We start from the raw sequence: 103217 nt of genomic DNA, 5'->3' as shown, positions 1-103217 counted from the left end.
AGCTGAGTCCATTTCCTGAATGGGGCAGGAGGCCAGGGAAGCTCCCTTCCAAACCACAGAGGATGTGGGTCCTGCCATCTGCAGGGGTTACCTTTGAGGATGTGGCTCTGGCTGTGTGGTCGTCCAGGCAGTCTGTGGGCCGGGCTCTCCTCCCAGATAACCAGAGCTGAAATTTTTCAGTTCTGAGTGGGCCAGGACTGACTGAGCAGCTTCCTTCCGGACTGCAGCTCTCTTGGGGACCTGAGTGGAGCACACAGGCCACTTGCTCCAAGATGCAAAAGGCTGAGAAATCATAATGTGGGCCAGTTCATTCCAGTGCATTGTGTTACTTCTTGATTTCTCTAGTTTCACTAGGTTTTTGCAACCAAAGGGGATTTTCTCACCTGGTGACAAACCCCATGGTAAGATTATTGGTGTTATACAGTAAAAGGCAGTTGCAGCAATTTGTCTTTTTTTGGTTGTTGTTGTTACGGAGACACTTTACTACTGAGCTACATCCCCAGCCCTCCTTTTTTGAGTCAGGGTCTTGCTAAGTTGCTGAGGGTCTCACTAAATTGCCAACTTGCTAACTAGTGACCCTCATGCTTCGGCCTCAGCAGTCTCGCTCAGAAACACCATTCTCTAACCTGGCTGGTTTCATCAGAAATACACCAACTTCAGCCCCAGAGGGTGCGGTTTAATCGTGTGTCATCTTCACGGTGTACCGGACACCCTTCACGCAGTAGGCGTTTAAGGAAAATGGCAAATTGAGTTTTGGGGAGCATGTGCTCTGTTGCAGACAAGACGCTTTTATATTTGTTCTTTAGACTTCAGCCACTCATGAGAGGTGAATGCTGTTAATTCCCATTCTACAGGTAGCAAGAGAGAGGCACAGACATTCAAGGACTTAGCCTCAGACCAGGTGAGAGAGGGCTGGCTCGGAGGAATCCCAGGCACCCCGCACTGTGCTTTGGTAAATGGAGGCGCACTGCCCAGAGAGCACACGGGCCAAAATGCTCTTCTCCGCTCAGGTCTCCAGCTGCAGTAAAAGTCTCTGTGACCCCTGAAATGGAACATTTGCCTCCAATCTAATGAAAGATTAAATAAGCAGCAAAGTGTCTGTTGATAACATTCCAATTTAGCTCAAATTCAAATGGAGTGAGAGAGACCTACGGGCCAGCATGACATCGGATGAGGCCGACCTGCAGTGGAGGCTCCCAAGCCACAGTCGGCGGGCGCGTCAGCAGCGGGTGTCAGGTCTGCCATGAAGGCACTCGTGAGAAAACTCCTTTAGAGATTAGGAGTAAAGTCAAGTTGTCCATGAATCCAAGGAATGTGCCCTTCCTGGCTGACGGAAATCCATGAGGTCTGCACTGGGAGATCCACGTAGATGGCTGGTGGGTTTGTCCCAGGGAACTTACTTGTCCTCACTCTGGGACGTTAAGTTTGAGCACCTGCTTGTGAACGGTGTGGTCGTAGAGACGAGAATTCTGAGGTGCTGTAGGTAAGGACCAAGGCCTTGCTCTCTAAGTCTTTTTTTCTTGGGGTGCTTGGAATGGAACCCCAGGGCCTTGTGCTTGCTAAGCACGGGTCCACCCGAGCACCCCGCCTCCTCTAAATTTCAACGTGCCTTTCTCATTTATGACCTTGGTTCTAGTTGGCAGGAAACAACCCCGTGCATCTTCACCCGGAGCACCACTTTCCTCAATGCCTGCGATTAGTGATTTTAGAGCCAGAAATTAGGATTAGGCAGCTTTAGGATTCATTCTCCGTGAGTCAGACGCTTTCTTAGCCACCCAGCTCGTGAGCTCATGATGTGAGAAGCCTTTGTTTCTGGCAGGACCTGGGCTTCCTGCTGGAGCTTAAATCAAAGTAGCCTTGGGTTATTCATGTTTTTTTTTTTTTTTTAATATTGGGAATCAAACCCAGAGATGTTTTACCACTAAGCTGCATTCCCAGCCTCCCCTTTTCTTCTTCTTCTTCTTCTTTTTTTTTTTTTTTTTTTTTTTTTTTTTTTGAGGTTGTTGGATCTTTATTTTATTGATTTATTTCTATGTTGTGCTGAGACTGGAACCCAGTGCCTCACACCTTAGGCAAGTGCTCTACCATCAAGCCGCAACCCCAGCCCCTTCCCAGCCCTTTTTAGTTTTTATTTTGAGACAGGTCCTCACTAAGTTACTGAAGCTGGCCTCAAACTTGTGATCCTCCTGCCTCAGCCTTCCTTAAGCTTTGGGTTACTTGGAAGAGTGAAAACAGAACTCGGGAGGAAACACATTAGTAAGCACACAGAGCTTTTTCTTTTCTCCTGGCGCTGAGTGAGAATAGGTAGCTGATGGTCAACCAAGGCAGGGGGCCTCAGTTAAGTTTTTGTTTTTCAGATGCAAAGATCATTCCATGGGGTTAACCTGAAGAGACATTCCAGCCAACTCCTTTGTCCTGGGGCAGGGAGAAAACAGAAGTGCCAGAGGTCCTGTGGAAATTTCCGTCAAGTTCAAACTCCAGGGCTTAAGGGACAGTCAATTGGAGGGTGCCGGACTAAGCCAACGACCTTGACACTTCTAATACCTGTTAGCATGGATTTTGATCAGTGTTCCCACCCGGAAGCTGTGCAAGTCCCAGGGTCAGCCCCTTTAGGTGGGAACCAGCAATCGGTTCCCCCCTTGCTTTGCAATTCTTTTCTTCTATACTTAAGTAAAATCCAATAAACCTGTTCATTCTTGCCTTCTGTTATTGTTTGTGGATTTTATTCTTCAAATTTGCTAGCAAGAATCCAGGAAGAAATAGGTGAAGCAGAAAATGGAGTTCCATTTCAAACCCTGGTTTGGGTACTAGGGATTGAACCCAAGGCCTCCTCCGCGTCAGCTGGGCAAGCGCTCTACCACTAAGCTACGCCCCAGCCCTAGTTCTGTGAGCTTAATCGGCTTTTCTGACCCTAGAATCTGCAACACTTCATTCTGTAAAATAAAGTGTTTTAATGAGTTGAGCAGATGTTAGTTTTATAGATAGAAAAGGACCATAGAAATTGGAAACAAAAAAATAAAAAGCAGATTGGTTATTTCAAAGTTACTTTCCTTGTAAGGAGGGGCTAGGGCCAAGGAGACAGAACAGGCAAATAACTGACTGGTACCGTCAGGTTACCTTTTCGTTGTTGCTTTCACAAGGATCAGGCACAGGGGACTTCACTCTCCTGCCAACTGGGACTGACCTGTGGAATATTTGGCTCCCTTTCTAATCCCATTTCCCAGCTGCTTCTGCTAGCTGATGTGGGACTCTGGGGTGAGCGACTCCATTTTGATTTCTAGACTGGTCTTTTGGGACTGACTCCAGAACAGTGGTCTCCTGTTGTTTTTAAGGCAGGGGATGAGTTAAGCAGTAGCTAAGGTAGTAAATGCATTTTACACAAACACATTTATTAGCGCCAGAGTTCCTTACATGTTGCAGAGTAAAAATAGAAAGCGTGGGCCCAGCATGGTGGCTCGCACCTGCAAGCCCAGTGACTCCTGGGGAGGCTGCAGCAGGAGGATCCAAGCGTGAGGCCAGCCTGGGAAACTTACGGAGGACAGGGATACAGCTCAGTGGTAGAGTGCCCTGGGCTCAAGCCTCAGTACTGGGAAAAAAGAACTACCACGTGGTCGAAAGCTTGTCCTAGTGCCAAGTCAATTATGAGGATATGGTTTTGAGAAAAAGGAAAAAGTCTTATTGCTTTGCTAACAAAGGAGAAACACAGGAGACTCCAGTCCCAGAGGCTGTGATTCTGGGGGAACGGGGTGTGTTCCTGAGGTTGGGGAGGAGAGGCGATGCTCAGGGAAGATGAGGGAGAAGAAATACATGTCAGGGTTTTTTGTTTTTTTTTTTTTTGTACCAGGGATTGAACCCAGGGCTCTTACCCAATGAGCCACATCCCCAGCCCTTAGACAGGGTCTCACTGAGTTGCTTGGGCCTTGATAAGTTGCTGAGGCTGGACTTGAAATCGAGATCTTCCTGCCTCAGTCTCCCAAGTCACTGGGATCACAGGCGTTCGCCACCATGCCTGCAAAACCTGGCTTTAGAGAAGCGGGGCTATGTTCAAGCATAAAATGGACCACTTTTTTTTTAGTATTTGAGAAGCTGGGGATGGCACCTAGGGTCTTACATGCTAGGCAGGCACCCTCCCACTGAGCTACGTCCCAGTCCTGTTGAGACAGGGTCTCACCAAGTTGCTGAGGCTGGCTTTGAGCTTGTGATCCTGCTTTAGCCTCCTGAGTTGCTGGGATTACAGGTGTGCACCACTGTGCCTGGCCCCCGTGCTCTATGTTGGAAGGGAGAGTTTCATGTCTGCCACAAATTTGTTATAACATGAACACCTGGAAGAAAACATTCAACTGTCAAAGGGCACGGGACTGGAGTTTTGGAAGGGCTTCTTTTTCCTTTTATTTTGCATTGCTTTCCAGTGCCTGCTTTTGACCTGTGGGTAAGTGCCAGAGCCTTAGCAGCTGTGTGGGGAACTGATGTTTGCAGTGGGCACAGCCGTGAACTAACCAAGTCACGGCTCACGTGGGTCACAGCTCTGCCCTGGAGGAATCTTAAACCTTGTTTCCAGTGCCAGAGACAGACAAGGATTTGGTTCTCAAGACATAATACTGAAAGCCGTAGCAGGTGGGATGCTGTGCACATTAACTGCACTCAAACTGGCCTGATGGGCGAGGCGGGCCACGGGACTCCCCTTGCACTCTCACAGATGGGAAAACAGAGTACCAAGGAGGTGAAGCAACTCATCCAAGGTGCGTGGCAGAGCTGCAACGGCTGCACCTGGTTTCCACCACCCCAGGATGGGCGTGCACCAAGCTCCATCCGCCGCGGGGCTCAGGTCTGGAGCCCAGGGTCTTCTCTTTAAGGACAAGGGCCAAGGCACTTTTAGCCTCGGTGGTCCCTAAATGAGCAGGCTCTTCGTTAATAAAGTAGAATAATATTTATTTCTTAGAACTTTTATTAAACATGCTGTATTCATGGAAAATCAAGACCTTTGAAGGAATTCAAATTAGATGCAAGCCCGGTTCGGCTCTGAGCTGCTCAGAAGCCAAGCTCAGCAGGAGGGCTAGGCCACGGCCCTCTTCTCCTTATACGTGGCCATCATCTTCTTGATTTCGGCAATAGCTTTGCCGGGATTCAGACCCTGAAAAAGGAGCAGGGGAAGGACAATCAGTACTCAAAGTCAGTGAGGGTGATGGGAGGACCCTGGAGACCTGGCCAACTCAGTGTCCATGAAGGCCAGCCCCCGAGTCCCAACAGCCCAAGCTCTGGGTTAAGCTCTTCTGTGTCCCCTGCTCCTGTCATGCTAAAGTCCTCCTGGGAGGCTCACTCCAGCTCACTGCCGCAGACACACCCAGGGCACGCCACGTTCACCAACAGCTCAAAGACACCGGGGCAGTGTCCCTCCTTAGACCACAGGCCAGTGTCAATATTAGCCAGACAACTCTTCAGGTCATTTCCATTGTTAGTAAATCGGCAGCAGCAGTCGCGAGCACATGACGTATGTGGAACAAATGACCATTAACCCTGCACACACACCACTGAGTCCACTGGCCAACACTGTACCAGTGTCCACTTTATGCCTGGAACACAGCCCTGGCTGCCCGGCCGCTGCGACTTGTTAGCATGGACGTGCTTCTTTCTCCTCCTCTCCCTGCGCCTCCCTGACCTCACCCTCCCTAATCTCAGGGAACAGGGTCACCTTTCTCCCCCTCCTGGGCAGTTATCTATCTTGAGCCCACCAGGAACCAGGTACCCAGCCTCTGGGGAGGCACCTGATCTCAGAAATGCCCGTCTCCCAGGTTGACAGGTGGACTGCAGCGCAACAGAGAGCACGTGGAACGCAGCCTCGAGTCGCCCCCAACAGCCCCGTTCCTGCTGGTGGGCAGAACCGCTGCCTCTGGGGCAGGAGGCCCCGGGCTCCTCCTCTGCTAGCAAAGCAATAAACCTTCTTTTTCCTTTTTTGCAAAGCCATGTCCTTGTTACTGGATTGGCGTTGGGGACAAGGACCAAGCTTTTGGCAACACTACCACGGTCCGGCCTGAAGTGCGGCCCTGAAGCTGTTACCCTGAGTCCTATAGGAGGCACGACCCCGCCTTCCCATGTTATTTATTTATTTTCTTGGTACTAGGGATTAAACCCAGGGGCGTTTTACCATTGAGTTACACTCCCAGCCTTTTTAAATTTTCTGAGATGGGCCTTGCTAAATTGCTGAGGCTAGCCTCAAACTTGTGACCCTCTTGCCTCAGCCTCCTGAGTTGCTGGGGTGGCAGGCTGTGCCACTGGGCCTGGGGGCCCTCTCATTTTAGGTTAACTCTAAGCTTGAAATTAAAATGTCATGAAAAGAAAAAAAGAAAAGGAGAGAGAGAAAAGGAACTCTTAAGAGAAAAGGAAGACACTCACATAACCTCCAGTATCTCAGCTGAGTGTGACAAGAAAGGAGGTGAAGGACACACCTGCTCTGCGCTTGCCCAGAGGTCATGGCTCACAGGGCAGAGCCTGGGCTGCTGGGAACACAGTGGTTTCCAGGCAAGAAACAAGGAAATCGCCAGCTGGCCTCACGTGTTCAGGGCAGGCTGTGAGGTCTCTCAGAGCGAGCTGGCCGCCCTGGAGCGTCCCCTGCTGCCTATGGCCTCGCTGTGACCGGCAGTGAAACCGCTCCCCCCGGGGCAGCCGTGCCAGAACCACACGACTCTGCCCTCCCAGCTGACAGGGCCAGGGCTGGCGCCTGACCACAGGGCAGCTCATCCGTAGCTGGCCACCCTGTCCGATGTGGGTGGCACAGAAGGCAAGTCAGGCCATGAGATGCCCTTTCAGAAACACTGAGGACAGGCAGTGGCTGAGGCTGAGGTGTGTGAGGCGGAGTCCAGGAGCCCAGGCGGGGAAGCCGAGGCAGCAGCCAGAGTGTGCAGGAGCGGTGAGGCCAGCGCTAAGAGCAGAGGGAGGCCGGCGGGGGGGGGGGGGGGGGGGTACCACTTCCACCCTGGCTCCCGTAGGCCAGGCTGTTTCTGCGTGTGGACCCCTGCAGCACTCTCGGGCTCCCCAGGGCCTGGTGTCCTACCCCGTAAAGCTACTCCTAAAGTGCCCGAGGAGCCCGTGGGAGCAAACCTGCCCCCAAGCTCCCGCGGAGATGACAGGCACACTCTGGAGCCCCTCCACCCAGTGACCAGGTGTGCTCTCCGCCCGCTGCCTGCACATGAGCGAGGCCGCCTACCTTGGGACAGGTCCTTGTGCAGTTCATGATGGTGTGGCAGCGGTACAGGGAGAAGGGGTCCTGCAACCTGGCCAGGCGCTCCTCCGTGAAGTCATCTCTGGAGTCGATCATCCAGCGGTAGGCCTGGGGCGCAGAGAGCAGGAGCCCGCTCGGCCCAGATGCTTCGACTGCGCTCTCTAGTTCCCGCCATCCTTCTAGAAAGGCTCCGGAGTCCCTCACCCTTGGGCTGGTGAGTGGTTCCCTGACCTCCCATCACACTGCAGCTGGTTGATTATATGCTGTTGGGCGTCGTCTCCTCATTTTTTCATGTTGCTCAACAGCTTCCCACCCAGGTTATAATTACTGAGGGTGGGGACTGGGGCACACACTCTTTTAATCTGTCTTCACAGCCACCAACTGTGCTATGTCACTGGATAAACCTGTGATTTAACAGGCCTTTCTAGAGAGATCTGTCCCACTTATTGATTCTTTCAATTCACATATCCACTCCTGCAGCCTGAGATCAGCGAGCGCCTGGAGTGCGAGGACCCGCCCTCGCAAGCCCTGGAGGCTCCGCAGCAGAGCTGCTCATCTCTTTTTTGGGAAGAGGTTTGTCCTCCCGCCCCCACTTCCCTGGTTTGAACCCAGGGGTGGCCTAGCACTGAGCTATCTCCCCAGCTCCACTGATCCATCATCTAACCTGACCTATCTTATCTACCTATGAATGATACCGGGGATTTAACCCAGGGGTGCTTTACCAATGAGCTATATCCAGCCCCTTGCTATTTTGAGACAGGGTCTCACTAAATTGCTTAGAGTCTTGCTAATTTGCAGAGGCTGTCTTCAGCCTCTGGAGCTGCTGGGATTACAGGCATGCGCCACCACACCGGGCAAATGAAGTTACCTTTGGAGTTAAGAGTCTGTGAGCCCGGCACAGTGATGCCCACCTGTAATCCCAGTGACTCGGGAGGCTAAGGCAGGAGGACTGCAAATTCAAGGCCAGAGGTGTCTCAACATGCTCATAAAACGGGCAGTGGGTGTGGCTCCAATACTAAAAGCCAGGAGGGGAAGAAATCTGTGAAAAGCACTGACTGGGGCTGCGGAGATGGCTCAGTCGGTAGAGTGCTTGCCTTGTAAGCATAAGGCCCTGGGTTCGATCCCCAGCACCCAAAAAAAAAAAAAAAAAAAAAAAAAAGCACCAAATTTTTGGGAACAAAGACAGCTACTTTCTTTGGAAGGCTGTGTGTATGCTAACAGGCAGTGATGACAAACGACCCCGCCTTCTCTCTAAGCAGCCCGACCTGGACATGGTTTCTGCCCACACAGCTGGGCAGCTGCTCCTCAACTGCTTCTCCACCACGCGCACGTCACTAGCCCTGTGAGTAGGAGGGCAGAGTGTGGGCACAGCAGCTGCCCAGGGAACCTGGTTCAGCCTGCAAGGCTGGGCACCAGGAGGTGTGGCCCCAGATCGCCTGGTGGCCCTCAACACTGCAACAGAGGCATGTTGGTGTGAGGCTCAGCGAAGTCAATCACCCGTGTGCTGACTGCCCACGGACACCATCTCTCCCTCGGAATGGTGGCCTCGCAACACTCCACTGTCCTCTTGGTGCCCGGAAGTCCAGCCCCCATCTCTCCTGAGGCGGGGAGGAGCAGCTCACCTGCATGAGGACTGCGGGCCCCAGGTACTTGTCTCCGTTCCACCAGTAGCTGGGGCAGCTGGTGCTGCAGCAGGCACAGAGGATGCACTCGTACAGCCCGTCCTGCGACGGAAGAAAGGGCGGTCAGGGCCTGGGGAGTGGGCGCTGTGTGCAGCCATCAAGTGTGCCGTGGGGTCAGTGCACAAGGTGCCCACGCCTGTATCAATGTTCTGGCAAAACCTGAGGAGTGTCTGCAGAGATTTATCTGTAACAAAAGGCCTGTAACTGAACAAAAACACCGGTCTGCCAAGCCCAGGGGTCTCAGGCCTGAGCCTACTGCACTGAGCCCTTGATACGCATCGATCCTGCACTTACCTAAGAAAGAAATCAGAAAGGCCCCAGTACACTCACCACCCATATGAGGTTAAGAGGGCAGAGGTCAAAGAGTGCCCTGGCTTCTGCCCTTGGCCCGGCAGAGACCACAGGGGTCTGCAGAAGCACCAACACCACCCTCAGTTCCAGCCAACCCTGACCCGGCACCCTGTGCTTTCCTGGGGGCCCGGCTGAGAGCACAGCATGCCCAGGTGGGGACTGCAGACTCCCCTTCACAGGTGAGACCCAGGCTCAGGGAGGCAGGCAGGGCCCGTGACCAGGCACTCACAGGGCCAGGGCACAACAGGGCTATCTCTGGCATCCCCTCTCTCCACCTGCCACAGACTCAAGCTGCCTGAGCAATTCTAAGAAGCCACTTGCTGATTTTGGAAACAAAAATAGATCGAAAGCAGCAAAACCAGAGGGACGCACTGACACCTGAAGAGAGAGCTGACAGGAGAGGAGACCAACGTCCTGCCTGAACCACTCTACGCCTGCCCAGACGGTGCCCAGTGCAGGCTGGTCCCTGGCTCTGGGAGGCACGAGGTCAGGGAGGCCAGGCTAGAGCCGAGCTGCAGTCAGACTTCAACCCACTCACACCAAACTCCACAAACGGAACGTGGGGCGGACTGTGAAGGGTACGATGTTCACCTCGCCTGAGTGTGAAGCATCCTAACACACTGGTTTCTTCTGAAAAAGACAAATGTCTGGCCACATGGCAACAACCTACCCCTCTAGGTAGGGCATGGGCCATTTGGCCCTGAGAGCAGGGTTTCCAACACTTGGGCCAGATGCTGTTAAAGTTCCTTTCCAGAATATGCTAAATGGTCTGCATCTTCTCCTGTTGCTCCCCCAAGCCACAATGGCAGCAAATATCTCTGCAATGAACCCCGAATCAAGACAATTAGTAGGAACCAATGACCAGTTTCTCACGATCTTCTATGGACTGCAGATACTGCTGCTTGCCTTCCTGGGACTCATCCTTCTTCTTCAAATAGGGCTCGATGGATTTGTACTGTGCATAGAAGTTGCTCAAATCCTGAGGTTAGGAGGGGGAGGAAGGAGAAAAGGGTCAGATGACACCATTGCTTCTTATTTTCCCACTTGCCCCACTTCCTGAACATGAACATGTGCGAAGGTCACAAAAGAAGAAATGGTCACTGTCATGGTCTGGCTATCAAGTGTCCCTCCCTTAAAGAGTCACGCTCAAGGCTTGGTCCCTGGCACAGTGATGTTCAGCTGTGGGCTTCTGGGAAGTGACTGGAGCGTGAGAGAGCTGATGGCTCTGCTTCCTGGCCGTGCTAAGTCAAGCGGCTCTGCTCTACCGTGCACTTTTAATGAGGTTCCGCCCACATCAGGTCAAAACTATCCAGCAGGCCAGTCCCAGACTGAAGAGTGAGCCAAAATAAATCTTTCCACCTTTAAATTGTTTTTCTCAGGTATTTGGTCACAGTGACAAAAAGCGAACTAATAGTGTCGCAATGTAAGCACAGTTAGAAAATCTATCCCTCGCCCTTCTGGAAACTGGCCAAGGTCCTTTCTTCCCTGTCTGTCCTTGAGAACAGTCAGCAAAAGACCAGAGATCAAATGGAGGGAGGGGACAGTAAGAGTAAAATTCAAACAACTGTTGCTTTCCCAGCTGGTATTTTCCGCAAATTCTTTGTAGTTATGGCCAAATTCTTCATTTCTGGGATCTATGCCCTGTTATTTCCAAACAATCCTCACCAAATGAGCTGCTGGAGGATTTTCTAGGTATTCATCTTATCTTCTGCCATCGAAATTCTTTAATTAAACTCAAACAGGCCACACTGTGTCAGACCTGGGGGGTTTCCCAATGCTTTTTTTTTTTTTTTTTTTTTTTTTTTGCGGTGCTGGGGATTGAACCCAGGACCTTATGCTTGTGAGGCAAGTGCTCTACCAACTGAGCTATATCCCCAGCCCTTCCCCAGTGCTCTTAGGGACATGTGGCCCTCCTGCCATAACAGAGGACAACAGCCCTCCCCACTAGCTGTACCTGGACTGACTGGAAAGCAGCTACGAAAACTGAAAAACAGCTGCTCTGAACAATCAATCCTACCACTCACATGTGCCCCCCCCCCCGCAAAACACAGGAGAGACGCAGAAACTCACGGGAACGAGGTCCTTGATCACATACATGTGCGGGAGAGGGTAGATCTTTGAGACTTTGTTGAGGTTGGTGTCGATCCTCCGGGTGCAAGCCAGAGTGTTGCCTCCGTTGATGTTCATTGCACAAGAGCCACAGATACCTGAGGGAAAGACCCAGAGGTGTCCTGACCCAGGCCCAGACCCAGGCCCAGGCCAGTTCCTTGCTTCCATGCTGTTGGGAGCAGCACTGACCTGGCAGGCCCGCTGCCTGTTCTCTTTCCTCTCCTTCCTGCCTACAAGGTGGACTTCATGGCCGAAGTTCCAAAAACCATTTTGTGGCAACCTTGAGGTTAGAAGCCACACGCTAAGGATGGTTCTGCAGAAGGTCAGAAGGGGCCCCGGGCACTCCTGGCCCTACGAAGTCCCATGTCAACTTCAGCTCCATGCCGGTCATGCCCCCCTTTTTCTGAAGCCCTGGGTCTTGTGCATGCTAGTCAAATGCTCTACCACTGAGCGACAACCCAGTCCGAGGCAGGTGTCCTGAGGGAAAAACTGGCTGCCTTCTTTTCTTTTTTTTAAGGCTCTGCTATCTGAACTTAAATTCTATCAGATGCAGTACCCAAAGCTAATCAACACTGTCTCGGTCACCTCAAAGCTGAGGCCTGACACAGATCACCAAGAGACAGCTCTTATGCTCGTGCACACAAGCAGCGCAGTGGTGGCTCTGAGCTCTGAACCCCACTTACTGACTGAACACTCACTTTTCAAGGAGAAGCAGAACGAACCAATGTGAAGCTGAAGCAAAGCAAAAGCAAAGAAAAATAAGATGCTGAGCCACGCAGGTGGTGCACGCCTACAATCCCAGCTACTCGGGAGGCTGAGTCAGGAGACAAGTTCAAGGCCAGCCTGGGCAACTTAGCGAGACCCTGTCTCAAAATAAAAAATAAAAAGGTCTGGGGATGTAGCTCAGTGATGGAGGGCCCCTGGGTTCAATCCCAGTACCCCCGCCACACACAAATAACATGCTGATCAAGGACCTGGGCATGCGAATTCTCTTAGCCTGTGACACTGATACTGGCTTTTTCTCTTTGGGGAAGAAAGCTACCTCAGGCCCTTGGAGTACATAACGCGAATCAACCCAGCCTTGGCCATCTCAAGGTTGAGGCCTGGACACAGGTTACAAGAGTCAGCTCTCCCTCTCCTGTCCACACAACGAGCAGCACAGTGGCAGCGAGTGCTGGGAACCACGCTGCTTCACACCAGGCTTTCTGAGCCTGCTGTCTGGATCTGGAAGGCACCCCAAGGTTCACGTGCTGAAGATCTGGTCTCCAGTGAAGCAACGTTCAGGGGTGGGGCTTCGGGGAACTGGCAGGAGCACAGGGGCTCTAGACTCAGACTCTGGGCTTCCTGGCCACCACCATGGCCTTCCACTGTGATGTTGTGCCTTACCACAGGCCCAGAAACAGCGGAGCCAGATGGCAACGCTGAAACCACGAGCCAGAGATCCTTCCCTTCAAGGTGATCTTCTCAAAGATTCCATTACAGCAACGAAGAGCTGACTCATGCACCCAGGGAGCACCAGGGTGCAGCCTGGGGTCTGACGGTCTTGGCTGACTCCTGTGTATCCTTAGAGAAGCCCCTCACCTCCTTGGGCCTCAGTCTCCTCATCTACACGTGGAGGGCAAACAGTGATAGTATCTCTTTATGTCGCCTGAAGTGCACAGACAGCAGGCTCACAGCCCGGTGCACGGCCATCAGGGCCAGTCTTCACGACACTCTGTGATTCTGAACCCTTTTAGTTCTCTTTTAAGTCATTTCAAGTTTTACTTAATCATATTCAAAACAAAAACCTTGGTATGCCTATCATGCCGTCACTAGTGATTCTATTTTTCTAAAGTAGGAAATGCTGGTCTTCACAAGGTGACACCAGCGTACAAGCCACCATACCACAGGGGACGCTGTTCCAACAACTGGGGCGTGCCCACCGTGCACACCTAACAGTGGCAGCCAAGAGGACACGCATCACCCTGGGAGACAGGCCCAGGTGTGCACAGGTGTCAGCTGGAAGCCCACCGCTCCCTGAGCAGCGAGCTCAGCAGTGCACGTCCTCCCTCGCCCCTGAGCGAGCAGCTAACAGACCACTGATACAGCAACTGTGAGGCAGGATGTTCCTGAAGGGAAGCGAACTCGGGCACTGGAATGGCACCATGGTCCAAATTTCAATACAGCTACATGAAAAAAGGAGGGTCATGCAGTAAGGTCATCTGCGGAGTGGCACACTGGTCTCCAGGAAGTCTCCACTGCTTCACGCCGTGGACCCAAGTCTCTTGGGACAGCCAGAACACAGATGTTGGGGCCTATCGGGAATTAAATGCTTACCTTCTCTGCATGACCTTCGGAAGGTCAAGGTGGAATCGATTTCATTCTTAATCTTGATTAAAGCATCCAATACCATGGGACCACACCTGACAACAGAAAAAAACTCAGTGGTACTTATGAAGTTCAAAACTCCCTGCCTGGTCATAACATGATCTGAGATACCTGGATATGTTTATCATCCATTTGGCCTTCTCAGATCAGTCAAAATATTTTTCTACAGCCAGGTGTGGTGGTGCACGCCTGTAATCCCACAGGCTCAGGAGGCTGAGGCAGGAAGATTGCAAGTTCAAAGCCAGACTCAGCAATAGCAAGGCACTAATAAGCAACTCAGTGAGACCCTGTCTCTAAATAAAATACAAAATAGGGCTGGGGAGGTGGCTCAGTGGTGGAGTACCCCTGAGTTTAATCCTTGGTACCTCCCCCTCCAAATTTTTATTCTACAATTTTATCTTTCATATTCTTACAAAATTTTTTTTTCTTATGGGGGGGGGGGCAGGAATGAATCCACAGGTGCTCTACCACTGAGCTATATCCCAGGCTCTTTTTGTTTATTGAGACAGGTTCTTGCTAGGTTGCCCAGGTTGGCCTTGAACTTGTGATCCTCCTGCCTCAGCAGTCCAAGGAGCTGGGATAATAGGCAAGTGCCACTGCTCCCAGCCTTCTGCCTTCTTTTAAGGAAATATTTTTAGAAATGAATTTTAATTTACATGTTGGCTTTTTAGTTCTATCTCTTTGCATGTTTGAAAATGGTTACTCTAAGAATTATACTTCCTTTTCAGTCTATTTGTAATATTGTATCACTTCATATAATCTTAAGAATGCTTCTACTTTACAGGTTGAATTTACTTCCTCTTCCCACCCCTTACACTATGGTCACACGCATTATGTCTGTTATATATTATACAGTGTTAGAATTTTTAGTCACTATCAATTTTAATAAAATCGATTTATGTTTATCCATATATTTATTACATTTGGTGCTCTTCATACCGTGAGTTTCTACCGGAATTATTTTCTTCGAATAAATCTCCTCTTATGTTTTAAGGAGGGCAGGTCTTCTGGTTCTAAAATCTTTTTTTTGTTCATTTAAAAATGTCTTCACTCTGTTTTCATCTTGAAGGATCTTTGTGTGGACTGTAAACTTCGGGCTGTTTTCTCTTGGCACCTCGGAGACGCCATGTTGCTGTCTGCCGGCTTCTAGAGCTGGTGATGAGAAGTCAGCAGCTGCCCACCTTATTTCCCTGACTGTCATGTGCTGTTGTCTCTGGTTCTTTCAAGATCTTCTCTTAGTTTTTGGTCTTCAGCAACTTCAACTATCACGTATCTGGTGTAGTTTTCCTTCCTATTTATCCTATTTGGAGTCCACTAAGCTTCTTAATATATACATCGAGTCTTCTGTGAACTTGGGAAGTTCTTGGTCATTGGTTCTTTGGTCACCACGCCATTTTCTGTTCTTCTGGTTAGATGTGTGGGACTTCTTAATACTGCTCTATAGACCACTGAGGTGCTTTATCTTTTTCAAGTCTTTTTTCCATTTAGGATTGAGCAATTTCTGTTTATTTATTTGCAAGTTCAGTAAATCTCCCTACTGAATTTCCAATTTCTGCTAAGGCCAACCAGTGAATTTTCTACTTCAGGTACTGTATTTTTTTACTTCTGGATTTTTCCATGTGGTCATTTCTCTGCTGAGATTTTCCCCTCTTCTTATTAGCATATTTTTGAATCTAATTATTCAATTCTTGTTTGCTAAGTTTAACAACTGGGTTGCTTCATGGCTAGTCTCCACATGCCATAACCAAGTCCCTAGACTGGGTTGCTTAGGCAACAGAAATTTATTACTCGTGGTTTTAAGGGCTGAAGTCTGATATCAGGGTACTGCCCTGGTCAGTTTCTCACAAGGACCTCTTCCTGGCTTGCAGATGGCCCTTCCTCAGTGTGACTAGAGGGACAGGAAATCTTTCTCTCATGTCTCTTCTTAGGGGGGCACCAATCCTAAGGGCCCCATCCTTACAGCCTCGCGCCCTAAGCACCTCTCAAAGGATTCGTCTCCAAACACCATCATGCTGGGGTGCAGGGCTTCAGTATGAAATTTTGGGAGACAGACACTGGGTCCTTAAGTCTCCAACTGTCTTTTTTGCTCCTCTGTGGTTTTCTTCTTTCTAGGATTTCTTCCCTTTCCAGTTGTGGTAAAGTGTCCTCTGGTTGTCAAGCCAGCGAATCTGTCTTCCATTCTAGTTTCAGTCCTCACACTCGCCACGCCGGCTGGGGCTGCTCTCGGGCAAAGCACGCACCTCACCTAACGCCACTCCATGCTTCCCACCGTCAGCTCCCTGGCACGGTCTGCCCACTGCGGGAACCTTTCCAGTGCCTTGGGGAGTTGTTTCTGCTATTTTGTCCAGTACATAATTGTTATTGGAGTGAGTGTGACGAGAGCTACTATACTATAATTGGAAGTGAACCCGATCATTTTTTTTTTTTTCGAGTTGCAGGCACATGCTATAAGTTTTGATTTGCAATGTTTTTATTTTTAAAGTATCTGGCAATATTTTAAATTTTTTCCTTAATCAAATAGTTACTTAAAAGGGTATGTTTTAAATTCTGAGCAGTTAAATTTTTTAAAATATGAATTCTTAATCTTATTGTATTATGGTCAGAAAACATGGTTTACACAATTTCCATTTCTCTGAATTTTGCTAAGGATTTTTAGTTATTACATATTTGACAAATTTTGTCTACTTAAGAAGAGTGCTATCAATTAATTCTACCTCTTAATAAATACATGTACTGACACACTCAAAAACATCCTTTAGCAGGGTGCGGTGGTGCACGCCTGTAATCCTAGCAACTCAGGAAGCCGAGGCAGGAGGATCCCAAGTTTGAGACCAGCCTTGGCAACTAATCGAGGCCTTAAGCAACTCAGACCCTGACTCAACATAAAAAATAAAAAGGGCTGAGGATGTGGCTCAGTGGTAAATCTTTTGCCACACTCAAGACAAACGCACAGTTTTTCACTAGCATGGCTTCTCTGATGAGCAAGAAAGTCAGCGTTCTGTTAGCTTTTCTTTACGCTTGCTGGGGTTCCTCCCCGGGGGGTTTTCTGGTGTCCAATGAGATGTATATACTGTCTGAAGCTCTGTCGACACCGAAGGCATTTAAAACACGTTATCCTCTGGGGTGAATTTCCTTGCAATCAGGAGGGCAGAGCACTGCTAGAAAGTTCTCCCATAGTCAATATGCCTGTGCAAGGTTTCCAACCATATGAATCCTGTGGGTGATTCAAGTCTGAGCTCAGCCCAGAGGTTTTCTAAACTCCAAGGCATCTGTGGTTTCTTGCTGAACTGGCTGTTCGGGCACCTCTGTGGGTACAGCGTTTCTCACGGTTCCTACTACTGCAGGCTCTCCGTTCCCCTCTGAAGTCGGAGCCTGAGCAAAGCCTGAGACTTGTCTAGGGTTATTCATCTTAACGAGCTCGTTGATGTGTAAATACTTTTTTGGTGGGGGAGGGTTACTGGGGATTGAACCCAGAGGTGCTTTATCACTGAACCACATCCCCGAGTCCTTTTAATTTTTTATTTTGAGACGGGGTTTCACTAAGTCACCAAGGCTAGTCTTGAACTTGTGATCCTCCTGCCTTAGCCTCCCAAGTTGCTGGGATTATAGGTGTGCACCACTGTGCCCAACTGGAAATACATTTTTTATGGTATTAGAACTTGACTGGTCAAGACACTCGTGAGGCTTCTGGCGCAGGGAGGGCTGAACTCAAGAGCCTCCTCACGCACATTAGAGCTACTAGATTTTTCACATGGCTGCGCCCTGGAGAAGCTCTTATCAGAGGCACCGTATTTACAACATCGCTCGAGTTCTCACTTTCTGTCAGGTAACAAAGTCCGCACTAGGAGGAAGCCGCTCTCACATAAGGCCCCACTGTGGCTTCTCTTCTCATACCGAAGTATTCAGAGGTCTGAGCAGGGGCTGGCACCCCTCACGCACGCCAGGCATTTACAGGCGTCTCATCTGGGGGGACTCTGGGGCACAGGAAGGTCTGATCTCTGGCCAAAGCCTTTCTCACAGGCACCACACTCAGGGCTTCTCCTAGTACAAACGCTTTTATGTACAAGGAGGGCTGAACGGTGCTGGGGACATTCCCGCTTACTACACTTGCACGGTCCAGACCCTTCATGGTTTCGTACCGTGCGAGTGCTTCAGTGCCTTGGAGGGCAGGACCTAGCCTAAAGCACTTCTCACACTCGCTGCATAGATACAGGTTCTCCCGTTTTTTTTTGAGTGGGGGTACTGGGGATTGAACTCAGGGGCACTCAACCACTGAGCCACATCCCCAGCCCTATTTTGTGTTTTATTTAGAGGTGGGATCTCACTGAGTTGCTTAGGGCCTCGATAAGTTGCTGAGGCTGGCTTTGAACTTGAGATCCTCCTGCTTCAGCCTCCCAAGCTGTTACTACAAGGGTGGCCACCGCACCCGGCTGATACAGGTTCTCTCTGCATGACTTCACTAGTGTACAAGGAGAATAGAGCTCTGACCAACATTCTTGCCACAAGTGTCACACGCACAGAGGTCCTCTCACACCTGCTGCACTTACAAGGCTTCTTGTATTGCGGGTCCTCTGGTGGGAACCAGTGCTAGTGTCCTCCCAGGGTGGGCCTCTCACATGTAAGAGCTGTGTTTTCTCAGAAGTTTCACGTTCAGGCACTGGCACATCTGATTATTTATCTAAGCAGTGTGATGCACATGAATAGAAATATTTTCATTCTTTGTGGGCATCCTTGGAGGTATTTTCCTTCCATCTCTCTTCTGAAGTGTAGGTTTTCGATGGCTCTCTCCTGTGGAATTTTCCACTGGTCTTCGTGCCCCATTGTTGCTTCGTAAGACATCTTGGTGATAAGCGCTCGGAAAGTCCACCTGCTTCATCCTCCAGTCTCAGGCAGCTCACCTCTGCAAATTCCCAGCATCACACACGTGCATTCCTTACTTGGCATTTTTGAACCACAAGAAAGCCCCACGTGTGGCTTCCAGTCTATTCGCAACACTCAGTTCTTCCCTCTCCTGCCTGGTGCTGTCCCTGGGCCTTGGAGGGCACTTCCTTCAAGTTCGCTGCAGCCCCAGACTCCACAGTGGGACCCAGGGGCCACCTTCCCCACTTCCAGAAAGAAGGAGAAGAGCCTGGGAGGCTGTGCAGGGCCGAGGCCACTCCTGCTGCACTGTTCCTCGAGGGCCCCACCTTCGTTTAATACTTTATTTTTTAATTTTTAGAAATGAAAACCTAATTTTACTTTAGACACTTCAATTTTATTGAACTGGTACAATCAGCATACATACCATTTCTATTCAAATAAGGGAAAAAAAAAATTAAAAATCTCCCAAATAAGTACAAGATAAACAGAGAATATTAAACATACAAAAAGAATACCAGCTGGGTGTTGTGGCCCTTACCTGTAACCCTGGTAACTCAGGAGGCTGAGGCTGGAGGATAGCAAAGTCAAAGTGCCAAAAACCAAACCAAACCAAACAAAATACCCAAAGACAAACCCACACCTCTACTGGTACCCAATTATGACATGTTATTACATCATGTGGTTTTTGTTTTTAGCTACACTATTTTAATTCTTTGTGGGATTCCTAGTTACTTTTTAAAAAATTGGTGTTATAATTCTACATAATAGTGGAATTTGCTGGATACATATTTTTTATTTATTTTTTTAGTTGTAGACTGACACAATCTTTATTTTATTTATTTATTTTTATGTGGTGCTGAGGGTCAAACTCAGTGCCTCACATGTGCTAGACAAGCACTCTACCACTGAGCCACAACAATAGCCCCTCATTTTTTTTTTTTTTCTTTTTTGGGACTTTAAAAAAAAATTGTTCTTTTTAGTTATACATGACGGTAGAAAATATTCTGACACATCATATACACATGGAGTATAACTGTCCATTCTTGAGTTGTACATGAGGTGGAGTTATGCTGGTCATGTATTCATATGTGAACAGAGGAAAGTGACGCCCTATTCACTCTACTGTCCTGGTTACATGTTCATAATGCACACAACAGAACCATATAATTCGGTCAGTTGTGTCCTCTAGTACATTTCCTTTTCCTCCCCTCCTTCTTCTGGTCTAGTGGTCTCTTTCTGTTTTCATGAGACCTGCCCCCTTCCTCTTTTTTTCTCTTGTTTCCACATATGAGAGAAACACACAACCCTTGACTTTCTGAGTTTGGCTTATTTTGTTTAACATAATGTTTTCGAGTTTCAACCATTTTCCTGCAAATAACAGAAGAATTTCATTCTTCTTTATGACTGAATAAAACTCCATTGTGTAAAATACCACGTTTTCTTTATCTGTTTATCTACTGATGAACACCTAGACTAGTTCCATAATGTGACTACTGTAAATTTTAATACCTTGATTTTAGTCTGATGAGACCTACACCAGTCTTTTGATCTATAAAACTGCAAGATAACATATGTGTTTAAAGTCACTGAGTTTGGGGTAGTTTTCTCCAATAGCCACAGAAAAACACAAAAGTCCAGATGGTGTTTTCTGGGTACCAGGGATTGAACCCAAGGGCATTCAATCACTGAACCACATCCCAAGCTCTTTTTAATTTTTATTTTAAGACAGAGCCTTGCTAAGTTGTTTAGGGCCTTGCTAAGTTGCAGAGGCTGGCTTTGAACCTGCAATCCTCTTGCCTCAGCCTCCTGAGCTCTGGGAGCACAGGCCTGCATCTCTGTGCCTAAACCAGATCATTTTCAACGTTCTAATCACACGGATCACCATTCCAGATCTTTCTCATGTTTACTGTCACTACAGAGCACACAAGCCCAGATATATGAATTATAACCAGAACATTTAACATTTTAAAATTGGTAATGTGCTAATTTGAATCCTAGGTAAAAAGTCAATTATATCAGTATTTATAGAAAGTTGTCACACTTTTTTTTTTTTGGGTGCTGGGGATTGAACCCGGGGCCTTGTGCATACAAGGTAAGCACTCTACCAACTGAGCTACATCCCCAGCCTGAAAGCTGTCCCACTTTCATTTGGGGCAAGGAAAGGAATTTTGCAAAGGTTCGTTTTCTTGCTATTTATCTTTCTCTCTCAGGCACCCACCCCCCCACCCCATTCTTGGCTTTTGTTTTTTTTTTTTTTTTTTTTTTTTTTGCAGTGCTGGGACTCAAATCTAGGGCCTCATGCATGCTGGCAAGCGCTGTACCACTGAGCCATAATCTGCAGCCTCCTCATTCTTGTTTTAAAAACAGATGACAGATTCTGGAGGCCCCCAAGGTATGAAAAGCAAGTTCCTGAACCAAATCAAGAGCTCTCTTTTGGGCTGAGGATACAGATCAGAGGTAAAGTGTGTACTTCACACATATAAGATCCTGGGTTTAATCCCTAGTCCTGCCCAAAATAAAAACAGTCCCTTTCCTTCACCAGATACCTAGTGTGCACAGAGATACTCACTTATTCAGATCAACTTCATAAGTCTGCATGCGAGGTTTATCTCCGGTCTTGTCTGGGTCCCATCGGTAGATGGCAAATTTCTTGATTCGAGGAGCTGCGGCTGCAGCTGTCTGGGCCCCTCGGCAGGCCTCAATTTTAAAATGTTTACAAAAAGGGGGGGAAAAGCAAGATAATTCTATTTAGCTGGCATAATAAACTTACAATACTGCATCTAAATCCACATATCATACACAGCCTTCCTGAGAAGGGCACTGTCATCCAGTATCTGAGCACCTCTGATGTGCCAGGCACCGTACTAGGGGCTGGTGACAGAGCACTTATTAAAACAGAGAAGACCACTGGGCGCAGTGATGCACAACTGTGATCCCAGCTACTTGGGAGACAGAGGCAGGAGGGTTACAAGTTCCAGGCCAGCTTGGGAAACTCAGCAAGATCCTATATCAAAATAAAACAAATTTTTTTTGGTAACCGAATAGCAAGCATTTTTTTTATACCTTTATGTTTTTATTATTTTTATGTGGTGCTGAGGATCAAACCCAGGGCCTCGCGCATGCTAGGCAAGCGCACTACCACTGAGCCACGACCCCAGTCCTCAAACTAAAGTTTTTAACAAAAGGACTGGGGATGTAACCAAGGCAGAATGCTCCTGGGTTCAATTCCTAGTACTCCTAACTAACAAACAAAAACTAAACATACAAACAAGTGGGGTGAACAATATAAAATGAAAGATTCATGGTAAAGTGTAAAGTGTGATCCTGGTGGGAAGGTACAGGGAGCACTGAATACCACAGGACTCACACCAGGGTAACGGGTCAGAAAAGCTAATCACGTGATGTTCAGGCAGAGATGGGATTAGGAGGAAAGGAGCCCTGGCTAGGGGAGCAGCACCTGAAGGCCCATAGTGGGGAGCCTGGTGCAGGTGTGAGGAGCAGAAGGCAGGTGGCCTGAGGAGGGACAGGGAGTGGCAGATGTGAGGAAGTAAAGAATTTTTTTTTGGTGCCACAGATTGAACCAGGGCACCTAACCACTGAGCCACATCTCCAGCCCTTTTTATTTTGAGACAGGGTCTTGCTAAGTTGCTGAGGCTGACTTTGAACTTGCAATCCTCCTGTCTTAGCGTCCCCAGACACTGGGATCACAGGTGCTGGTGCCACTGTGCCTGGCTGTAAGTCGAGTTTTCCTTTTATCCTAAGAGCAACAAGAAGCCAGCAAGACTTTTTAATCAAGGCAGTGAAACATCAATTTTTTTAAAAAATAAAGATATTACTGGTTGCAAAAGCAGAATTTGTCAAGACTAGATCTGGAGAAGCTAGTGAGAAAGCTACTGTAGTTATCAAGGCAAGATGCTGGTGTTTTAAAACTAGGGCAGAAAGCAAGGTGAACACAAGGTAAGTCAGGGCACTCTCTGATGAGTCTAGCACTCCTCCCCGGAACCGGCGCTCGGCCGTAGGTTTCACACAGTAGGCCAGGCTGCTGGAGCCACCTCAGGGGAGGCTGCTAAGTGGGTGGGCCTCTGACTCCCTGCCCTCCTTCGACTCCAATGGCTTCCCAGTAGAACAGGTTTGCAGAAAAGGTGCCTTCCACCACTGAGGACACAGGAAGAAGGCACCTTCCATGAACCAGGGAGCTGGCCTTCACCAGACAGGAACCTGCAGGGCCTGACCTTAGACTTCCTAGCCTCTGGAACTACGACCAATAAATTCCTGCTGTTCATAAGCCAAAAAAGCCAAAAGCCAAAACCGAAACCAAAACCAAAACAACAAAAGCTCCTCCAAAACCAAAAAACAAAAAGGGTGCTGTTGGGCTGGGGGTGTAGAGCTCAGTGGTAGAGCCTTGCCTAGTGTATACAAGGCCCCGGGTTCCATCCCCAGCACTGCAAAATAAAACAAAATACTTAAATTCATCCTCGTGTTAAAAGTCACTAATTATTATTGTAGACGGTGCACTAGATCATTTATATAAATTATTCTACTGAAACCTTTTTCTTTCTTTTGTGATGGGGCTTCCCTATGTTGCCCAGGCTGACCTGGACCTGTGACCCTCCTACCTGTCTAAGAAGCTGGGTGTGCAGGTGCACCACCACACCTAGTCCAATCCTTTGTTTCCCTTCAGTACTGGGCAACGAACCCAGGGCCTTGTGCATGCTAAATAAGCACTCTACCACTGAGCTACATCCCCAGCCTCTTTTATTTCTGAGTTGACCAGACTGGCCTTGAACTTGAGATCCTCCTGTCTCAATCTCCTGGGCAGCTGGGATTACAAGAGCACATCACCATGCCTGGCTTTGTTTCGTTTGTTTTGAATTTCCACAATCCAACAGTGCCGGGGACTCGAACCTGGTTCTCCAGCTTGAGAGGCAAGCACTCTACGTGATGGGCTATATCGCCAGCACACCATGCCTGGCTTTGAATCCTCATTTCATTTCTCTCTCTCTCTCTTTTGTACTGGGGATTGAGCTCAGAAGTGCTTTACCACTGAGCCACATCCCCACTCCATTTTATCCTGAGTCAGGATCTCACTAAGTTACTCAGGTTACTTGCTAAGTTGCTGAGGCTGGCCTTGAATTTGTGATCCTCCTACCTCAGCCTCCTGAATTGCTGGGATTACAGGTGGGTGCCACCATCCCCGCTTGAATCTTCATTTTAAAGATGAAGCAAATGAAGTGATCAAGTGATGGGACCCGATGATAGAGCTGGTGAGCGAGGAGCGTGACTCTACAGGCCATGTTTCCACACACTGCACTACCCTGTTTACTGAAGATAAAGAAGTCCTCTTCTTGGCACTGTCCTCTCTTTATGTCCTAAACTCCTAGAGGGAATTGAACCACTTACATTTTACATCTCTCATCATACCCATCAGACCTTATCTAGGTCTTTGCATACAGCACTTCAATCCATGGTTAGGAAGACTGAAGAAAAGAGCAAAAGCTGAGCATTAGATAGTCAAAAAATGTGGGTAATGTAAATGTATCTTATTTAAATGCACAGGTTGCTGAAAAATGCAACCTGAATATAGCTGGCAAATGAGAGAACACACCCCTCTCCTACGGAAGGCAGCTCAGCGGCTAAGCTGCCCCCAGTCTACAGCCCTTGAAGCTCTCCCATTTAAGCAGGTAAAACAAGGCAGAGGCCACATTATGTTTTGCTGAGTTTCTGCTATGGGATGGGGAGGGGAGGATCTTGTCAATCCCGAGCAATTATAAACTGAATCCTCAATTTGTCTATAAAAAAAAATGCAGACTATACTTCAGGCCAGCTAATTCTTTCATAAAGTAGAAATTCCAAAGGTTAACTACAAAAAATAAAATGATATTTGCTACTTGCTGGTGAAAAGTGCCTCCAATTAACTAAAGTTAATTTGAGAACATGACTTTTAGCTTTCAGTATGAAAGAAGAAAAAGTATGAAGAAAAGTGAAGATGAAAGCAAGGTTTCACCTTATCACCAAACTAGTTACCTCATTAACAAAAGGAAAGTTGTTTCTAGAAAGGTACCTTTTTCACTAGGAATCCCATTTAACAAGATATGAACATTTGACTAATGCCGCCTTGTGGTATTTAAGAGGAAGTAAAAAGAGGAAAGATAACTGAAAACACTAGCTCCAGCCAACTTTTCTTCGCCTTGTGGTACTGAGGACTGAACCAGGACCTCACGTATGCTAGGCAAGGTCACTTCCCCGGGCTGCATCCCAAACCACCCAGCCAACTCTGACTCACTAATTGCCGCTACCTTTTTGCTTTGTTTAGATTTACTAAGGCATAATTCATTCCTATAAAATTCACCAATTTTGAGTATATAATTTAATGGGTTTTGACAAAGTAATATAACTACCAAATTGCAGGGTGTGGTGATGCACACCTGTAATCCCAGTGACACAGGAGGCTGAGGCAGGAGGATCACAAGTTCAAAGCCAACCTCAGGATCTCTGCAGCTGGGGCAGCGTGACCCTGCATCTGGACATGGCTTTCTCCCAAGGATCCCTATTGGGCCCTGCTGCAAGTTGGCAGCACAGCTGGGTGGCAGTTGGTTACAACCCAGGACCTGGTTAGGGTCCCCAGACTCCTGGGGCCTCCCTGTCTTGCAGCAGGCCTGAGGCAAGGTGTGCGGAAACGAGTATCAGCCAAACAACATCAAAACCAAGCACAAGCACGGCTGGATCCACCGCCTGAGCACTAGGTCACCCTTCGTGGATGCTCAAGGGCCACAGGTCTCTGAGCCACTGAGGAGCGTGACGCTGATGGCAAGACCCCTGTTCAAGGCATTTCCCTTGCCTCAGACCTCACCTTGCACCTTTGTGGGGAGCTGGGGAGCACATAAAACTCAGGTGTAAATGCTCCCCAAATCGTGGGGTTGGCTTAGGGAAAGTAGTTTGGGTGGGACTGGAAGTCGGGGCGCGGTAGTCAGACTTGGCCATGTCTCTTTTTATGCTTTTGAATTACGCAGAATTTAGAACATTTGGTATAGTACACAGAATAGAGTAAGGAACCACCCATCCCCAGTACAAAGCTCGGGCCACCAACGACCCACAACTGTCCTGCCCCTCCTGTGTTACTTTGAAGCAGATCTCAGGCATCAGGTTATTTTTTCTATGTATATTTCAGATGTATCACTCCAGGATGATGGCTCTTTAAAATGTAATTACAAATCTATAACCCCCAAATTACCAGTAACTTCTATGTCATTAAATGTTTAACTAAAAAAAAAAAAAAAAAGCCAGACTCAGCAACTTAGTGAGGCCCTAGATAACTTAGGGACACCCTGTCTCAAAATAAAAAATAAAAAGGGCTGGGAATGGGGCTCAGTGACTAAGCACCCCTGCATTCAATCCCTGGTACCATAAATAAATAAATAAACACACACACACACACACACACACACAAACACACACATTTTTAAAGCACTGGGATGTGGCTCAGTACAGCACTTGCCTAACATGTAGGAGGCCCTGATTTGATCCTCAGTACCACAAAATCCCCTACTAGGGATTGAACCTGGGGCCTCCCACGTCAGGATGTCAGTCAGTAACGTGCTAAGCAGTAGTTGGCTCAGGCATACTTTCACCCGTTTATTTCTTCATTATGTAATTATGAAGTATCTACTATGTTCCAGAGACTATTCTGGTTCTTGGGGATCAAGTACAAAACAGACACACAGTTCAACTTCACAGTTTACACAGCAAATAGAGAAGGGATACACAAATAAAATCTATAGTACATCAGGTAGTGACAAGAGCAACAGAGGCAGAAAACAGGAAGGGGCACGGGGGTCCTGGCTATAATGCTACAACTCTAAATACGGTGGCCAGGAAAGACCTCGCCCAAAAGATGTACCCCAAAAGGTGACAGGTTAGCGAAGACCTGAAGGAAGATGAAGAGGCAAATCAGAGACACCTCTAGGGGATGAGCAAATCAGGCACAATCAGGGGACACTGAGCACAAAGAGCCCAAGGTGGGACAGATTGGAGGAGCACTAGGCCAGTGTAGGGAGAATGGGGTGAGTGATGGGACAGAGACAGACGGGATCGGGCAGTTAACAGGGGTCTGTAGGGATGTCGGCCTGTATCCTGAGTAAGATGAGAAACTATTAGAAGGCTCTGAGCAGAGGAGTGACTATCAGACCTAAATTCTAGAAGGATCATTTTGTCTACTATTTTAAGAATTAACCATAGAGGAGCAAAGATGTAAGAAAGATGAGACAGGAGTTGCAAAACAGCTAGAGATGATGGTGGTCTGGACCAGGTTGGCAGCTGGAGGGTGGTGAGGAGTGATCGGTTTAAGATAGAGCTGACCATTTGTTCACAGAGTGGGGTGAGAAACAGTCTTGGCCTTAAGCAGAAGAATGGAGCTGCCATCAGCTGAGATGTGAGGAGAAAGCAGTCGTGTGGGGTAGGAAGAGGGAGGGAAAGTGTCAGGATTTTGATTCAGGGCAAGTGAAGTTTAAGACGTACTATTAGATATACATGGGGAGATTCAAGAGCATTACCAGGTGGTCATTTGGAACTGGAGATCTGGGGCCAGGTCTGGGCTGGAGACTAAATTTGGGAGTTATTGGTAAACACAGGCAGGTTGTATCTATAAAGCCCAAGAAAGGATCTATACAGAAGAGGCCTAAGGGCTGAGCTCTATGTTCAGAGGTTGGGTGATGAAGAGAAATCACCGAAAGGAGACAGAACAGCCATGCTGGGCGTGGAGGTGCAGCCTGTGACCCTAGCTACTTGGTAGGCTAAGGCAGGAGGACAAGAAGTTTGAGGCCAGCCTCAGCGATTTAGTGAGACCCAGTATCCAAAAGAAGGGGAGAGGGTTTTCTCAGCGGCCCTAGGTTCTATCCCCAATGCCACAAGGAAAGAAAGAACAGACAACATACAAAGAAGAAAACCCAGAGATGGGAGCCAGGTGCAAAATGTCTTGAGGAGGTGGGAAGGACAGTGACAAATGCTTCAGGTAAAGCATGAGACTCAAGAGCTGACTGCTGGATTAGCATGGGGAGAGGCACTGGTGACCCAGACACAGGAATTTCAGTGAGGCCATGCTACTACTGATTTGAGAAAAAAACAGGAGGAGATGAATCTTGGACAGTGAGTCTAAACATCTCTTTTGTGAAATTCTCTGCAGGCCTCTCTTTTCCACAGAGGCTACAGTTTGATGGTAGAAAAAGGGCCTGGAATCCACATAGTTGAGTTTGAATTCTGGTTCCAACAGTTGCTCCAGGCTGGTAGCTGGAGATTCACACACACACACACACACAGAAAAATCACAGCATGCTTTGGTGCTGAGGCTGATGTTCTGACAGAGGACTAACCACATGGAGGAGTGGGGAGAATACCTGGAGGGGGACCTCTTAATAAGTGAGAAAGGACGGGATCCTGGTAGGTGTGAAGGGCTGGCCAGAGGAGTGCTGCTAGTTCTCTGACAAGGACAGGAAGAAAAGGGAGTATGTGGCCAGAGGCAGGGAAGTGGGCCAGAGTGTGAGGCTGTTATCTTTACAGCAATTCATACTACATATCCATGATGGGAGAGGACTCTGAAACCATTTCTACCTTCATCTGCAAGACCAGTGACTATTCAAGGCAGAAAGTATATTTCTAGGGAATCTTGGGTGAGATTAACTTCACAGTTTACAATTTAAGCAAGGTAATCAACAACTGGACTGAAGTGAACTGTGGGGAAGGATCAACTCTGGAGCATACTGAAGGTTGGGTGCTGTTCTTCTAGGAGAGCTTCCTCAGGGAGCAGGCCTGGAGAGGCGGACAGACAGATGGTGATGGAAGCAGAAGAGCAAGGCTGGGAAATGGGGAGGAGGAAGGCAAGGAGGTCTGAATGAAGATCAGCTTGCGTAAAACACACGTGCAGGTTTGTTTCTGAAATGTGAGTGGCATTGGCTCAATCTAAGCTCTACCACCTGCTAGCTGTGTGTTCTTCAGCACATTAGCCTCTCTGATTCTACCTCCTCCCTTGTAAACAGGAGGGTAGTATTAATATCTAGCCCATAAAATAAGTGGAGGGTCAAGCTCCCAGCACAGCCTAGAAAATAATTTCTGCTTTTCAATATTGACATTTTCAGTCTTTATATTATTCTGACTGGCAGCTAAGTATCCTTCGCCTCGCCTGTCCTAGGAGCAATGAGATGCATTGATGGTTCTTGCCCTACAGAAGTTCATAGTCTAGATGAAGAAATAAGGTAACACAAACAATAGTTAATATATTACAGTTAAACACAGGCAGAGCTGTGGTTCAGCAGTACAACTATGTATAAATGAGATTCAGACCTAAACCTATGACCCACAGAAACATATCAAGCTCATTAATGGATTCTCTTGAGGCGACTTTTGTAGGTGTAAATGTGCACTTCCACAAGGGGAGCGACCTATTCTATTTCTGTTGCTTCAGGAGGCAGTGCAAGGGTGACAACTGAACCACAATGCTGACCTATGAAACCAGCCTTTTCTACAGTTCCTGGGTGGAAAAGGAGTCTGAGCTTTAGAACTCACTCTCATTGGCAGGGACCTCAGAACTTAATTGCCTCCTCAGCAACTATAAAAGGAACACAGTAAGCAAGGTCATTGTCAATCATCAATTTAAGGCTCAAAGACATAGGCCTGAGGCTCTCGTAGGCATTCTCTTTTCATAACCCTTCTTTTCAGGAAGAGAAGTGACAAGTGAATGACTTGCCCAAGTTCACACTGCAAGGCAATATGAACTACCTTCCACAGCCACAGCAGGTACTTGAGAGTCTCCCATACATGCAAGAGGGGAAAAGGAACTATTATTTCTTGTACACTATGAGCTATAATGTATGCTAAGGAGTTTTTCAGATATTATGTTAACCAACTGGCCTGGATTTACCAGTTCTCGCCTGTCATATTTCCAGCAAATAAAACAGGCCTCAGTTTTCAAATCTCTAAAGAGGAATTAAGAGCTCTTGTTGCACAACCTTTTTTTTTTTTTTTTGGTAGTACTAGGGATTGGACCCAGGGGTGCTTTGCTAGTGAGCTACATCTCCAGCCCTTTTTATTTTTATTTTGAGACAGGGTCTAAGTTGCCCAGGCTGGCCTGGAACCTGAGATCCTCTAGCCTCAGCCTCCTGGGTTGTTGGGATTACACGTGTGCCACCATACCTCACCTTAAAGACTGTAAAGGTGGTAATGAGGTGCTGAGGAGCCCAGAAGAGGATGCAGACTTGAAAGGGATTTGTGAATCCTTAGTTCCCTATGTGATATGTAGTGGCGATTTCCCTTCCCCTTCCAAACGTCCCCAAGTTCCCATTTAGAATGCAGATCAGAGATGTGCAGTTCCATGACGATACAAGGGGTGTGGGAAAACCTATCCCTGCACACGTAAACGAGAACATCACCAAGCTCTTCACCTACCGTTATCTCAAGCCAACTCTACGAGGTCGGTACTATTATGCGCCCTTTGCAGGAGAATAAATACCTGGGTGACACTGCCTTAAGGCACTCAGTTCATGAAAGGGGAGGGAACCCAGGCTCTGCCTCCCCTGGCAGGCGCGTGCATTCCCTCCACCATTCACCCGGCCTTTCCCTACCAATCCCGGTCTGGTCTCTCTACCGAGTCCTCAACCTTGTACCCTTGTGCTCTGAAGACCAGAAAACTTCTACCCTGAACTCGCTTTCCAGTTCCCATCCCTGACACTCTGCAGGTCTCTACAGAGACTGTAGTTCGGTGGCAGAAAAAGGGCTTGGAGTCCAAATACTTGAATCTGAATTCGGGCTCCAACAGCTGCTCGCTTGCCATGTGACCTTGAGCGATCCAAGTCCCTTCTTTGAACTTTTTTTTCTTCCTCAGCTCTAAAAAGTCGACTCCGCCCTGTCTCCGCCGTCGGGAGGCGCAGGATAGCGGACAGGGATGCGCCCAGCCAAAATCAAAGCCCGCGCAGGTGGGCGAGGTCCTAGCCCGCCCTGCGGCCTGACCCTTGCCGCCTCCACCTCCCCGCCGCCCCCTCGACTCCCGACAGCCTCGGCAGCTTTCCTGCCCCCCACTCCCGCGAGGCCGGTGCTCACCTGCAGGCACGCTCCGCCGAGGGCTGTGGCCGGGAACCGGCGCCTCAAGGAGACCGCGACCACCGCCGCCATCTTGGTTCCTGACGTCAGCCCCACCCCTTAACCCCGAGGTCGCTCTCCGCCGAAGTCCCGTCGAACACCGCGGCGCGGAGCCGGCGTACCGCCCCCGTGGACCCGCTAGCCGCGCGGGAGCCACCGAGTGGGAGGCGGCTTCGGTTCCCGGCGGGAGGAGGGAAGGCGGAGCAAAGCAAAGCGAGCGTGCGTCGTAGCGGCCAGCACGGCGCATGCTCATTTGGCCCCCGGCGCCTAAGGTGACCTTCCCAGAGCACGGGGGAGGAGTCAGAGGGAGGGCGGCCTGAAAGGGGTGGGGCTTAGACCCAGAAGGGGCGGTGCCATCCAATTTGGAATCTGACCTTGATTAAAATCCTTTCTTCCTGAAAATTTGTTAGACTTGCCATTCACTTCTGACCGGATTTTAGCACTGAGGCTAGAGAACCCCTCAGTCCTGGGCAAATGGGTACAGCTAATGAATGACTACAAAGGTGACTGGCAAAGGTGTCATTCATTCATTCATAAATCTGTATGACGCACCTGCTTTGTGGCCTGCGCCAGGCGCTCTGGGATGCGGCAGTGAGTGAGCAAGCCACTTAACTCAATTCCCTCTCTAATGGTGGAGATGGACAAGTGACAGGACAGTTACAGTACACTGCACTCTGCTCTCTAAAGGAGGGGCGAGCTCGGGGGAGGGCACCCTGTCCTTGGTGGCCAGAACCATTTCTGTCTTGCATCAAACGTGATCCATCCTCTCAATCCCCACAACAATCCTGTGATGGAGGTTTTTTGTTTTGTTTTTAAAATTTCCATTTAGCCTCCGGAGCTGCTTCTTCCAGCGTCCTCCCTGCATCTTCTCAGAGCCGGCCTTACTCGGGACTTGATTACCTGGGGCGGGCATGGCCTCAGTGTTCCGGGTCACTTGGTGTCATCAGGTACCCCAGACATCTGTGTGGGTTGGTGCCTTTCCAGGTCCTGGTGTTTCCCAGGAGTGGTGTCTTTCCCTCTCTGTCCACTTTGTTTAGTTAAGAGAGGGCACCCCCTTAAGGGTCTTTGGTTTCCATGCTCACAGATCATTTAAATGCTACTGGAAAAATTAAGATGGCCTGAAGAATTGGTGGCATATGACTAAATTTTTGGAGTCCAGGGCTGAAACCAGGCTATTCTGCCCACGTGGCCTCGTTAAAGGGGGTGTGCCCTGAGCCATGGACCCCTGGGTCTCACCCTGAGTCTTCCCTCAAGGCTTTGTGACCTTGGACAAGTCCCTCCCCATCTCTCCTTACCTGAATCTTTAGGGTGTTGGGCCATGTGATTTAGAATTCTGTGATTTGGATGGTTGCTTTGGGGTAACTGGTGATGAGGTAGAGGTCATCCTGAGCTTTCTGCAGGACAGACCCAGCACTGGAACAGGCTTCTCCAGTTTGCCCCATGGGGCTGCACTGGCCATCCAAATTGACTGAATGCTGGGAAGACAGTCACCTCCCCGTGCTCCTCCGGAGCTGAAGTGGGATAAGTTTGTGGAGATTTGGTTCTCTTGGCATTTTCAGGGCTTTCTCATCTAAAGGCAGAGGCCACTCCTAGATGAACTGCCCTTTCGCTTTGTGCAAGTCACCTTGGAAAAACGTTCTGGGCCAGCAGAAGTGAGACCTTGATTTATGGAGGGACTCTCCGTGCCAATGGGCCCACGAGCCCTGCGGTCACATCATTCCTCAGCTTCATGGGGATTTGGGGAGCTTAAAGTTATGGAGGACTAATAAATTCCTGGGCGGCTGTACCTCCGTCCTGAACTTTGGAATTCCAGAAAGGCCCAGCTGCCGAAGGACTTAGAGGTTTTCATAGTCTGCTCCTGACTTATCTTCTCAAGGTGTCCTTGGGATGCGACCCCAGGTTTTTGGTTTGTTTCCATTCCTCTCAAGAGTGACTTACTGGGCTGGGGATGTAGCTCAGTTGGTAGAGTGCCAAGGCCCTGGGTTCAATCCCCAGCACCAAAAAAAAAAAAAAAAAAAAAAAAGACTTACTATATTATGGCATTTGCAGATAAATGGATGGAGTTGGCGAATACCATGCTAAGCGAAATAAGCCAAACCCAAAAAACCAAAGGCCAAATGTTTTCCCTGATAAGTGGATGATGATACATAATAGTGGGGGTGGGAGATAGGAAAGAATGGAGGAACTTTAGATTACATAGAAATGAGAGGGAGGAGGAGGCCGGGGAAGGAAACATGGTGGAATGAGACAGACATCATTACCCTCTGTACACGTATGATTACACGAATGGTGTGAATCTACATCATGCACAACCATAGAAATGAAAAGTTGTACCCCATTTGTGTACAATGAATCAAAATGCAGTCTGTAAAAAAAAAAAAATTATTAAAAAAAAACAAAGAATGACAACATTTAATGGGGTACTAAAAGCAGATTGAAAGGCAAAAAAAAAAAATGAGTGACTTACTGCATTTCGCTAGATACCTAGATGCTATGTTACACTGAACCTCATTTCTTACAAATATGTTGACATGGGCTGTCTCATCTGGTCCTCATAACTACTGTCTTTGCTTGGAATAAGTATCTCCGTTTTACAGGCTCTTTTTTTTTTTGCACTGGGGATTGAACCCAGGGGCACTTAACCATTGAGCTACAGCTGCAACCCTTTTTAATATTTTATCTAGAGACAGGATCTCACTGAGTTGCTTAGGGCCTCTCTAAATTGCTGAGTCTGGCCTTGAACTTTCGATCCTCCTGCCTCAGCCTCCTGAGCTGCTGGAATTACAGGCATGAGCCATTGTGCCCGGTTTACAGAGTCTTTTACAGGAGGAAAGCTGAGAGATTTGGGGTGAGAATTAAGCTTTAGGAGCTCTTTCTTCCCCCAGGGCTGGAAATCAAGTCCAGAATTATTTCTTTTTTTTTTTTTTTTGGGTGCTGGGGATTGAACCCAGGGCCTTGTACTTGTGAGGCAGGCACTCTACCAACTGAGCTATACCCCCAGCCCCTCAAGTCCAGAATTAAAAATTAAAACCAAAAAGCATGTTGTATCAATTATCTTTTACACAATCAACTCTATTCTAGTGTCTTGTGATTTAGGGCAACCTAAAGGATTTTCCTCCAGCCAGAGGGTTAAGGGGAGTTAGATTTAGGAGGAAAGGTCCGATGATTTTATTGCCTGGGAGATTTATTTTCCTCCTAGACAAACCCCTTCCACTCCAAATCCAGTTACTCCTTGAGGTGAGATTCTGGAGCCTTCTCATCGGTAATTTAAGGTGTCATTTGCCTTTAATCACCAGCCACTGCCCTCTTGCATCCCTCAGGCGGATCCTCTCCTTTTTCCGGCTGTCCCTGGTCATCTCTCTCTGGGTGTCCCGTGGCCCTTCACACTCCGCCTGTCCCGAGTGTGCACACCCCTGAGCAGTTTACGATTCTGTGCTCCTCAGGGCTGCCACCGCCCACTCTCGAGCTCGGAGCCCCGTGTCATCTTGATTCCTATCTCCCTCCACATCTCGCCAACCACCAACTGCCACCGTGTCCTCCGAGGCCTCCAGGCACCCGAGGGCCCCCCCGTAGGGACCTGTGCTGTGGTGACACCCGCTCTGCTCCCTTCCTCGTACCTCACCCCCACGCCCTTGCCCACTCCAGTGTCTGGCCTCAGGGGTGACCTGTGCTCCTCCTTCACATGACCACTTTGTCATCTTTGAAGACTGAGCTCCAGTTTTCTCCTACCTTAGAAAATCGCTCCTTGACCACCCCTAATAAAATAGCTCTGTAGAGGCCACCGATGCAGTTCGTACCTGGTTTAACAATTACCTGCTTATGTGTGTCTTTCTCCCCACGGGGGGCGGTCGGAGGACTTGGCTCAGTCACACTATTTTATTTGCTGAATTTATTGCCATCTGCAAATCTCTTTGGATTTTTTTTTTTTTTTTTTTTTTTTTTTTTGTACAGGGGATTGAACCCAGGGGCACTTTTGTTTGTTTGTTTGTTTTTACTTTGAGGCAGGGTCTCCCTAAGTTGCTTAGGGCCTTGCTAAGTTGCTGAGGCTGGCTTTGAAATTAGGATCCTCCTGCCTCTGCCACTGCATTTGCTGGGATCCCAGGTGTAGGCCACCACTTCCTGCTGATCCTCCCCCCCCCCCCCCCTACTGGGAGTTGAATCCAGGGCCTTGCACATGCTCAGCAGGTGCTCTACCACCAAGTTACACCCCAAACTCTTTATTTTGAGGCAGGGTCTTGCTAAGTTGCTCAGGCTGGTCTTGAACTTTCAATCCTCCTGCCTCAGCCTCCCAAGTATCCCTGGAATTATAGGTGTGTGCCACCATGCCAGCTTGTTCTGAATTTTTTATGAATATATTTATTGTTAGAATCGCCCATGCCAGGGCAAAACTGTTGTCTGTCTTGTTCACTACTGTGCCCTGGAGGCCGACTCAGTGGTTGGCACATAGCAGGTGGCCAATAAAGATTTGATGCATGAACAATTCATTCTTATTTCCAAAATGCCTGTGTTGGGACCCAGCACCCAGTAGACACGCAGTCAATGTTGGGTGATTGAATGAAGGAGTAAAACGGAGAATGAGCTAAGCCTGTTTCTTGTAGGAGGTGAAAGAAGAGACTGGGGCTGGTGGGGGTGAGCAGAGGAGTGAAGACTCAGATAGCTCCCATTCTCAGGGTGAGACATGGGTGAGGCGAGGGAGGCATTCATCAGGCACATCAAATTGAAGAGGTCCCCAAAACTTGGCAATCAAGACAAATAATATTTTAATATGATATTTAAAAAAACAAAGGCAAAAAATTCATGACCACTACAATAGCAACATTTTAAGTAAAGACAGTGTTCTTAGCTGGGCATGGTGGTGCACACCTGTAATTTTGAAACCAGAATTAAGGACAGGTAGTTAGTGTAGAAATAGGAAATCGGGTCAATTCGAGGAAATGAAGCCATGAAGCCATCTGCCTCTGGAAGTTGGAGAATGCCCCTGGGAGAATGGAATGTCAAGGAGCTCCAGAGCCCATTGATTACCAAATTTACCTGCCTTTATCAAGGACTGCAAGCAAGGAGATGCTAATTAATACCCCCTGGGCCCTTACCTGCCTGAATCACCTTGGCCCTCCCCCTGCCCATGGCTTCTCACTTAATGCAAAACCAGGCCTAGTCACGTAGCAGGAAGGAGAGAGAGATAAGGGGGGAGAGAACTGGAGAACAAAAGAGACTTTAACCTATAAAAGATGTAGGGTGCGCTCACTTCTTGGGACTTTAGAACATCAGCCATGGCCCCCTTCTTCCTGCCAGGAGAAGTCTGTATTATTACCTTTAAATAAAACCTGCTTAATATGCTTGCCTTGGCTGCTTCTCTAGTGTTCAATATTCAACATTAGAAGGAGCAGAGCTCGTCACCCGTAAATGGCGGTATCAATTTTAGGTATTCAGGATTCAGGAGGCAGAGGCAGGAGGATCGCAAGTTCAAGGTCAACTCAGCAACTTAGCAAAACACTATCTCAAAATAAAAAGGTCAAAGGGGCTGGGGATGGGCTGGGGTTGTGGCTCAGGGGTAGAATGCTTGCCTAGCATGTGTGAGGCACTGGGTTGGATCCTCAGCACCATACATAAATAAATGAATAAAATAAATGATAGAATAAAATAAAATGATAGATGCCTATCAACATCTAAAAAATATTTAAAAACAACAACAACAACAATAACAACATAAGGCTGGGGATGTAGCTCAGTGGTAAAGTGCCCGGGGGTTCAGTCTCCAGTACTGCACAAAACAAAACAAGACAACGGTATTCTCCAAGAAAAGCAGGAGGGCTGAGTCAGCCGGATTGGGAGTGGCTTTTCTCTGGGGTGCAGACCGCAGACTACTCTTACTGTGACTATTTTCTGAACCGCTTCCCTTATCCTTAGTCTTACCAACTCCTCTTTGTTTCCCTGAAGGTATCAGCATTAAAGTTCTTTCCGGGTACATCAGGGGGGTCGGGTGCATTTTTGGGCACCAGAGCAGAAGAAGGGAGGGAACCTGGCGAACAGGGATGGAGGATAGAGCTGGGGACGGGTGATTGATCACCTCCCTCCCCCAGCCCAGGCCTCCTTCAGGCCTGGTCCTCTAATCTGCAGGGGGTCAGCAGGCCTGGTTCTGCAGGAAGATTCGAAAACACCTGGGCTCTTCCACGTCCATCCCAGCTCTCTGGGACATTTTCCTTCTAGGGTGCAGCGTGACCAGGTGCTGTGAGGGCTCTGGAGAGCAGAGGCAAAAACTGTCTCCCGGAATTGGAGTTGGTGAATCGAATGTCATCTGGCCACCTGGCCCAGATCTCTTGCCCCACCCCAACCCAGCCTGACCTCGTTCTCAGAGAAGCCCTCTCCCTTCTGCTAGGTCCTGGGGCGACATCTTTTACTGCTGTTCCTGATGCTGGTAATGGAGACGACGGGGCTGTGGCCGCAGCTATGATGGCAGCCACGTTTGGAGGGCTTACTGTGTATCAGACCCTACACAGAATCCTATGAGTATCTGTGGTGTCTAATGGTTACAGTAACCCAGGAGGTAGGGATTAGGGCTCTTCATTTATGGTAGCGGCAACTGAACCTCAGAGAGGGTCGACGGATCACCTCAGGTCACACAGCTAGTAGGTCAACATCTTCTCTGGGTTGGGGGCTGGGCTGTGGACATGCACCAACTGGAGGGAACACAGTGTTGCAGGCACTGCAGTCCACCTGCAGGGGGTGCCCCTGCCCCACGGCACGGCCCAGGGATCCCTAGCGGCCCTTCCAACCTGCTCTCAGAAAGGACTTATCTAAACCCTCTTTCTTCATCCCATGCAAACCTCACCATATAATTAGAGTTCTCAAAATATTCTCTTTGAGGGGGATGGAGGCAATCATATGCTACATCTTCTCCGATTTCATGAGCAGTCTCTATGGAACTCCCGGAGCGAAAAGTCACCAGCCACCCCCACTCCAGCTGGGGCTGCATTTCACACAGCTGAAGTCATCTCAGCTGCTGGGACTTAGCAAGTGGCCCAGAGCCTTCTGGGGACTGTTCTACTGCTGAGCCCTGAAGCCACACAGACACACACACACACACACAGACACACACACACACACTCACATTCAGAGATCACTGCCTGCCAACCTTCGTCTCTTGCCCACCTGCTACAGCCCCAGCATACTGTCAAATTAGCAGTTAATTTTGGTCCTGTGGGTCTGTGTGTGTATGCATTTCGTAAACAGTATATCACGCCCTATAAGACTCCCTTTCCAGCTGAATCTGTATTTTGAACTTCTTTATTTTTTTTTTTTTAATCAGAGACAATCATGCAAATGAAATGCAGAAAAGAATTGAGGTGAATATTCACTTGTGGTGGCTGGATGTCAGCTGGCTGGGAAAAACATAGATGCAGAATATTAACGGCTACTCCACCTTTTAGGAGGCAGAGAGGTGGAGTGGTTAAGTGTGCAGGTCTTTGGGGTTCAAACCCTGTTCTATCAGCCATTTACTCTGTGACCTTGAGTAAGTTACTTAATCTCTCTATGCATTAGTTTCCTGTTGTGTAAAACAGGGTAGGGGGATCAGTCTGCTTGTGGGGAGGAGGATTAAATGAATTAGTGCCTGTAAGGAGCTACCCATCTTAAACTGGTGGTGGGAAACCCAGTCGTGGGAAGGAAGGAGGTCAAAGAGAATCCTGCATCATTGGGGGACGGATTATGCTAATCAGGGTGGGAAGACTTCAGCATAAATAAGATGTCAAGGATTTCAGGCAGCTTATAAAATTTGTTCAAAAATACCTATGTAATTAAATTCTCACTATGTAAAACATTCAAGCAACACAGATAAAGTTTAAATCCTCTCCATCACCCTTCCTTCCCAGAGGTGATTGCTATTGTCAGTTTTGTGGGCTCGCTTCCAGAACTTTTCCTTTGCTGCATGTACATACATATGTATATGTCTATAGAAAGCCATGACTTTGCATGCTGTTCTTTACCCCATACAAATGGCTACCTGTCACTTTTCCATCCAGTGCTGTGTGGTGGCGGTCTTTGGATGTCAATGCCCACAGACCTATTTCACGTTATGTGCTACAAAATATTTAAATAGAAGGAGGTGCCATGGTTTGATCATTCCTCAGCAGTTTCTTAAAAGGGTTTTTTTCTGTAAGCTTAATCACAATAAAGAAATAGGTGTCACTGCTTGCTTTCTAAAATGCAGCATGGATCGTGTGACTGCAGCTACCCCAATGCAGCATGGATCATGTGACTGCAGCTACCCCAATGCAGCACGGATCATGTGACTGCAGCTACCCCAATGCAGCACGGATCATGTGACTGCAGTTACCCCAATGCAGCACGGATCATGTGACTGCAGCTACCCCAACCTCCTGGGGACTCCCTGTGCTCAGATCCTAGTGCTCTCAGCGTGACTGCCATCTATTGTCAGAGAAAAGGGAGACTTCCTTTTCCCGCTCTGAAAGTCCCCTGAAATGGATTGACAAAGACAGATTGGTTGAAGAAAAGGCACAAATTTATTATGTGCAAAGAGGCCATCACCCAGTGTAATTACCAAACAGCCCAACAGGATCTGGAAGTTTATGCATCCCTTTTCCATAGGGGAGGGGAGACTGGGGAGTGCAGGTAATTTTTAGGGGGATAGCGAATGAATTTTAGGGGAATTCAATGTGTTTGGAGAACACATACAAATGGCTCAGGACAAAGTCCACCGGCCCCCAGGACGGAGTGGTTTGTGAATGATTCTTTGCGGGACTGAAATAGGGGACGTGGTGTGAGCCAAGTCTGTCCAAGTGTATTGACAGACTTCAGTCTTCCTGTGACGTGAGTGTAGTTGCTGAAAGTCCAGGGAGCGGGCCAGAAGCTGTTGCGTCTTCTTTAGTGGCGGGACTTTAGGCAGATGAGCGGACTTGGCAGAAAACCTCCCATTGCAGGTGGGGAGGGAAGCAAGACAAGCTTAGGGGACCCGGGTGAGCCTGCCACAGAATGGCTGCTTAGCAGATGTTAACAGAAATGGTTTGGTGGGTAGATATATGTTGTCTGCTTTTCATGACCCAGAGATGACATCTTGCTCTGAGTGGAAAACCAGAGTCGGACCTGCTGGGCGAGGTGAGGCTGCTTTGTTCTGGGCTCTCCAAGGGTCTGTAGGAATCCTACCATGTCCAGACATTTTGCTTACAGGTAGCAGCAGGGTTTTCTTACTGGTGAGGTTCTACTGGGACACCCAGCATGCCAAAAAAAAGGGCTGGCTGGTGCTGCGGGCAACATTTGTGAATGGAAGAATGAGCACTTGTTGGTTGTGGGCAGAGCTCAGCCAGTGGGCTCTGGAGCCAAACCCTAATTGAGTCCTGGTTCCATTATTTTGGGCTGTGTGCCCTCCTCCCCCCGAGTCCCATTTTCCCCGTCTATAAAACTGGGCAATAACCCCACAGCTTTGTCTCATGAATTAGAAGAGATAGTGAATGTTAGACACTGGGCTGAACCGTATGAAATCTCTGTTGGACTCTTTTGACCTCTCCAGTGGCTCTCCATCTGGTTCAACCTGGCAGGTGTGCAATCAGTGTTTAGGGAATGGTTGGGGCTGTGTGTAGCTCCGTGGTAGCACCTTGCCCAGGTGCACAAGGCCCTGGGTTTGAGCCCCGGTACTGAAAAGAAAAAACAAAACAAAAACCAGGAAGGCAATGGGTGGACTGAGTTTTCTGTTTCCATCCGCTGGGTGAACAGATATTTAATTCTGTCACTCAACATATTTGCTGGGCCCTGGCCAGGTGCCAGGAATTGCCAGCAGGAGGAAAACAAAACACTCCTTGGAGAGGTGGACGTGTCCCTTCAACACTTGGGTAGCAGGGGAGCCCATGGGGCATGCTGGCCGAAGTCACTGCAGAGCCATCTCGGGGGGTGTGGGTAACCAGGACTGTGATGGGGTGGGCCTGAGCTTGCGGAGGGTGAGAACCGAGGCAGAAGCCAGCTTGACCCAATCTGGCAGTTTATTTCCAGAGGAGACCCTCGTTTCTCAAAGATCAGGGCTGAGCTGCAGGCGGTAGTGTGTGCAGAGAGCCCCAGCTGCTCAGGAGGCTGAGGCAGGACAGTGACGTTCAAGGCCAGCCTGGGTGGCACAGTGAGGACCGCTCTCACAAAAGCAAACGGGGCTGACAGGAGCCCCCTGACCGCAGTGGGAAGATCTGGGGTGAAGCCCAGGTGAGAAAGCAGATTGCTCACCTCAGCCAGGCTGGAGACGTGCACGGAGTGGAGCTTTCTGACTGGCATGGCTGTGTCCTACCTCCCAGTTGGGGAGAAATCCCATCTGCCTCCGTTGGGTGCCTCACTATATTTAGTTACCAGTAACTCTGCCCTCGGCCCTTGCGCTCGATGCCTGCGGGAGCTCTGCTGCGGAGGCAGAACCAGCCTGGCTGCTTTTTGCTGGGGGCACTTCCACAGGTTTTTGGGTATGCCGAGGTGTGGCCCAGATCCCCCCTGAAATGAAGAAGTTGAGAGCAGAGGTCCTTGCCTCCTCGTACCTGGGATGGCAAGACCACCTTAGGCTTTAAGGTGCAGAATCAGGTTGAACCCAGGGGACCAGAGAGGGGAGAGAGGGCAGAAGTGAGGGACTTATGTTGTTTTCCCTTTCTGTGGGGGTTTGCTTATTGACAGTGGCGGGGGCGGGGCCTGCCCAAAGGCACTCCCTTTGCTGGGAGAGAGGCTGACCCTGGTAACATGGTGGTGCCTTCACTTAGGCAAGAGGACTTTCTGGAAGGGGAACTATGTGTGCAAGGGCCAGCAGGGGTTGGTATCTATTTTACCTTCTTCTTTTTAGCATTATAATAATAAAATTGTATCAATCCTTGCAGCCAGACGAGCTGAACTCTGGGGATTGAAGGAAGGTGCCTGTTTCCATCATTGGGGTTCAGTCTGGCAGAGAAGTTTCTAGAACTATGTCTTCCAATACAGTAGCTACTTGTGGTTATTGAGCACTTAAAATGTGGTTAGTTCAAAGAGAGATTGATATAAGTATAGCATGTACTTCAGTTTTCAAGGATTTATTATAAAGAGAATGTAAAAGTCTCATTAAAAATTCAAAATTTTGATTATATGTCAAAATGATAATTTGGATATATTGGGTTTAAGAAAATATATTAACAAAATTAATTTTATTTGATTTGAACTTTTTTTTAATGTGGCTATTAGGGAATTTAAAGTTACATATGTGGCTTGCATTATATTTTATTGGAAAGTGCTCTTCTTTGTCTTAGAGTGATCTTCAGCAATCTTGAGGTAAGGGAGTGGCCAAGATGTGAAAATAGTACCAGGATAAACTTGTTGAACACACCAACATCCCCTGAGGAGGTTTAGAAGTGGGAGGATCAGGAAACTATTAAAGACCATCAGCCTTCTGTGACTTGAACCACCTTAGTTGGGTATAAAAAGGCAGGGGTTGGAGGGGGGCGGGGTGGAGATAGAAGCTGTAAAATGAATACCAGATTACGACGTGATAAGGGAATAAATTCTAGTGTTCTGCAGTACAGTAGGATGGCTATAGTTTACAGAAATTTATCACATATTTTATTTTTTATTAATTTTGGTACTGGGGATTGACCCTAGGGGCACTTTACCACTAAGCTACATCCCCAACCCTTCTTGTTTTTTATTTTGAGATAGGGTCTTGCTAAGTTGCTGAGGCTGGCCTCAAACTTTTGATCCTCCTGCTTCAACCTCTGGAGTGGCTAGGATTAGAGGTGCACGCCACCATACAGGGTCATGCATTTTATAAAGAACTAAAAGAGAGAAGTTTGAAGACTTCTGATACAAAGAAATGATTGATGTTTAAGAAGATGGAAATACTAATTACCTTGATTTGATCATTATCCGTTGTATATACATATCATTCTGTACTGCAAATATGCGCCATTATTATGTATTAATTTAAATAGAAGCAGGGAGGGAAGAATGATCTCGTAGGGCTGAACCCTGGGTTAAACCTGGAAGTACAAGAACCAGTGATTTCCTTTTGGTGTTGGCCCCTTAAAACACATCAGTCCAGAAACCCAAGATGGGCCTGAGGAGTGAGAGGGGCCCAGATGTATCCCAAGGAGCTTAGGAGGCCCAGTAGCCAACTGGTGGCTCCATGTTAGGGTCTCAGGGATTTGTTCACCGAGACCCTGGTAGATCGCGGCTGAGTTGTCTGGATCACCATATGATGGGTCAAATCACAAAACCTGCATTTAATGATTCCTGTGTAAGAACATGGAGTAACCGGAGTAGTGGACGTGGTTTGTGCCCTGCCCACACCAGTTTTGCTTCTGTGAGTCCATCTCCAGCCCCTGTGACTAGTTCCTATCTACAGACATGATCTTCTCTAGATGGTTCCCTGTGGGCTATGGTGGCCACGCCCCTTCAGAGAGCCAGAGGCCCCAGGGCCCAGACTGCCTGGTGCAGATGTGCCGGACTTGCCTCCCAGTGCCATGTCTGCTCCAGCTCTTCAGGGATCAGGCTGAGGCAGCACCTGAAGTCACCCTTCGTTCTGCTTCTCCTTCCCCGTCCTACTCGCCCAATTCCCTTACTGGCTTCTCCTGGGGACACGTTCTTAAATAAACCACTTCTTCCCAAATGCTCATCTCAGGGTCTGCTTCTGAGAAACCCCTCTGGAAATGCACAGTGACCTTACCATGGGTGGGTCTTGACCCTGGGACGCGGCCATGTGACACACAGACACTGAGTGTACATGGGATTCCAGATGCTTGGGACACCCTTGCGGGGAGCCTGGACCTGTGTGCAGAACAGCAGGAGCTTCAGGGCCAGATGGGCCCAGGAAGTCTGTTTCACTCGGGGCCACGTCTAGGAAGCCGCAAAGAACCGCATGCGCAGAGCCTCAGGATTTCCCCTCGGACCGTTTATTTATCGCTCTTAGTCACGCTCTTCTGCAAACACCTTTCCATCTCCATCATGGCCTCTGCTAGAAAGTTGAACTTGTGCCCAGCCCTGGCCGTCTTCATGACACCCCCTTACACAGCATATTTCAAAATCCAGATCGAAACAGGAACTTGGCTGGGTTGTGCAACACAGAAGTGTGTTCTAGGCCGACATTTATAGAAGGCGGAGGTGGGGAAGAGGGCTGAGGCCACGGGGTATGTCCAGTCAAGGGTAGCTACACTGGGTGGGCAAGTGAGCTGGGACAGGACAGTGTCTGAGTGCTGGGGGTTCCAGAAACTTCAGAGGTCACTGACTTAGGACGGGGGGAGCTTTAGGACAATCTACAAAGACACACAGGCTGCACGTGGTGGGTGCTCACTTCCCCTTAATGTAGACTAGATAAAAATAAAAGAAAGCCCACAAACCCACATTAACCAAACGCACACACATGACCAAGTCTCCAGACGCTACCCTCCGATAGGCACTTGTGTTTTCAGTTCTGGTGTTGGAGAGAAGATCCAGCAGGAGCCACAGTCCCCAGAGTGGGGACAAAGCTTCTGAGGCTCTAGGGTCTGTTCTGAGAGGTGGTACTGGCCCAGCTGGATTGGAAAGGGACCTGTTTGAAGATGACCCCCCACCTCAATTTCATGGAGTCAGTGACTTTGAGGAAGATTTGTGCCCTGAGCATTTCCTGAATAAAGTGGCATCTCTAAAGAGCACATCACCAGAAGGGCTAAAGTCTGGCCATTCATTATTTTTTAATTTATTCTTAATTTTTACAATTTTTACTTTGGGCAGTGCTGGGGATGGAACCCAGAGTCTTGCACGTGCTGGGCCGGTGCTCTATGCTGAGTTACATCCCCGGCCCGAGGCTGGGCATCGCAACCTAGGTTCTTTGCCTTAGGGACTGACTGGTTCCATGCCCAGTTTGCTGTTCTCAGAGCCTGGCATTGTGCCTGAGCTCAGTGACCATGCAACTAGTGCTTAGTGAGTGGTTGAATGAAATAATCCCAAGTGAAAATCCTGTTCCCCAAGAACACAGATTTATGAACAACGTGTTCATTGGTTACAAAATAGTTCTTTTTTTTTTTTAACCTTCAAAACGAAATTATAATTTACTTATGCTCCTGGTTCTAAAGGAGCTTTTTTAAAGCTGAAGTTAACTCTTTTCATTGGAGGCAGGGAATTTATTGGGATTTATCTCACTGGGTGAGTCTTTGGCAAACACACGGGTGAATTTTAGCGGGATAATCTGTCCACTTTGAAGGCCAGCGGCTGACCTAGAATGGGCTGTTTGTGTTGGAGGTGAGGCCAGGGTCCTTCTGTGTTGGGTCTGGGGTCTAGGAGGAGGGGTGGATTGTTTCTAATGCCCTAGGGAAGGTCTGAATCTGGCTGGTGGTAAAGAAGCCGGCGTCTAGTTGACAGTAGTAGGAGCAACGGGACCTGAGTTGGTGGGGGGAGGGAGGTTGGAGACTGAAGAGACTCGAGGACCAGGCAGGAGAAGGTGGAGGGAGTTGACTGGGCACCTTTAGACGCCGAACTCAGGCTCAGGGATGCTGGTCTGGGGAGAGGGAGCCCAGTCCCCTGGGGAGCAAGAGGAGCAAGTGGAGAAACCAGCTGTGATAAGATGGGTGTCCAGGGAAGGTTCTGGGCTACATTCCTGGGCCCTCAGGGAGCAAGGAGGGCTCTGGCGTCTGCATTGCAGAGAGAAAGCCAAGAGGGCTGAGAGGTGGTAAGGAATGGACGGGAGGTGGCCACCTGGAGACGCTGAGGGAGGCGAATTTGAAATAAGGGTGCAGTCCCAGGTTGGTCTAGGACCTGGGGTGCCCTTCCATGTGCTCCACCTTGAACTTCAGGGCTTGGCTTCTGGAAGAGCCCGTGAGCCCAGACTCTCCTTCCAATTTGAAACCGAGACTAGAAATTCTTGGGGATGGTTTTTTTTGGGGGGGGTTTGTTTCTCACGCCAGGCCTCCAGAGAGCGTGGTCAAATGCCCAGCTACTTTCAGGTGGGACCAAGGTGAAGCCACTGGGGGTGGCTTCAGTGGACACCGAGGCCCTTCCCAGGGAGGGCAAGGTACAGGTACCCCAAATCTCACCCTGCTCCCCGTAGGTCTCCCAGGGGGACCACCCAGTCAGGTCAGGCAGGGGAAGGGCCTGCGGGGTGCGAGCGGCCTGGAGGACTCCGGGAGGAGGGACGCTCCGGGGCCCCCTCAGGTCAGGGCACCATGTGCCACCACTTGAAGGCGAAGGGCTTCCTGCGGACGTTGGTGCCGCAGTGCACCTCGCCCAGGAACTTGTGGTAGGCGGAGATGTCGTCGATGAAGGTGCAGGTGAGGCCCAGGGGCTCCAGCAGGGCGCGCACGTGCATCTCCAGGCAGCACTCCTCCTCCACCTGGGGCCCGAACGGCTTGGGGATGCCCAGGTCCTTGTCCAGCACGATCATGTTCACCTGCCCAGGGTCAGGCACTCAGTGGGCACCGGCTACATCTGTGCCCTGAGCTAAGCCTCCTTCCCCAATCCGATGAAGAAGGTACCACAACGAACCCCTCTTTACAGATGGGGAAACTGAGGCACAGAGGGGGCCAAGCAACTCATAAATGGCAGGGCTGAAGTGGAAAACCAGACAACCTGCTGTGTATGTATGTGTGTGCAAAAGTGTGCACGTGTGTGTGTTCACATGGGTGTACATGCAACACACACATCAGAACGAACATGGATACTACACACGTGGGCTTATACGTGCATTTGTGTGTGTGTGTGTGTTTTTTTTTTTTTTTTGGTGCTGGGGATCGAACCCAGGGCCTTAGTGCTTACAAGGCAAGCACTCTACCAACTGAGCTATCTCCCCAGCCCGTGTGTGTGTGTTTTGATCAAGTTGCTTTCTACCTCACAGAAACTCCCCTCTATGGTAACAAGACTCCCTCCTGTACCTAGAGGACTTTTTACCTTAGGCAAAGCACTTTCCTATCTGATGAGGCATAGGATGCTCGGTACCCCAGCGAGGCAGCTAGGACAAGCGTATCACCCCCAGGAGGGAACTGAGGACCTCAGAGAGGGCGAGTGCCTTGGGTGAGGTCACACAGCAGCTCACCCTGGACTGATCTGGGCCTCCTGACTGAATAGCTTCTGTCAGGGCTCCTTCTGGATCTGGCTGCCTCCTACTGGGCGTGGGGTGAGGGTAGGGTCTGGGGTCTCACCATATTTGGGAAGAAGGCTCTGGCCTGGCGGTCCTCATCCATCTTGAACAGAGCAGGCAGGTCGATGATGTCCTGCTCCGTCAGTCCCAGCTCCTTCTTGAGGATGTCACGATTCCAGTCCAGGCAGCGCTGGGTGGGGACAGCAGGACATGCAGGCGAGGGACACACACCAGTCACCTTGTCTGCAGCTTCGGGCCAAGGGCCTTGGCACAGCAGAGGGACTTCCTGCACTTAGTTGACACCCCACCACATCTCCCACTGCCCCTCCACCAGCGCTCAGGGACAGTGGTAAGGATGTAGCAACTCAGAGGAAGGTTCCAGAAATAATACCAGCAACTCTCACTTATGAGCACCTACTATGAGCCAGACCCCAGCCTAAGCGCTCCCCACACGGTAACTCTGGGGCCCCCGCAGGCCACCTCGGGAGGTAAGAGTGGACGGGACGCTAGGGGTAACAGTCCCAAGCACTTGCCAGAGACCAGCTACTTCAGCTCCAACCCAGGAGGCAGACACCAGGGAACCAAAGGCAGAGAGTCCTTAGCGAATTGCCCAGGATCCTACTGCCAAAAGCAGTGGCCACAGACTGACCACTGAGACCAAGAAACGGTCACAGAGGGGAAATTAGAATCAAGGCAGCTTTCAAATAGCCAGGGAGGCCTTCCATGGTTTTCCCTGGTATCCACCTCACCCCTGCTCCCCTGAGGCCCTTCTGGTGCTGAAGCGCTCGGGGTCCGAGTCCTGAGTCCTTGGCATCCTCTGCAGAAGCCCTGAGGTGTGAGGGTGGATGTCCAGATCCTCCCTGGGCCCCTGACCGCCCTCACCTGGAAGTACAGGTTCTCCTGCACCAGACTCTCGTTGGACAGGATCTTGTTGATGGTGATCCGCTTGCTGCTCATGCCGCCCAAACCTGTGGGCGACGGGGGGCAGTCAGGCCTCAGACGCCCAGGCGGGGGCTCCGTCTAGCTAACTGCTGGACTGGAATGGAGGACGGGGGCAGGGCCAGGCTGGGGCCAGGCTGGGGCCAGGCGAGCAACGCCAGGGAAGTCAGGCCCCTCTGCCCGGGGAGAGCGGGGCGCACTCCTTTCTCCTGGGTCGGTCTCGTCACCTGAGCCAGGAGAGAAGTGGCAGCCCTGCTCTCGGTCTGGCCAGGGGGTGGGGTGCTCCTAGGGGCGGCGGCACCAGGCTGAGTGTGGCAGATGCAGAAACCACTCTCCCCATGTTCAGGCCCGCCTTATGCTCGCCGCCTGCCCTGGACAGGCCTACCTCTCCTCCTGCTCCACAGGACGGCCCTGTGGCTTTAGCCGACTGACCATGACCGACACTGACTGAGCACCATCTTCTGAAAGTTCTGTGTAGACTGACTCACTCGTCGCTGCTACCGTGGAAGGGGGGAGACTGAGGCACAGGGAGGCCACGTGGCATACCCAAGGTCTTGCTCAGCGAGCGGCTGAGCTACGCCGGGCAGTCTGATTCCAGAGCCTGTCCTCTGCACCTATTGCATTTCACCTTTGCCTGGTTTAGCAAGAGCTGGCTGGTCCCTGGCACTTCCCAGACTTGCAGCTTGACAGCAGCAAAGAGATCGGGGCTGGGCCGGGGTTCAGTGCGGGAAGCCGTCCTTATGTAGCAGAATCAGACTAGGCCGAGCTATGGGACGCAGAGGCCTGGCTTCTAGGAACTGCCGGGAAGCAAGTGGCGCTGCGTGGGAGTGGTTCCTTGTCTCCTGGAATTTTCCCCCTAAGAGGATGGCGCCCCTAAGTCCACCCTATCCTGTCTGTCACAGAAGCAGCTCCTCTGGGTCCTTGTCCCCTTTACCTTATATTATAAATAAAGGAGAGTTAGGCGAGTTGTTGTCCTAAGAGGCCAGAGCTGGTATGGCCAGACCCGTCACGCCCCCTCTCCCTTAAAAAAGCATTGGCTCCCGTGTGTTTATTGAGTAGATAAGTTTTTTGGGGAATAGAAAAACTGCCAACATCCTCCTCTGGCAGTTAACCCTTTTCTCCTCCCCACGGGACATGGCAGAGAGGTCCCCATGGTGCAGCTCAGTGGCAGAGCGCTGTGTGTGGGCCTGGTTCGGTTCGCGGCAACCCGCCAGAAATACAGAGACGGGGCTGTCGGACCCTGTGCCTGAGCTGCTTCCACCCACTGCTCACCCTTATTAGCATAAAAATAGTAGTGGGTTTGTATCTATGGGTAGCTTTGGGGCACATTTAATGTAGAACGGAAGTCTCCAGAAAGTCGAGACTCACACACGCCAATCCAAGAAGAAACTTCCCATTGGCGGGAATCACAAAAGGGCAGCGTCTTAGACTGGTCCTGTCTGTCCTCGAAGGCAGGGCAGGGCCACTGTCTTTGGATGTGGAGGACGGTGGTATAACTGCTGACCAGCCTTGGGGACAGGCCTTTGGGTGTGAGAGATATCAGGGCTGAACGGGGCAAAAAGTAACTTCAGAAACAGTGGATGTGGGCGGTGGTGACGGTCATTCCACATTGTGACCGCTATTGTTATTTCTTGCACATGCTAGGCAAGCACTCTGCCACTGAGCGGCATCCCGGTCTTTTTTCTTTAATTTGAGACAGGGTCTCACCAAATTGTGGAGGCTGGCCTTGAATTTACCATCCTCTTGCCTCAGCTTCCCAAGAAGGTTTGCTTTACTGAGCCCAGCTCTAAATGTATTAATGTCTCTGACTTCTGTACTTAGAAATTGTAAAACGATAAATAGGTTATGTGCATTTTGCCACAATAAAAACAACAACAAAAAAGCAATAGAACCTGCCCTTTCCTCTCTAACCTGGCTGGTCGTCTGCACCTGATCAGCTTTCTGACTTTTTTCATGATTAATTTAAGTGCAAACCTCATCCCTGTCTACGACTGTCCCAGTTACGTGGCTCTCTAAATTCAGCAGACCATTTCTCACCCGCACCCATGGCGACGATGCCTGACCGCGCGTCTGTCTGCCAAAGCCCTTTGTCTTCCTGGACTGACTGCATGGGGTCCGTTTTCCTCTCACTCTTTCTAAAGCACAGCTCTCTGAGTGCACAGTGCGAGCTGGCTTTGGGGCCCTTAACTCTCCGCTGGTCTTGACCATGTAAAGCATACGCAAGGTGCTGAAGGGGCACCTGGGCTCTTGATGACAGTAAGCGGCAGTGGACGGCTCCATGTCCGCCTGGTCACAGCAAGGGAGGCGAGAGGCCAGGGCTGTCCCCACCATGGTGCCTCCTACACCCAGGGTGGGCCAGATGCCCAGGGAAGCGGAGCTGGGCACACAGGGACAGCGCGTGCATGGGTCCATCCCCTGAGGGTCTCTCCGGGGCTCCCTTTTCCCAGTGTTTGGCCAGGCCCCATGGCCACTCACCTTTGAACATGATGGCCTCCCCGTGGCCCTCCTTCTGCTTCTCCCGGAAGAGCTTGTAGCAGGCTGAGGTGCTGGCCATGAGCAACCGGAATTCCTGCAAGACATTGCGTGGCACAGTGTCAGCAGGGAAGGTGGCCAAGGAGCAGGAGGGAGCCCTGGCCCGAGGATCCAGAGCCCATCTGCACATCCCCTGCCACCCGACGCTGGGCTGCCCTGGCTGCTCAGGTGGGTTTTGTCTGTCTCAAGGACTATTTCTCACCCTTCATCCATTTTGACAATATCATCTGGTCAAAGGTCAGAGTCCAAGCTGGCCTTGGACAGAGTGGAAGAACTTCTCCAAGCTGCCACAGGGCCACACCATTTGCACAGGCTGTCCTGGGCATGAAGTGGCGGCCATTCCTTTCACTTCATGAAATGGAAGAACCTTTACCCAGACCACAGACCCACACTGCCTGGCTCTCTAGCATGGTATGGCCGATACAGTAGCCACTAGTGTCCTGATATTAAACACTGGAACTGTGGCTAATCTTCACTTGAGATGTGGTATATGAATAAAATACCAGATTATGAAAACTTAGTATGAACAAAGAATGGAAAATGATGAATTAATAATTTTTGTATTGATTACATGTTGAAATGCCAATATTTTGGGTTTCTTGGGTTAAAATTTACCTGCCACAGCTACAACATACCAACCAGCTTCAGCCTTCTTCCTTCTTCCTCCATGCGGTTTCCTTTAGACCCTGCCCTCTGCCAGCAAGGGCCAGTAGTACTAGGGTCCTCTACTCTCCTTTCCTATTCAGTCTTGGGGACTGGCTCACCTTTGTGCCTGGGATGGGGATGAAGGTCATGAACTCATCCACGTGGCCCACGGTCAGCCAGTCCGAGTAGAGTTCCACGGGCGCCTGCACCTGCTGGGCCTGCAGGAAGTCGCGCACCACCTTGGTCATCCGCCGCCCGCCGGACCTGGGGTAGGGTTGAGAGGAGGCACCCCTCAGAAGGCTGCCCCTTGCCTTCCGCTGCAGAGGGCCTCTGGGACCCCGCTGGACCCAGCGTGGTGTCGTGAGGTGGCAGGCAGGAGCCTGAGCCACAGGGCTGAGACCCTGGTGCAGGCAGATAGGCGTTTGAGCCCAGGGCGAAGGAGGGGTGCATTAGCCTCAGCTGCCACCTGGGTGAGGGCGGAACTGGGCTTCAGCCCTCAAGGGGCCAGTGAGCAGGGGAAGACCAGCTTCTGTGCTCCGGAGTCCGGCCTGGGCTGCTGGAGGGGACTGGGAGGTGGGATGGCTTCCGAATCTGCCCTAGTCCATTGCTTCTGAGGGACACTAACTTCCGCTTTCTCTTTAATTGCTTCAAGAGACACCTCTTCCAGGAAGCCCTTCCTGACTTCTAGACTCCCCGGGGTCTTCAATCTCACCACACCCTTAGACTATGACCCTCGGTCCTTAGGGCAGGTCTGACCTGGCTCCTGCCTGGCCCTCCTGGATGGCTGGTCATCTGCTTCCTCCACCCCAATCTTCCCTGGCTGCCTCCTCCTCAGCTCCACGCCTGCTCCTTCTCGCCTGTGCTGGAACCCCTTAGCATCCCACTCTATTTGATTTTTATAAGAGCCTGGGACAGTGCCTGGCACCCCATTGGCTGTGTATTTAAGGAGCCCCCCTCAAAGCTCCCGGGGGCTTAGGGGTCCTCCTTGGGCCCCATTTCCCTTCCCCTCCTCCTCTCGCTGTTCACCCATTTCCTATTTGCATGTCTGTGACCTTGTCTGTCTCCTTGAGGGCAGGGATAGGGCTTGGCACTTGGCTGGTGCTCAGAAAACAGTTGCTGAATGGACAAGTGACCGCTGAATGGAGGGGCAAGAGGAGGAGGGTGGGCACACGATCACTGCCTGTCCCGCAGGAGCCACAGCATCCCATGTAGCTCAGAGGGACTTGGTGTCCGGATCCTGGCTGGTCCCACACATGCGGGTTCCTGGCAGCCTTTTCGTGACGTGAGAACCCAAGTTCTCTCTCCCTCGCCACTGTCCTGCTCAAGAGCTTGCCTTTCCGTTGCTGGAGGCGGGGCAGGGAGTGGGGCAGCGGGCACTGGCCAAGGAGCCAGTGACTCATGCTTCTGGGGTCAGGGCTGTCTTCTCGTGTCTCTCTGTATGGGCAGCCCCGAGGATTCACGGATGTGTTCCTATTCAACCTCCATCAGTGTCTCTTCACTGGCCTCCTCCACTCCTTCCCCACCTGGGTGACAACCTCGTCACACACCCTCACCTTTGGGGCAGAGAGCCATTGTGTGTGCGGTAGGTCCTAATTCACACTGAGGCGTGGAGGCTAGCTTGTCTTCTTTCCGGGCGTGACTGCACACTAACAGAGCACGGCAGGGGACTCTCCCAGGCACTGACACCACACAGGAGCCACCAGGCCACCCCAAAGCGGGATCAGGCGCCCCCACGGCCACCGCCCCAGCTCCCCCTGGTTCTCTTACAGAGGAAAGCTGCTGCCGATGAGGATCCGTCCGAGGGGGTACGACTTGCCGTTCACAGTCACTGGGGGGCTGACCTCCAGGTTCCCAAAGGAATCCAGACTGGTGACAGGCTCGAAGAGGGGCTCCCAGGTCACGTAGCCGAAATCCGGGCCCTGGGTAGAGGGCGACACCTGCCGTAAGCCTCCCACAGGCGGGCCTCAGCCCCAGCAGCCTCCCTCTGTCGACGGCTCCCTCACCACCCAGGGTCCGGTGCTGTGGCCCGTGGCCTCCAACAGGGCCGCCCAGCGACATCCTATTTCCACCAAAGAGCAGGGGAGGCTGAGCGGGCGAGCATGCTGATGCGCACGCATGGGAGAGGAGGGTGCGCATCTGGGTCTCTGTGCCTCTTCCTAACAGATGCGCGGCGGTGTCCCGGGATTAGGCCTCATGTGCTGTTAGCTTCCTGCTCATCCCTCAATTTCCCGGACCCTCAGTTTCCCCATCTATACAAGGGGTAGAGGAAGGTGGCCTGAGGCAGCGGGGAGACTGAATCATTATTCCCAGGGATTCTCTGTCCCCTTCCCAGTAAGAGAATTTTGCATCCTGGCTAGGGTCAGGGTCACGTGACTTGCTTTAGCTAATAAAATACAAGCAGAAGGGATGCATGTCAACTGTGAGCAGAAGCCGTAAGAGTCTCTGTGTGTGTCTGTCCACCTTCTTCTTCATGTGCTGGCAGAATGGCATTTCTCGGACTAAGGCTGTGACTCTGGATTCTAGAATGAAACAGACTGAGGTTCTAGAATGCTCTAGAATGTGGAGGGCCGAGACTCTAGATGAAGCAGACTCAGGTTCTAGAATGCTCTAGAATGAAGCAGGCTGGAGCTCTAGAGCACCCCAGAATGAAGCACAAAGAGGCTCTAGAACACTCTAGAATGAGGTGGGCCAAGACTCTAGAATGATCTAGAATGAGGCAGACTGAGGCTGTAGGATGAGGAAGGCACGAGGAAGTAGAGCCACAGATGACCCACTAGCCATCAACATGGAGTGTGAGCAAGAAGCAAACCTCTGTTGTCAGTCACTAAGATTTGGGGGTTGCTTGTTACTGCACCTTAACTAGTAAATGCTGACCGATACATGCAGAATTGGCAGGAATGTAACATACACACCATCCCAACCCGTCCCCAACAATCACGCTTGACCACTGGGCCCAGAGTAGCCTCAGAATCCTTCTTAGCATGGAGTGCCAATAAACGGGGGTTGGAGCACAAAATATAACTCCTGATGCCTTGAATTTTAAGGTTCCTTTCATGATTTGGGGGGTAATAATATAGGGATCTTGTTTGGGAGATCTGGCATTGGGGTTGGGACGAAGCTCATCTGACAAAAATCCCTTTAAAAACAAGTTGGAATGGGAGGCTTGTGCTGGCCCGGCTGAGACAGCCTGCCACAGGGGCGGGTGGCTGCAGTTGCCCCAGCTGGCGGCGGTGCTGGCTGGGGTTGCTGGAGGCTGCAGGCGGAGCTTCACAGCACCTGCAAGTGGGTCAGCATGCAGCACAAAGCCAGGCCTGGCTGGCCTCCAGGACAGTGCAGCCCGGGGCCTTGGGAACACTGGAGGAAGCTGGGACCAGGGCAGAGCCGGGGCAGGTCAAGCCTCCCACGCTGTGGCCGCCCTGCTGGTGGTCATCTGACTTTACGCCCTGCAGTGCTGGGGGACATGGGCAGCGTCCAGGGCTACAGGATAAAAACCATAGCAACGGCTAAGAATGGTCACCGTGTTGGGGACGTACTGATTTCTGCATTTCTTTGATCGTCACAACAGTCCTATGAGACCAACACCAATTCTCTCCCCTTTTTACAGAGGAGTAAACTGAGGCTCCTGGAGGTTAAGTTGCTTGTCCGAGGTCCCACTGTGCTAAGGGACCGTTGCACAAGGCCAGGGTCCTTGGGCATTCAAGAGCTGGGCTCACACCCTTGGCTCTGTCCTCTCCTCTCTCGGGGACTCCAGGGGAGGGCGTTCTCAGGGAGCGGGTAGGAGTCCGGCACAGGGTCGCCTCTGAGCTGCCTGACATCTGACAGGGAGACTGACTTCAATTCTTTCTGCCCTCACACCATGGTGGTGGCCGAGGGCAGAAAAGGGGCGTGAAAATGGTCTCGGAGGAGTCAGACTGCGTTAAATAAGACCCACCTGTGCTGAAGACCACAGCCTCGAGGCCCTGCCGCGCTCTGGAGTCAGAGCCATGCTTTTTGACAACTGCGTAACTGTATTTTTCTTCTGTGAAACTTAATACGCTCTAAGTTGGAGGTGGGGCAGCCGCAGAGGCCAGGGCCTCTGAACCGGGTCTCCCCTGTCTCCCACCCTTCCCATTTCCTGCAGGAAGTGGTCCCTGTTTGGAGAACACATCAATGATGGTGGCCACTCTCCCAGCTGACCCCTGCTGCAGATGAGAAGACAGGTCCCAGGCTGCAGACCAGTGAGTCAGGGCGCCCGGCTCTCCTGATGGCTGTTTCCTGAGGGTCCCTAGCAGCAGCCCCCAGGGAGCCGTCCACCTCTCACCAGGAGCTGCTTCACCGGGAAGTCCTTCAGGTTCCCGTCCCGGGGGGAGTCCAGCACCACAGGGAAGCCTTTGTGGGGGGCCTCGATGTAGCCAAACTCAATTTCGTCCTGTGGGGACATCAAGGAGAGCAGTCAGTGGAGCCCAGGGGACGCCTGTGCACATCAGTTGGCCAGGGAATGGGGCATTTGCATACGTGGGCCAATCTCAGAAAACAGAGGGCCTCAGAGCCAGCAGTGTGACTCCCTCAACCCCGCCTCCCTGTCCCCAGTCTCCTCCCCACAAGTGAACTGGGGTCGCCTCTTTGCACAGACTGCCTCTGCATAGCACAGAGATCTCTTAACTGCTGTCGACCTACTTTTTTTTTTCCCTGGTACTGGGGATTGGACCCAGGGTGCTTGACCACTGAGCCACATCCTCAGCCCTCTTTGTTATACTTTGAGACAGGGTCTCGCTGAGTTGCTTAGGGCCTCGCTGAGTTGCTTAGGGCCTCGCTAAGTTGTTGAGGCTGGCTCTGAACTCGCGATCCTCCTGCCTCAGCCTCCCAAGTCACTGGGATTACAGGTGTGCATCAGTGCACCCAGCTTCAACCCAAAAAATGGCTACATCCTTCAGGTCAGGGTGAAGTGTGTTCTGTATCCATAGTCACCCACTGGCCTCATTCTTTTTAGTGTCACCTAGACCTCACTGCATGCTGTCGTCCAGGCCCCATGGAGGGACACCTAGGTGGGTCACAGCCCTCTGCTACACAAGAAGCCACACTGCAGCCAGCTGACGTATCCACGCATGTCTGTGCACGTATGCAGGTCACAGCGCGACACTCAGCCAGCTCCGCTGGCCCGACCCTGGGGCATCCCTCCCAGCCCCGGCTGGGCTCCTTGCCTGAATCCAGCGGTCGCCGCGGTTCATGTACTGGAAGCAGACCTTCAGTTCGCAATTGGTTTTCTCCACCAGATTCTTCACCTCCTTCAGGAATAGGTAGTTGTCCTTCATGCTGTGGGGTGAGGGGAAGAGGAGGCCGGAGGAAGGGTGAGGGGGACAGGGTCACCCTCTGTGGTCAGGCAAGAGCCGACCTGTGGTCTGAGCTGGGCAGATGAGGCCACATCTGGGTTCATGGTCACCTTCACAAAGGCCGCTAGCATCAAGGGTCATGCCAACCCATCAACTTCAAGGTCATGGACAGAGAATGCGGAGGGGACTCCCCCCCGCCCCCGCCCGCCCCGAGTCCTACATCTTGGATTCCCCAGACTCGAGAAGAGAGCCGTGCCTGGCACGGAGGCTGGGACTGGCTCCAGGTTACGCAGCTGGGACGGCAGAGCCAGGACCCGCACTCAGGTCTGCCTGACCCTGAAGGTCAGCGCTGGGCCGCGGCTGCCCCTTACCAGCATACAAACACCGACACGGGAGGCAGGATGTTGGGGGTCATGATCCACGGTGCAATCCGGAATGTCACGGTGTCCGTGAAGATGGGTGTCAGGGGGATCCCCTGGTGGGAGAGAAGTCTCACTGGGGGCTGGGATGTGACTCAGTGGGAGAGTGCGCTGGCAGGCTGAGGCTGCACCCCAGCACCGTGAAGGTTGTACTCAGGGTCTCTCCACTCCAGCCTTCCAGAGGGGTGAGACTGAAAGCGATGGTACATTTATTGAGCACTTACTGTATGCCAGGCCCTGTGCCCGTGCACCAATTTATTTCTGTCTTACAAGAGCTGCAGGGGTGGATGCTACTGGAGTTCTCACTTTTCAGACAGGGAAACTCAGGAACAGGTTAGTTCACCTGCCCAGGGTATCGGGTGGCTGAGCCAGGATTCAAACCGGGGCAGTCAGACTCCAGTGTATCCTCCGACATCCCAGCCAGAGCCGGCTGTCTGCGGATCCCTTTTGTCCTGCCCCAGAGGGATGCAGGGGTAAAACAGGGATGGGCATCTGTGTCTGCCAGAGCAGCCAGTGCCTCCCCTTTCCTGAGCGAGGGTTGGGGTGCAAGGTCCTTGTGCTGAGGCTCTGGTCCCCAGGCTGTGCCCTCGGCCAGGGGCTTCTCTAGGGGACGGGCACACTCCTCCTCCTGCAGCTTCCACAAACCAAAGCAAATATCCGAGATGCTAACCACAGGGCAGGGCCCCACCTGAGGCCAGATCTGAGGTCGAGCCTATGGTCGGAGCTGGTGTAACACGGGCAGAACAGGGCCCGCGGTCGGAGGTGGGCAGAACTCACAGGTGTGGCCTGGTTAGAGCCTGGGCTGCCCGCGGGGCTCTGCCTCAGGACCAGGCCACACTGCTGTAGGGAGGAGGGCGGCCAGGGCACAGGCCGGGGGAGGGTCAGCAATCCTCCCTGGGGATTCCTGGGATTGCACCAAGGACGAGGAGCCCAGAGCATGCACAGGACCCTGTGGACGTGTGGCTCTAGGCCTGGACCAGGGCAGAGGAACGTGGCTGGGCTCCTGGGAGTGGCCCTCTGGCCCCAGGGCAGCCCCTCCGGGGTCCTGGAGCCCTCACCTCGGCCATGTACTCCAGCAGGCTGACGTGGATCGACACCAGGCCCGAGAAGCTCTCGTCCGGGAACCGGAGGCCTTCGACGAAGAACAGCAGCTCCGCGGAGCCGCCCGTGTACTTGACCACGTGGAAGAGCTTCCGCCGGCCCAGGATGTGGATGTAGCGCTGGCCGAAGAACGGGTCTGCAGGGGAAGGACCGACGTCAGGCCCCAGCTCCGCCAGCAGGAGGCCAAGTCACCGATGGGGACGGGGACCGGGGACTTGTCCTCTAGACACAGAGGAAAGCACAGCAGCAGATGCCACCAGCGTGACCACAGGGTCTGTCACCGTCTCAGCACTGCCATGCCCTGGCGGGCCTCCGGCCTCCTCATCTGTCATGAGTGGTTCTCTCATGGATGGTGACCGGACAGCCGGGGTGGGGTGAAGGATGCCGTTCCCCATTTCACAGATGAGGAGACCGAGTCTCAGAAAAGAGAAGTGGCTTGTCCAAGGCCCTCTGGTCGGTGACAGCTGGGACTCTGATTCTCGTCTAATACTAAATCCTGAGCTCCCAACCCCTTTGTAAAAACACCAATGTGCCTGTTTGTACCAACAATTCCCCTGTGTCACGGAAGCCACGCTAGAGTAAAGATGCACAGTGCCTGGTCTCTGGCCACTGATTTTCATGGTTGGGAGGGAAGCAGGCTGGGTCAATGCTCCTGCCCCCCTGAGACCTCCAGCCCGTCATGTCCTGTGGCTCTAACTGGAACGGTCTTGTTCCTCCTTCCTGCAGGTCTTGGTTTGTGTCCTGTGTGGAAATCCCGCCCAGGTCCCCAGAGCGCAAGCTGGGGCTCTGTTCAGAGCTTCCACGGCGGTTGCCCTTTACTGTCTTTCTAGATGCACAGGATCGTGTGGGGCAGCCAGCTCTGCCGGGCCCACTTCCGCCTGGCTTGTGCTTCATCAGTGTCTACTGAATGAACCAGGGGCTTCCAGACCACTCCCTACAGGAGAGGCCAACAGGGAATTTTCAGGCTGATTCAGGCACGTGAATTGATCTTTTTTTGTGTGTGGGGGGGTGGGGTACTGGGGATTGAACTCAGGGGCACTTGACCACCGAGTCACATCCCCAGCCCTATTTTGTATTTTTTTTTAAATTTGTCTTAGTGTTAATAGACCTTTATTTCATTTATTTATATGTGGTGCCGAGAATCGAACCCAGTGCCTCACACATGCTAGGCAAACACTCTACCGCTGAGCCGCAACCCCAGCCTCTATTTTGTATTTTATTTAGAGACAGGATTTCACTGAGTTGCTTAGCACCTCGCTGTGGCTGAGGCTGGCTTTGGACTTGCACTCCTCCTGCCTCAGCCTCCAGAGCCGCTGGGATGACAGGTGTGCACCATCTCCCCGCTATTTTTTCCCAGTGCTGTGGGTGCCCCCCAGGGCCTCCTGCGTGCTAGGCAAGCCCTCTACCACTGAGCCACACCCCCAGTCCTCAGGAATTGCATTACTACTCTGTGACTGGCATGGGCTGGGACCTTTGGGGAGGCGGATAGTCACCACGCAGCATCTGTGCCTAGAAGCAGTGCTCAGCCCATGATCAGTGCTCAGACCGCGCACGCGGGAAGCGTCGTCATGGCAGCTACGCGGTGAGAGAAGGTCTGGTTACTTGGGTGGGCGGGAGGGAAGCAAGGAGGGAGGCATTTGAGCAGAGGAAGGCAGCTTTGGAGACGCCCTTGTGGGCGGCAGGGTTGGTTGTGGGGTGTGTGGGGAGATACTTGCGTGGGCAAAGCCAAGGAGGCAGGACCCTACACAGTTCTTGAAGGGGGTTCTTTGTGCCCTGCAGAGCTGGAGGGGCAGAATCAGGCTCAGCTTAGTACTTTCAACAACAACAACGATAACGGTTAAAGACTCGTCACCCAGGGCTTGGAACGTGCAACCAGAACACGCCTGGTACAGATGTGTCAGGATCAGAACCTGTGAAAGGAAGGGACGAACCACACAGCCCAGTCTCCTCCCCGTGGGACAGAGTGCCCAGCCAGACCTCTGTCATAGGTCACCAGGGGTGGGTAGTTACCCTAGTGGTCATAACTTCCAAAATTAGAGAGGCCTGGTTCAGATGCCACCCAGGCTTTACGGGTTAGGAAACCTCTGGGAATCCTCTTGTCAGGGGACAACAGCACCCGTGCCATGGGGTCATTGCAAATGGCACAGCATCAGCCACTTCAGTAACCTCGGTAACCAGGTAACCATGGGTACCGGGCAGGGGCCTGCAGGCGCTGCACTGGAGAGGCGGCGGAGGCAGCCCGCCCTGGCCAAAGAAGCAGCATCTTGCCTACGCTCCCTTGGGAAGGTCCAAGAAGTGAGGGGGAGACAGACCCAGGACGTCCCAAGGACCTCGTTACAGCTCAACACAGAAGGAGAGGTCCATCCGACCCGAGCCGGCAGTGTGCGCCCAGGGCTCCTCCCCCAGTGGGTCCCCACGATCCATCTGCACACAGCGCCCCTCCCTCCGCCTCTCCCCCACCCACGTGCAGGCTGCACTTAAGCTGAGGCTCAGGAGACTCGGGTCTGGAAGCCAGGCCCTGTTTGCAGGAGTCACAGGTACCAAGTGTCCCGGGGCTCAGATGGCGAAGGCTCCACCAGGGTCTTGGACAGAGAGCGATCTGGCCCGGGGAGGGGTCTGCGGGGAGGGCACATTGTAGTCCATCTCTGGCAGCTCCTCTGCCCCATGTGGCTTGTGCCCTGTGACTCACAATGTGTCTCTATCCTGGGCCTCATTCTGGCAGTCTGAGCCAGTGCCAGGAAGATTGATTCCTTGACAGGAACAACCCGGCCATTGTCCCTAGGAGCCTGTCCCCCGTACCCCGTGCACGGTGCAGATCTCCCCACCCTGGCATGGCTGGCTCTCCCTGCAGGCACCAACAATGCCTCTCATCTGAGCAGCCCTCGCGCCTTGGGCTGGCCCGCTGCCCGCCGGCCACCCTGACCTCTCCTCCCTCGGCCCCAGGCATTGGCCCCAGCTGGCCACCACGTGGTATGGTTTGGCGTGACCCTGCCAGTCACTTTGGAATGATTCCACCCCCCAGGCAACTCCTTGAGAGGGTGACAACTGTCTTGTTTTGCCAGGGCCCATGGAGTTTCCTGAGTTGAGGGACTTTCAGTGCTAAAAGGGAAGTCCTAGGAAAATGGGGACAAATCAGTCACGGTGTCCCTGTAGGAAGAGGTGCGGCCCCCAATTCTTGGGGTTCTGGGCAGACCTGAGTCACTAATCTTCCTAGGAGCACTGAAGACTTCAGCTCAACCCAATCACTACAAAAAAAAAAAAAAAAAAAATCATAATATTTCCAAGAAAAGCACAGCTGCTGTTTACAGAGAGCCTTCTGCAGCCATTTCCTGCAGAGGGTCTGACTTTTCCTCATTCCATCCCCCTGCCATTTGGGGCAGTAGGGGCTCCCATGCAGAGGAGGACCCCGGGGTGCGGCTGTGAGCAGATCTCCCTGGCCCCGCAGTTCCCTCCCAGGACCCCTTGAGCCCAGTTCCTTGCTCTTCAGGAGAATGGGACAGACTCGGCCAGGTCCCAGGTGACCACGTGACCTCTGTGTAACACACACATTCTCAACCACAGGCACATTCAGATATTTTCTTTTCTTTTGCCGTACTGGGATTTAAAGGAGGTGCTTTACCACTGAGCTATATCCCCAGCCTGTTTTTATTTTTGATTTTGGGACAGGGTCTTACTCAATCGCCCAGTCTGGTCTTGAACTTGCTGTTCTGCCTGGGCCCCTCCAGTTGCTGGATCACAGGTGTGCACCACCCCGCCCGGCTTGGGTGCAGATTTTGACAACGTCCAGAAAATGTTCCCGCGGAAGAGAAGGAAACGGGGCCCTGGATGAGCTATTTCTCTTCCTCTCGGCTCAGAGTATTCATCTGGAGGCCACGTTTTATGGGCATCTGACGGGGAGGGTGGCCACTGTCTCAGTTAGTGGCCCTCCCTGGGGATGGGCAGCCAGATAGTGCAGTCTCCGGGAACATCGTCCTCTTTTTTTCTTGCCTGCTCAGGACCCATCTCGGATGGCAAGCGAGGGGGAGGGAGGCGAATGTGGAGCCAGGCCTGCGTCCAGTCCATCCCCCTCAGCAAGGGCAGAGACTTCTAGACCATTCCCAGACATCGCCTGCCTCGGCCGCAGGTCTTCCTCAAGGCCACGTCTGCCGTGCTGCCTGTACCCCTCCTGCCGTGGCAACTCTGGCCTGGACCACGTAAACATCAACGTCTCCGGCCCCCTGGGGCAGTGAAGCCAGCCTGACTCCAGGGACATTCCAACCTGCTGGAGGTCACTGCCCAGGGCCCAGCGTGGATCAGAAGGGGGCTGGCAGGGGTGGCTAGTGTCCACTGGCGTCCTGGCTAAATCACTCCCTGAGGGGAGCCCCCTCCCCAGGGTAACAGCCTTTCTAATGATCCTGTCCAAAACTGGGCCCTAGGGCTAGCCCGAGGTCCAGTCCCCTAGCCAGCTCCCAAGCCATGGTCCACTGCAAAGTTGTTTTGCTGTGAGGCTTATAAATACATAAATCAGACCTTGACTGTCCCTTGCTTAAGCCCTCTAATGGCTTCCCACTGCACTCAGAATAAAACCCAAGCCCTGTCTGCACGCCCTGGCCCTGCTCCCTGGCCCAGCTCGCCGAACTTGAATCCCTGCACCCCCAGCCTGGTTTTTCTGCTCCTCCCAGGCTCAGAATGGCCCCCTTCTCGGCTCTGCAGAGCCGGCCCCTCTCAGAGGGCTGTGGCCTCCTCGCTGTTCATTTGAGCCTCAGCTCAAACACCGCCTCCCCAGACCACCCAGCTAGCGGGCCCTCTGCCCCGCCACGCTCTGGGACTCCGTCTATTTCATTTCTTCCAACCGTGCTATTTATTTTGTCCCCCTGGCTAGGCGGGCAGCTTTCCAAGGGCAGGCTGTGACTGTCGTGTTTATTGCAGGGATCCCGGCTTTGAGACAGGCGCTGGCACCGAGGTGACTCAACGCATGTTCATAGAAAGTGAGACAGTGCAGGCGGCTCCAAGGACTGGCTCCAGGGCAGAGCCCTGCACAGCAGAGGCCCAGGACACTCTGTCGCCATTGAGAAGAACAAGGGGTCAATTCCTGGAGGCTGCCCACAGCATCTCTAGGGGGGCTTTACAAGTTGCAGATGGCTGGGTGCAGTGAATACTGCACAGTGCACCAGCAGTATGGCCCCCAGTGACTCGGGAGGCTGAGGCAGGAGGATCACAAGTTCAAGGCCAGCCTCAGCAACTTAGTGAGACCCTGTCTCAAAATAAAAAATAAAAAGGGCTGGGGATGTGGCTCAGTGGTTAAGCACCCCTGGGGTCAATAATCAGTAGCAAAAGAAGAAAGGCGGAGATGCCAGATTCCACCTGAAGGGGGCACCCGCCTCGCCTCAGGAATCTTGAAGGTGACGGAACTCCGGAGAAGGGAGACCTTAAAAGCCCTGTCTCCCCTGGCCATCAGGAAGAAGGACATAGAGCCAGGTCACCACAGCCTCCTGTGGTGGGACAGGTGTATGTCAGGGGAGCCTCCCAAGTCCATGGACGATAGAGCTTCCGGGCCCCAAGTACTGAGGCCAGGTATATGCTCTGTCACCTGCACCTGCAGGAGCCACGGGTGGTTGGGGGGTGGTGGCCTCAGAGGGCGGGGCTGGGCTCACTCACTCTCCACGTAGAACACGCCCACTTTATCCGAGTCCGACACGGAGATGTAGAGGACTATTTCGTATCCAGCTGGCAGGCGGTCGGGACCCTTGGTCCTCAGGATCATCTGGGACATGTCCTTGAGGTCTGAGGAGCAGAGGCACAGGAGGTTAGTGTGAGGAGACCAGCTGCGGGAGGGCCGGCTCACCACGACTGTGCATCCTGGGAACCACGGAAAGGAGAGGAAGACGCTGGTCGCCACCTCAGCACCAGAGGTGACCTCCCATGAACCATTTGGGGATTTCCTGTCGGTCCTTTTCCCACCCCTGTGTGTAATTTTTTAAAAACATGGTTCCAGGTGAACTGTATTTACTGTTTTGTCTTTTGCTTTGAGCACAAGTGGACATTTGGGTCCTTCATCCCCGGGAGGCCCAGGTCCAGCCCGCCGGCCCGCGGCTCTGCCCGGGATGGGCGTGAGGGCTTCCCTGCCTCCCTGGCCCCAGGGTGGCCCGCCGGCACCTTCCTTGCTGTAGACCTTCTCGTCGTTGCTGTCCTCCTTGGGCAGCCAGGGTGTGTCTCGGTCACAGTTCACCAGCAGTATGGCCCCCTGGCCTTCGGGGCCCCAGGTCCAGGACGCCTGGAAGCAAGCGACAGGGAGGCAGGTCAGCCTCCTCTTCTCTATCCCAGTGCAGACCCTGAGGGACACCTGAGAGAAGCCCAGGACGTGGCTAAAGAGCAGCCGCCACCGAGAGGGGGGTCAGCTGCCACCCGGAAAAGGTGGATTCCAAGTCTGATGCCCAGAGAGGACCCATGTGTGCATCCAAGACACGCGGGACAGGCGGCTGTGCCTGGTGGCGAGGAGCCGGGGAGGCCAGAGCAACGAGCAGACGTTCTGAGGAGGGGCCTGGGGCTCCAGCCCAGGGGCTCCAGCCGGGCCCGCAGGGCGCTTCGCCCTCTCTTCCTCGGTACTGGGATTGAACCCAGCGACACGCTACCACGACCGACATCCCCGGACCTTTTGTATCAGTTAGGACAGGGTCTCACTAAGTTGCCCAGGCCAGTCTGGAACTCGTGATTCCCGCCCCAGCTGGCCGAGGTGCTGGGGTCACAGGCCTGCGCCTCCTCGCCTGGCTTCTTCCTGCTGCTCATTTTCCACGCTCCAGCCAGAGGACTACAAGGAAAGCTGACCCATCAGGTCGCTTTCCTATGTTCAGCCCTCCCTGTTGACACAGGGTTAAGCCTGATTCCCTGCTGTGGCCTGTGAGACCCAGGGGACCTGCCTGCCCTCCAGCCCCTCGCCCACCTCGTCCCCACTCACTCTGTTCCACCCACTGGCTGCCCTTCCGCTCCCCAAGTGCCCAGCTCCTGGCCTCTGCCCACCTGGTCCTCTGCCTGGACTCACGCCTTCCTTTCCCTCCTTTTTGGACGGTCAGCTCTATTCGCCCTTCTAGTCTCAGCACAGCTGGCCCTTCTTCCAGGAAGCCTGGCTGGTCCCCAGACCAGAGCAGCTTCCCTGGATTTACATATTAATGGCTATGGAGAGTGAGAAATTCCCAAGATAATGAGGCTGAGATAAAGTGGGTAAAAATGAAGGCCGGGCATTGACGGATTTCATCTCCCAAGACAAATGTTTTCCAGATGCTGGTTGCAGGCTCCTCAAGAGACAGTCTCTAGGAGGCGATCACCTCCTCCAAGGTCAATCCTCTTCGGCCACTGCCCACAGACCTTGTCCCCAAAGATCAAATTCCTGAGTATCCAAGGGAACTGATATGCTCACTAGACCACCCCTCAAAATCACCTGTATAAACCCAGTCCCGTGCTCTGATCGGTGGCTCATTTTCCACCAGGAAAGTGGGTTCATGGGCACCATCTCATCCCTGCACCCCCCCAATAAACAGCTGAGGTGACCCGTGAGGTTTGCGTCCTGCCTGGTCTTTTTGTGCTAACACACATGACCCCGCACACAGCCTTTGGGGTGCACTTAGGATGGTTGTTATGACAACAGTTGTGCATGTCGTTCTTGATGGAACGCAGGTCTTCCCTGGTCCCCCAGGACAAGGTCTCCCTGAGGGCCGGGTTTCTCTTGTTCTTTGTGCATTCCCTGAGTCTGACCCAGTCCTGGAACATAAAAGATGCCCGACCAGAGTTTATGGGATGAGCAAAGAGAAGGTGGAAACTTCGCTGACCCAGGAGTAGAAATACTGGCCCAGTTTAGGCCCAAGGGATTGTGTGACTTTGCCAAGACTGCTCAGCCCCCTGGGAGAGGCTGAGAGCGTCTTTCTCCCTGGTGTTGCCGAGTCTCAGCCGTCATAGGGCTTGGCTGCAGACACAGAATGCTCGTGCAGGGCTGACCTGGGCTGAGGAGCCCAGCCAAGAACAAGGAAGAAGGGGCTCCCACAGGCCAGAGGTTCCCTGCCCGATCTGCAGAGCGCCTGGGGAGAGAGGCTAGGCCCCGGACTTCTCACTGGGCTACCTTTTCTTTTTTTTCCAGTATGGGGAATTGAACCCAGGGCCATTCTACCACTGAGCCACATCCCCGTCCCTTTTAATTTTCTTATTTTGAGACAGCATCTCACTAGGTTGCTGCGGCTGGCCTTGAACTTGTAATCCTCCTGCCTAGGCCTCCCAAGAAGCAGGGATTACAGGTGTGTGCCGCCACGCCCGGCTTATTTTACTTTTTAAAGTACTCATCTAGCTATGGTGTCCTTCAGTGGTAGAGCAGGGGTTTAGCCTGAGTTTAATCCCCAGCACTGAAGAATAAGTATTATCGATTTCATCTATTTATAATTAAACCGGACTTCTGATGGTTTGGATAAAAGTCACATGTGGCTGGCTGGGCAGGTGGTGCATGCCCATAGTCACAATTGAAGCATGCGGACAATAGCAACCCCCAGGGAGAAAGGAGACAGTAACAATGGGCTCTGGCCTTTCACAAGCCTCACCCCCTCTGCCCAACAGGCACTTCCTGTTAGGATTCAAGTCTCACTAAACCCTATACAAATCAAGCCCCAGTTGCCATTTTCTCGCCTGAAAATGTGCCCCTCTGCTGCTTAACTCCATCGCTTAATAAAAGCCGTGGTTGACCCGTCCAGGAAGGTCCTGTTTTTGCTATTTTGCTTTCACCGATGACTCGGGAGGATTGCGGGTTTGAGTCCGCCTGGGCAACTGAACGAGACCCTTTCTCAACATAAAAATAAATAAAATAAAAATGACTGGGGGGTGTGGCTCAGTAGTGAGCATCCCTGGGTTCAGTCCCCACTACCCCTGCCTCCGAAAAAGTCAGATTGTGCCCACGGCAAAGGTCTAAAGGATAAAGGAGGCATCAGATGAAAACTAATTAAAAGCAACTCCTAGCCGTACCCATGGAAAACCAAAGGAGCTTAAGGACGGGGCTGAGGATGAAGCCCAAAACGGAGTCAGGGCGAGAACACCTTGCTGTCGGCCAAGTTCAAACACGGGCCCGCCAAGCACGCCACACGTTTCCCAGGAATCGCGAGGACAGAACGAGGCACACGCTCACCCATGAACATGGTCCTCCGTGGGAAGCAGAAGCGGAATGGAGGAAGCAGGAGGCAAGAAAGTAAGCCAGCCGCTGGCGGACAAATGGAGACGGGGCGCGTGAGTAGAAGCAGGCGCCCCTTGGACCGAGCGCGATCAGTGCCGCCCTAGGATCGCGAGGGCCTCACCTGCCCCTCGATTTTAAAATAACAAATGGGCCGAAGAACAGCAGATGCCCCTATGTGTGCTGTTTCAGGCACGTTATTCTCTCCCATGGCTCCATGAACCGACCAGGGAACCAGGCTTGGGAAGGAGGCTGCTCTGCAGCGGATCCTATGGGGAACCTGGGCTCTGCCCGGGCTGGGCTGTCCCTGGTGCCTGTGTGTCTGGGAGCCTGTCGTCTGTCTCCTGCTCTGCGGGGAGTCGGCGCCTGGTGGGAGTCTTGCGGCTGCCTGCAGGGTCTGGTCTGGGGCTCTGCCCTCGAGCTGCCCCAGGTCGGGCCGAGTCGACCCTGACGGTCGGCTAGGTACCTTCTTTGGGTTGTTCTTCTCCACCTCGCCATCCCGGTCCGCATCCACGTCCAGGGAGATCTCTGGGGAGGAGAGACATGAGTGAGTTGCTGAGCCCGCCAGACAGGGTGGCACAGACATGAGGGAGACCTGTGGGACCAGCGTGCCACTCACCCAGGCGCTCGGGCGCTGGAGATGGCGCCTTGCCGAGCTCATCTTCTCCGAGCCCCTGGCTAATGTCCACCACCACCAGGGAACCTCAGCAGACACTGTGGACTGGGCAGCTTACAGCCTCGGGGTGCTGCAGGTAGGGGGCCCTGTCTTTCCCGGTCCACCTGGGTGTGTACCTGTGTGTGCGCGTGTGCATCTGTACACACGTCCTCCTCTCCAAGAACTCCCACAAGTCTAGATCCCACCTCCAAGGACGGAGGGTTTTCCTCTGGGTGAGGAACCATATCTTCAACCCCTCTTGATCTGAGGGTGCCTGTGATCGGGGCTCCTGCTAGATGACCCAGGACCGGGTCCCTGCTTCACCCTTCTCTTGGGGGAGGGAACTTTAGCTTCCTTGGACCTGCCATGGACACAGGCTTTGTGGAGACTGTGGGGCAGTGAGAAGGTTTAGCATTAGACAGTGTTGGTTTGGATCCCTGGTTCTCTGCTTATGAGCTGTGTGACTTTGGGCAGATTAGACAACCTTTCTGAGCTCCAATTTCCTCACTAACAACAGGGAGCCCTTTCCTGTTACAGTGGTTGCACTAATTGCAATGGCAGGCACTGCTGTCATTTGAGCCAGAGAATGGCTGTGGGGACTTTCCTGTGCATGGCAGGTGCGGGAAGCAGCCTGCCTTCTACCTGCTAGAAGCCAACAACACCCCTAAGTGTGGCAGTCAAAACGCCTGCAGAGGTTGTCCAATGGAGTGGGTGCTGCTGGGCGGCTTCGAGAGTGTCACCCAGAGAGAGCTGTGCTGCTTCCAGAGTGGCCCGAGGGGGCCTGGGCACGCCGCGCCTGACTGGACGGAGGTGGGCTGGGGGGACGGCCGCGCTCCTGGTCAGTCCCTGGGGCAGGCACACCCTCTCCCTGGGTGGGGGGTGTGAGGAGGGTCCTGGCACAGGAGGAGCGCAGATGTCACCCTGCCCTTGGTGGCTCGGCCCAACTGGGTCCACGGATCACACCGGGTCCTCACTGTGCCCACGTGCCCTCACTGTGCCTCCTGACCCTGAACGCGGCTGTCCTGGGGTAGAAACGGGCAAGAAGGTGGGGCAGGGAGGTCCCTGGAAGAGGCTGCGTGTCCTGCCTCCTGGAGGCCTCCTGGGAGACTGTGGGAGCCGCTGTGGAGCGAGTGCGGGGCGCTGGGCTCCGGGCCAGGCGCTGGCGCTGGGCACAGACCTGCTCTGAGGGAGCCTCCCGTCCCGGGAGGGAAGTGTCACTGGACCCATTTCACAGGAGAGCAAGGCCGAGGCTGGTGCCAGACAAGGATGCCAGGGGGCAGAGGGCAGGGGGCGCCAGCTGCTCCCGAAGAGGCTGAGGCTCAGGTGTGGGAAGGGGCTGCTCCCGGCTCCCGCCCGCCACGCTCCTCTCCCACCCGGCTGCTCACTGCTTTCCGCGGCACGCTGTCCTCTGGGTCACTCCTGGGGAGGTGTCCCCACCCTACTTCCTCACAGACGAGGAAACCGAGGCCCCCAGCAGGGACGCGACCCCTGAAGACCCCAGAGTCAGAGCCAGGTTCTCTCCCAGGCCTCTGCCTCCAGATCTGTTCTGTGCTGTCCTGTTCTCGCCACTGACCTAGGACGACCTCTGACTGACCGCCGGCTGACCCAGGCTGGTTCCCAAAGCCAAGTCCACCTTCAAAGACCCAACTCACTCCCCTGAAGGTCACGGCCAGGGAAAGAGGCATGTCCCCCGCCCGGCAGCCCTGTGGCCTTTGTCTCCAAGGGCAAGGTAAAGTGGAAGCTCTTTGCGATGTCCATGGGCCCGTAGGAGAGGGATTCTGAGGTGTTTATGTTGCAGTCTGACTTTCTTAACTTCTAAAATTTTATCAATTTAGTCAGGCACAGTGGTGCCCGCCTGTGATCCCAGCAACTTGGGAGCCTGAGGCAGGAGGATTACAAGTCTGAGTCCAGCCTCAGCGACTCAGCAACGCAGCGAGACCCTGTCTCAAAACAAACAAAAAAGGGGCTGAGGAGGCCTGGGGCTGGCTCAGCGGCAGAGCGCTAGCCGGGCACGCGTGAGGCACTGGGTTCGATCCTCAGCACACGTAAAAATAAACCAATAAAACAAAGGTATTATGTCCACCGCAACTAAAAAAATAAATAAATAAATAACGGGTGAGGCTGTGGCTCAGTGGTAAAGTGCCTGGATTCGATCTCCAGCACCAAAAAACAAAAACAAACAAACAAACAAAAAACAAAAGTCAAGCAAACGGAAAATTTTCAATGTAATATTTGTACCATGTGCAAACAAACAAACAAAAACCCAAAACTGTACTAAATAGTTTCTGAAGAAAAACATCAGTTTCCTGCCTAGTTCCTTTTCTCATCTTCCTGGTACAAAATAAAATGCTTCTTGCTATTTCTTGCTTTATTAAATTGAGACAGCTTTGCTGCCTTCCTGTTATGAAATTCAGGCCTTTCATAATTGGGCCCTTATCACCTCCTCCCACCCGCACCGGGCTTTGGGATCTCTCTCTCTCTGGATTTCTCTCTCGGGACCTGCGCCCTGACCCTAAGGCCAACTGCAGTGGCCCTCTCTGCCCTCCTCCCTCCCCGAGGTCCCCCACGTCGCAAGCCATCTCCTGGGTCTGCTCCCCTGCCGGGCTCCCCAGGTCTGATCGACCCAGTCCAGAGGGCCGAAGCCTGCGGGGACAGCCAACAGGGCTGGCGTGACCTGCCCGATCGCCGCCCTCCTGGGATGGCTCTGCCTTCCCCAGCGGGAGGAGGGCGAGGACACCTGTTTCGGGGACTCTGGGCTCCAGACATTTCCCAGAGGCTCGGGCTCCTACCTCAGCTCCTCTGAATAGCTCCATGGGGTCAGGTGGCGCCTGGGTGTGGGGCAGATTAACGGGAAATGTCACTAGGATTGGGTTCAAGGCAGTCTGCCCTGAGAATCAAGACACCAGGCCTCAGCCGTGTTTTGGCCGGCTGCCGGCCCCATGGACAGTGGCGGGTGCTGGCCTTCGTGCCTTGGGGCCACTTGGGATGCAGGGGGAGCGAGGACTCCCTCCCCCGCAGCCAAGAGGGTGCTGGTCAGGGGGCCCGATGGGCACCTGGGGTGGTGGCTACTAGTTCCTGGCCTGCCAGGACCTGGCAGGAGCCCCTGCCCCACACCCCTCCCCTCCCACTTTCCCTTCAATAGGAAGTCTTTGCAAATCAGCTCGGAGAGAGTCGTGAGGTCCTCAGGGGTTAATTTCCACTCTACAGCTTGGAAAAAGTGAAGCCCAGAGGAGCTGGGCTACTTGTCAAGGTCACACAGCAAGTCCTTGCAGGACTGGGAAGAACTCGGGCCTGATTTGGCCAAGGGCACCATGTATTTGTCTCCAGGGCAAAGACTGCGCGACAGTGAGTTTCATCTTCACCCAGGAAGAGTCGGTGTGGCCACCGGAGCGAGGGTGCTGAGAGGGCACCGGCTGAGCACCTGCCCTGGGCCTTGGCACGGGCCCTTTGCATGGGCCACTCCGTGAAGCACCCCCTGGAAGCACTGTGCAAGAACGCCCCGCGCATCCCGTCTGGCACGGGAGGAAACTGAGGCTTGAGATGCGATGGAGCTGGCCTGAGGGGCAGTGTGGTCCAGGGTGGCCCTGCCTCCCAGGCACTGGCCTGATGGATTGCTCGGGATGTGGGGCTCAAGGCTCCTGGGTAGGTGCCAAGGGCGAGAAGGCCCGGATCGGCGCCTCTGCGGGAAGCCAGTCCCGTGTTCGGAGGGGCAGGTTTTCACGAAGCCGATCTTCACAATGCGGCCTTTTCTTCTGAGAGGACATCGGCCCACTTGTCAGGTGTTGTCAGTGGGAGCCGATGGCCAGTTGTCATATTTTGTCCCTATTTTTTTGGTCATGCATCAAAGTTGTCAAGCTTCTCAAATTTCTTAGGGGCACAAAGGGGGCCGTTTTACTGACCCATGGAACCTAGGAATCTGGAAGATACGGCAGTTAAATACCCAAATGTCGGGGGAGCACAGAGACTCAGAGCCTTGGCATGGCTGGCGAGGGCAGCCGAGTGCCCTCTGGGCAGGTCCCCTGAGAACCAGCTTGTCTCTGGTGAGGACAGCCTCGCCCTGCCTCCTCGGGGCCGTCTGCCTCCCGTTTACCCGCGTTGGCGGGTGTCTTAATGGCACAGGCAGCCCCAGGATCACCTTCATCTGCCAGCTCTCTGGCCCCTGCCTTTCCTGCCGTTGTCCTCAGGTGTCCCTGTCTCTGTGGGATTCGGTTTCCTGGGGACAGTCATCCGAGATGGCCTGGGGGTGTGCATGCGGGGGGTGCTCACGTGCCAAGCTCAGCACACCAGGGAGTCTTTGGTTTCATCTCCAAGGCCCCCTGAGGTCATCCCGAACAAAGGCCCCATGCCCGGGCTGGGCACCCCTCAGATGCAGAAAGAGGGATAGTCTGACCAGCAACCAAGCCCACTCCGGGGTCGGCTGAGGAGCGGGAAGGCGCTGCTGCTGAGCCTGTTTCTGTGGCTGAGGGCTCAGAGGAGGCTGGCGGGGGTGCAGGGGAGGATCCACAACCCCCAAGGATGTGACATAACCCAGGTGACTTACGTCACACCAGCCACTTTCTAGGTGTGTAGCCCCCGGCAACCTTTTGTTAGTTTTTCCTTTCCAGAGCCTTGATTTTCTCATCTGTAAAGCAGGGACGAGAATCATGCCTGTCCCTGCAACTGTAAGGCTAGATGGAAGGGCCGTGGGCAGCTCGGGGCAGAGCAGAGCGCCCGCCCAACACGCACAGGATTCGATCCCCAGGCCCGTGCAAAGGAAGAGAGGAGAGAGAATCGATCACAATCACGGTGCTAACATATCTAGTCCGCTCGGAGCCCGACTGGCCCCGGAGCTCCCGCTTCTAAAGGCACCCGCAGTCCTAGGCTCGGCGTTGGTGTGCGCAGGAGGGAGCCTTCGCTACTGTTTTATAACACACCCAGTACACAGCTGGCTGCCCTCCCTGGCGTGTGGGCCTGGCACCCAGGGCAGGGCAGTGTAGTGCACTGGAAAGAACCTGGGTTGGGGGAGTCATCCTGATCCCAGAATCGACCTACCACCTGGTTGCTGTGTGACTTTGAATGAGTTTTCAACCTCTCTGGGCCTCAGCATCCCGTGCATCAAATGAAGGACTTGGACTAGGTGAGCTGAGGACCCCAGACTGTAGCTCTGCCCCCAGGACTGGGTTTGCAGAGGACAAGGACAGTGGGGAGCTCTTTTCCAGGCTGCAGGAGAGAGCTGGGGGTGGGAGGAGCCTAGAAAGCGAACCGACGCTGGGTGAGTCCCTGGCAGACCAGGGCACGCCTCCTCCTGCAGGTGCCCCTGGCGGCAGGACAGCAGGGGAGGGCAGGTGCCGTGCCCTCCCAGGTCTGCATTATTCAGAGGAGGCTGCAGCTGCCAGGGCTAAGAGCGCGATGCGGCGGGGCAGGGCAGTGGGCAGGGCGGTGGGCAGGCCCTGGGGGCAGCAGCCGGAGACCCCAGCCCCGCTGACTCACCAATGGCCGTGAGGAAGAGCCCAGCCTGGTCGATGGGGGCGTTGCCCTCCTCGTCGTAGTAGTTGACGGTGACCTTGGAGGGAGGGGCACGGGGGTAGAGAGGAGGACAGAGACCACGGGTCACAAGCGGGAAAGCCGGAGGTACCGCCCGCCCCGCCCCCGTCCCGCCCCCGCCCGGCAAGCCCTCCATGTCCGAGCAGCCTCCTCCAGGAGGTGCTCCAGGGTTGTTCCGCCGCCTCTCCCAGGTGATCGAACTAGACCGGGACTCTGCTCAGAGTGCAGCCAGGATGCCACCTGTACACCCCGCTGCCTGCGGGGTCCCCACATCTGCCATGTTGTGCCTGCAGCTCCCACTAGGCTCCTGGGTGGGGAGGGGACAGGCCTGAGACGCCATCATGGCATCTGGTGAAGCTGGAAATGGGGGAATCCAGAGAGCAGACTCCCCCAGCGCTCGGCACCCCGCGTCACGGGCTGAGGTCCAGGGGGCTGCGGCTGTCGCCTCTCCCTGGGGTTCTGAGCGTCTGAGAGGCCTGTCACCCAGCAGCCCACGCTCCACCCTCTGTGGCAACGTCATTCCAGGGTCTAACAGGGCGCTGCCCCATCAACGGCCACCAGCTGCATGGCCGCCAAGCACTGGAATGTGACTAGTGTGAACTCAGGTGCGCTGAGGATGCAGGTTTGTTGTGGGAAAAGAATATTAAGTCTTCTTGTTGATTTTTTATATCCAGGACATGTCAAGAGACTTTTGTGGGGGGGCTGGGAATGGAACCCAGGGGTACTCGACCACTGAGCCACACCCCCGCCCTGTGTTATATTCTACTTAGAGACAGGGTCTCACTGAGTTGCTTGGCGCCTCGCTTTCACTGAGGGTGGCTTTGAACTTGTGATCCTCCTGCCTCAGCCTCCCGAGCTGCTGGGATCACAGGTGTGCGCCACCACGCCCGGCTTCGAAGTGATATTTTGGTATGTGGGCTTAAGCAGTCTATTCTGAACATGCTTCACTCCTTCTTTCTGCCTTTTGGATGTGGCCTCCGGGGCCGGCAAGGACGCGGGTGGCTGGCATTCTGTGTCTCTGGGATGGACTCGTCCAGCCCGCCCTGCGCGTACCTTGTCGTTGCTGGCCTCGGTGCTGGCCTTGCTCATGGTGAGCCGCAGTGTGGTGCTGGGCGAGAGGGCCCAGCGCTGCTTGCCGTTGGTGGCCACCTCCTCAGCCTCCCCGTCGCGGACCACCTCCACCCACACGTCCTCCGAGTGCTTCAGGCTGAAGGTTTGGGCCCCGGCTGGGGCCGCACTGTAGGGAGAGAGACTGAGGGTCAGGAGGCGCCCGGGAGAGTTGCAACGGGGTCTTCAGGAGCAGACTCCTGGAGGGTAGGGCTGCCAGGTCTCTCCCTGGTCTGGTCTGGGGACTCAGAGGACCCAGTCACAGGGCAGTCACTTGGTCATGAGGGGAGCTTGCTAATATACAGATTAGCAGGTAGGGGCCTGGAGACCTGGACATTTTTTTTTTTTTTTTTTGGTACAGAGATTGAACCCAGAGGTGCTTAACCACAGAGCTACATCCCAACCCTTTCCATTTTTTATCTCTTTTTGAATTTTTTTTTTTTTGATTCATTGTACACAAATGGGACAACAGCTTTTCATTTCTCTGGTTGTACATGAAGTAGTAGAGTCACACCATTTGTGCAATCATACATGTACATAGAGTAATGATGTTTGTCTCATTCCACCATCTTTCCTTCCCCCTGCCCCTCCACCCCTCATTTCCCTCTACACAATCTAATTTTCCTCCATTCTTTCCTTACAGTTCCACCCCTCCGTTATATATAAGCATCCGCTTATCAGAGAAAACATTTGGTCTTTGGTTTGTTGGGATTGGCTTATTTCACTTAGCATGATATTCTCCAACTCCATTTAACTGCAAATGCCATAATTTTATTCTTCTTTATGACTGAGTAATATTCCATTGTGCATCTATACCACAGTTTATCTATTCATCTATTGAGGGGCTTCTAGGTTGGTTCCACAATTTAGCTATTGTGAATTGAGCTATTATAAACACTGATGTGGCTGCATCACTGTAGTACGCTGATTTTAAGTCCTTTGGGTATAGGCCAAGGAGTGGGATAACTGGGTCAAATGGTGGGTTCATTCCAAGTTTTCTAAGGAATCTCCACACTGCTTTCCAGAGTGGCTGCACCAATTTGCAGTCCCACCAACAATGTCTGAGTGTGCCTTTTTCCCCACATCCTCGCCAACACCTATTGTTGCTCGTGTTCTTGATAATTGCCACTCTAATTGGGGTTAGAAAAAATCTTAGGGTGGTTTTGATTTGCATTTCTCTTATTACTAGAGATGTTGAATATTTTTTCATATATCTGTTGATCATTTGTAGAACTTCTTCTGTGATGTGTGAAGTCCATGAATGCCATCTGCCTCTGGAAGTCTGGAAGATGAAGACTACCCCTGGAGAATGGACTTTCTACATCTCACCTGCAGAACCAGCCCTAGTCACTTAGGCAGGAAGGAGAGAGAAGGCGGGAAAGAACTGGAGAGCAAAAGATTTTCTTATAAAAACAGAAATGGGGGAATGTAATGTATAAAGCTGCTCCCCTGCCCATCAGGTGCGGTCATTTTCCCTGCCTCCCAACCACTTGTCAGTCTGTGAACATCCTGGCTAGCTATTGGTTCATCAGTCAGCTTGCAAGCGTCCTTCTCGGATATTGGTCCCCTGTTAGCCCGGCGGGATTCAACTACTTTACTGTAGCTACCCCGCCATCTTTCTCATCTTTCTCTCTCTCCTCCTCACTTTCTCTATCCTCTCGCTTTCACACTTTCTTGCGCACGCCCTTTCTCTTTCCCTTTCTTTTCCTCTCATTTTCTCTCTCACCCTGCAGGGAGACACTGTTTGCTTAATAAACTCCCTTATGTGATTTCCCATGCCTGGCGTGGTTTTCGTGGGATTCCTTACAAAGTGTCTGTTCAGCTCCTTAGCCCATTTATTGATAGGGTTATTTGTATTTTTGGTGTTGAGTTTTTTGAGTTCTTTATAAATTCTGGAGATTAGTGCTCTATCTGAAGTGTGTGTGGTAAAGATTTTCTCCCACTCTGTAGGCTCTCTCTTCACGTTGTTGATTATTTCCTTTGCTGAGAAAAAGCCTTTGAGTTTGAATCCATCCCATTTATTGATTCTTAATTTTACTTCTGGCGCTTTAGGAGTCTTGTAAGGAAGTCTGATTCTAAGCTGATGTCACTTTTTATCTTGAGACAGGGTCTCACAAAGTTGCTCAGGGCCTCGCTAAGTTGCTGAGGCTGGCCTTGAACTTGTATCCTCCTTCCTGGCCTCCCAGTTGATGGGGTCACAGGCGTGCACCACCACACCCAGCAGGACCTGAATTCTTAAGGATCGCCTCCCAGCTGTGCTGTGCTTTGGGAGCACATGGTAAGTGATAAGACCCAGACAGAGGGAGGAATTTGCTCCAAAGACAGACTTGGGCCTAGGACCCTGTCTCCCTGTCTGTCACTGAGTTCTCATAGGGAGGGAGCCCAGAACCCGGGTTCTAAATGGGCAGGATGGGGAGGCCCAGTTGACAGATCCCTTGATCTGGAATTCTCCTCCTGCGGATAGTGATTCCTTGAGTGTGGGGGTGGTTTTCCACTGAGAAGGAAATGCTTTTAGAATTCTTGAAAAGGCATCAAGACTTCAGGCAGAACCAACTGGTTTGGTCTGGCTGCTATGGTGACGTTCCCCCACCCAACAGGAAGGCCACACCAGGGCAAGGTCACAAGGTGGCCAGTGAGCAAGGCAGAGGGCCCTCTGCATGTCACAGCCGGCTGGCACCCTGACTTCACACTCCTGCTCTCTGCTCCAGGGGGTTATGGCCGCCCGAGCTGATAAGACGGTGGCTTAGGGGAGGTAACGGGGAGGACAGGCGCCCGGCCGGCGGTTTCGCTAAGCCCCGCGCCTGCTCTGAAGATTCCGAAAGGCTCAGGGGGCTCTGGGTGGGATTCGCCTGGGGCTTGAGACCGAGACGTAAGCAGGAGGGTGCGGTGCGTCTGCCCTTTGGGGACCAGCGCTCAGGTTCTGGGGTTCATAACCTTGGCTGGGCATCAGAACCGTCAGGAGCGCGGTCTGATCTTCGGGCATTTTCCCCTCTTGACACTGCGGACGTGCCGATCCGTCCCTGGAGAGTCTGGCTGGCATCCCTGGGTGAGGTGGAGGCAGCTGGCAGGGGCCGGGCTGGAACGAGAGGCTCAGGCGGGGGCCTCTCGGAGCCCAGCGCAGCCACCCCGAGGCCTCGGCCCACGGCAGATGTTGGGATCTGGAGATCAGGGTGTGCCTGAGGGTGTGTGTTCCCGCCCGTTTCCGGGGTCCGTTGGTGCTGCTGGTCCAGGGGCCATGCGGGAAGCACGGATCTGGACACTTAGCCCTGCTGCCCAGTGGTTAGAGCCCTGCGGTCACGGCCATGAGCATGAGCCTCTGGAGGCGGTCAGGCAGCGTCTTTCTGACCCAGGCCACGGTTGGGGGCTGCCGTGTGGTCCAGCGGTGGAGCACTTGGCTGGCCCGCAAGGCTCGGGTTCGGTCCACAGCAGAGCAGAAACCAAACGACCCACCGAACAAAACCCCCTGGAATGACGGAACCAGGCCATCGTCCACAGGGGCGCCTGGCAGAGACCACTGGGCGTGGGCACTGAGGAGGCGGTGGGCGAGGCTGGGCAGCCTGTTCCCAGTGTTGGCAGAGGAGCTCGAGGGCACTCTGTTCTGTCTGGTCTCTGCTTCCTCCAGCAGGCCTAGCAGGGGACGCTGGACTGACGGGTGGCCGCCCTCCGTCTGCACCATCATCAGGAGAGGCAGAGTCCGGCAAGGGCCCTGGGCCCGGGATGCCTTGTGGAAGATCTGTGCTTGAGTCCAGATCTGCCGCGGACTTGCTGAGGGGTCCGGAGTGTGTCCCTTCCCCTTCTGAGGGCTACAGCCGGCCCCTAAGACACGGGTGACCGCCTGCCCTCCTGCCCGTCCTCTGCAGGGCAGGTGACACCTTTCCCTCACGGTGTTGCCACGTGGTGCCCCTGCGTGCTACCTGCCCTCCTCTGGACCACCTCCCCACGGCAGGGTCCAGCCTCCTCCAGCCTCATCCTTCAGAGCCCAGCACAGCTGGGCATGTCACTGGTACCCAGCTGAGAGGGCGGGACTGAGAAGGCTAAGGGCGAGCCTTTCCCGGGGGGTGTGGACGCCAAGACCATAGAGGAATGGACGAGGGCCTGAAGGACCACTGGTGTGTTTACTGAAGTCTCTTTCTACGGCACCTGATAGAGCCCCGCCATTATGGACTGCTACGAGACCTCCATTTAAAATCAAGCTATTACGAAAAGGGTGAGCAGTTTAAAGAAAATAATGAGCTAACAGTGCCACAGATGGAAGATGGTTTTGACAAAAAGGCGTGGGTCTGGGACACCTCCCTCCACTGCAGATCCCAGCTTTGCACATCAGCTTGCTGGGTGGCCTAGCGCAAGTGGCTTTCCCTCTCTGTGTTACTGAGTGTTAAATGGGAGGGTGCAACCAGAGCCAGAGGGGCAAAGGGGTGGGCCTGTGCTGAATTCCCGCCCACCTTTGCCCAGAGCCACCGTTATACTCAGACGGACGAGGGGATGGACTCTCGGGAGCCTGCCTTAGCTCCTTTAATGATGCTTCCTGCCGCTTTCATTCCTCTGGGCCAGTGAGAAACTGGAGGAGGCCCCAGAGGGTCCAGAGGGTTAACACCTGGCCCACATCAGAGACCCAGAGCCCCACACCCTCCCTGGACTCAGCACCAGTCATGCTGGGAGCTGAGCAAACAGCTATTCTTGGAGTGGCCCTGGCAGAAGGGACAAAGGCACCTTTGTCCCCCGTGGATCCTGTTGGCCGCTTCCCTCTCCAGGAAGATCCTCTGAGAATCCCCTGCAGAAACTCGAGAGCCAGGGAGTGGGGCTTCGGGCAACTCGAGGGTCCCCGGAGGCTGCAGGGAAAGGGGAGGACTGGGAGTGGTTACGAGGACGTCTCTTCTGCTTATCGCAAAGAGACCTAAGAGAGAGGGTGGAAGGACAGGCTGCCTGGAGCCCGGCCTGCCCGAGTCCCAGCACCCGGGACGGCTGTGCTTAGCATGTGCTTTGGGAGAAAATGAATGAAGGAACCTGTCCTTCTCAGCTGACCAGGGGGCTGTTTAAACAGTGTCCACTGGCTTGGACTTGGGGGGCTGCGGGACCCACCCACACCCTGCAGCCTGGTGCTCATCAGGTGGCATCCAGGCCCCCCCGCCCCCCTGCCTCAGCTTGACTCATTTTCTGTGACCTGCCCATTCCTGTCCTCATTCCGTCTCATCAAGCATTTTTGCAAGTGCCGTTCCTTCTACCCCACATGCCCTCCCCTGACCTCTGTGCCTGGCAAATGTCCATCTCTCCTTGGAGACCCAGCTCCATCCATTGTGCCCGTGTGTATTTCCCCCTGGGGCAGCTGGCTCCTATTCTAATCTGGTCTCAGCGCCTGGCTGGACCAGGCACACGGTGCGTCTGTACGTCTGCTGTAGGAAGGGCTGAGCGGGAGGGCGTGCTCACACGCCACTGGTCCACTAAACGTGTAGTATTTATTGAACACTTACTATGTGCCAGGCACAGATCTAGGCGCTGGGGGTAGACGTGTTGGAAAAGATAACGTGTTCTCTGAGTGTGTGGCACTGATATTCCAGGGGATGAGAAAGAGTTTAGATCACACAATCATTGAGGTGCCATGAGGCCTGGTCTGGGGCTCAAGGAGGGACCCTGAGGAAGTGGCATTTGAGCTAGGGTCTAAACTTCAGTCTGAAGAGCTCGAATGTGCATGAACTTCACCTGCGGGGCCTGTTTACAGTCGGGTTGCTGGGCCCACCTCCTGCTTTCCTGATTCATCGGGTCTGGCAAACGGCCGGAAAACCAGGCACTAAGCTGCCTGGTGACTTCCAGGCAAGGAGGGCGGCTTGGGCGATGGCCCAAGGCAGACGTCAGCCTGGCGTGTTCGAGAAACTGCAAGAAGGTGAGCAGGGATGATCTGGGAGCAAGGTGGGGGCACACGGAGGGAGAATCCAGACGGTGCGGAGATTGGGGAATTGGGGGGCTGGGGGGGCAGGCATCACAAAAGTGGGCCTGGGGAGTCAAACTGGGGCACAGAGGCTAAAGGCCTCTGGAGTCCAGGGGAGTCCCTGGGGGGCCCGACCATCTGAGCACCGCAGAAGCTCACCCAGCAGGCGACTGCGGTGGGCACCCGGCTGAGTGGTGAGGTTGGCTTAGACCAGAGGGTGGCCACGGACGTGGAGGGAAATGGCCAGGTGGTTGGTGCCTAACAAAAGGACACCTGCCCAGCCCCTCAAGCACTGCGCGGCCGCTGGGGAGCCACCCAGCCCCTCTGGTCTTGGCTCAGTCAGGGGGGCAGGTCCCTGGCTCGGCCTCGAGGTGCTGGGAGGCTCCCTCGGTCCCAGGCTTGACGGCATGGCGCGCCTGCTCCTGGCTGGCACCTGGCACCCTCGGCTTGTCCATCTGGCCTGGACCTCATTAACACCAGCCGGGGCTCCTCCCCAGAGTGACCCCAGCTCCTGGCAGCCTGGGTGTGACATCCTGTCCTCGGGTCTTTGGAGGAGTTGGAAGGGGGAGTCCTGGGTACCAGCCTGGGGCGAGCACCCTCGAGGACAGAAAGAGGGAGGGAGGCAAGGTCCCCACTCAGGTCTCACACCCGGGCTCTGTACAGTGATGGCGGGCAGCTGCCCTGGGCAGGGATCAGCAGAGGCCAGCATGGCGTCTGTCTCAGCCAGTCTCCTCCTCCACCTGGGACCTCAGCAGCCCTTCGTAGGAGGCACTGGTGCCTCCTTGGTGATGAAATGATCTCATCTATGGTCACTCTCTTCCTCACAGACCTTCAGTGACTCCCTACTCCCTACAGATCAAAGTTCAACACTTGAGCAATGACTTCGAAGCCCTGGTCCCAGGTCATTGACGCTCTAGTCTTATACACTGGGTCAGTGACTGATGCCCTTCCTGCCAGGTGTGCTCGCTCCCCTGTAGCACTCTGGCCCCGCCATCTTTCCATACCCAGCTGAGCTGTCACCTTGTCCAGGACGCCTTCCCTGAGTCCATCAGCCAGGATTCACCCCTCCCCGCTTTGCCGGTGCTTCAGACGACACCAACAAGTGTTCAGCATCTTCCCCACGGGTGTTAGGAACACTTTGAGAGCAGGAAGCACATCTTATCGTGATTTGTTTTAATATTATACTAAGCCCAATACCAATGCTTAATAACTGCTCACTGAGTACCTGGCGCCGTACCAGGCCCTGGACCCAGCCTTGGTACGGCCCACCCTTTGGCTAATTCCATGAGGCCTGTACCCAGGCCATCCCATTTTACAGATGAGCACATGGAAGTCTGTGGGGACAAACCCTTCTCCAAACCAATCCCAGGGACGTGGTGGCAGAGTGTGACGTGCACTGCAGCCCCCTGAGATCCAGGCCTGGCTGCTCCCCCTGCAAAGAACCCACAGGTTAGAGGCCCCAGGCAGAGGGCGGCTGAGGGTAGTGCCTGGCTCAGCAGAGGACCAGAGGAAAGGCCTTAGGGACCTCTGGAGCCCCCTGCTTATTAAGTAGGTGGGAGTCAGAGACCCAGAGCAGGGACCCCAAGGCCATCTCCCTGTCTCAGGCTCTTAGATGAACGACTGAGAAGCACATTCAGGCCTCAAAGGCCTTGGGCACAGGTCTGACATGGCTGGGTGGAGAGGGTGGCCTCCCAAATCTGTTCTCCCCACAAATTTAATTTAGGTGTGGCTGGCTAGCCGGGGGGTGGCCCCTGCCACCACGATCCATCCCAACTCAGGGCCTTCTGGTCAGCAAAGAGAGGCGCGGGAGAACGTAGCTTGCAGTCAGGATGACAGGTTCTCCCACCCCGGGCACTGGCTGAAACTGGAGCCCTGGCTCCTGGCAGGGCCTCTGGTTCAGGGTTGAGGGCTCTGGGTGTTGTTCTGATTTATGGGGCCACCTGACCTGGCCTGAATTCCTCCCTCCGTCATTCTCTCAGGAGAAAATGCTGCTCCAGCCAAGCTCGGCCACATGCCCTTGACCTTCCCCAGGCCCACACCATGGTGTCCGGCCTGGAGACAGGGGCGGGGAGCTCAGCCCCACAGTTGGCTGGTCCACGTAACCCAGGGGCCGCATCCAGTCAGTCATCCACTCAACCCAGAGTGTTCACGGCTCCGGAGAGGAGAGTGGGCAAGGAGGAGGCGTCCCAGGAGGGCAGAGCGGCCGGGGCCGGCCCTGCCTCCCCCACGGCCAGCTGGTCGTCTTGGACAGGCACTGCTTACTGTCCCCAGATACAAAAGCAGGGGCATTAATCGTTCCCATCTCATGAAGGTGGAAGTTTAAACGCATGTGAATTAAGATTTTTTTCTTATTTTTTGCATTACTGGTGGTTGAACCCGGGCCTCGCACATGGCGGGCAAGATGCGGCCGAGCAGCACCGACCCTAAGTGCTCGGATGTTAAAACACACAGAGATGAGCGTGCAGGTGAAGAAGCTGCGAGGTGCCCAGTAAGTGTTCAATAAACACGAGTTAGTAATGTTAAGGAAATAATAAGATTTACAAAGAGGGCAGAAGAGGACGGTGAGGTAAAGAGCACCCAGGATGCAGGGTGAGGCATGATGACGTGGGGGTATCACTGGATGCCGAGCGGAGGAGTCGCTTGAGCTGGAAGTTCAGGCACAAGTGTCCAGGAAGTAGGAACAGCAGGTGCAAGGGCCCTGAGGTGGGAATGAGCTTGGTGTATCTAAGGCCTAACAGCATCCACAAAGCCAGTGTGGCCAGAATGGAGGATGTGCCTGGAATATGGGGGAGGGGGGTTGGTGAGGCCGGGCAGCCCATGGTACCCCGAGCTGCTGTGCTGCAAGCTGGATCTCAGATCCTCTGTCTTTGACCTAATGGTCCTTTTTTTTTTTTTTTTTTTGGAGCTGGGGATGAACCCAGGGCCTGGCGTGTGCTAGACCAGGCTCTGCGCTGGGCCACATCCCCAGTCCTTTGTTTTTATTTGGAGACAGGATTTTGCTAAGTGGCCCAGGCTGCCATCCTCCTGCCCCAGCCTCCTGAGTCGCTGGGATCACAGGCGCGGGCCACGCTCAGCCTCATGATCCGTCTACAAGCAAGCCTCCTGCACTCACACTAACCAAGAGACAGGGGACGCTGGGGAGGGAGTCGGGGAAGAAAGTCAGTTCCACGGCTGAGGCAGGATGCACGTCTGTCCGTCCATCTGTCCCGCTTGCCCAGCCTTGTCTGGGAGCTTCTGCCCTGGCCCCTCCTCCTGTCTCCTGCCAGACAGTGATGGACACATGGCCCTACCAATTACTGGGTGGCCTCTGCCTGGGGGGGGGGATGGGGAAGGGGAGGGGACCCATCTGCCTGCCACCTCACAGGCTCCTCCTGAGGCAGGCTGTGCTGCAGAGACAGGGGACAATCGTCAATGGCTTATCTTTGTCCTGAAGCTCCTGCTGGCCTTCAGGAAGGGATCCTGGTATGTCTCCGGTAGAGAGAGAGGGAAACCTGCTTTATCAGCAATCCTTATCAAAAACCAAGGAAGGGACAGGAAAAGTCATCTCCTAGACCTGGTCTGTGGGTCAGTGGGAGGACCAGCAGAACATGGCCACCCTGCTACGGTCCTCCAAGGCCGCCTTCCTGACTCCTGGTGTCCACATCTCCAGTGCTCACAGACGTGGCTGGGAACACCACACTTTGTGCCCCGCTCTGACTTCAAGTCCCAATCAGATGGAACCCCAGCTAGTCCCACTGAAGCGGTGGCTGCCAGCTACAGGGACCATGGTGGGCGGCTGGGCAAGGTGTGTTTGTCCTCGATCTACAATGAGTACATTGGCAACAGCAGAAGGAAACAGCAAGTATCTTTAACGGCCCCGAGGTACATTCTCTAAAAAAGAAGTCCTACTTTTTTTGTGTGTGTGCCTCTACTGGTAACTTGCTTGAGATTAGCAGTCAGAATGTGACTGGGGCTAGGCATGGTGCTGAGGTAGGAGGATTGCAAGTTTGAGGCCAGCCTCAGCAACTTAATGAGACCCTGTCTCAAAATAAAAATAAAAGTGTTGGAGATGTAGCTCAGTTGTAGAGCACCCCTGGGTTCAATTCCCAGTACTAAACAATCAATCAAAGTGGCTGGGTCAGGGTAAGTATTCCTGTAGGGAAAAGAGAGGTGGCCCAGAGCATGCCTTCCCGTGGTGGCCTGTATGGGCAAAGTGGCCGACCATTCAACCCATGACCATGTTTACTGCCTCTACTGGGCAAAAGGTCCTTCCTTGTATTCTCTCATTGACACTCGACTGGCTCAATGGAAGCTCAGAAAGCTAATGCAATTTGCTCAAGGTCACGCCACCCATGGACAGGATACATCCTGCCTCTTTCCACGGCCCTGCCAGCTTCTGGGTCTCCAAGGGCAGCCTCCGCTCTGCACCACCTGCACCAGGGGAGGAGGGAGGGCTAACGCTGACTGGCCGAACAGTTCCCGCGGGGACCCCAGGGCCCTTGAGGAAAGGGAGGGAAGAGGCTGCTTCTACGAGGCCCAAAAGGGAGTCCAGAGCCCATGGGAAAGGGCTGTGGAGGCCTGGTCTAGAAGCTGCTCCTGGGGTCCACCAGGCCTTGCTCCTTGGGGTCTACCTGGAGGCCCTGGGGCATCCTTGGGGGTCTTGGGCCAGCACCCATGTCTGGCTGGGGAGGACTTGGTGGGAAGTGGAGGGCCTGGTGTGGGTGGGCAAAGTCCTTGGGTCGGGGGGCAGGTGGCCAGGGTGAGGTGGAAGGGACACAGGCTGACAGGGTCATTCAGTTCCACTAGCTGGTAACACAGTGTCACACAGGATGGCCTGCAGGATCAGAGCACACATTGAGTCAGACAGACATGGACCTGAGTCCTACGTGCCACCAGGCAAGTGACTTCTCTCTGAGCCTCACTTTCCTCACCTACAAAATGGGACATCAAAGAAGCACCTCCGAGACCCACGGTGGGTTGAGAGATGACGCGGTGGGTTCCTAAGCACAGGAGCTCTGTCACTGCAGCTGTGAGACACCAGAGCTGTGCAACAGTCCAGCCCCAGGCTGGGCAGGAGGCTCCCTTCAGCTAGACCTGTGACTTGCAGCTGGTGGTGATTCTGCCCCGGCCAGGGGGCTGTTGGCATTGGCTGGAGACACCTTTGGGTGTCACCATTAGGAGGCTGCTGTTGGCATCTGGCGAGTAGAGGCCAGGGATATCACTAAATATCCTACAGCATGCAGGACAGTCCCCTGGACAGACTCATTCAGCCCCAGAGGCATCAGGGCTGCTCCAGAGTGGTGCTGTCCAGGGCCACCAGCATACGTGGCTGCCCAGTGCTTGCCACACGACAGGTCCACTAACACCCATGCTGCACTCAAAACCAGCACAAGAAACACGTAAACTATCTCACCAGTGACCTTTATATCGGTGACACATCGAAATGACAATATTTGGTTATATTAGATTAAATAAAATACATTATGAAAATTAATTGCACCTGCTTATTTGAACTTTAAAAAAATGTAGACTCCTAGCACATTTACAGCGACAACTGGCCCGTGTTCCATTTCTTTCAGACGGTGCTGGTCTAGAGGACACAGCCTCTCTTGGTGGCGGGGGAAACCCCAGCGCGGCCGGGGGTGTGGGTCTTTGTGGGTGTGGCTGGTGTCTTGAGGAAGGACAGAGTATTGTTACACCTCTGTCCCCTGCCAGAGGGAGAATGAGTTGGCACCTGCTCCATTCCTGGCCTCCACCAGGCTGGGTCTCTCCCTGCCAGGACAGGGCGAGGGCAGGGGGCCCTGCTTTGCTCCCCAGCCCCCACTGGAAGCACCACGCCCGCCTTCCAGGCAGCACCCAAAGTGCCCCAGCAAACAAACAGGCGAGTATGGTGACAGCTGAGGCTTAGGGACCTGAGTGCCCTGGCTCCCAGCCCACTCCTTGGCGGTGCCCGGTGCTGAGCTGGGGGTGGAGAAGGCCCCGGCCCCTGCTGCCTGGACCACACTCCACTCTGTGTTATGACCCTCAGAGAGCCCAGGCCACTTCTGAGATTTACACAAGGGACAACGGAGGCCCAGGCCCAGGCAGGGCAGAAGGAGGCCAGGGGAGGAGAAGTGGAGAGGAGCTGTGGGGCTCGATGGCATTGGCATGGCCAGTGCCTGCTGAGGAGATGGCAGGAGACTGGCCGAGCAGGTGGGCAGGGCTCCCAGGGCCATAGGAACTGAAGAAGAGAATGGGCCAGGGAGGAGTGTGTGGGGGGAGACACACAGCTGGGGTGTTTTTCTTTTTTTGTACCAAGGATTGAAACCAGGGGTGCTTAACCACTGAGCCACATCCCCAGCTTTTTAATTTTATTTAGAGACAGGGTCTTGCTGAGTTGCTTAGGGCCTTGCTAAGTTGCTGAGGCTGGCTTCAAACTTGTGATTCTCCTGCCTCAGCCTCCCGAGCCCCTGGGATTATAGGCGTGTGCCACTGCCCCTGGAGAGGTGGCTTTTGCCTTGGAGAAGCGGGGTGCTTCAGGCATCAGAATGATTCGGAAGCAATATGACAAAAGGGACTAGGGGACCCAGCCAGCTCATCAGCACAGGGTCCACCTCCAGGTCCCCCGTGCCGACCCTGCCTGCCACGGTGAATATTTCAGATTCTTGGAATAGAGGGTTGCAGATGAAACCTCAGCGTGATCCCGCAGGGGGCTTGCCCCACATTGCCAAGTCCCCATCCTGCACAATAGGGGACGTGAACCGTCACCCTTCACCATTTTCTTGGAACTGTGGGTAGTGGTGGGGTTCTATCACATCCTGCTGTCTCAGAAATCCTTCACCAAGTTTGTGGACGGAGAGATGGGGGAGGGAACAGGTTCCTGAATCTGGGGTGCTTTCTGCAGACCCCACCTCTGCACCCTGCATCCCAGGCATTCAGCAGGTGGACTGTGGTCTCTCCCTGAACCCAAGGTGAAATCAGGGAAGGCACTTGGGGACATGGAGATCGTGGCCAGTACTTGGACACAGGCAACCAGGCGCAGCCCCCACGGGGTGAAATCGGAGCCGGAACAACCCCCCAGGGCCATATTCCTCGCCAAGAGAGCTCCCCTCTGGTCCTTCCCCGCCCCAGCAAACACCGGGGAGGTTCTGCTGAGTTGCGGGTGGGAAGCAGGAGTGAGGCTGGGCTGGGGTGGGCTGTGCGACAGGAGAGGCTGAGCGGAAGTGAAAGGGGAGTGGATGGTGGTGAAGCTGAGGGGTGCTGAGGTCGCGGGGAGAGGGGCTGGAGAGGGCCAGGCAGTGGGGAGACCGGCATGACCGGGAGGAACGGAGGCAGGTGCAGGGTGCCTGGGAGGGCCTCGCTCAGGACTGCAGCGTGGTGGACGCCAGGTTCGGTGGTGGGCAGGTTTCTGGGTGAGGTTCTTAGGGTTTCTGGGGGCTCCATGTTGAGGGGCAACTGGGACGGGAGTCGGCCTGTCCGCGTCCCGGAGTCCGGGAGGGTCTCCGCGACGCTCGGAGGGGTCCGGCCGGCGCGGGGCCCGGCTCACCTGTAGACGTCGGTCCAGAGCTGCGTGCCCAGCACGTACACCGCCTCCACGCGGCTCCCGTACTGCAGCCGCACGGTCCGCTCGCGCAGCATCTTCCCGCCCGCGACGTCCCGCCTCGTACCGGCGCGCGTGGTCCTGTCGCAGGCGAGCACCTGTCGCAGGTGAGCCCGCTGCAGCCGCCTGCGTCCGCCGCGGACCCGCGAGCCGCCTTATTCTGCGGCCGGTGGGCGGGGCGTGGGCGGGGCGGCCGGCCGGGCGCCTCTCGCACTGGACCGAGCGCCCGTTGGTCAAACGTGGCCCCGCCCTCCCCGGCTCGCCCCGCCCCCGCCCCGGCCCAAGTCGCCAATTTCTTTCTTTCCAAGTTTGGTTTGGGCATTCTTTCATCTTCAAGCCCCGTCTTCCCTCCAACACCCCGCCCCGCACCCCAGCGGGGCAGAAAATGCACGCGTGGAGCTGCCAAGGGACGGGGGCAGGAGCTGGAGCGGGCACTGGGCGGGTGCCCTAACCTGGCCTGGGAGCCGGGCGGTCTCCGAGGACGGGATGTCTGAGCCCTCTGAAAGGAGTCGTGTGCAAACCCCAGGGGAGGAGAGGGAGCCGCGTGCAGCCGACAGCACCTCCCCCGCCCCGCCAGATCGACGTTGCTATAGGGAGCTGGGTGGGCGTGGAGACCCGGCAGCTGACCGGGACCGGAATGCCAAGCCGGGGCATCGGTGGGCGAGAGCTTGGAACAGCTTCCTCCGCTAGGAGTGCAATGGATCATTCGGTCACTCAGCTGCCCCTGGCTGCGCCCGGCACCCCTGGCGAGGAGGCCAAGCTGCGGAGGGAGGACCCTGATTGGGGGAGCGTGAGAGGGCCGGAGAAGAGGGGATTGATCTGACCAGTGTTTATGGACTGAGATTTGGGTGGCACCTGGTGACTGAGAGGATGTGCCAGTTGAGAGACAGGGAGGGGGCAAGGATTAGGGCCCCGGCTCTGTCCTGAGTGAAGGGATGTTATTGTAGAGGTCAGTCTGTGTTCTTGGTGGCCGAGGTGCAGGGTGACATCCAGTGGGGGACTGAAACCGCCCTACCCCATCCCAGGCACTTTCCCTCTGACCCAAGCCAGGGGCTGTTCAAATAGGTCGCAGTGTGTGAGGAGGGGTCTTTCCTGGGGCCAGGACAGGAACTGGATGGCGCGGGAGGGAGGGTGTGGGGGTGTGGAGGGGGTGTGTGTTTGGGAGGGAGCTGGGCTGATGGGGTGGAGTCCCAGGAAGGGGTGTGCCTGGAGGGAGGGTGAGGCTCAGAAGGCCCCCAGGAGAGCTATGTCCAGTCCTTTGATTCCAACCTTCCCCCCAAGGAGGCCCACAACAGCAGTGGTGAAGAATCCAATTGCCCCGTAGCCGGGATTTGGGAGGATTGTGGGTGGGAAAGGGAGGGCTTAAGTCCTGGCCAGGGGTCCTTCACCCCCTAAGGCATAGCAGCAGCCCTAGGGAGATGCCGGGGACTTCTGATTGGCCCCTTGTAGCCCTGAGTACATCCTCCAATCAGGAGGCAGGTTGTGGGTGGCACCTGCCAAGCCAGAAAAAAAGCTGACTTCCAGGCCCTGCCAAGGTGACCTCGGGTCTGGACGCCCCTCTGCAGGGAGTCCCCTTTGAGCCCTTCCTGTGTGTGGCAGATACCAAACACCTCTGTCATCGAGCCCACCGGGAAACTGAGGCCCAGGCTTGGAGGAGGACATTGCGGGTCCCCACTGAGTGAGGCCCAGACAGGTCATAACAGAACTGGGGCGATCACATCAGCAAGAGGCCGTGATGACCAGCAGGGCAGAAACGACAGTGGGTGCTTGTTGCGTCCTTCCTGGGGGCCGTGCTGTTCTCAGTAGCACCTTTCACGTCTTAGGATAGCGCATCAGACCCCGTGGCAACCCGGCACTTTGCTGGGAGAAAGAGATACAAAGAAGGCGAAGAATTCTGCTGAGTCGCTCAGCTCCTGAGGGTGGCCCAGCAGGATGGGGACTTGTGGCCAGGGGCTGCAGACGCCAGCAAGGCGGGAGAGGGCAGAGGTTTTCTTCCCAGCCTGGCTCTTGTGCGGACTCCGGCCGTTGGCCCTTCCATTCAGAGCCCCATTTGCCCATTTGTGAAATAACTCTGAGCAATGATGGGGGTGGTATTAAATGAGATACTAATATGGTCAGAGTCCAGCATGAGGTGGGTGCTCAGGAAGTGAGCCCCCTCCCCTTAAACAATCCAGCCCCCTCTGGCCACCCACGTTCAGGTCTCCTGCCCTGGCTCTGACTTACACGTTGGCTCAAGTGCCTGGTTGATGGGTCAGGAGTTTCCTGGTGCCCAAGGGTTTAAAATAGCTGAAGTGGTCACAGCTGTCACTGGATTCAGGGCCGGAGGTCTCAGGCATCACGGCTGCTCCCACTTCTCCCTGGGGGTCCGGAAGAGCCTCCAGGCAGCTCATGGTGCCTTTTGGGGAGTGCCAGTACAGGGGACTTAGCTCAGGCCAGTTCCTGCCCCGGACAGACCCCCTACCTGCCCCAACGCACACCCTGGCTGGGCGGGGAGGGGGGCTTTCCTGCACCATTTCCTGCTATGATCCCTTCCGGGGGGTCTCTCTGTGCCAGGCCTGGGGGAGCCTGGTTGGTGGTGACTGCAAACACACAGCTCACCAAGGTCATTGTATGCGCAAGAGTTTAAAGAGAAAGACATACACCAGCAATACCTTGCCATTGCAGAAAAATAAAGCAATCACGATCACTCAGGACTTCTCCCCAGAGGAGATCACTGTGCATTTGTGAGTCTGATCTTTCTTGCCTGAGGATGGTGTGATACCGCTAGTGACCACGCTTTCTGAGCCCTCAGGCTGTGCCCGGAGCTGTTCTGACACTTTCCCATATCTTAGTCATTTATTTCTAAAGGACCAAATAATAGGCGGGCACTATTCTTACCCCCAATTTGCACAGAGGAGCCTGGTAGAGAGGAGCCAGGCCTTTGGACTTCGAAACCCTGGGGTCAGGTCTGGCTCTGCCCCTCACTAGCTGGGACTTCTCTGGACCTCTGTTTCTTCCTCTGCAAAGAAGATACTGGCAGTACGCAGCCTCCATGATTGTAGAAAATAATAGGATGCTCTGTTCCCCACTCAGCACATCAGGGGCTGGCACAGAGCCAGGTCTCAAGAGCTGGGAGTTATTTTCAGTGCATATAGACAATTATTTCCAACTTTTGTAAAAGGGACTTCTGACTCTCTATGTTGTTTTATAAACGGCTTCAACGTCTCTGCAACGTGAGAGGTGGCCTCTCGGTGGCTGGGGTATACAGAGCCTTGGGAAAGGCTTTGAGCTTTATCTTAAGGTTGCAGAAGCCACAGGAGGACTCTGGAATGTGGCATGGTGTGGGTTTTAGGAAAGTCACTCTGGTTGTTGTGAAGAGCCGACGGCACCAGGAATTCTGGAAATGGCCAGGCTGCGGCACCTCCCCTGCCCCCGACTGCACCACGGGGACCGCAGGGCTGGCCTCATTAGCAGCACCCCGTGCTGGGCTGTTTCCATGCTCCCTCACAGACCCCTTTCCCCAGCAAAGCCCATCCCTTGGTCCCACTCCCTCGTGGCCCGCTGGCGAAGGAGGCGACTCTGGAGGAGGGCATTCATGCCACTTGGCCCCCACTTCTGCCCTGCAGGACGGTTCACCTGCAGGGAGGAGAGGGCGGGTGTTATACTGTTCTCATACCCTGGTGTGCCTGTCCTGTGCTCCACAGGGTCATCCTCTACCCAGGGCTCTGTCTGTCTATCCATTTTTCTCTCCGCAGTGCAAGAGAGAGGGTTTTATTTTAGTCAATTGACTCAGAAGGTTGTGGGATTGGCAAGTCTGAAATTCGTACAGCAGGTGGGCAGCTGGCTAGAAATCGGGGTAGAGGATGCTGTAGTCCGGAGTCTGAGATCCAAAGGCTGGAAACCCAGGCAGGGCTACTGTGGTGGATTCTTGAGGCCGAATTCCTTCTTTGGGAGACCTCAGAACTTGCTCTTCAGACCTTCAGCCGATTAGACCAGACCCACCCACCTTTTTGGAGGGTAATCTGCTTGACTCAAAGTCTATTAATTACATGTTAATCACATCTAAAAAATACCCTCATAGCGACATCTAGATGAGTGTTTAGCCAGATGACTGGGCACCGTAGCAAAATTTACCCATAAAATGAACCACTGCTGGGCTGAACGGTAGCCTAAGGCCTGGGTTACCACTGCGGAGTGTTTGTATCCTTCCGGGCACCAGGCCGAGCACTCTGCATCCATAGGCAGTCACACGATGGGTTGTCAGCATGGCCACAACGTCTCCAGGCAATGGGGACGTCTCAGCTCCGTCCAGCTCGCCCAGAACCACCTTGGTACGTGCAGGCCGGGCGGCCCGTCCCTTGGTTATTCCACTGAATCCTTGCCACCACCAGAGCTAAGCATTTTTTATGATCCTCATTTTGTAGTTTACAGGGTAAAATGACTTGCAGCCCCGAGTTCTTCCTCTGGTCGCTGAAGCCAGCTGGAGTGTGGACCCTGGGTAAGCGGTGGATTCGGCGACAGCCCTGCAAGGCCTGGGCTGTCTGGTCCCGTGGAGTCCAACACGGAGCCCTGCCCCGGGTGCTGCCGGGCGCTGGAATGTGCGTCTGCCCCGAGAGGTACCGTAGGTGTAGAGTTAGTAGGAAAAAAGGTCATTTTATTCACTGTTATTTATTTTGTGCGAGGCTGAGGATGGAGCCCAGGGCCTCCTGCGTGGGAGGCCAGCGTTCCACCCCCGAGTCGCACCCCGGCCCTAGAATGTAATCAAACACAAGTATGGCTACACGTTGAAATGGTAAGGTCTCGGATATATTGGGCCAAATAAAAATACGTTTTCAAGTTAATTTCACTTTTATCTTTGAATGTTTAAAAGAAATCTAAAATTCCATGGGAGGTGGGCATTTCTGGCTTGCATTATATTTCTTCTGGAAGCACTGGTCAGGCCCTTTAAGCTTTAGGCAGGACCGTGGCCACTTTGCTGGTGTCCAGCTCTCCCGGCTGAGCCCCGGGGTGCATGCACACCCTCCGCTGAAAGTGGAATCCTCAGGTCCTGGAGGGATCAGTGGCCAGAAAAGACACAGAGGAACGCGTGGAAAGGGAGCGGTGTGACCACTAGGTGGCGCCAGACCCCCATCTTAGGAGCCGGAGAAGTCCGGTTTTTTTCACCAGACGCGATCCTAGCCAGATTGACTGAAAAATCAAGAGGCTGCCCGTCACTGTCCAGCCTCTCTCACTGGATACCTTCCTTTAGCTTTGGGAACTCTCTTTCCCCCGAGTGGTTGGGGTCGGGATTCGGGGACTCTATTCATGTGAAGCTGGTGGCAGGTTCCTGAGAGTGGGAGCTCCTGCCCGGATAGAGGGGCAGGTGAGATTTTGAGAACGTGCCCAGAGAGGAGCAGTGACCTGCCCGAGGTCACACAGCCCTTTGGTAGCAGAGGCTGGTCCGTTGTGCTTCATCTGTCAGACTTGTCCTGGTACCTTAGTGCCTTTGTCCTGTGAGCTTATTGGTTTGTTTTAATAAGTGGCTAATAAACCAGCCCTAAGCACCAGGCAGGCACTGGGCTGGTCAGGAGGAGGGACCCAGGACAACAGCATGCATGGGTGCATGGAAGAACCACCTCTCAGGTACTTACAGCCCACCTAGGAGGCAGGTGCTGTGGTTACTTCTACTGGACATATGAGGTGGCTAAAATCTCCATCTCTGGACTCACCGGGCTGGATTTACATCCCAGCCCTGCCACTTGCTGGCTTGGACAATCCATCTTACTTCAGTCTTAGTTTTTTCCTCTGCAAAATGGGACCTAACCTTCTAGATCGCTGTGAAGTTTAAACAAGGTAACGACATAAAGGGCCAGGCTTGTGGAAAGTGCTTGATGCACTTGCCTGTGACTTTGAAGGTCATCAGCCAAGGCCTCTGGAGACTGGAATTCGGCATGTTTGGTTGTGAAGCAACCTGGGACCAGCACCGGGAGCTCGGAGCCTGGACGGAGGAAGCTGTGGAGCCAATAAACGGAGCGATTCTGGCAATTTGCTGCTATGGGCGCTGGAGCCTGGTCCCTCTGGGGCTCTGGGAGACTGGAACCTGACCCTCAGAATCATCCCAGCCGTGGCCAGGGAGCTGGGCATCCCAGCCGTGGCCAGGAAGCTGGGCATTTGTCCTCCAGGGTGGGGCCAGGGCTGCGCCTGGGTGGGGGAGCTCCTGGCACCCCTGGCTTGCGACCTCCAGGTACAGAAGACCTTAGGCAAAGCACGCAGATGCTGCTGGGGTTGGGGGGGGTGGGGTGTGCGCAGAGGAGGAAGGGTGACTTCCAGCCACGGAGGGGGAAGGCTTCCTGGAGGAGGTGACCTTGGACGCACCCCCGCAGGAGGGGCAGGGGATCCACAGCGGGGCTGGGTGGGGGTGGGGGGGCCTAGCGCAGCTAAGGAAGCTCAGCAGCGTGGGGGATGGGGGGGCATGTTGGGGGCAGCGGTGGGCAAGGACAAGAAAATAGCCTGGGGCTAAGCACGGAGCTCTTGGGTGTCAGACTGGAGAGCACCGCATCCCGGGGGGATTCTGGGAGCAGACAAGTGATGAGGGCCAGATGGGACAGCGGCACTGGCCTTAGGGGCAGAGTGGAGATCCGAAGGCCTTTCTGGGGCGGGTTCTGGAGGTCTCAGGTGGGAAGTGCTCCTTTCTGTCCTTCCCTGAGAAATCTCAGGGGTGTGCCCTATGCCCGGATCCCAGCAGGGGGCGCCACCGACCCAAGGAGCCTGCTTCCCGTCTTGGGGCTGCAAGAAGAAAGAAGGGGTAGGTAGACCGTCCCATTCCTGGACTCGCATCCAGCCGCGCGTGGATCTTTCTGTGCCTCAGTTTCCCCACCTGTAAAATGTGGTGGCAAAGGTAGCTTTGCTATTGTTATTGGTGGGCAGGGTCTGGAAACAGGTTCCACCCTCTCAATGGAGATCCTGATGTCTGCTCCACCAGGCCACGTGGTGGCAGTGGGTGACAGGATTTTAATTTCTACAGCTGGTGCTCTGTGAATGTCGCCAGCACTGTTGGTACCCTTGAGGCCTGAGGCTTTTGTGCTGGGAACAGATTGTCGGTTTCCTCTGGCTTTCAAAAATCAATTTCCAATTTACCATAGTTTCATATTCAATGGGCCCCCGTATCGAGTTCAGGTTAAACATCCTCTTTTATGAACAAACACAGCACAGTCCCACTTACACAAGGCACCTAGAGGAGTCGGATTCGTGTGCTGAAGAGAGAGGGAGTCCAGGAGCTGTGTAACGGTCACTGGCTTAATTTTGTGGGATGAAAAGAGTTTCGGAGGTTGGTTATACAATAAGGTGTATGTACCTAACCCTACGGAACAGCATCCTTCAAAATGGTTAAGGTGGTAAATTCTATGTTAGATGTTTTTTACTACCACAACAAAAATTTTTAAAATACTTAGAAGTTTCTTTCTTTTTCAGATGAGGCTCTGTTGCCCAGTCTGGACTTGAACTCCTGGGCTCAGGTGAGCCTCCTGCGTCAGCCTCCTGAGCAGCTGGGGCTACAGGTGCATGCTACTGTGCCCAGCTTAGAAAAAAAGAACAATTTTTAATGAATGTAACAACAGTAAGAATGACTTTTAAAAATTATTAAATTTATGAAACCGAATTTTGGTTCCATTTATGATCTCAGTTAATAAAACATTGTTTTTAAATCACATTTATACATTTAATATACATATATACATTTACTGTGTTCAGTTTCTTTTTAAAATGCTTCAGTTGCCTTAATAAAACTTTCTCAGTCATCTAAATGTTTTTTAGAACTCTAATAACTTATGTTATAAATATGGGGAACTTCAGTTCTTAGAACTTCTTTAATACTTGTTGGCAAACTTTAAGGTTTTGTAAAAGCCACGATCCCTAAGTGGAGTCACTAATGTCGAACCCTAACAAAAGCGTGTCAGGATCCCTCATGACAGTCATAGACCTGATCACAAGAAATTTCTGCATGTCCAACTGCTTTGTGCAACAGGAAATTCTTAAGACAACAGCATTTCCGGTATGCTTGGGCAAGGACACCACCCACTATCACTGTCTTCAACGAGGAGCTAAGCCAGCTTCTGCAGAGAGACCTTGTAACCACTGGTTTTTGTTACAAAACAGCTTACCTGGCTTTCTCTTTGTTTTTAAGAAGCCCCCTTGGATATGACTGTTATCCTTCAAACCACGCATAGCCAGTTGGTGTGTCCTGCTATTCCCAGACTCGTTCTGAGTTTCTTTTTAGGTTCACAATTTTGATTTAAAAAAAAAAATCACAATTCCAAATCAATCAAGAATTCATCTATGATGGATAAAGAAAATGTGGTATGTATACACAGTGGAATATTACTCAGTCTTAAAGAAGAATGAAATTATGGCGTCTGCAGGTAAATGAATGGAACTAGAGAATATCATGCTAATCAAAATAAGTCAATTCCAAGAAACCAAAGGCCGAATGTTTTCTCTGATAACCCCCCATAGTAGGGGGTGGGTAGGGAAGAACAAAGGAATTTTGGATTATGCAGATGGGAGTGAGGGGAGGCATGGGGGAATGGGAATGGGAAGGATGGTAGAATGAGACAGACATTATCACCCTACATACATGTATGAAAAAAACTTTTTAAAAAGAATTCATCTATGTACTTCAAATTAAAACCTTAAGAATGGCCTATTGGTCCCATAGACCATATTCTTCTAAATATATCATAAATAGCTACAATTTTAAACCTATATTCATTAGTTTTTAATTTTCTATTTTATTTTTCGTGTTGCTGGGGACTGAGCCCAGGGCCTTGTGCATGCTGGGCAGCTCTCTACCTCCGACCACATCCCCAGCCCTTGCATCTAGTATTTCTTACCACGGATATGGGATTACTCTGTGTTGATTCTCCTAAAACCTGCGAATCTGCTAAGGCAATGACGTCACTCCGAGCATATTTTGGGTTTACCTTCCTAAGCAACTTTTGAGGTCCCCGTATCTTGGCTAAGATCTTGACGGGAATTGAGTCCTGTTTTTTGTCACTTAAGAGAGGATTTCTTGTGACCTATAAAGGGAGTGGTTACGTAGCCCAGGTGCCCTGTGAATTCCGTTTCTAAAGTCAGATGTGGGGTAAAGACATGCTCTCAAGTGACTTTACCTCTTCTGTGGATTCAACAGATGGATTCCTTGCTTGATTCTCTTCTGAATTCTGTTCAAAGATTTCCTACCTGTTGGGGCCTCCCTGTTGTAGGCGTTTAAATGACAACCAGCTGAGTCTCCCTGGATTTTTTTTTTTAATATTTTTTTTCAGTTGTCAATGGACCTTTATTTTATTTATATGTGGTGCTGAGAATCGAACCCAGTGCCTCACACGTGCTAGGCAGGTGCTCCACCACTGAGCCACAGCCCCAGCCCCTCCTGGATTTTGTCTGGCTTCTGGGGACAGTTTTAAGGATTTTATAGGGACAAGGGCCCACCTAAGAAGCCAGGATGCAGCCTAGGGAGCTGGGGACGGGTGGGCTGGGGTGCAGGTGGAGGGGGGTGGGGTCTTCCTGCCGGTGCAGGGCTTGTCTTGGGACCACTGGGCTAAAGAAGACCCTCCCTGCCCTGGCTCTCTTGCCTGGCTTATCTTCCTCAGGTGATTGTTACCAGCTGAAAATACTTTACATAGTCAAATAAAAGTGAGACATCCAGTTACACTTGAACTTCAGATAACAGCTAGTAATTTCCCCAGGTCCCAAATACGGCATGGGGGCCTAAAAATCATTGATAGTTTATCTAAATTCACATTGTCACAGTGTCTGGTGGCCATGTGGCAATCTTACTTATGTGAGTCCGTGATGGACACTGGTGTCCTCCCCGGCTACCCTGTGAGTCCTCTTGGGTTCAGCCCGGCTCTGTATTCCTGGTGCCAGGGAAGGGCCTGGCTCCTGGCAGCTGCTCTCTGGATGAACAGACGGGTGAGTGAACTAGGCCCCGAGAAGGCACCTGTTCTGGGGACCAGTGTGGTGGGGTGCTACCGGGGGCAGCTCTGGTCTCTTCCCAGCTGAGTCCCCCACCACTGGGGATGTGACTGAGGAATTCTCCGGCTGCCTCTGGAAGAGGCTAAGGCTCGAAAAGTGATCCCCAGATACGGCGTCTTGGCACGCTGGGCGTTTTGAAGGGGTCCTCTGGGAACTGCGGTCTCTCTGACACGCCCCCCTCAGCCTCCCCTTCCTCCTAAGGCAAGGGGAGAGGCTTTCTCCGAACTGCCCTTCTCTTAGTAAAGGTGGTTCCTCCAGTGGGAGGTGATTGTCACCAGCCCCCTCCTGGAACCCATTGATCAGAGATTGACAGAAAAGGAGACTAGAGGTGGACAGCCCCTCCCACCGCATGCAGACTCCAGCGTAGTTCCGAGTCCAGGGCCTCTTCTGAGGACTGCTCCCCACGAGACTTGCTGTGCACAACATGACAATCTATTTGCCACCGTTTCTTCCCCCGGGATACCCCACGGCCCCTTTCCTTTCTGGGGCGTAGGGTGCTGCTGAATTTCCACTCCCGGCCTCTCTCCCAGCCTCCTGTTCTGTGGGCTTCCAGCCGTGGGCAGGCATCCATTAGAGTTCCTTTCCTGCTGTCGATCTGCCTGGCGTCAGTTTGTGTCCTCGACTTGCCCGTGGAGCCCACAGCTGGAATGAGGAAGATCCTCTTGGCCCTGCAGGGACACGAGCCGCCTGGGCCTTCCTGACACAGACTGGTTCTTTCTTGTTGGAGGCGTCCGTGGGGCCCTGTAAAGAGAGCAGTTGTCCCCCGGCTGAGTTGAATACATTTTCTTGGGGCCGCCTGGACCTGGGCTGGGTTTCTCCCCAGGGAGGTACCGCCTGGACGAATCTCCGAGTCTTGTGACGCTCGGTTGGCACGAGTGGTACCCTGGCCCAAGAGACTGAGGGGCCTCTAGGCACTGACATTCCGTCTGCGCCACTACCCGAGGTCAGGAGGTGGCCACTGGAGCAGAGCCAAGTGTCCCCAGTGCGGTGGAGTCCCGCTGGGTCTGTGCTGGGTGTGGTCCCCGGGGACCCAAGAGAGAACATGGGGCGACACGTGGTCGGCAGGAGTGTGCTCTCTCTGGGCTCAGGAGGGCGGCCACCCTTCCTCCCAGGCCCTCATGGGCTCTGGAGACCCCATGGAGCCAGGTGCACAGAGCAGCCCTGCTCCCTGGCCAGGGTGGGGTGGACACTGGGTCTGCAGCTGAGAAACGGCGGCAGGGCCGGATCCCCAGGGCCCGGGGAGGGGCAGAAGTCTCGGCCCCTGTCCTGCTGAGCAGCTCGGAGGTGCCGACCCTCAGGGCGTGTGCACACACACACCACCACTGCACGAACGCACGCACACAGCCCTGTGCACACGGCCCCACGGGTGCATGCAGTCTCCTGCTCCTGCCGGTTCCCACACTGCCAGGCTTCTGTCCTGTCCAGTCCCAGGAGGGGATCGTCCCGTGGACGTCCAGCCTTTTTGTACCCGGTGGCCCTCCGGCGGAGCAGGTCTCACCAGAATGGCAGAGTGGGGGAAGGGTCTTCCTCCCCCACCCGTCCTAGGGTTTCTGGCTGCTGCTGGCACACGAGACCAGCCAGAGACTGACAGGAGGGAAACAAACGGATGTTTAACAGGCGCGTTGTGAGACACGGGTGGCCCCGGCGTGTGTGACTCAGAGGGTGGCCAGGCCAGGGCTCTGTGTCCACGGACGAGAAGGGCCTGGGCTCTGTGTCCACGGACGAGAAGGGCCTGGGCCTCTGAGAGGGAGGCAGGCCGGGACCAGGGCGACCAAATTCTCGGGTCCAGCAAGGGGCGAAGGGGGATTGGAAAATAAAGATTCACAGACACAGATCTTGAAGATGAAGCTGGGATCAGGTGGAGCCTGCTCTCTGATGGAGAAGCAGATCTAAAGAGTTACGCCAGCAGTCTTCATTTATATACGTCTCGCTATCAGGTTAAAGAGGATGCAAGCATTATTCCTTGTATTCAGGAAAGTTACAGAAACTAGACATCTATGTAGCTTTTCTGCAGTTGCAATCCACAGTTGCACAGTGCAGGGTTAGGAGCTTTGTGTGGCTCTCGAGAAAGTCCACTGTTTAAAGTTACTGATAGACGGGCAAGCTCAGGAGGAGCAGAGCTGGGGAACCAGTGTGGTTGTCTAGCACAAGAATTCCTCCAGTCCCAGGAGCTGTGTGCCTGAGATCAAGGTCAGAGCTGACAGGACCCTTGCACAGAGCCTCCTCATGCAGGGCATTGCCACAGCGGCTGAGCATCCTGAACCCTTGCACAGGAACATTCCCAGGCAACAGGCATGCCACAGCCATGAGGTCATCAGGGACCCCGATCTCAGTCACTGCCCTCCCATCCTCTGTCACTGCCCTCCCAACCTCTGTCACCGCTCTCCACAGAGGCAGTTCTGGGTGAGGGAGGAGGTGAGCAGGGCTGGAGGGGAGGTGGGCTCTGCACTCTCCCGGGCCTGGGGCTGATTTACAGGTGGACTGTCCCTTCTGAGTGTCAATTTCCTTTACGAGAGGGGATATTTGTGGACCATTTTCAGGCATTTAGAGGGAGGCAGGGAGCTTTTCCTGCTCCTTTATCTTTCCTGCTGGTTCTCAGTGGCCTTTGGCTCACGTGCCAGAGGCAGGTTTTGGGGCGGAGCCTTCTGGTAGCCTTCACTTGCAAGCGACAGAGCCAGGGTTCAGACCAGGCCTTGCGGCTCCAGAACCTGGGCTGCAGTGTGCAGCCACGTCACCTGTCGGGTCCCTTACGTCCTGAACCTCCACAGCTACACAGGAACACACACAAGAGGTGCATCCTGTACCCCACCCCGCCGCCCTGCCACGAGGTGACGCTCGCCCAACACAGGCGCACACAGCCACGCGCAGACGGTCACGCTGTGCTACTGGAGGGGGCGCTGAGTCTGGGAAAGGCCTGTGGCCGGCTCTGGCCAGGCCTCGCTCTCCTCCACCCCTTCGCTGCCGGGGTCTCTGACTCTCCCCTTGGCTCTCCCGGTCCCTGTCAGGTTGCCGCTGTCACATGGCTCTCAGCCGATGGCGTCGGGGGCAGCAGGGCATGCAAGGGGGAGGGGACATGGAAGAGCTCCTGGTGGGTGATGGGACTGGGGCGCCCTGGCCCAGGCCCGGGATGTGGAAGGAAGGTCCACGCTGCAGGGACGGCTTCTGCTCTCCGCCTGGGGAAAGGATGCTCCCTCCCGAAGGGAGCACCAGGACTCTGGGCTTGCGTCTGGTTCTGAGTCCTCCCTCTGCTGCCTGCCAGCTGGGTGGCCTTCAACAAGTTACCTAACCTCTCTGGGCTCCCACTTTTCTTTTAAAAATCTGTTACGTGGTGTTCAACCCCAGGGCTGCAAAAGCCCCCACGTGCTGTTTCCTGATCCCAAAGCAAGAACTCGGAGGACTCACGACGGAGAGCGTTGGGACATGTCTTGGCTCACACGCTCCTCAGCAGCGACTGGCCGGGACAAGATGGGGGGCCACACTGTGCCTGCTAGCTGGAGAAAGAGACAGGTCGACGGCATGGCCTCACGCAGAGGGCTTTCTTCAGATGGTCTGAGTCTGTGACTTTACTCACAACCAAGTCACGCTGCCTTGGCCGCCACCTGAAGGCTGGGGAGGAGGGAGGTGGCCAGTCCTGTCTCGCTGCCTAACAGGGTCTCGGGAGTCCTTGGCTCCCCTCTGGAACTGACTGGTGCTCAGCCGACACTCCACCCGCCTGTCCCCCCCACTAGGCCACCCCATGTCCCTGCGGAGCCGCCATATCCAGAGCAGCAACACCAGGAGCAGAACCTGCCACGCCAGAGCCATTGAACCAGCAGGGGAAACGTGACATCAGGTTGGACCGTCAGCAGCACTGACCTGTTTAGACACCTGGGCTGTAGCACGGTGCTGCTGTGGCACTGTGACCGGCCACTGTCCCCGGGACTGCACACACTCCGCCTCGGGCAGCCACCTCCACATCCAAGGCCATCCTGCTTTATAAAGCCCCTTTTCATTTGAGTGGTGTCCCAGTTAACAGGACAACAGCAGGTTGCGGCTCGCGGTGGGAGCCGTCCACCCACTCCACAGTGGCTGCAGCTGAGCCGCCCGATCGGGCCCTGGTCGTCTGCTGGGGCCACCCACGGATGTGTCGGTGGCCGTGGCCTTGACTGGGGCGTCCCCGGGAGGGCTCCGTGGTGAGGAGTGGCGCCCGGTTGGGCCTGTTCCTCCCCTGCTTCCATAACTGTGACCAAAATCCAACGGGGACCTTGTGTCCTTTAATCCACTGCCGTAAGCCCGTCCAGGGCCGTCTAGAGTGACACGGGTGGCGAGCCCAGCAGGTTTCAGTGGGTCTGGTGTCCCCAGGGCTTGTGCCTGCTTTACCGTCCATGTGGTCCGATGGAACGCCTCAGGGTGCCGGTCGGTCCACTGTCCCCTCCTACCTGGGCCACGTGAGGGACCCGAAGCCCTCTGAGGACCCAGCGGCTCCACAAACCTGTGACGGGAAGTGGAAACAGCCCCAGGTGCGAGTTTCATCTCACCCGACGACCAGACCACACCGAGGGCCTCACTGATAAGCTGGGCCTGGCCGCTGTCGGTTCAGTCTCACCCTCTCCCTGGGGGTGAGTCGCCAGCGTGGGCGCAGCCTCCCCGAGCCCGGGAAGACGCAGACAGGACACGAAAGTCATCTGCAGGTGAAGCATTTCTTCCTGCGGAGGTTGGGACCCGGTTTCTAAATCTGGAGCTTCCACACAGGGACATGCGGTGGGGCTCTGGAGGCATCCTTGAGGGAACACCGTGGATGTCCACCGTCACTTGCCACGTGAAGGCAGTGGGACTCTAAGAAGGTGCTAGCAAGGTTGAGTCTGGCTCTGTCCCACTGGGTGCCAGGCTCCTCTGGAACGGGGGCTGTGTTGGGACAGCTGCGTGAAGAGGAGGGACCACCTGACTTAATTCCCTGTCATCCGCTGTCGCCGCCAGTTCCATCTGCCTTCTTACCAGCCACACAGGGGACTCAACGGGACAGTGGGTGGGGTGATGGTGACGTTAGCCAGCTCGTGCCTGGTCTCCGTTACCTCCTGAAGGCCACTGGGAGCGGATGCTCTCTGGTGGCGACTCTTCCTCTAGCCCAGGCACACAACTGAGGGTCCTTAGCGGCCCGCTGAGCATGGGCTTTCCACGGACACCCGCGTGGCCTCCCGGCAGTGCAAATGAACTCGCCTCCCGCAGCGCATAGACCTTGACCCCACAGGACACCCACGCACCACTGACTCAGGAAGGGGACCACGGCGTCCCAGCTGCAGCCCCAGCACCCAGCTTCGACCCTCACTGTCCCCATGTCCATCAGCAGCAGCTCTCGGCTGAGCGTCTGTCAGGGTGCACTTGCTCCCGTGTCCACCACGCTGTTACTCTGCGGATTTCTTGAAGACCACTGTGTGGCCCATTCTGTATGCGGCCTCTGAGCTTCGGCCTCCTCCCGAGACTCCTCAGGGGAGCCCGCCCGGGGTTCTGCTTGTTACATCTCCTAACAGGAGAGGCGCGTCTCTGCCTCCTTTAGGAGCAAGAGGTCACTCCACCGTCCTGACCGTCCCCTTTCCTTTTCTTTCTTG

The 103217-nt window shown here is 53.4% G+C and overlaps 2 protein-coding genes across 2 annotated transcripts; both read right to left on the bottom strand.

Annotated features, from left to right (window-relative positions):
- Positions 1-4908: 4908 nt before the first annotated feature.
- Positions 4909-30829, bottom strand: Sdhb (succinate dehydrogenase complex iron sulfur subunit B). Its single transcript, XM_047566662.1, has 8 exons — positions 30670-30829; positions 21155-21282; positions 13675-13760; positions 11320-11456; positions 10112-10228; positions 8839-8940; positions 7202-7324; positions 4909-5131 (listed from the first exon to the last, which is right to left on the bottom strand). Exons 1-8 carry the CDS (start codon positions 30739-30741, stop codon positions 5054-5056), a joined length of 843 nt encoding a protein of 280 aa, XP_047422618.1. The 5' UTR covers positions 30742-30829; the 3' UTR covers positions 4909-5053.
- A 13811-nt stretch (positions 30830-44640) lies between these two features.
- On the bottom strand, positions 44641-87781 carry Padi2 (peptidyl arginine deiminase 2). Its single transcript, XM_047562735.1, has 16 exons — positions 87589-87781; positions 74108-74291; positions 73001-73073; positions 67343-67404; positions 63834-63951; positions 63336-63461; positions 57656-57834; positions 56550-56653; positions 56050-56161; positions 55170-55277; positions 52637-52788; positions 50989-51133; positions 50168-50261; positions 47636-47721; positions 46815-46943; positions 44641-46066 (listed from the first exon to the last, which is right to left on the bottom strand). The coding sequence occupies exons 1-16, from the start codon at positions 87678-87680 to the stop codon at positions 45833-45835; spliced, it is 1998 nt and encodes a 665-aa protein (XP_047418691.1). The 5' UTR covers positions 87681-87781; the 3' UTR covers positions 44641-45832.
- Positions 87782-103217: the final 15436 nt, after the last annotated feature.

This window comes from Sciurus carolinensis, chromosome 1 (assembly GCF_902686445.1).
Source record: "Sciurus carolinensis chromosome 1, mSciCar1.2, whole genome shotgun sequence".
NCBI lineage: Eukaryota > Metazoa > Chordata > Mammalia > Rodentia > Sciuridae > Sciurus > Sciurus carolinensis.
Note: the sequence above shows the minus strand (reverse complement) of the source record. Positions and strands in the feature narration are given on the sequence as shown.

Excerpts from the sequence above, each read along its gene's own strand:
- Sdhb (XM_047566662.1), bottom strand. The coding sequence starts at position 30,741 with ATGGCGGCGGTGGTCGCGGTCTCCTTGAGGCGCCGGTTCCCGGCCACA. Across the intron at positions 10,229-11,319 it reads TGATCAAGGACCTCGTTCCC|GATTTGAGCAACTTCTATGC; the intron begins GTGAGTTTCTGC and ends TCCTAACCTCAG. Across the intron at positions 8,941-10,111 it reads TAGAAGATCGTGAGAAACTG|GACGGGCTGTACGAGTGCAT; the intron begins GTCATTGGTTCC and ends CTTCCGTCGCAG.
- Padi2 (XM_047562735.1), bottom strand. The coding sequence starts at position 87,680 with ATGCTGCGCGAGCGGACCGTGCGGCTGCAGTACGGGAGCCGCGTGGAG. Across the intron at positions 63,952-67,342 it reads AGAAGAACAACCCAAAGAAG|GCGTCCTGGACCTGGGGCCC; the intron begins GTACCTAGCCGA and ends GCTTGCTTCCAG. Across the intron at positions 46,067-46,814 it reads GAGCCTTCTTCCCAAATATG|GTGAACATGATCGTGCTGGA; the intron begins GTGAGACCCCAG and ends GACCCTGGGCAG.